The 144,179-nt window shown below is 28.1% G+C and overlaps 4 protein-coding genes across 11 annotated transcripts in view; 1 reads left to right on the top strand and 3 right to left on the bottom strand.

Annotated features, from left to right (window-relative positions):
- The window catches only part of LOC129966887 (cuticle protein 14-like), a 5,571-nt gene extending 2,351 nt beyond the window's left edge, over positions 1 to 3,220 (bottom strand). The window contains exons 1-2 of the mRNA XM_056081495.1: positions 3,096 to 3,220; positions 1,029 to 1,079 (exon numbers count right to left, since the gene is read on the bottom strand). Of these exons, the coding sequence (XP_055937470.1) occupies positions 1,029 to 1,079; positions 3,096 to 3,107 (63 nt within the window). The 5' untranslated portion in view covers positions 3,108 to 3,220. The remainder of the gene's footprint in view (positions 1 to 1,028; positions 1,080 to 3,095) is intronic.
- A 66,900-nt stretch (positions 3,221 to 70,120) lies between these two features.
- Positions 70,121 to 124,065, bottom strand: LOC129965867 (cyclic AMP-dependent transcription factor ATF-1-like). 8 transcript variants are annotated; one of them, XM_056080110.1, is made up of 9 exons: positions 123,769 to 123,883; positions 87,392 to 87,475; positions 84,413 to 84,574; positions 81,592 to 81,753; positions 79,690 to 79,782; positions 78,327 to 78,591; positions 75,760 to 75,897; positions 74,053 to 74,206; positions 70,121 to 71,460 (listed from the first exon to the last, which is right to left on the bottom strand). In XM_056080110.1, exons 2-9 carry the CDS (start codon positions 87,401 to 87,403, stop codon positions 71,316 to 71,318), a joined length of 1,131 nt encoding a protein of 376 aa, XP_055936085.1. In that variant the 5' UTR covers positions 87,404 to 87,475; positions 123,769 to 123,883; the 3' UTR covers positions 70,121 to 71,315. The 8 variants fall into 8 exon arrangements, with proteins under 8 accessions (XP_055936085.1, XP_055936084.1, XP_055936086.1 ...); XM_056080109.1 differs by lacking the exon at positions 123,769 to 123,883 and adding an exon at positions 123,373 to 123,746; XM_056080111.1 differs by lacking the exon at positions 123,769 to 123,883 and adding an exon at positions 123,373 to 123,746 and having other exon boundaries at positions 84,422 to 84,574.
- A 6,479-nt stretch (positions 124,066 to 130,544) lies between these two features.
- LOC129967026 (lanC-like protein 2) lies at positions 130,545 to 142,675 on the bottom strand. Its single transcript, XM_056081659.1, has 10 exons — positions 142,492 to 142,675; positions 141,673 to 141,772; positions 139,433 to 139,553; positions 138,659 to 138,884; positions 137,479 to 137,629; positions 136,244 to 136,390; positions 134,203 to 134,385; positions 133,626 to 133,805; positions 132,772 to 132,844; positions 130,545 to 130,691 (listed from the first exon to the last, which is right to left on the bottom strand). The coding sequence occupies exons 2-10, from the start codon at positions 141,748 to 141,750 to the stop codon at positions 130,612 to 130,614; spliced, it is 1,239 nt and encodes a 412-aa protein (XP_055937634.1). The 5' UTR covers positions 141,751 to 141,772; positions 142,492 to 142,675; the 3' UTR covers positions 130,545 to 130,611.
- Positions 142,676 to 143,152: 477 nt separating this feature from the next.
- On the top strand, positions 143,153 to 143,743 carry LOC129966255 (conserved oligomeric Golgi complex subunit 5-like). The gene has a single exon (XM_056080669.1). It carries the CDS (start codon positions 143,153 to 143,155, stop codon positions 143,741 to 143,743), a length of 591 nt encoding a protein of 196 aa, XP_055936644.1.
- The last annotated feature ends 436 nt before the right edge of the window (positions 143,744 to 144,179 follow it).

Raw genomic sequence — 144,179 nt, 5'->3', positions numbered from 1 at the left:
ATATCAAACAATAAAAAAAATATCATGCAGTAATCTAAAGAATTATTTTGTTTAATTAATACAATTTCAAGCAGTAGAAGGAAATTTTTAAAGTTAATTTCGATTTATTTATTGATTTTAATTTCGATTCTCATAAATAAACGATTTCCATTGGTTTCGCATTATGATAAAAAAAATCTTTTGCTGGAATTTTTTGAAATCGTTTGGTTTTTAGAATTCTCCATTTCCATTTCAACTTTCATATTCTTAGCAGAATATTCCTTATTCGGAGAATGGATAAAAAATATGTAAGTCATAATATTTTTTAATGAATCTTTTTTTTTCTTTTTCATCTTTTTATTTTGATCTAGTATTTCTAATTTCCTCAGAATAACGAAACTTCTGGATACCTGTTTCCGCAGCTAATGAATATTCAAGTTATATTTTAAATTGAAAAAAATCTACCCATTGCCTATTTTAGATACTCAGGACCAGCACTGTAAAAACCCTTTAGTAAAAGGTAATATTGAAACCAACATCTAATGTCAATAGGCTCTAAAATAGAAACTAATGCATTTACAGCTAACTATTGCAAAAGTTAAATACTATTTTTTGCTGAAAATAGAATTTAAATTAAATTGTAAATAGTGAATTTCTCACCTTAATCGCTACACTTTAATACTTGCTTTCGTAACTTTCTTAGTTCTTACTTTAGAGACTTTTCATTGTTATAAGGGGAGTGCTTTCCAACTTCTAGATTTCAGTCCAATAACGCATTTGTATTGTGATAGTAAGCTCAAAATTACGCCATTTTAAAAGTTTTGGTATTCTTACATATCAATATGTTTAGTTATTCTTGATTTTAAACATTTAAAAATTAAATGATACATTTCCTGAGAGAGAAAGAGAAAAGGAATTATTTTCATATTCTGAATTTGAATTATATATTCGACTCCAGTTCGTTAGGTATATAAAATGTTAAACAAAATATTTTCAGTTTTTATAATTTCAAAATTATAAATGTTCAGAAGTAGTAGTGTGATACTTACATCATGGCCAGAGGCAAGAGCGGCAGCGATTAAAGAAGCTGCGAGGATAACCTGTGATATATAAAAAGGAAACAGTTATTTTTACAGAAAAACGTTTCTTTAAAATTGAAATTAAAGTAAATAAATCCTCAAATGATTCAAATATTATTATTAAAATATTTCCCTTTTTGCAAATGATTTTGAATAATTTGGTAATTGATCAATTGACTTGTTTGATTATAAATTTTTAAATTTGAAGCAAATTTTTAATGTATTTTGATTAAGGAGTTTCTAAAATAATTATAATTTAATAATTTAAGATCAAAATTCAAATTTTCAATTTTTTAAAAAAATTCATTCATTTATACGATTTTTACGTGCTTTTGTACTGTTCCTTTCTCTCATGCAAATAGCTTGCACACATTTTGAGTAAAACTTAAAAATAATTGATGATGATTTTTGGTTAAAAACAATTGCTGTTGAATTTTATACTTCGAATATTTTCACTGTTTACATTAATAACAATGTCAAAGAATATGATTCCTCTTCTGTGTGACGCATTTCTCACTGATAATGTAAAAAATTCTAAAAATATAATTGTCGCCTTATTAAATAAAGTGATAGATCGTCCTAATACTTTTGACTTTAAAAATGAAAGAAAGCGGGGGAAAGTGGACAATTCTGAAAATCCTTTCTCCAAATTATGTTTCTATTATTTTTTAATTTTAGACAATTGTATTAGTATATAATATCGAAAATTCTTCCAGGAAATTAGTTTTGCACAACAATTTAAATGAGTTTGTTTTAATTTGGTGTATAAACATTTATACCTTTTCAAATAATTAAATTCGGAAATTCAATACACTTTATTAAATAAATTTAGCGATAGAAGAAATCAATTTTTTAGTTATAAAAGCTTTTCATCGACATTACTTTTTTTACGTTTATCGATGTATAAGATACTTTGTAAAATATGATTATGCATTACGTATTTCACTCCATTTTCTGATATTAATTAAAAATTCTATCTGATATTTAGCATATTGAATGAAACTACAACTATTTCTTCCAAATAAATGCAAACAATTTAGCAACGAACCGAAATCTGGTATGGTTCTTGGAATCTAGTTCCTTCTTATCAAAACAAAACCGTATTTAGAGAAATTTATTGTTACTTAACTTGGAGGAGTTACTGATCTATAGGACATATTTCTAATCTATGTATCTGTAGGAATTATGAGATCTGTGAGACATATTTCATCATTCATTAGAGAATTGATGAGGATTTCAAAAGGCTTAGAAATGAAGAGTTAAGAAATGAATGATGATGCAGGAGCCAGAAAAATGTAAACCTAACGAACATTGATCCGAAAAGGAATCAAAATTTCGAAATAGTTCATCAATTTTTTTTTGTTTCGCAGCATAATTTCGACTGTTGAAAAAACTTGAGAATTTTATTTTATATTTATAACAAGAATTAAAAAATGACTTAATGATAATAGATAGACTTAATGATAGTTAATGAATAACATATTGTCATTTCAATGAAGGGGTATCAAAGATCTGTTTAAAAGCTAAATTTATTCAGATCTCTTCATACAATAGTTTTGCATTAGACAGTGCTGTTATAATGACGATCAATGATAGACTATCTAGAAAATTCAAAGAAATTAAACAATTTTTAACATTTATGAAGGCGAATTTTACTTTTCAATTCTTATAGAAAATAGAACTACAGTTTTGGCCTTCCAAATATCTCAATTGATCTTTTCTTCTTTTACTGTTCAGTTCTCTTATAATTTTCTATATTTCTTTTAAAATATCCAGCTAAAACTTTTTTCAGATTTACACTGATTTGGTTATATCAAAAAATTACAATTTGTCTTTTTTGGAAGCTAATTTCTCAGCAATAAAAGATACAATTCCAAAATAATTGCAGGATTGAGATCAATTTTGACTTAGATAAAGAAAAAACGAAAAAACTGTTTATAGGGTCTCATAAGCAAAATAGAAATTACCATGGATAGTAAGAATCACAGTGAAAAGGGAAAAACAAAAGAATTAAATGTTTATTAAAGTAATACTTACCCGAGAGATCATTTTGCTTCTGATTGGATTGTGAATTCTCAACAAGTGATAACTGATCTAGGTTCAGATGGGTTCCTATATATATATTGGTCTTGCAGTGTGAAAGTTCATTGTTAACGAGTTCAGAGATTAGGGCCTTTCTGCATGATTGAGCGATTTGTTCACAACTTCGCCCAGATTAGAAACATAAGTCCACAGCGGGTAAACGTGACGATTTCGACATCCAAGCCTTTTCACCCAAAACGAAATGACATAAGGATCAAAATTTCATTTAAGCGGGCGTTAAAGATTATTGATTGTTAATGGAATTGTAATGAAATGGTAGTGTTTTCGTAAGCAGGGCTTTGAAAAGAATTGTAGATATAATTACATGAGAAAGAAATAATTTCATAATATCTTTCATTCCGTAAATGCTTGTGAATTGTTTCGTACTATTGAGAACATTAACACGGCTGGATTTTTTTAATGATAATTTAAATAAAAAGGGAAACAAGGCAATATAGAGCTCAAAAATACCATGTATATTTTGCAATATTTCTAAATTCTTATGATGTATGACAGAAAGAGAGTTGATTTTACAAGGTTTATAATTAAATTTTATCTTGTCAGATGGCGCTAGTAAAAATATTCTTAAACAATGTGACGCGTTTTGTGTTTTTAAATCTTAATATAGAAAATAGAATCAAGTGTATGTTTTTGATTTCTTGCCTATTTAGGTCCAAAATATTAAATGGGACTCAATTTTGGTGCCAGGAAAACACGAAAAATTTCATTTATCCTGTTTCTGCTTTTCAGTTATCGATTGCACAGGCAGGCAAGAAATCTATCCATTAATGACTATTTAGTCCAAAATTAGATACAAATCTACAGTTTTGGTACTCGAATCGATGATTTCTGGTTGTTGCCTTTCAAAAACATTCTTTTTGTACTTCAGACCCCCTCTTGTTGTTCAATTAACTGTATTTCAACCCGGTCTCAAATAAGTTATTTTTACATCAAGGACTTCAATTGAATTGTTTATTGCTTATACCATTATTTACAAATTGAACTATTTTATTATCTATCATTTAATTGTATTTTTCGGCACTCTTGTCTTTTCAAACAATATTTAAGAAAGATTAGAACATATTTCACTACCGCAGCAATTAAATGGACTTGAAACCAAAAGCAACATTCACTGCATTGACAAACCGGACATCTCACCTTGACGTTCTAAACATAACGAAATAAAAATACATTTGACGAAAATAAAACTGCTGAATGTATGTATAGAATTATGTTAAAGAGGAATAAGCATAACTAATGACTGGAATAAAGAAAATGACAAAAATTAGGTAAGTCTATTCTTGTTATAAAAGTAGAATAAAATTAAATGAAGAAAGACATTCGAATAATTTGTAAAAAAATTGAAAGATCGTTTGATTTCTGTACGCATAAAAATCCTCATGTAATAAAATATTTGGTAAAGCTCTATAAGAATATCGAGTAAATATTAAGAAATCGAGTAAATATTAAGAAATCGAGTAAATATAAGAAATCGAGTAAAAATAAAAAATATTTTTCTGTTATTTTTGTAAATGCTTTATATTATTATTGTAAGTTTCAATTTCAAACATTTTTCTGTTATTTTTATAGATGCTTTATATTATTAGATCTTTTTTTTAAAACTTACATTGCTATTGTTTAAACCATTTCTTAAATGGCATCTGTCATTTACTGCAAGAATAGTTAGTTTTCTGAATCGGGTCATATTGACCCGAACGCTACATACGCGTAATAAATACGAACAGAACATCAGGGTAAATATTAATTGTTTGTAAAGCAATTCGAATTGGGGACTCTATGTAAAAGGTAAAACATGTAAAATTAGTGGCTGATAGCATGTAGCGAAATGGATACTTATTGGAATTTGGCTTTGTTCTATTGTTTAAAAATAATTACTTTTACGAGTAATTAATGTCTTTAACTATGTCTTAAGGATGTGAATTAAATGAAAGATAAATACAGTGATTCATTAGCAGGGGATGGGACAAACATAGAGAGATGTCACTCGATTAATATCTACAAAGTTTTATCTATAAGTAAGAACCGCTACTTAAGATAATTTGGTTAAGGATGGCCAAGAGTTATAATTTGTCCGAAGACTTTTTTTTAAAAATCTTGTCATTCGTAGGAACTATGAAACAATTTGGAGAAATAAAAATAAGAATTACATAAAAACTCGAATCGCTGTACGAAAGTTTCACAAGGTTAGACTATGAAATAAAAATATTGGATTGTGATTTTATTCATTTGATTATCCAAAGAGATACATTTAAAGGAGGTGCATTGGTATATTTGACGGAGACAAAAGGAATGTTTCGCATTTTTTCATGTAATCTGAATTGTGGAATTTAGACATGTTTTTATCTGGAAGAAACAAGGAATGCCAATTTATCTTTTCCTAATTTGGGAAAATTTTCCGTTTTCACACAACCGGTTTAATGGTTTTGAGTCGAAATTAATTCCTAACAAAAAATGGCTAAAAGAGAGTTAAATAACTTCAGAAAGGGTATGTAGCTTGCTATTCATATGTGAAAAAGATCTTGGAACCTCATGTAAGATAATTTTAAAATCTTGACAGATTTTGTTTTTGTTAGTCTATGACAATGTTTACTTCTTATTTCCTTACAAACATCTTTCTTACTTGAATATAAATACTTCGAGCATAGTATATAACTCAAAAGCATTGATCAATTTACTCAACATGTTTGAACTCAATATAGTCTATGTGAAATATATAGATTAGATTGCCAAACTGCATTGCTTCTACTGTCGGACCATTTAAATGCGAAAAAATCGTTGAAACTTCATGTCTGAGCAAAATAATTTTATAAATTTAAATGATAAATTTAAATATTTTGATAAATTTAAATTATCAGAATATTCCTGTTTACTTTAAACCCTAAATATAAGTATAATCCACATTATATTGATTTCAAGTGCTCGATTCCGAACCTTAACTAACAATAAATATGAAAGTGTCTGTTTGTCTGTTGGCGCTATTTAAGGTGTACGGTTGAACCTACAGCTACTAAATCCAACTAAGATATGAGGGTGGGATGTTCCACTCGGTGCGATTTTTCTTTGAAATTTTAAACAGGCATTTCATAAACAGACGACATTTTGGTTGCACTTCACCTATAATTTCAGAAAATATTACAACAGAAAATTAATTCTTACACCATTTTAAAATTCCAAGGAGTATCTTTTGAGTGATACTAATTTAATTATCGTGCAATTTACTTTATATAAAACGAAGTTTTTCAGTGTCTCACAACAATTCTTTTTATTGTTATAATGGTACCCAAATTAATTTCATAAATTCCTTAAACCATCTAATCTGCTTATTTTTTCATTGTTCTTGTATACTGCCTAAAAGAAGTGCCATTTTTTTCTCTCTAAAGTAGATTTTTATTTATCTTGTGGGTTACTTATGGGTGAGATTTTTACGTAGCTTTTGAGTCTCTACTTTTTTCAAATCTGTTTTACATCTCAAGCTCATTTAAATGCGAAGATCTTTTCTTCATTTGATACAAGCATTTTCCGTTATATCAATTGTTGTTTTTTATCTGATATGTTTTCTAAGATGAAAACAGACATTTCCTTTTTTGTTTTGTTTCTTATCCGCAGATTAATTTTTTTCTTTTTTCTCATTGGGAATATTTAATTTAGAAATAATGGAAAGAAATATTCACTCTTTGCAAAATTTACTGTTTAAAAACTCAGAGATGTTTTTGATTTTTATTTTAGTCTCATTTTCAAGTTATTTCTTTTGTTGTTCAAAGCATTACGTTATTCCTTCATCCAATGTAAATGATGACATAGGCATTTTCAATTTCTCTCATTTGTTGATGTTTTTGATTTGGTTATTTTGATATATTTAACTTTATACAGATAATATTAAAGGACTTTACTGGAAACAATTTTAGAGATTAATCAATCATTTTCGCATACGTGTCAATTTTAATTAGATTCACATTTCTCAGTGCTATTAAATAATCACGGGGAAACTTTTCTAATAATAAAGGAGAAAGTCTGTGTGTTTATGAGGGATCTACAGATATGTCCTTTAACCATTGAAGCCATTGCAGAGAGAAATTATGCACCTCAAAGAGTTTTTTTTTTTTTTGAAATTTTAATTACTTAAAAAAATAAGCGATATTTTCAGGTCCTTCTATGGTTTGAAATATTAATAGATTAATATTTCATAAATAAAATAATATAGCATTTGAATACTTGAAATAAAATAATATATTGGGAACTATATATTCCCAAAAACATAATTGCACAAAACTAATTTTTGCACCATTTTAAAATTTTTAAAAGTGTCTTTTAAGGCTAATTTATTTGTTTCGCAAATGTTTCCAATATTTTAGTATTTTTTAATAAATAAAATTGAGTAATTTTTAAGATTGTATTATTGCAATAATATTCAAACCCCTTTTTCTGTTTTAATGCTATTTAATCATCTTATCCCCCCCCCCCAGTATTGAAAGTTGAGAAAGATTTTGCTTATTGTCTGCCCAGTTAACATGAAGAATCAGAAAGTGAAATTATATTACTGTAACAGACAACTTTCAATCTCAAACAGAATAGCCAGACATTTAAGTTTTCAAGGTCATTATTACGTCATGGGAATTTCAGAAAGTTCAATTAAAAATTTTCGGAACAAGTGAAAGACTATAAAATAACAATAATATCTCTAATAATTTGATGCTAACAAATACTGAATATAGAGAATCGCAAATATCAAGCTACATATAGAAGATTTAATTAAAAACTACCAATACTCTTATCGAACAAACTGGTCGCTAAAGGCGGCTGTTTTAAATAAACATGCTTTCTGTATTAATGGTGTTGCAATCCAAGAAAATCGATATTCTGATTGAAGAAACTGGTTACTTAAGACTGTAACAAACAAGAAATAAGATGATTTGCTTAAATAGATAATTATCATATTATAACAGATAGTAATCATATTATAACAGCTTCTAAGCCACGCATTTTATCTATTCATTTTTTAAAGATAAATTTAAAAGAGAGTATAAAATTCCATTGTGGGTATTTTCTGCTCATCTCAATTGAATAAATGTATAGCCATTCGAAACTTGATTATTTTTCAGAAACGAATTAAATATTCCAAAGGCACAGGAGATAACAAGCAATTATTTTTATTATGCTTGTGAACTGTGCATATTTGAGAGCCTTTCTGGGCCTCCCAACCAGTGTTTATAAAGAGTTCCTGTTTCTGTAAAAGAAACTCTCTCTCTTTTCTTTAATGTAATAGCGGGCAATCCGATTACGTTTTTGAAGATATGCTCCTACTGAGAAGGTTGAATATTCTAATTATAATCCTGCTGGTTATAGCTGGATATCAGTTAGACTTCCGGAACAGCAGTTTGGTTATAGTATGATCTATCTTTATGTGAAATATTTTTGTCTTTTTTCTTTTGATAATGCAGTCGGTAGAGATCTCAGTAGCATTCGTACTATAAACAGTATTTTCTAAAAATCACACCATAGTTAGAAGAGTTTATCTCCACCAATAACAATAAAAATGTGTTAATCTGTCCGTTTATGTTCTAAAGACCATATTCTTAACATTGGTTGTATACATATTTTGGAAAGGAAAATGCGCATCTAAGATCTATTTTTTTTTAAAAAAATTTAATTGTTTAATTGTTAAGCGAGATTTTGAAGTTTTTCCTACAATAACTTAAAAAAATCTTATAGCATAAAAATAATTTTTACACCTTTTTAAAAATAAAAAATAAAATATTCTCATAACGATTTCAATTTAATTGTGTGAATTTCTCCCTAAATTTTGTCAGTTCTTAACAAAATAATATATTATTTAAAAAGTATTTAAAATATTTTTTGTGTGTACTCTTCAATATAGTTTAATTATTGCAATGAAATTCAAACTATTTGTATTGTGTCATCAAATATTATATTGCTTATTTTCTTCCCTTGTTGAAAGCTAAAGAGGAAATATTAGTTCATTATCTGATTAGCATTACATTATTAGTTCATATCTGTAGAATAACATTATTAAGAATGACAACATGTAGTGTGAAGACAGATTACCTAACAGTGGTGGATTTAGATAATTTACGAACCTCAGCAGTGTACGTTATGTGGTTTTCCTTTTAATACTGATTATAATGTATTTTTATATTTAAATATATTTTAAAATTAATCAGTAAGCTAATGATTTATTTCGAGATTGATTTTTTTTCTATTTTATTATTTTTGTGAATATTTTTTAATTATTTTCAAATCGTCTTTGTCGATCGTTTGGTTCGCCGGAGAATATTTGTTCTATTTAATTTCAGTTTAATCGTTGTGATATAACTTTATATATGTGATTACTAAGTGCGGGACATTAAAGCCGTGTTATTTTATTGTCTTACATATGTTCTGCTCATTTTGTAGATCGATATTTCCAATGGAGACCAGTGCCATGACATCATCAGTAGCATCTGACATAAATTAAAAGTTGAGAGTGATAATTTAAATATCTTTTTGGTTATTTATAAACCTTTTCTTTTGCAGCATTAAAATCAAACAATTCATTTTGCTTTTTTATTACTTTATGAACTACCATTTACTGGAAATTATTGGAAATATTTTCTGACTATATATTGAAAATAAACGTAAGCCCAAGCAGAAAATTTTGATTTTATTATATTTAATTGACTTCCATTTTGAAAAATTCTTAGACTGTTTTCTGTTATGTTTGCATCTTAATGAGCATTTCTAGAATTAAATATATTTTTTTAAAATTTTATTTCATTTGTTCTATTTTTTAAAAAGCTTTTCTTAATTGTCCGTTGAATAATTATTTTTTAATGGCAGCACTGAGAATTTAATTAAATTATGAACATAGTAATATACAAATTTTAATCATAGATATTTTATTAATATGGCAAACTAATGTTATAGACATAACTTTAGATACTAGTTGCATACAATTCAACATTTGACACTGCAAAAATTTATGACATACGTACAAATTCTACGAGAAAGAAAAAAAACCCAGTTCTATCAAATAAATTAAGCCAAAAATTAATACCATTACACAACATTAATACCATGGGGAAAAATACAATAAATCGTTGTAAAAAATACAAGAAAGAAAGAACCATAAAAATTGAAATATATAAAAAAGGTGTCGATATAATATAAAAGATGCTTAGTCTACAAAAATCTGATGTATTAATTGCATAAAAAGCCATTGCTAAAAATGTATAAATGTTATTAAGATTCAATTCTTTTTTCTTTATTTTTCAAAAAATTGTTATTAACATGCAATATGTTGCAAATATATTTCTTCTAAGAGTGTACATTGTTTCAATTCAAAGACTCAAATTTAACTTTTATAATTATTTTCGTCGTTCACATTTCATTTAGCTTTGCATGAAATGCAAGTGATAATCGCAATTTCCCAATGAAAAACAGCATCGCAAACATATATCATCAGAAAACATACGTAGCATAGTTTTGATTTGAAGAAATGAGAATTTACATACTATTTAATTAAATATAATAATTGTAAAAGGATAAATTTTCAACTTCGTTTAAAATTGTTAACATAAGCGTTTTATTTTTATTATGTCAAACTGTCTTTCTTATATTAAACATGTTTTGTTAGGTGGAAAATTATACTACAAATAAGTGTACATATTTTCAGTGTGAAATAAAGGCAGTATTAATATTTAGTTGAAGTGTGGTTTATACACTTGTTTCAGAAACAGTGTTTCAACTTAATATAAAAACAGTTTTCAGTAAAGGCAATCTAATGTGAAATATCGTTTTCAATGTAATTAAAATCCATGAATATAATTTTGATTTAATTCACATAACTATTTCAGTCATTTACAAAAATTCATAATTATTTTTCAGGATTATAATTATTTCTTATTTTGATATTCAAATCTTTAATCTCTTCGAAATGTTATTATTCGAAGAGATTAAAGATTCGAAGTTATCTATTTGGTTGATTTACTGAATTTGATGATGGAAAGGATAAATTTATTTTTACCTCGCAAAATATGTAGCAAAAGAGCAAATCATGTTTAAATTTTGAAATTGAATGGATCCAGATTTACCTTGCGATGGAAAATAAGAGTTCATTTTCTTTCATTTTCCATTATTTTTATGTCTTTTCAAACTTTTATTAGAAAAATGTAAAATTCTGAAAAGAAAAGTAAATTTCATTTTCAAATTCTTATTCTTTACAAATATTGAATATTTGTTAAAAATTGAGTTAAAAATTCTATATTTGTCTGAAAACTGGAGATAAACACTGAAGAGTTCATAATCTATCGAAGTTTTAGTTTAAAATTGCAACTGAAAGAAAAAAATAAAAAAGTAAAACCTTAAAAAGAAAGTGGATAAATGCTCATTAAGAATAAACTTTTAAGATTAAGATTTTACCTCATTAAGATTCACCTTTTGACCCTTAGCAACAGTTAGTTTGTGCTATAGTAGCCCGGATAAGATACTGAACAGCCATTGAATATTTCAAATTTGATGATATATATTTCAAAATATAGAAAATAAATAGCTTTTAAATAATATTAAAAATGATGATAAAAGAATAGCCTAAGAGAAAAATTCAATTCAATCTGTGTTGTATATACTTCAGTCATGGCCATTAAGCATATACTGTATTATGAATCAGTATATGAATATAATAGATGTTAACAACTGTACAACTAAATATAAATTCGTTTTATGTCAAATTAATAATTATCAACTGACATAAGATAAATTATTAATAATTTATTATTAATAAGTGATTATTATTGATATTTATATTAATAATATTTTTTGGTTAAAAAAGACAAGAAAAAGATTTAAAAAAACGAAAACTGATAATTTTTGATAGACGTTTCTTTTTGTTTTAACTCTTCATCGTCTTTTTTTTGCATTATTTGTTTCTTTATATTCCAAATACATATGAACAAAATCTCGCGATTTGAAGATCATTCTCTTCCTGATCAATTCTAACGTCAAGAATATGTTTCAACAATATTTAATGGATTAAACTTGGTGCCAGATGCTGTTTTTCACAATTAATTCCAATCTTTAAATGAGTACATAATTGCAGTCCCTATTAGGTTTCTGATCAAAGCAGCGAAGCCAAAGCACAAAAATCAAAATGGCAAAGGAACTTTCTTTGGACGACGCTGTTGTGCAGTTTTTATGAAAACCTCAGTTTGCACCTATCAGACTTATTTCCGCAAAGTTCACTCTTTCACGGCTGATGCTGAGGTCTCTGCGACTTCCTCCATATCTGGTGGAGGCACCTCCACTTCGCTACTGCACTCTCCTGCTTCTTTTGCTTTCTTCTTCCTTGCCTTCTCCTCTGCTTTCTTGAGTGCCTTCGCTGCAAAAGAAACAAAGAAAGAAATCCTTAAATTTTTGTTCAATCAAAAGATGAGCGAATATAAGTTAGTTACGTTTTGCCTCTTAAATTGGAATTCTTTTTCCTATTATAACTGCACTGTCGTCTTGGAAAAAAAAATGCCTTTAGGTCTATATTCTTTCCATTAATTCATTTTAATTCTTTGGCTGTTGCTAAGCAACAATTATCTGTTAGACTTGAAATGAAAGAGAAAATAAAAATCTATAAAAACAAGTAGAAATATAGATTTCGAAGAAAAAAATAAAATTGATTTGATTGAATTTAAACATCATTTTAGAAAGACAACTGAACATCTATGCAAACATAATTATTATTTAAAATAGTTTTAAATTGTTCTACAAATATAAGAATTCAAAATCTCCTTTTTTTAGGAAGTGTATTCAAAAATTTTTAATTATCAAACTTAAAGAAGCTGGAACAATACTATGGATATAACTTAAATTATTTCAATTTCACAAAAGGACATATGATGTTGGCGTGATAATATATTAATCTTAATATGAAATATATGGACAATTAATTATAAAACAAATTTTTGATGTGACACTATTTCAAATTCTACTTCTGAAATTTAATTTCTTAATTATTTAAAGCATTATTTCAAGAAAGAGAGAGAAAGACATTTTTTATATAATTCTAGAAATTTTTTATATCATTCTATATCTGTCTGGTAGAATTCTAATATACAACAAACATGCATTGAGTAAGTTTAGTAATTTTTCTTTGAACAATTAACACATTCAGTTTTTCAATCATCCTTTTATTATGCATTTTAATTCTGAATTACAATTAAAATGCATAATAGAAAAAATATTTTACTCAGTTAGGCTCTGAATTAGGTACAGCATTTGTATTCGAATAGCTATTATTTTATCATTTGCTAGTATGAGTTTTTCTCTCAATATCCTTTTTGTTTATTCTATATATATATATACATTACTTTTTGATGATTTGAATCAGAATGAGAAAACATTAGGAAAACGTGTCACGCATTCTATATTATCACCAAGCTAGCTTTTTCCTAGACAACCTCTCCTTCTCTTGTAGCAATGAGATAGACAAGGAATCCACTTCGTTCTAATTATGTAATTTTAAGAAGTAAAGCCACGAAGAACTCGGACTTGTTTCATTATGCGTAATCATGTTCTGTCTTGTTCTGAAATATCAACGGAAGCTGATTATCAAATTCATTTTATGATTCATATTTTATACATTTAGAATAAAATATGATTCGTAATTCTCATATTCCTCTTTACCTTATACAAGATGAAGTAAAAGAAAATACCAATCTTGATAAAATTCGCCAAAGTAAAGAAAATTATTTTATGTAAAGTGGAAAATGACGATAGAAAACTGATTGTTTCCTTGAAATAATTTTGTAGATGAATATGTTTACTAGGAAAATGCAATTAAACTTGTTGAGTATTTGAGACAGCATAATATACATTTTCCACAATAAAATCTATCAAAATTCGCTTTAATCTATAAATTGCAAGGGTTTTTGAAATGAATAGCAACGATTATCTGTAGTTTTCTTTAACAAATTGGAAAACATATGTCTTTAAGAAGATTTTTATTTATACAGTAGTGTTCATTTTTTTTAAATAAAATCCAACACATGAATCTGAAAAGATCAGAGAAATGTCTCTTCTATATCTACAAATGATATTTTTGTCGACATAAAATTTTTAACAAAGGTATTTAATTCCGATATCCGACATGAAGGAACATTTATTGTATATATAAAAAATTATGAAGTTATTCTCCAAGTTGTTATTCCTTATGTAATTCTTTTAAATCCTATTTTCCGCTACGTTTTATTCTGCGATATTTCACAATATTTTATGGCATGCCTCTGTACCACGTCAATAATCTACTACGTTCTCTTTTTTTCTCTCCTGAATTTCAATTTACTTTCACTTTTTTCGAATATCTTGATAATATCCAGAAAATTTATTTCTCCTAGTCTTTTTATATTTTCTACGTAAAAATTCCTCTCCCATTTAAATATCAGTTTGCTATGTCTTTTTCAGAATGGCATATCTTTACTTTTAACATTCGATATTTAAAAAAAAATTCTTATAAAATGTTTAATTGCAGTATGAATCAGCTTTAATATAAAGATCAAAACCAGTATCAGAATGTTGTTTTTAGAATGACATTTATTTGTCTAATCTTTTGAAGTATAAATGTCCTTTTTTTATTTACAAAGCCGTGCAGAAAAAATTCTATTTTATTTTTAAATACATTAAAATTCATGATTTGTGATAATAACTAGGCATAACTTTAATTTCGCTTTACTGTATTATCATAAAAAATCAAAGGCATGACACAGTTTCTATTCTAAAAATATAAGAAATAACAATGCAACTAAATATAATTTTAAGAACATAAATCTCTATACAAATACGTTTATACAAGATACTAATTAATATCCAAATTATTCGATTTCTTGTTGAAATCTCTCTATAGTAAGACTCACTAACTTGTAATCAATTGCTTCAGTTTAAAAAAAGAAAGCTAGGCTAATTTTTCAATATTAATAAAAGTTGGAAAATAATTTTATAAGACGGTTTTGATTCTTTAGTCCCTGACGTATTACCATGATTTATACCTTTATTAAGAGTTCTCTGCATTTATTTATCGAAATATAACTTTTTAATTTCATTTTAACTATTAATGAAATAAATTCTTTAACTTAAGTTTATTCCAACTATTGACAACACGGAATTAGCCTTCAATCCTAAGCAGAATTTTTAAACTTCGCTACTTATAAAATAGTTTTATGAACTGAGAATCTGTTTTGGCATGAATCGAGACACGTGTATCTCTTTCACAATTTTTTGATGAAAATACTTTGGAAATGGTCATAGAACATATGGCGTTGCACTACGAGAAAATTAATGTATTAATTTAACAGGAAATTAATAAGACAGCAAAAAAAAAATTAAAGAAAAACATTGCAAAAATATCTATATGCGTGAACCAAGCAAAATCATGAAATGAAAGCATCGTATAAATTGAAAAAGAGAGCTTATAATCAACTTGAAAACTAAATAAACAATAAAATATTTCCCTCTGAAATTGTTTAAAAAAAGATAAACTATTAACAATTTAATTATTAAGAAAGTAAATGAATAATTTTACTCGAATCTATTAAAATAAATATCAATGAAAAATAATTAAAACCCTGGCAGAAAGAAATTTCAAGAGTACCATCTGCCTGTCTTGACTTATACCATTTATTATAAAAGCTTTACCCTAAACTGTAATACCCGTAACTGCATTTCTTTTTAAACTCTTCATACTGTACTACTTATAATTTCAAGACCAGATAAGTAAATAGATATATATAAAATAAATATATAAATATGACGACCCTCTGACTTTTCAAATTTCTTTTTTAAAATTCACAATACATGCATTTTACATTTTCGCTGCTAATTAAAAATGCCCTATAATATTTTTGCATTTTTAAGAAGTGAAGACAAAAAGAAAGACTAACTAATGACTATCACCTAATAATTAGTTATGGTTTATCTTTAATTTGATTAATTTCGACTTATTTTACGAAATTTCTTTTTTAATAGCATTAATTTAGAAATCAGAATTAGAAAGAAATTGCAGGTAATAGTGATAAAGTTATTTAAATTAAACTAATTTTATAAATAAGCGTCTTAGAACAATAGCGAGAAAAATCGCAAAAATCCTTTGTGCTGGAAATAAAAAAAACAATTGGCATTACTTTGATTTTCTGATATTATGAACTTCTCTATGCCCTTGGTAGACTCGTGAAAAATTTATCAGAAGAGAAATATTGAAACAATGCGTCATTAAATAATGTCCTTTCTTCGAGAGTAAGCTTACAAAACGACCATTTACTGTTTTATTACTTATTTTAGCGATTTCGATTAAGATTATACTCGGAAACATATGGATTACCATTTGTGATCCTTCTTCATCTTGCCAGGATTTCAATTTGAAAGATGCAAAACAGGTGCAAAGATTTAAACGGAAAATCAGAAAGTGACAAGATAATTTTTATCAATATAAAAATAAAGTACTCTTTTTAAAAAAATTAAGTTAGTGCATATAGATAATACGAAATATTTTGATTTTAAACTTCATTCATTATGGGTTCATTGTTATAGGTAAAGCTCGATCAGACCAATTTTTTCATTTACAACTGATAAAGAAAATGTGATCTTAGAAGGTGCAAAGTTGAGAATTGCGCTTTATACTTTCATGGATTCTTTAGGGAACTCTTCATAGATAATGCTTTAAGATATTATATGTTATTGTATGATCCATTTCGAAGAATTTATTCCATCTCTCTCTGGATATATCACTGAGTAATAATGTAATTTTTAATAAATCACATAAACATTTAAATATAACTCATCCTACATACAGTTAATTTTATTATTATAATCTACTATTTATTTTTATATTGATTAAACCTGTTATTATAGATTAACGATAAACCTGTTACTACAGAAATAACAAAAAAGTATAAATAGTAATGTTAAATAATTTGCTTGTATACTTTTCTGAGATCTTTTATCCAATTTAAATACTTCCGAATAAAAAGAAATGCATTTAAATGAAATATATTTGTATTATTTATTTTAATCATAGAAGACGATAATGGTGATAAAGCGGCAAAATAATTCAGTGGTTTATTGCCACTAAAAAACGTTTATATAGAATAGACATTTTGATAATGCTATAATGCCAGTAAAACATATCCGAGATTTCCATTTCGGAATAGAATAGTTCAGTCACTTTTGATCTCAAACAAGACCCTGTATACCAGGCACAGATTAAGTTTTGTGTGGGTCAATAGAATATACAAGTTTTAGCACCCTCTTTCCCCAACCTAACATCCAAAATCAAATATATTTTATTGATATTTAATTAATCTCTACTAAGCAATTTTTAAATAACATATATTATAACAAAGTATATTATAACTGAAATAAAACATTTAGAAGCGTGTTATCTTCTAGAAGGAGTATAGATTTCAATATATATATATATATATATATATATATATATATATATATATATATATATATATATATATATATATATATATTTGATTTATAAAGAAATATAAAACACAAATGTTAAAAAATATTGCATAACCTTTTTAATACAATCTAAATACTAATTTTACCTAAAAATTAGGTAATCTAAATCTACAAATTTTACTAGGGTTGTTGATTTGCGATTCAATCAACCAACTTATTAAATGCAAAACGAACTTTTTATTAAGGTCCCGGCTTTTTTCCTCTTCCCCAAAGTTGCGTATTGCACCCTTAAACAGTTGTTTTCCCTTCCTCTAAATTTATGCATGTGCAATTTCAGTATACTGTACGTCAACAGTGTCTCACTGAATTTAGCATGAACGGAACACTTCTAAATTGCTACAACTAAAGGTATGAAAAACAAAACAAAGAAAGCACTCAGTATTCACTTTGACAAGATATTTTATTTCATCGATTCTACTCAAATGTTCCAATTCATGATATATAGATAATTTCACGAGACAAATGAAATTTTGATAATAAATAAATTGCGAGGATGAGCAGATATTGCGTTTTCTGCGAACTTGAGGTAGCTTCATTTGTACCAACCAAGAGCGGCCGTCTGTGAACAATATATGAGGATTCTATATCAGATCAGTTTGATAAAAAAAAGTACGGAAACGTTTTAATAAAATAAACAGAACGATTAACTCACATAATCAACAAAATGAGTTAAATCCATCGTAATTCTGAAATTGAGATTGACTGCGATTTATATGTCTCATTAAAAGAGCTTTAAATATTGCTACTGAGATTTTATCTGTATACACTTTTAGAATCTTTAATAGATCTGTTTTATTTCATAGATCACATTCACTTGTCAATTAAAAATAACGATTTAATTATGATAATAATGACAAGATGAAATATACAAAATAAAACAATAATTCTGGTGATGCGTTAAATTTTAGAATGGATGAGTAATTTGAAGGAAACCATCTTGATTGGTACTGATTCAGGAACCATGTTAACAAAGGTGACTATTTATACAGATGAAATTCTATGGAATGCGACAGTAACACCAACGGAGAGGACATAAGTACTGTTAGTTTTTAATTAATATATTTATCTTTACTTAAAAATTAAATGTATTTTAAATGCTTTTTAAAAATATTTCCATCTTCTGAATTTCGCATGAAAAAAACTGCTCCCATCATAACTTGGAATTTCAATAATACCAATGAGAAATTGAAGTATAAATATAATTTATTACAATTTGAAATCAAAAGTCATACTCAAATCGAATATTATCATGTATTGTTGGTTAAAACTTTTGTGGTTATTCATTTTCTGTTATTTATTTATTACATTTTATGCATATGATTAGGGTAGCAATAACATTTAAAACCCAATACAAATTAAAGCATTACTAATTATATCAAGGAGATTCATAATTTCCTTCAGTTATATATAACAAAACAAGACTATAAATTGGTCAATTTTATATTATCATGATGTATTTCTATTTCAACATACCTATGAAATCCCGAAATATGAGTAAGTGATTATCTAATTTGATTAATGTCAATTATAATTCCTTTCGGAATGTAATATACTGAATAATCAAGACTTAAAAATGCATTGTTTTTAATAACTTGAGAGAAGAGAAATCTTCCTCCAACCGCCCCAAATAACTAGTAAATTTAGCCCATGATTATTTACTGAAATGATTTCATTGTCCTATTGTATATTCTACTGAATTTTATGGAGCGATAACTTAGAAATTCCTTCACATAAATAAATTTGATTGGAAAAAAAATCTTTAAATCTAATCATGAACATAAGTTTGCCATTGACCAATTTCACTCAGTACTTTAATTTGCGAGTAGATAAAATAAAAAAGGAAAAATGACAGTAATTTAAAATGGTTTTATTTTATCCGTCTATCGACTGATTTCTTTTGTATAGACTTTACAGATTAGAATGTTTTTTTTTCTCTTATTAATTCTGCACAATAGTTATTTCTATATATTTACTTCATGAATTTCAATAATTTCTTCAATGAATTTACTTTTATTGGTAATAACAACGTCATTTCAACAATATTGTTCTCTTTGGAGCAAACTCATGAATATTCTTTTTTTTTAGTAATATCATTTTTTGAATTAGAAAATAAAACCAGAATTCATATCAGTAAGAAACTTTTCTGAGACTAGATGAAAAAAAAATGTAAATACATTAAAAAATTTTTAAAAAAATTATTGACAAGAGCCCTCTCCTTTGGTAGTTACGCTTAAAAATACGAAATGTCTGAATGAAAAAGCGAAATACAGTTTCATAAATACAACAAATCCATCGATTCTCGACTACAGACGAACACACATTGACTACACAGTTTGAGGTATATTTTTTTTGAGAAAGTTTCATCCCGTTTCAGTTCACTCAAAGCTTCCAGAAAGCAAGGACTGTTCTCTTGTTTACAGAAGATTCGTTTTGACTAGATTCAATTCGTAAAATGTTTTGCATTTGTACCTGCTTAAGTAGAACTCTTCCCTGCGATAGTTTCATCGATGAATATTCGATATAACGATATTTTTTATATAATAATCTACCATCTCAAGAAATATCGATGTAGAAATTGGTTTATGTAATGCTGATACATCGGAAATTGAGATGCGTTTGATTTATTCAAAGATAATCTTACAATGACTTTTAAAATTTAGTTTCTTACTGTCATTATAGACATTGTAAATGAAATGGCATATTTATTTACATAGTAGGGTTCTACACTAATATGACACAATTATAGAAATATAATTTAACAGAAGTTAATAAATGAAAGGCCAGATTAAATCGAGGAACCACTGAAGTCCTTTTTTTGAAATGTATCCATATTATGTAAGCCCTACCAAGGAAAGCTTTTTTCATTATTTTTTTTTCTAACTAATTACTTTGGAAAACTATAATAATATTTTACCGTATAGTTAAGTAAACTGGTCGTATAGTTAGTGAATCTAATTTTGGATTTGGAGTTATATTGGCCTTAAGGCAGCAACTAAGAAAAAATAAAGGTTGAACTTTGAATTTTAGCGGTTTTCCCTCTCCTTAGAATCAGAACTAAAATATTCTATTGCGATATGATTTTAACTATTTTTGAAGAACCGCATTGATGAAAAATGCATCTCAATATCAGATGCATCATGAATGTTTACTTATAAAATTTGAAACTGATAAATTGATTTTGAATCGATATTTCATGAGAATTCGGCACATCGTCCAATCACATGACAAATATCTTATCAAAAACACAGTCCATAGGAACAGAAAGTGAGGCACGATTTCGTTCTAGAAATGGTACGAATGGACTGAAATTCAGGTAGCAATGGCATTGTTACGTTTTCTTCTTATTTCACATCATTTCTTCTTCCTTTAGAGTCTGTTATAGAAAAGAAAAGCCTTCTTGCCTTTCCTTGAATCCTCGCAACATAAAACATTCTTATAAAAGATATCGGAGAAAAAAAGCTGCTGAGTAAGGAGAAATACACTGTCATGCTGTTAATATCTTTTGTGCCTTTTCTATATCTACCAATATGAGGATATTGAATAAATTTATTTATATTTATTTGTTTCGAAACTTCTATTGACATATATAGTTGTATTTTTTTAGTATCGCTTTTATTGCAATAAACTCTCTATTTTTTTTTCTAGCTAGCAATATTTTTTTAGATTTTCATTTAGTAATATTATTTAAATGTCCTCTAAAAGGTGGAAAATTTTGCTAATGTTATGATATCCCAGGCAAAATAAAATACTTTTTTCCCCTTTCTTAATACATCCATTCAATTTGAAAGTTCATAGAAGTTTTTAATATAAAAGAAATTCCGTTCAATTTTCCTAGGAAAACTTAGAATTAAAAAAAAATGCCTCGAATGGTTTGTAGATCCATGCAGGATTTGGTTCTGTCTAGTGATTTTGCCAAATTTGTTTTCTGCAATCAAAATTCTTTATAATAACTCTAAGATTCTTGCATGCGAAGCTTCTTTTTTTAGATGTTTTTAAAGTTGGTCAAATTCCTAAGCTGTATTCTTGAATAAATAAAGCAGCCTCAGTTTCAAGATACTTGAAGGCATTTTGACGGATTGTTGTCCCTGAAATTAAAAGCAGCATGCATCAGTGTATGGTAAGAAGCCCAGTATAGACATCTGTCTCTGGAGGAAAGGCAAGAGGGCACCCAGTCCCTTCCTAAGGCAAGTGGCACTGTTACTGCTTCTTAGCGGTTGTGGCGGCCCTGGCCTTCAGCATTCGCCTACAAAGGCTTCGAATGCGAACTGGCGCCACCAACCACTGAATATAGGCCGGATCGACGCTGTCATAGGCCCTACGCACAGCTGCTACTAGCTCTGGCACCGTGGAGGGAGGAGATGGATGGTCCACCACACACGCCTCCACTTCGGGCCATAAAAGGTCACAGGGATTGAGATCAGCCGGCCACTCGGCGCATTGCACCTGTTGCTGCCTGAGGAAATCCTCCACAATGGGGCTAGCCTGGATGGACGATGGGTCCTGAGCGAACAGGAACCTACAAGTATAGAAGAAAAGTCTTTTATAAGCATGAATGGAGTAAAAAGAGAGTAATATGATCTTTATATTCACTATCAATATATACAGTATCTCTAAAATATTTTTACACAGAATATTTTTTTGTAATTAAGTAATAAAGTATGCAAAATTTCTGAGTACTGGCAAGTCATGGAAATTATTTATTAAGAATTGGATGATTACAAATATTCCATCTGTATAGATTCTGTGCTCTCCAAAGTTTACTGAATTGCTAAATTTTACTCATTACTGAAAAATGGCCATGTTTATAGAATGTTAATATTTCACTATTTTATATTATTCAGTTCGCCCCTGGTATCCAATTATTTATACGCTAATAGAAAAGTAGGGATTTTCATAATATTTCAACTAAAAAATTCTTTAAGTTGAAGAACACAAATACAAATGAACATGCACACACACATACGCACACACAGTACACACACATATATATACAGTATTCTCAAATACAAAGCTGTTTACCTGTGGGCGTTGAGTCCATAGATGGCCGCAGCCGAAGGCAGAAGTCCGTTGTGTAATATTTGGACGTACCGCTCCTCAGTCAGTTCATTAGGGATGTGTAGCATCTGGCCTTTTTTTCCTGATCCCGAAACGCATACCCAGAACGTGGCCGAGAGCCCGCCTCCCTGGAAAAATTCGCGGAGACCCCCATAGCTGTGGAGAGGTGGTTGCCCTAGCCTCCATACTCGAACACCACCTTCTCTGTCACACAGAAAGATTTTCATATCACTGAACACCATATGACTGAGCTCTTCTACGCTGAAACCTCGGATTTCTTCGAGGGTACGTGGGGGCTTTGCCTTCTCCTCGAGGGGTGGCGGCGGCTTAGGCAGGGGCATGTCGCTTTCCATGCCTGATTGAGGAGAGGTGATGCTCGGTCTTTTAGGACTGGGTGGCGACTGAATGCCCAGCTGGGATCGCAGCTCTTTCAGTCTTCTTCTTACTGTAATAGTAGTACTACGCGTTGAGGAAGATGTGGTGCTGCGACGATTCTCCTCCTGCCAGCGGGGCTTGAGCGGAGGTGAAGCCAACCTACAAAAGAAAATCCAAGATATACATATTTGGAAAAACAACAAGATTCTGAAATTCTCAGAAATTCTTTGAACACAGCAAAAAAGAATTATAAACTATTTTTAAAAAATGTGTTTTCGTAAACTTTTTTGGAGTAAAATAATGAAGTGAATGCATCAGAAACTTAAAAATTATCTCTATGTATTCATAATGGATTCCAGAGACATTAAAATTCAGAAGAGGCAGAGTACATTCATTTGGGAAATAGCAATAATATTTAACTCATAGAAATTTTCATTTTGCCGTTTTTGCAGTTCTTATTTGTGAATTTGCTGCCAAAAGTAAAAGTGAAAAAAAAAAAAAATAACTGAATATATTTTTTTTATATATAAGTAGTAGTGAATAAAATTAGGTCGAATAATTTTCGAAATATATTTTGAAGCAGAGATTCTAAAATTGAACATGGATAAATTATCAATAATTATACAGCTGTTTTCGATTACAGACAAAAAGAATGTATCGTAGAAAGAAAATGACGGCAAAGGCAGGGAAAATTATCACAGCCTTTAAATAATCTAGGTAGATAGTTCAAAGAGTTGTCCAAACATAGTATTCCATGATGTTTCGTGCTACATTCTAAAGTTTTGTAGTCTCTAATCTCTTGTGTGTCTTTCTTCTCTACAGATTTGTCTAAAATTGCCTTCTGCAATTTTTCAATTAAACTTTTCGGAATTTAAATGTAACGAAGAAAAGTATATATGATGAATATATTAACAGATTGATTTTTATGTAATAATGAGCTTAAAATTAAGGCTTAGTTATGTAACTATGGTATCTTAAAATAAATTACATTTAAAATATTTTGGGGTAATTCCGCATACTATATTATTCACTATAATTTTCAGCAATATAAGTAATACGGATATTTTTTTTTATCAAGAAAACCTAAGGAAAATGAAATATAAAATTTTCAGAGTAAACATTGTCGAATTTTACAGAGAACCTTGTTTTCAATATACATAAAAATACATTTGAAATAAAGAAAAGTGCGACCCTTCCAGTTTTCATTTTATATGATACATCTGGTCTTCCATTTCGTTACTATTCAAAGGTTTTGGTACATTCCCCCAACTTGCTTTCAAGGTGATTTTTTTTTAATCTTGTAATGCTTTATATTTATATCTATCCTTTTCCATAATTTAGGTTTTAGAATTTGAAGACATTAGTGTGATATTAACTTTGAAAATGTTAAAGATTAAACTCATAACCACTTTGATAAACAATAATGAGCAATATGTTAAATTCTTTGTTTGACTTTCTGATAATACTTATTCACAAAAAATTTTTGTAAAAAAATTAGATGCTATTTTCAAAAAATGTTTAACATTTTTTCAGGAATACATCAACAAAATCTAACTGCTTAGATGAAATAATCTTAAATTCAATAATCTTGGATTTACTCACTTCCTCCACTTCCTTTCTTCACTTAGTACTTATTCCAAATATTCCTTACAAAATATTTTCTACATCTCATTATTATTAAAAATTAATCCAACTTCTAGAATTTTTACGACTCTGAGTAAATGTAAAAAAAAAAATTAAAGAATCAGTTTATCACTTAAATTGTGTTAGTTTTTTTAGAAGACAGCTCAAAATCATTAATGTCGTGACAAGGTTAAATTACAGAAAGATGATGAATGAATTCAAAAAATTAGTTAAACTGCAAAAATGTTCGGCATGTACCATAACAATATTTCGTGTTAAATAGAACATATTTCCATTGCTTTTAATGTTTGATTCTCTTTGCAAGAGGCAATTTTAATAAGGAGTTAGGAGCGCCATACGAGGATTGTTTTAACTCTAAAAGTTTTGGGATTCCTTTCATAATAATTAGGAGCCTAAGCTGTTTGAAATGTGCATTTTAATTCTCTTAAATGATAGCAGGATCCTTTTAGATCTTCCGAAGGTGAAGCGCAGAAAGGAATGAGTGCTTTTAAATTGCATTTTCAAATAGTACATAGCATACAAAAGATGTTTTCAATTAAAAAAATTAATTGGAACGAGTAGATCAATAAAATTATATCAGAAGTTTCATAATTGCAATTACTTTTTACTAGTTTTCAAGTTAATTTTAATCTATACGTAAAGAAGTTAAGTCAATTTAAGAAGAAAATAAATCAGACCAAAACTTGTTTGTTGTGAGGATTAAATATTCTAATAGAAACTCTCTCCTAGCAAGAAAATACAGATATAAAATGAATAAGTGTACCATACCTTCAGTCTTTTTGTTACAAATTTGAGAATAAAGAGAGAGAGAAAGTTACAATCAAAACTGGAATCTCGAAACGAATAATCTAATGGCACTCATTTAGAATCCATTTTTAATAATATAATCATTTGAAAACAGTAATGATTGTCTCAAAACGTTTATATATATATATATATATATATATATATATATCTTATTGAATCTTACTGAATATCTTATTGAAAATCGTAATAACTTCCAAAGAAGTGGTTCACTTACCTGTTGTGTGCTGGCAGGGGCTGCCCACAAGGCGACTGTTGTTGTTGCTGCTGAGGTCTGGGCTTTCGCCGATGAGGTAGATCGCCGATACATCCAGTTTGTTGCCATTTGTGCACGAGTCGCATGACGGTGGTGCGGTGGCAGCCCAGCTCGGTAGCGATCTTGGTCCAGGACCAACCTTGCTGGTGTAGGGACAGCGCGCGGGTCCGCATACCTGCGAGCAGAACAGCGCCTCAGAACCTGACCACATATCACACTACTACTACAACAACAACAACAACTAAACAACATCAAGAGCATGCTGCCACCGACACTCACCGATCATTTCATAATCAAAAGGAAGAAATAAAGGAAAAAAAGAAAGAAATTTATTGGATAATTTCGTCGGATAATTTTTACTCTTTTTTTTTTTTATCTGAAGAGTCGTTAATGGCTTATTCTAATCAATTCAAATTCTGGATGAAAAATGGAATTTCGCTTAAACAGTATTTGAGATTATTCATTTATTTATTCTGTATCGGTTTTTAAAATCATTTTATTACTATAGCTTCAGTGCTAAGAAATAAGTTAATGGAATGCACCATGCATTTCAACATTTAAAACATTGTTTGAAATCACCTTGTAATTTCATTTATATGAGTACTCAGTGCTATAAGTATTCTATAGAAATAATATTATCAACCATTTTAACATTTTTATCAATAAGAAAGGTGTTTTCTTATTATTAATTTTGTTAATTTGAGAAATGATATATAATTTAACTTCAGTAATGAAATATCTTTCTTGCGTAAGTTTTGATGACACACGTGTTGACTCAGAATCTCCTTAACAAATTATTAATTGTAATGCTTTTTTGGTATAACAAGTAATTCTACATCTATCAATATTCCTTTCTTTATTGAAAATTATCTAATGTATTTAAATGTATCTTATCCATCAAATTTTTAAATTTGATCTAGAAATAAGCAGATTTAGCACTTTCATGCGTGTGAGCACACATATAAGCGCGTACACATGCACACATACATGTTTTTACGTATCTCAAAGCATTTCATCTAGAAAAAAGTAAATAAGCATATGAGAAATATTTGCTTTACAAAGCAATGCTCCCAAAAATAGGTTGATCGCAAACTGACTACTCTGACCCACCAGAAGGCATACGGAAAAATTTGAATGACCGAACCGCCGTAACAGCAATACTGGCGGAAACTGTGGTTGAGTCCTAAGGGACATCACCGGCCAAGGTACGACCATTCCCTAAGCAAACACGTCCCATCATCGATGCGAGGAGCCAGACTCCCACCTTATCGTGTGCCCACAAGGGTGGCGAGAACAAAGACCTTGTCGGAAGCTTCTCATCCTCAATTACGAGGTGCCACCCCCCACCCCCCCCATATCGGACCCAAAAGAGGGTGAATCGAACTTCTTTGATAATTATGTAAAATATTATTAATGATTTGCAATCAGAATAGAATGTCTTTTTAAAAAATCATCGAAGGCAAATCAGCGGAGTCAATTAATGTTCATATGAGACATGTAAAATCTCCATCCCAATTTAATCGTGTATCATTTGCTTTTTGCATTATTATTTGCATAGTGCAAGGTAAAATGATTCATTATTAGATGGTTAGTCCAACTTTTTTTTCATGAGACTATGACGTCCCATAAATTTATTTTTTTGGTGACAGACAGAATTATGCACCATATTTGACATGAATTTTCTCATAATATCAGAAGTATTATTTCAAACACGATAGTACAATTTATTAATAATTTTTTATATGTTTGATAATATTTAATAGTCAGAACAGTAGAAAATAAAAAACTATTTTGTTTCAACTGAAAATTTTATTAAAATATGTAAGATTTCTCATTTATATTGTTATTGTGATGCAGGTTTTTCCTGCTGAATTGCTTGCGCTGTCAAGTTATATATACTAATTTTTAAATAACATTTGCTATGTTTCTGTCAATCACATTCAGTGTAAATACACGTTTAGAATTTCAATGAATGTTAACAGTTCATTTCTTCTGCTATTAGGGAATTAATATTTTAAAATTCAAAATATTTGAGATGATATTCAGAAAGTCAATACATTACTAGGAACGAGAAAGCGAAAGAACGAAACGAGAAAATATTAATTGAGATAAAAATCTAGTGCCACAAATCAAAAGAGTGTGACGAAAAAAGGAGGACAAATATAGCCTATGTGGAAATAAATGCTATGATAAAGCATTTGTTGTCGTTTATGAAACAGATGGCGAAGAGAAAAAAAGGAAAATTTTTATATTATGTTTTATTGATGGATGCTCCTTATAATATAGTGATTGTATTTTTTCTTCTTTTCTATCACAATACGAATTTTTCAAAACGTTTTTCTTTTCAGAAAAAGATTTTTCTGACAAATATTTTTCACAAAAATTAAAAATTATAGAAGAATTCATTATTTGACATACTTGTTAATGGAATTGGAAACTCATGCTGTTACAATTACTAATTTTAAGAATTATGAAAACTTTAACTTGTGACCCATTATTTTAAATAAAGGTAACATAAATAAATCGAAGAAATATGATGATACTGAACAGATAACTATATTAAGTTTTTTTAAACAAAGTCCTTTTTAGCAAAAATATTAAATACGATACAAATGTACAGGACTAAGATAAAAAATTTCGAATTTTGATTGAATTAGAAATTAATCAGATTTTTGCCGACAAGTTCCTAAATAATTATTGCACAGGAACCTTTTCTTGCGCAATCCTTTGATTCAAAAGCTGTTATTCTAATATTTATTTCAAGCAAGTTTTTTCTAAAAAAATTTCAGTAGATTGTCCTAATTTGTTCTTTAAACTGGAGATATTTAAAAATAAGTCTGTATCAATGCTTTCCAATTTTAAATAAATAAATAAAAAAACAATCATCCGTCCATATTTTATCAAATATTTTTAATCATATATATTCTTTAACATTATAGGATAAAAAGTTTCAATTTATTTAATTTGTCCACAATTCTCTTAGAGCAGAATTTTAACTTCTTCAAAATGAGCGTTAAAATTAAAGTTAAAACTTTAAATTTGCTAACAAATTTTAAGAAGATTGTATTTTCATTCTTTAACAATCTGCTTATTGAACTTCATATACTTTTTTAATTAACAGATAAATAAAACTGACTGATTGAAATCAACAAAGATTCTTTTTGGCATAAATCTTACTTTTCTCTAATGTCTAACTCACTGAACAGTATTTCTTTATATTCGTAGAAAAAAATTTACCTATTTCTTAGAGAATTTCGGAATTTTCTACAAATTCTGTAGTAATATTTTTAAGATGTTATAAATGTAAGTTATTTTCTCCTGAATCCATAGTTCCGATACTTGAGATCCTCTTTCAACTAAGAGAGAATGAATATTTGTTAATTATTTAAGATCAAGTTATTGAAAATTGTGTTAGGTTTTATCTTGTCTTTATAACTTCCGCTTTAAAAAAATTTCAACGACTCAATAACATCACATAGCACATTAAAAGCTATATTCAAAATTCAGTGAAGACCTCCTAAGCCTTATAAGAATAAAAATATAATAGCTAAACAAATAAATGAGTCCTATTCTCTATTTATCTTATATTAATAAAAATAAACTCATCAATTTATTAGTATAAAAATATGAAATATTTATTGAAAATAAACATCAATATACACAACTGAACTAGATAAATTCACGCATTTTACAATGGTACCCTAATTCAACAAAGATGTTTAAAAGGAAAGATTATAACAAGGAAGATAGACTTCACATAAAATTTAAATTCAATGGAAAATATTTATAATCGAAATGATGAAACATATGCTTGTCTAAAAGCAAATTGACGATAAACAAAATTATAAATATATTTAAAGCTGAAATAAAAATTGTAGATATATAGTAGTTGAAAATATGCAGGATATCGGAACATTTTCTGTGTATATTTTCAAAAAGTCTTTTTATTTCAAAAGATTTTAATGGATGCTTACAAAACAAAAGGTTAGGTTTTTGTACAGAAACAGGTTTTACGGTTTTTCACATTGTATTGATTGTTTACAGAAGGAATCTATTGTTTTCGATGTCATGGTGTCATTTCTGTAAGTCTATTGTTATTTTGTGAATTATACAACGAAACGTTGTTTGGAAATACTTTAAATCAACAGAAACAATTGTAAAGACAAAGAAGTAAGTGAAACCCTGGTGATTCATATGGAAAAAGCCTTTTATTCTGCTTTATCTTTTCTAGTCGGTTTATTTGAGTACCTTAAAATCTGAAAAAATGTTTCTTTGAACGGCAAAAATATTCAAGTTCACTATAACATTTAAATATAAAATTTTTAATCCATAATTCAGATTATACATAATAACAGCGGAAAAAGTGATCTCGTAATAAAAAAATTACCGAAATCTGTATTTCATAATTATAGATCAATAATTTCCTTAAACAACGAATCTGAAATAGTTTTGCTGTTGCTTTAATTTGTAAAGAAAAGCACACTTGGCGCTAGTGTAGAATTTTGAAAAGACTGCATTTAAATATGAATCTTTGCATTTGAATAATTATTAACAGAAGAGATTTTCTAACCGACGACCTACCTCGATTTTCATCTCCATGCTTATCGTAATAATTTAAATGCAGCCAGATCTTAATAGAAGAATATAAACTTAAAAAATCATTAGCTGCAATACCAAAATAAAAAAACGTTTTTTATGAGTCGCACGTAGTCGTGGACTCATAAAAAACAACTTTTTTTTGTATATAAAAGATTTTTTTTTCTATATCTCAAAAATGCTAGCATTTTTTAGGTAAATCAAATTTTATTTAGAAAGAGTCCTAGGACCTACCCTCCAACCTCAAAAGACTATATTTATATACCTTATTTATTTATTTATTTTAGCTGGCACTAGAAAGCAACGGATCAGCATTGCTTATATAATGGCAATTTTCATGCATAAGATAATAAGGAAGAGAAACAAGGGCACCAAGGAGAAAATATTTTTTTAATAAATGAATAAAATAAAATAATTAAAAGTAAGATGTAATGGAAGGAAAACTTTTATGTATGAGATATATCAAAGTTTGCTTTAATCATGTACTCTGTTTTAAAATAAAATATACCAATTGGAAATGACACTTCAAAGGATCTATTAGATTTTAGAATAATTAAAGATTTAGCCATTTATATAATTTCAAATAAAAAAAGAATAATTATGTTCTGGTAGACACAAATTCACATTTTCTATTCCTTGAACGGCGATTTTTAAACTTTTTTCGAACTCGTGACCTAGTTTTTGATCAAAATTTTCTTTGTGGTTTCCCAAATAATACAATTTAATAGGAAAGCATAGTTGAATCACCCCGACTCACCTGAAGATAAGTGGTTAAATTGAATGTTAGGAATACTCTCACAGCATATGTGTTAATTATGGTTGAATCCTAACGGCCATTATCTACCACGTGGAGACCATTCCCGTAGAAGACAAATCTCAGCATCGGCAAAAAGTCACTCGACTCCACACCGTTACTAAACACAGTAAGAGGGCGAGAACCAACCACCCTACCGGAAGTTTGTCATCGTTATTTTTGAGGTACACCCCAGGTAGGGCAGTTTAATAAAAAAAAAATAGAGTATGTGAGTGCAGCGATGGAAAAGATAAAGATAAAAGTTTAATTTTTGAGTTTATTTGATAAATTTTATCCATGTGCCACAATCATCTCCCCCTTTTTTTTGTTACTATTTGATGAGGAATTTAAAAAAATATTTATCAATTGGTGTTCAAAAAAATAAACGAATCAATTAATTATGCAATCGATGCTTATAGTTTGAAAATATCTCTGATTAATTTCTAAAATAAATTTCATTAAAAAAGTAAATTTGGAAAATTATTTATCAATATCTCCTTCTGAAATTCAGTTGATCATTACAGTAAAAATGTTAATATTTGACTGAGATTTCTACCTAAAAAAAAGGAAAATTATCGGTCTCTTAATATTTAGATTTTACTGAGTGATTACATTTGTGAAAAAATGGTTCGAAAATAATTAATTCATCAAACCTATTTCGACAATTTTTGCATGGAGCTGAAACTATTATTAAACGTAGGAAGCTAACGTGTCTAAAGAATTACAATAAAGCTATCTCCTATACATTTAATATTATGTTTTACAAATGGATATTTTTTTTTTTTTTCTCAAAAAGCATGTAAAAATCAAGATTGTGATTCTGTTAAAATAATTGGAATTAAAGTTATTCCATTTACAATAGTGAATCTCGTTTTGATAACTTTGTCAGTTGACGACATAAGATGAAGAAAAATTTGTGAGTATTTTGTTTTCAAACTCAAAAATGTACGCAGTATTTTAAAAAAAAGTTGTATAATTTAAAAAAGAATTCACGCTCTATTAGAAAGGATATTTCGATTATTTAATTTTTTTTGACTTTTATGGATTTTCAGATCATTAAAATAGAATTCAAGTGTTCAAATCTTAGCATTTCTGACACCGTTTGCTCTTGTATTTAATCCAGGTGTTAAAGATTTCAAAGCTGCTCATGAGATTATTGTTGTATATAGAGAAGAAACAAGCCGCCGTTGATTTTCACTCTATAATAATAATAACAACAATAAATGGAATTTTGATCTCAAGAACAAATCGTGCAGTGGTCGACCAAATGAATTCGATTTAGAGCTATTTGGCATGAATTTCACAAAAATTCATGCCAAATGACCAGAGGAATTTTTAAAAATTATAATAAACTTGAAAGTTTAAAATAAATTTGAAAAAACAATCTCAGCCCATGAATTGTTTCCCAGTCCTATACTTATAACAAAAAGTGAACCTTTTCGAACTCATTTATAATTGCAAAGCAAATAATATATCAAAAAAGTTAAATATTAAAAAAATTACAATTTAGAAATACCTCGTGTTTAAAATGGATATTTTCATTTAGGTTAATTAATTAGCTATATATATATTAATTAATTAAAATTATTTGCCTATTATTCATTTGTATCCATTTGCATTTAGGAACATGTTCACGCAATTTAAATATAATTAATGACATCGATTGAGTATTAAAAACAAATTACTCTGGTGACGTCTTCTGGAATCAATAAGTTGGAAAAGTTTAAATAAATTATTCAAGCTAAAAATTCAAATGAAGACTTCGGAGATCTCCTGACAGCACATTGATTTTGTTATAAGAAATTAAAATTATGATATTTAACACTCCTATTCTTACGGTTCATCATTGATTGAGATCAAAGGAAATAAAATATAAAGGTTTTTTTTTTTTACTAAAATGGAAAAGCCACTCTTCAGAAGCTCCTAAGGTTGCACTTTCATCTTTCAAACACGATCTTAAGTTAACAGTTAAAAGAGTTTCTTGTACAAGGTATCACCATTTTTTTTTTTTTTTTTTTTAATAAACCTTAAAATCATCACTCTGGCCAAGGAAAAAAACGCTCGGGGTGCAGAATCGATCGGTAGAATTTGAAAGGGTGGGAAGAAAAGGGAAAAAAATACAAGTCACGTGAGAATGGAGGATGAAGTTGAAGATAAGTCAAGAAGTTGCATTTGTGGAAAAAGAAAGATATCATGAGTTGCAAAGGGAGAAACTATATCCATCACGAACATCAAATTTTGAAATGCTTCTTAGAAATGAAGCAAGTAATAGATCCTTTCGAATAAACAAATTGAAAAATATACGATACTGAAGTTTATATAATTATGATAATAATATTATTTATCATTAAGCGATATATTGAGTTTAAAGTTTAAAAAAATTTGACTAAAAATGAAAAAAGATAAGATTATAATGCAATATAAGATGAAAAATGCACTTTATTTTCTCATTTCTCAAAAGTTATTATTTTTTTTTTCAATAAAAACCATTCTTTAATATAAATAGTGTCCTGTACAAGTTTTGTTTCTAGTTTTATATTTATTATTGAATATTGAGCTATTGATTTTCGATAACATTTATCAATAATATATGACATGAGAAGTATAAAAAGCATGTAATTAATTATTTCAATATGTAAAAAAATAAATAACTTATAAACAAAATTAATGAAGACATGTTTTATTGTAACGAAATAATCTTTTAGAGACGATGGGAAATTACACCCTAATTTTTACGGAATCAATATATCCTCATGGAATATATCTCAAATATTTGTACGAGAAATTGAGATGTTACTTCATAACACAGCATAAGACAACTTGCATTTAAATGTTAATCCTCTCATTAATAATCTGCCCCAACTTAGCCGAGTAAATTCTATTCTAATGAGCCGTTCTATAGTGCAAACGAGAAGTAAAAAGTTCTAAGAAACATGTGTCATTCATTGATTCATTTTAACAGTGATGAATTGCTTTTGCCTGCTTCAAACGATAACGGAAAGAAATACCAGTTTATAATTCCCTATGGGCGAGTCCATTTCACCAAGCTATTTGTTAACAAACTTCCGTATACAAATGTTCTCAGGTTTTGATTGCCTTCAGGAATTCGAGGTTAAATGACTATTAAGTTTGCTATATGATTGTTATATCATGAATTAATTCCATTAAGCATGAAGAATTTCCTCCTTTTCTTCCAATTTAGTATCCTTAAAATCATAGCATACGGTAAAATGATTTTCATGAAAAATTATGATTAGTAAATATTAATAAAACGTATTCGTGTTGAAAATGACGAAAGAACAAAAGGATAAAGACGTCGGATATCGAAAAGAAAAAAATAAATAAATAACAGAAGTAGGTGTTAAAAATAAAAAATTATAAAACAGAATTCAAACGAACAATAATTAAACTTCCTTCCTTATAGATACGAGAAAAAATATAAATTTTTGGAAAATTAACATTACAAATTAATTCTTGATGAAATATAATCTGATAATTACACAGCAAAACTGATTGCAAATAAAGTTTATCATTTCAAAAAATCTGTAATAATTTTTAAATAATTCTTGATGTTTATGGCTGAATTTCTGATTTCCAACACAATTTTTTTTTTTAAATTGCAACTATTAATTTTTTTTATTTCAAAAAACTATTACTTATTTTATGTTTTTATTTTAATATAGTTTTTTTTTCAATTCTGCCATCTTGAAAAATAACTCATTTTCTTTATAAGCAATAAACAAAAATTACAGAATATTTTGGAATAATACAAAGAAGCATCTCGAAATTCACATAGGATTTCATGAAACTCTTCTCAAACGGTACAAAAGAAAGTTTTTATTGAATGTCATATATCCAGGACAGCAATAAATAAGTTCAATGACAAAGAAAACTTTATTTTCTAAAAATATCTTTAGACATTAAAGTTTAAGATATTATCTAAGAGATGGAACTGCCATTTTCTATTCCTCAATTCTAATAATTCATTATCGTTTTCATTTCGGGTCCTAAGTCTTCTCGATCTTCAATAGACTTAATCCTTGATCTTTGAAAAACTTGATTTAACACCTACTTTATACAAATACGAGTTTGATATTTAAAAAAAAAAACTATTTATCTTCGGTTAAATATTGTACATTTTCATTCTAGCACGAAAAGTGTATGAAAAGCACATTGCTTCTGTGATCTTCTGAAACAGTTGAATAATAGTAAATAAACTAAACTTCTAAATAAACTTTAAGTTTAATGATAATATTAAGCCAAATTCATTGATTATGAGCCTTAAAATTGTACATTAATATCGGAAACAAATAAAAATTTCTCTTGCATGATTTGGAAATATTTTATAGCATCTCTAGATTTTTCTGATGTTCTATTTTGTGAATTTTCATAACATCATTTATGGATTCTGATTCATTTCAAATTTTAGGTAATTAATATGCAAAGTAATCATGAACTCAGTGTCAGATTTTCACAAACCTGAAAAAAAAATAAACCAAGAAAACTAATAACTTGTTAGTTTTCCTATTGAATATTAAATCATTTTATTTTTTAAATTGATTTGACTTTTCTTCTTTAATATTAAATGCCTGAATCATTCACGTTTTCTTATTTTGTATAAGGATGAACTCTGTATTGCATTCAATGTACAGTTTTAAGCAATTTTATATTCAAACAAATTAGAAGCTCATTTATGTTGCTCTTTATGTAACACTTGCAACAAGTAAAGTTACAGAAGTCAACTGAGTGGAAAATGTAGAAACGCTTTTTAGTGCTTGTAGGATAATAAACGAATTATCGAACGTTTCGTTGATGATATGAAATATCATTAACGAGAAATAATGTTTATATCATCGTTGAAATAATGTCTGTCTGTCTTTGAGTACGACAGCATAAAACGCGAAAAGATGGACAAGCGAAGTGTGGTATTTTTAGATGAAAATTGTAGATGTCTATCAAACTCTTGACAAAATCCGTCAACCATGTCTGTTAGTCTGAAATTTTGCGGATGAGTAAGTTGTTTAAACTTACAACTCAAAAACAGCTCATAAGATACCGAAATAAATTTAAGTATGTGGTTTGAAGACCAAAAGTGGAGTTTTTGTAGAATTTTAAATCGAACTTGTTAACTAGCAGATTACCTACCTTTTTTATTATCCGTTTAAAAATGTACATGATAGCTCAAAAACATGATAAATTAAATACTTATTATTGTTCAGCCAAATGATCTACATGAAAGGCTGATCTCAAATAACCAACGAGAAGGCATTCAAAATGAGCGTTCGCTTCTTTTCATCGTACCAAGAAATTTAATACAGAACATGACGTATTGTAAAAATATACTAGAAATTCGAGGGCAGAACAGTTCTGATACTTTTTTGGGATCCGGATGTTGTTAAAACACGGCTTGCAGATATATTTACTATAAATAAATAAATAATAATTCTTATTAATAAATAAACAAAATATAAAAAAATTGAAACAGTTTACAATGTTGGTGATGATTCAGCGAACTATTAAGATATGTAGTGCGAAATGTTACAAATTTCTCTCTACTGGTAATAAAAGCGAATGTGTTTCTGTCTCTGAGTATGCTTACTGGCTCTCTACAGGTCAGATTGTTAGACCTATAGCTGCTGAACATGTCTCAGATATATTAAAAAAAGAACAGCAATATGCTTCTTAATATTTTAATTCATAAAAAAAATATAAAGTATTTTTGTGTTTTATTGATAAGTCTCGGAAATATTATCACAAATATGATTTTTTCACTTTATTAAAGTTCAAAAGATTATCTTTTTCATGATATCAATTTAAAAGATAACCTTATAAATTTTAAGACGGCGTGGGAATCATTTCAGATATTTTTCTATGAAATCTGTAAACGAAGACCTCTTAGATTGCAAGTATATTTATACAATAAGCCTAAGGGTTATGGACGCTGATTTTTTTATTTATTTTATCGATATATTTTAAATAAGCTAGCGTTTCGCTGGACTTAAAACGTCTTTTTAATGTTGAAATAAAATGCATATCTTGCAAGAAGATCATAAAAGAGAATTGGAACTGATAACATGTAACTAAAGGTTAGTTGATACTGATGACTACTACATTATAGACGTTCATGTAGACAGTGAACAGAACATGTGCACGGTTCCATAAAAAGATTAAAAAAAAAAAACACGATTTAAATGTCTGTCACAATTTGAAGCTAAAAATTACGTTGTCATGGGAACCATGAATATCAAATTATATATAAGAAATTAAATTGAAATAAAACAAAATCTCAGCTAGTCGTTGAAGGTGATTGATGCAAAGGATACCGCTAATAAATGGATTTATTTTGTGCCATGAAGTAGAAAAAAAATCTAAAATGTAACTTTGCAACTGAATGGGAAGTAATATGTCATTTTTTTTATTTTACTAGAGAAAATCTCAAATTTCGGGATAAGGAATGAGAATTGTAAATTATTTTCTGCTCGATTTCATTTTTCTCCTCATTAAGGAAATATTTACTTTTGAGCTATTTTTTAGCAGTTGATACTTTCTTAAGAAAAAAAAACCCTTAAAGGGGAAAAGAATAGATATAGATCTTTAGCTAAAAATTACAATAACTACTATCAAAATCAGCATTAATTATAAAAGACAAGGATTTCAAATTCATTGAATGAACTTTTCAGCAAATTATTGATCATTGTTAAATTCTTTCAGAAATCTGTGATTTATTTGAGAAGAGAAACCAGTATATCCAATATTTTATGCCGTAATCCATCGAAATGGATTTTTAAAAAATATGATGCCATGAAAATTTAAGAAGAGACTAAAATAAAATAAGAGGAATGAATCGAATTAAAGGATTTCTAATTAACGCTTATAATTGTTTTTAAAAACAGTAAATTTAAACGTTGGATGACTTGACTTGGATAAAGAGAACTGGGCCTTTTTTTAAATAAAATTTTGAAATATTAAGGTAAAAAAAAAAATATCTTATTCTTTGACCTATATACATGATTCCTTTTTTGTTATAATGTTAATCAACCTTGTCTTTTTAATTTGTCTCGTATTTATGAAAACAAATATACAACATTTTCTAAATACTTTTGCGATCTGTCTGCTAAAACTCAAGCCTGAAGATAGAACAGAAATGAATTACAAATTGGCACAATTTTTTTCAACGGAATATGTCCGAACGCCACTTTTATTTAATGACATGCAACCCAAAAGGGTCGCTTTTCGTTACCGCTGTTTCATTTCGACCATTTGTCATGAGAAATTTGCTCGCACGAGCGAGCGTCTTCCTTTTGCGGCAGTTTTCCTTGTTTGCACACTTGCTGAGAGGAGGAGTCACGAGTCGCTGAGCGGAATAAGTGACTTATAAGTGGTAACAGGGAGAGAGGTTTTTCCTTTAAAATTCGATATTTTACTCCTCCTTTTACTTTTCAAAATAGGCACCAGACATGCGAGTTTTAATTTTCTAGAAACAGGTAATTTGTCAGGATTTCTCCAACTAATCTGAAACGTACGATCATTTTAATTTATTTATGTGAAGTTTGAATTGAGGTTGTGTATTTTATAACTAAGCAATGCATATAATTCAATTCACATTAGAAATATGAAATCATTTCCTCTGAAAATGATGAAATGATGTTTTTGAACAACACATAAAATACATCATTAGGGATTATAACTGTCTTGAAAAAAAAATTCTTTAATAATATAAATAAGTTATATATATATATATATATATATATATATATATATATATATATATATATATATATATATATAATAATTTGTCTAATTGATGTGGGTTTCATAATGAGTCAAATGCAATGATCACATTTCACACGCAATAATATCATTTTCAACAAAAAAGCTTTTGTGACATTTGATTGTGTCATCATGAAAACAGATCTTCCAGACGAGAAATGAAAGGAAATAGAGGAAGGGAAATTGAAACTAAGAGATTCAGTAATCTTTCATGATGACAAATTTTCTCTAGATTTGTTTTGACAAATTTTCTCTAGATTTGTTTCGACCATTTTAATTTAAAAGACATCCTTTCTAAGAGGTAAGAAATTCAAAAGAATTAGGAAATCCCCTTGATGCTACAGATAACTGAGCTATGAAGAGAAATATTACATTCACCGATATAATTAAAAAATATCCATAATTTTTTTTAATTAGTCCTTTAAAGGAGTGTTATTTCTTCTATAATATTTTGCTTTAATTGAATTGAATTTCATTAATATCTTTATTCACTGCGTATGGTCAAACATAAATCAGCAACTCGAAAGAACATTTCCTGCTCTTAATGGAAAAGGCGCGTCAAAATAAACTTCAATAAGATGCATTCCATTAATACGTACCAGAGACTCTCTAACAAGTCGTTAAACGGCTAGATGAGTTCCTAAAGCACTAAAATAGAATGTACTGTTGAGCAAGACGTAACAGAGTTAGCCATTCCTGAAACTTCTAACTGTTTGAACCTTTATGCAAGATGACTAATTAAATTAATACAGAGATAAAACATTTTTTATGTGCACATTAGTTTGAATTAGAAGAAGGAAGAATGATTTGTATATAAAGCGCTTTGATTTTCCTTTAGGTCTAAAACTAAAGATTGACTTCAATTTCCTTAGAAAAACGGAAGTCAATATAGCAGAATTTTATTCAGAAATAAATTTACAGGAACAGATAAATGTGTTTAATCGAAGTAATACAATAGAACTCAAAATATTCTTTTGCTTTTAATAGCAGCAGCTGCTCATATGTAAACCACCTGCGTTATGCGCTGCTCATATTTTGCGAATAAAGTAGACTGAAAAGTTGATAAATTTCAGTCTTCAAAATATAAAGTAAATTATGTTAGAAATATTATTTTTGTGAAGACAATTAAGTGAAAGTTTTTCAGAAATTTTGACAAAAAATTTTTATATATATATTTGAAATGCAAAACAGGTATGTAAACATAATTATCTCATTTTAAAAATTTATCGAATTTAATCTCAAGTTTAAAAAATTATTATCTAAAAAAGATTGAAATTAAAATTAACAACAGTTTTTTTAACATCATAATTCAGCACAAAAGTTATTTAACCAAGTACATAAAAATTACGAGTTTGTTTTTAGCTTATATAATATGTTTGATCTATTTTAATAATTATGTCTAAACATCCCTCTATATTTATATTCTTATCTAAACATGTAAAACGAGATTTCTTAAGTATATAACAGGCGTGAATTAGGGGATTTTGTCTCTACTTAAATCTAAAAAGTATCCCTTTTCTTGATTTCAATCTTCTCTTTATTTTATAACGAAGATGCAACTGCTGAACAAATTCCCTAGCACAATGACGAATTAAAATATACTAGATGATTATCTAATAAGATTTGTACAAGACAGTTGACATTTAATAAAATAAAACTAAACAGGAAAATATCCGAACTGTTGCTGAATTCCCAAATTAGGAATTTGGAGTTGGAACAGTTAGCTTTAGGAACAGTAGCCCTTTTAGTAAATTTAGATTTTTTTCCATCGATTAACTGTTATTGTCGATTTTATTAATATCATAACGAAAGCTAATCTGACACTAGTATGTTGAATTAAGCTACACGAAAAAATCTGAGTCATCTGTATTTCAGATCTTTTGTTCAAAGCATTTCCTAAGACAATCTTGGATGGCAGCATAAAACTGCTGGTAGGCTTGAAAAAAATCGGGAAATAGGAGGATTTTACAAATAAGATGACTTTACAAAAAGCGCGTGGGTGGAGGAATCTAATGGAAAGATAGAGAATAGAAGAAATCAGCGTGTGCGAGAAAGAAAGCATCCGCAAACAAAGACTGATGCAGGGCGTTGTTTCTTTGCCACACCTAAGGAAAGGTGCTAATGGTCACTTGCCTCCACCACTGGATACTTACGTGCTTTCTGTCTGACGAAATGGTATGTTATTTGAATCAGAGTCAAGAATGCTTTCTAATGTTTATCGTGAATACAAAGGTTTAAAAAAACACCATGATGTAATACAATGGTGGCTCTAGAAGGGATAGAAAACTATATTTGAGGATAAAATAGAAGTGTTGTGTTAACCAACTAGACATAAAATAAGAATTTATTAAATTAATAAAATGGGAAATAGTATAAATTCTAAAATTGCTTGTTTGAAAATGTTATAATTGATGGGTTTACTTCATCTTTAATGAAAGCAACAAAAGAAAAGCAGTATGAAGACTAAACTTGGAATTCTTGTTTACCATAAATAAAGTTCGGGATAATGACCATAAGGCTTTTTTGATTTGTTCTTTCTGTTTATGATTATAAAGCGTACAGTCCTTTTTTTATTAGGCGAGTATGCATGAATTTTTAAAATTGAATTAAAATTGAACAAATATTTGTTTCGTGATGTAGCTTCATAACATTTTATGTCCCTCAAATTCAAGAGTTATTTATAATAATTGTAGCATCATAAGTTAATAAGTTAATTAAGTTATTAAAACTAATATGTAAAAAGAACTGATGGGGAAAGGCAGGTGGCCGTTTCGAATTTTATTAGAAATTTTATTTAGAAATTCTTATTTTTCTAAAAGTATTCTTTCCCTATTTCGCTGTGGATCCCTGTATGGTGCTCCTATCTTGCACAACTTTTAAATGTTCCTTGGACTGCAACAATATGTTTTAGTTTAGTCAACTAAAACAATTTATTGTAATCAACTAAAACAATTTACTGTAATCAACTAAAACACGATTGGTCTTATCTTCTTGTGACGACATGGCTGAACAGTGATTTTAAAAAATAAGTAAGAAATTAAGAACAAAATTTCTAAGGGCAAACATTTTTTGTTTGCATACATTTTTAAATTCTTTTTTCAAATTCTTTCCATCACATATGTATAGAACAACGTTATAACTATTATTTAAATTGCATACTAATTTTACGAACTTTTTGCTTTTGATAAAGCAATTACATTATGTTAAAATCAAATTATCAGCATGCTGCATTATATAAAAAATATCATTAGTCTTTATAAATTACTATTTTGTTTATATTTTGTGCTATGCATTCCATTTTCATTTAGCAGCATTGTTTAATTTCTATTCTATTTTTTTATAGATATTTTTCCTTTTGGTGGTTTTTTTCCTTTGCTGTGGAACCTCATGAATGGCACACAATGAATTATATCTAAAACTTTAATAATACCTAAACAATTTTTGAATGAACTTTAACTAGTTTTCCCAAATTTTTACAGTATAATTTATAAATTTGATATATTATAAATGCTCTGTATTCAGTACACTAATTACAAAAGTGATTCTTGAATATAAGACATTTAAAAGTAATTCATAAAAGTTGAAAAAACAAACAAATGAACGGAGTAAATACTTTCCCTTCATTATACACTTAACTTTAAAAAAAGTCCGAGATAATATTATATGAACATACTGCTAAGTAGAACCCTGTTATAAGAAAAATAAATCTGTAAACTTTTTTAAATGTAAAACTGCTCAAAATATATTTTTTTCACTAAAAATATTAATTGAATAATTAGGAAAAATAGTATGAAAATGATGAATGGAGTTAGAAGATAGAAAAATCATTAACAAATCAAATAATCATGCCATAATTTTTAAAAAAACACATTTTTTATTTTAATGGTTTAATAGAACAGTTCCAATTATGTTTTCTCTACTTAGAATATACTTTAAATAATGAAAATTATTTGATATTTAGGTTTTTGTCAGCATGTAAATGAAATACATTATTAGCCTAAGGTGTATAGTTGTTTTGGACAGATTTGTATATTGTAGTCTATATTTTAACTCAGTGTAAGTCAGTTTTAAAAAATCAAAAGTTTAAAACTATGATATTAAACTGAACTACAACCAGTCCTATTTTTAATAGACATCAGTTAGCAGCGGAAAACCTTTCTGTTACCATTTTTACTTTTTCTTATAAGCAGTATAAAGAAAGTATAGTAATCGAAATTGATATATGGTCTTAACACAAAATTTGCAGATATCTATCAAATTTTGAGTGAAATCTGTTTAGAGAAAGTCCGTCTGTTCGAATATAAGTTACACGATGATTACAGAACGAAGAGAGTTAGATAGAGAAAATTCACAGAGCAAATTTAACAACTTTATTGTGTAGACCCCTCTGAGCCAAATACAACTAGAGATTGAATGTCTGTCTGTCTGTACTTTCAGAAAAACGTAAACGCGAGGATTAAAAAACGCAATGACTTAAATATTTCAAATTTTATATGAGATTTTGTGACTTCAAGTGCAATTTTTTGTTTCAATCTGTTATGAAGAAAATATCTAAAATATAAATTCGATTTTTGTATGCTTTTAACGCATACCAGGGATGAATCGCCAAACAATTTGCCAAGCATGACACGACAGATTGAATAAAAATGCCAAATTCATACAAAAATTAATATTTCTTAACTATTGTATGCCAGTGCCATGTACGGCATTCTATGGCAAGACAATTTTATTACAGAGCATGCGAGAAAGTTTTGGAGGGACCACTCCCGCAGGATGAAGAGTGAAACGGAGTCACAGTTCACGCAACGTGAAATCTATCATTCTCTTTTTTCCGAAATTTGGGCTAAGAGGCCCAGAAAAGAACAACTACAACAACAGAAAGAGAGTGTGATGCAATAACTCTTCTTCACTTTCAAAATAAAGAAACGAGTTCCAAGGTTTTAGTAGCGCTAAAAATATTCCATCTCCTATCTGTCTATCTGCGGACATGAAATCAAAGTCGCCAGTCCAGTGGTGTCCACCCGTGCGATATTCAGAGTGGACGGATCAATACTCCCTCTCTTCGATCCGAATGTCCGATCGATGGGCAGACACACCCCGGGGAGAGAGGAGAGAACAACCCCTCCCTATCTCTCTCCTGAAGCACCTGCGTGCATGGAAGAAAGGCTATTTTTAACAGAGGAGAGATCAGTCTCTTTCTGTCAGAAGAGTGTTTACTAACACGGGCTTCTAATAACATAAGCACGAAGAGTTTCAGCATTTATTATGAATTAAACAAGTGAATCGTCTTTTAAAATCATTTGCTCAATTTGAAGTTAAATGAATTTCAGAAGCATAGTTTCAGAATTTTTGATCTCAAAATGAAAAGTAATAATTTATTGCACGAAAATATAAACTTAATTTTAGTAGGGATAGTATTCAAAAATTTAACTATAATCTGTTTTTCCTATTAAGCATTCATTTATAAGAACTTTGTGAAAATACACTCTAAATTATAAATCTAACCTTACACATTTTACAGTCCATGAGATATATGAAAAATGGATGGATCACAAGTATCAGTGTCGATAAAAAGTGTAACGATATTTTTGTGTAGCCTTTTATGAGGAAAACTTTTATTAGAAAATGCATCCTGGATCTGTATTTTAACAAAAAGTCGTTGAATAAACTGAACCCAATAAAACTGAAACATTAAATTATTACTTTTAAATTCTTGTCAGATAATTTTTGTATGTGAAAAAAAAGAGAAATTTGAGCTTCTAATCCGGAATATTGTATCAGATTATATTTTAAGCTTGCTTTATCTGGTTTAATAGTATCTGATATAACATTCTGTTCCTAACGATTTTTACATCATGCAATTTATAGTAAGACTGTCAGCTTAAAAACATTATTATTTTTAAGAGCATTATTTATTTTATCTACAGTATTTTTTTAATGTTATTTCGCCATCGTTTCTAAATTCTTAAAAATATATCAAAAGATATTTTTAAAAATGACATTTATTTTATCATCATATTATTTCACTGTCCTTCCTAAATTCTTAAAATTATATCAAAATACGCTTTAAAAAATTACATTTATTTTATCATGAACGTTTGCATGACGCTATGTTGCCCTCATTTCTAAATTAAATTTACAGATTTATAAAAGTTTCTAAAAATAATATAAAAGACGAGAAACTTCCAATAAATTTGAAGCAGAAATGCGTAATCAAGTCATGGGAATTAATTTTTTTTTGAAATTTTAATCCACTTAATTTTTTAATTAGAAATTATACTATGAAACTTGACTCCGCAATCAAAATAACTACTCAGCATTTTAACAGTGAATTAACGTCACAATTCTATCGTGTCAGTTATTAAAAAAAAAAGTTAGAAATTTTTTTAAAAAATAAAGAAAATCGCTTGGAAATAAAAGTGCCGTGATTTGAAAGCTAATTTTTTTAAAAAATTTTAATGTGGATGTTAAAAGATCTTTCTGAAATAATTTGTTCTGAAGTTTTTGACGAAAAGCGTGAACATTTCGATTTATTTCACATTTATTGAAATTTAAAAATTTGGTGTTTCTAATAAGTTTTTTTGTAATGAACACACACTTCCAAGAAAGGACTATGGTAAAATTTGGTAGCTCAAACCCAGTGGTGTGACATGTAGTAATTATGTATAATGCTTCATGCAATTAATAGAAATTCAAATTCAATTTCAGTCAAATATCATCATATTAATATTTTCAAAATTAAGACACAGAATCGTTAAAAAATAGTTAAAAAAATTATATTTATTTGGACTATCCACAAATTTTTAATTTTTGACTGCCTAAGAAATCTTGTACATGGTAGAAGATCTTGTCGAATTACCAAAAATGTTGTTCTAAAAATTTTCATGTTCTAACTTTCACACATAAAGAAGCAAAATCATGTTGAAAAGTTTTGCTGATACCTGAAAAATTTTGTATTCGCTTTCAGCATCAACCTAATCAGCAATGATCAGACGAATGTATTTTTCTATTGGGATAACAGTGACATGATCATGTTCAATCTACCAACAATTCTCAGCATAAGCAGACAGGAACACATAAGTGCAAATAAATGACGGTGGATCTTTGAGAAATGGCAAGTCACAAGATTCCATTGTGTATAGGTGGTCGTGCCACATAAATTTTCCAGGGAAAAAGTGCGACCAGCTTGCGAGGGTGTTCACGAACATACAAGGACGCACGACACAATCGTCTGTTCCAGGAAAAAAAATAACAATAAAAAGAGAAGGTATTCGATTCGGCACGTGGTATTTTGGTATTTTACTGTCTATGCCATCTGTCCTCCCCAGGTCTGATGAGACGAAAGTAAACTATAAACCGAAAAGGGTGGATCATTTATCAGGCATCGTTTAGAACATGTAGACACGCTTCAATCAACTGCTAATTACTCTTCTGCTTATAAATTCTAACTTTTACATTATTTAATATATATGTAGGATGGCAATAATTCAATAGGTTCTGTGGATGCATCATAAAACCAATGAAATTACTAACATATATAAACTGTCGAAAGATGCTAGTAAAGCAAATAATAATTAAAATTGATCACAAATAAAATTGTTTGGAATCATCTTTCATATATTTTTTTCGGTGTCATGTTAGACAGATTTATATAAACTGTTAGACAGATTTATATAAACTGTCGAAAGATGCTAGTAAAGCAAATAATAATTAAAATTGATCACAAATAAAATTGTTTAGAATCATCTTTCATATATTTTTTTCGGTGTCATGTTAGACAGATTTTATAATTATCGACATTTGTTGTTATTTGCATTAGTTGGTTTATCATTCCATTTAGAAGGAAAAGCTGAATAAATAATAAATAGTATTAAGATAAACATTGTGAGTATTGAATTTTTTTTTTATGTCACAACTAGAATTCATTGGAGATGTGTCAAGTATAAAATTTTGGATCTTCCGATAACTAACCTGTATGATAGAAATCATGAAATGTATGAATCTGTATGAATGAAATTCTACATTAATGATTCCTGAATCCCATACGAAGCAAGTGACAAAAAATTCAACTTAGATGTAAACGCAAGAAAGTCATTGCATCGAAGTAAAATAAACTCTCCCTTAAAATATAAGAATACTTTGTTGTAAATTTTGCATAAACAGCTATGATAAATGAATTGTAATAATTGGTCTCCGTGCAGAAAATGAAATATTTTATTTTCAGATATACAAAGACATATTATTATGGATATTAAAACCCTCTATATACATTAAATACATAGGGTTTTATATGCTTTTTTTGATGTACCTAACTAAATATAGCATTATAGAAATATATTAATGAGACAAAAATGAAATTGTTTACATACTACTTAAAATGTACAAAAGTTGAAATCAACCAAGCATCGTGACTGAAATAAAATAATTATTGACTGAATTCGCCGATATGCAGTGGATGTCAGCATTCTTGAATTCCAGGAATTTTGAACTTCAGATATTACTATTGTTTTACCAATATTATTATCTAATAAATCTGAAAGTGTTATTTAAAATTTAACAATAATACATGATAAGATTTCCTTTGGAGCTCATTTATTATTAAAAATACGAAAGAGGAGAATAACTTAAAATAACAGCAATTCAGTTTTTATTTCAGTAATCTTATTATTATAGTGAGAATCAAGTCTTATGAGAACTAACCACTGACAAATATTTACAAAGCAAAAAAAAAAAAAAAAAAAAAAAAACACCCCAAGATTTTTTTTTTTTTTTACGGCAGTAATTATAAATTTTTGTTTAAATTCATGATTTTTATTCATTTATTCATAATTTTATTATTAAGGTGATGTATTTTTAGTAGGCTTGAGTTTATATTAATTTGATGTTTTATATTTTACATTCTTGATTTTATTTATAAATTTATATTTCCTTATATTTGCTTTATTTTCTTTAAATTGATAAAAAGTTGTAATACAAAAAGCTGATATAAAGTTTTTTTTATTTGCTGATACTAAAACATTAAATAATCACTAAGCATCTAAAGAAGATTTCATACAAAACATCACACTTTAAAGTACACAGCCCAAAATTAAAATATATTTTTATACATAGAGTTAAATGAATTAAAAAGGTTTTTTAAAAATAAAATACACGATAAAAAGCATTGGAAATGAATAAAAAGAATTCCAAATTAGGAAATTTTAACGTAAAAGAAACGTTTGCAGATAATTCAAATAACAGAAGATAGATAACAAAAGGAAATATACATTCAGGTTCCCCTTCAAAATCTGTTGACCTTGCCGATAAAATCCAGCTCCTAAATCGTGTGAGAAAAGCTCGCACGCTCTTGTGGAAAGAATTGCTTAATTTCTTCACGTGAAAGAAGCTTCATACACGGTTCAGTGCTTTTTCTTTTATCAGAAGGAGAGCATCTAAAGGGGCTTCCGTTCCAAAGGTCCATCGAAGAAATGAGCTCAGAGCTTTCCCATTGTGATAGACAATAAAGAAAAAAAACCTTTAAATAATTTTGTATCGGAAGGTTCAACTTGTTCTGATGAAGATCGGGCAAGTGAATATAAATATTTGAGAGACATTTTCCATTACTCCAGACACTGACAGAAAGGAACAAAAGAAGGAACAATGCAAATTCCAATTCTGATTATCGTATTTTTAATTTTCTATGGAATTGTATTCAAATTTGAACAATATTATTTTCTGTTTATTAAATTCATGTTTGCAGTTTTGTTTTCTTTTCTTCTTCTAATGAGTTTTTTCCTCTGCAACCCCCAAAACTCTGAAGAATATGTTTAGTAAGATTACTTTAAACATACAAAATATTTTATAACCAGTGGGAAGGGCTTCCCTAAAACTTTCTCGCATATTCTCTAATAAAAGTGTTATTCAAGAGAATGCCTTGTTTAGCATTGGCGTGCAGTAGTTAAGAATTATTAACCTTTGGCGTGAATTAAGCATTTTTACTGAATCTATCCTGTCATCTTTGGAGAGTTATTTGGCGATTAATGCCTGGTATGCGGTAAATAGTATGTGAAAATCGAATTTGTGCGTTAGATGTGTTTTTCCCAACGGAATGAAACCAAAATTTGACATGAAACTACACTTGTTGTCACAAAATTCCTTACCAAATTTGGTATATTTGAATCATTGCGTTTATGAGTTATTGCGTTTACATATTTCTAAAAGTACAGGCCAACAGACCGTCAATCCCTTGTTGCATTTGGCTCAAAATTTGGTTGGTGTCTACGCTATAGATGTTAATTCTGTGTACTGAATTTTATTGATTTATCTTTCTTCATTTTGTAGTTATCGTGTCAGCGTATATTCGAATAGCTGGATAGACAGACTTCCTCAGAACGGATTTTGCTCAAAATTTCACAAAAACATACAAATTTGGTATAAAGACTGCGCACCAAATTTCATCCATCTAGATCAAAGTGTTTTTGAGTTATCTTTGTCATAGACAGACGGCATTTTTCAAAAATGTATTTTTCATACTCAAGGAGGTCTAAAACATGGAGATTCTTCAAAATCGCGAGTTCGAATTTTTTGACGATTACTGTATTTTCACTGTACTACGTACGAGAGAATGTAAAAAAAGCTAAATGTGTTTTATTAAAAGGGAAGCGCAACTTTTCACAATTCAATTCACATAACCTTTTTTCATGTTTTGCTTTGCCAAAACAGCTTCAATGCAAAATTATTAAATTTTTAATTAAAATTCTTCCTAATAATTAATTCATGAAAATTATATTGGAGATGATTGCAATAAATTTTTCTCTTTTGATGATTGGTCTCCATTTAGAACTAAATCGATAGCAAACAAACTAAATAACAGAAAATTTTATTGTTTTGCAACCGTTAATTCCATTAAATTAAATTATATTACTGTTGCAAACGATATTTTACATTTTGTCTTTGATCGCTTTACCTCTTTTCGAGATAATTACTATCTATATAAAATATCTGTTAAACATAAAATGCTTACAGAACGCTACAGGGCATTCGTTGCGAGGCAAGTAATGTTTATAATGAAATGATGCATTTTCACTAATTCACAAGAAAAGAAAACAAAATACAATGTATTATTGCTGAATATAAGCAACCAGTAATCGAAATTTATTATTTGATAGGTTAAAAGAAATTCTGTGAAATTCTTCAAATTCTTATTTTTAATTTATCTCACTAAATTATTTAATTCTTGAATTCAAACAGCTAAATGCTCATAACCTTGCTTCTAAATGTTATGGTTTATTGACATCAACCGACAAAATTACAGAATGATATCTTTTTTTTAGTTTAGATTAAAACAGTTAATCGATGATAAAAAATTTTCGAACTCATTTAAGAATCCAATATATATAGAACGTTTTTGAAAAATGAAATTCAACACCATAAGTAAAATCAAATTATAGTATATCAGTGAAAAATGTTTATAAAAAATACGGTACAATGATATTTGTTAACGTTCTTTTAATCAGAAATTGCAAGTATTTTAAGAATATACCATAATGGTATACATTTTTACAAGAATATAAGTTTCATTAATCAATTACTTTTTAAATTTTTCCAACATTTTTTTTATTTTTTTATTATTAAATCTTTTTTAGTGGTTAGCAACGATTTTATACTTAGTGGTTTCTGAAAGCAATGAAAATAAAGGTGACGCGATGTTGGATAACATGAAATTTGATCATTTCAATGTGACATCTCATAAAACGACTAGATAACTGAACGAGAAACTAACAGACGAGGAAAAAAGTAATCATTAATAATAAATTTAAAAAAATTCACTTTAAAAATGTTTCTTGCAATTTTTATGGCAATAATTTCAAACTGAGAAGAATTATTTAGTACATTTTTGTTTTCAGACTTTAAAGAATTTCAGTTATGAAACTTTTCGCTAATCTAACATTGCTTTATATAAATAGGAATCTTGACGATCCATAGGTTTATATATATTGCTCTAATTCATATGATTCATATGACTGGACTATTTTCAGTGATTTCTCATTTAATAATTTCAAATTTTCAAATCAAGTTCAGTAATATTCTATAAAAGAAACAAATCATTTTTTTTTTTTTTGTAAAATTGGTTATCTGATATCACTTTTCATTTAGTATCATTCGTTCATTATATGTTTTTGAAATTAGATTAAAAGTATGTTCTTCTACCTATTTTTAAATTTTCATACGAGCAAACAGAAATGATGAACGAATGCGGTGAGAGGAAGTTAGATTTATTTTTGAAAGTTAAAAATAGATTAAACGTAAAACCACACACATACAAGAAAAGAAAAAATATTCGTATAAAATTAAACTATTCTTCAGTTCCATTGTATTTTACTTCTGTCTGAAAAATCCTTCATTGTGTTTCTTTCTAATATGTTAATGAAATTTTAATTGCTTTTCAAGAAATTCTTTTTCACATCATTAGAAAGTAATGAACAAAATCCAGTGGCAACATTATTTGTAATTAGAAGAAAAGATCGTTTCATTCTTTTAATTATGAGAGAAAAGTACGACAAAATTTTTATGGATTTCGAAATTCGTATCTAGACCAGGAAATGATTTAAGATAAGGATAAAAGGTGAAGCAGAAAATGTGTCATCATTAAAACATTAAAAATGTTGGAAAATATCTTTTCAAACTTTTTCAAATGTTGAAATGATAATTTGAAACGATTCTGAATATGGCTGAATGAACAATTGAAAGAAAATATTGGAATGTTTTGATAAATCAATTGAAATAGAACAAAAAGTAACAATATTGTCTTTGGTATATAAAATAAAAAAATGTTTTTGTTTTATTATTCGAAAGTGGAGAAATTAAAATCTATTTTTACCCAGTTTATTTGAATGAGAAAATTATCTATATTGAAATAATAATAATTTCTCAGGTAGGTTAGTTCCTTTTAGAGTTAGCTAAAACTAAATAAAAATATCCCTCAAAAGATTTAAAAAAATAATGATATTTTTTAAAATTGCTGCAAGGAGAACTCATAAAAATTCAATACTTCGTTTAATGTAAATGTTCGATTCGATTGTCTATGAGGCGAATTTTCAAGACAAGAAAAAGTTTGCATCTGGTTGCTTCGTTTCCACCCCACTCGGCACTCAGCAAGGGTAAAAGAATCCTGGGCAGTCTATTTTTAATCCTTGCTGCAGTTTTATTCAAACACTTCAAACATTTGGCACCAACTCCCAAACAGCTAAAAATTCAAAACAAACTTCTACGAACCCATTTATTACTTTGAATGCAGCATCTGTGTATTTATTCATAATTATTAGCGAATAAAATCACAGGAGATTTTAGTAAATATAAATATCATCCAGTTACTTTGATTGTAAAAAGCACATATTTTCTGCTATTAAGAAAAACAATTACTGGAAATATTTCTAAACCAACAAATTATTTAATAACTCCTGTTTATATATGTGTACCTCGAAAATTAAATATGTTAATGTTTAATTTAAAACATAAAGTAAAATCGATAAATTGGTGTAAACTATTGATTTCATGAATCTCCTGTGCGATAAAAGGAGATTAAGGCGCGATATATTTCTTTTAAGATGAGATATGAAATAACATATTTCATATCTCGCCTTAAAGAAACTTTCATAATTACTCATCATTATTTTTTCTTGAACATAATTGTACGTTAACATCACAATGAGATGCACATTAATTTTTCTTATTACTATTTTCTATTTAACTTTAAATATTGTTTCATTTTTTTATTTCATTTCATTAATTTTCTATTGAAAATATATATAAAAAACAACCATTTATGTCATCACACACTAAAACGTAGCCGTTACACTACGATCTTACCATAGAATTTACTAATACCATATAATAGCGGCAGTTTTTATATTTAAAAATGCTTGTATAGTACAGTAATTCAAAGAATAATAAAATGTTAGTTATAAAATATCACTCATCAAGTATAATATTAACAACAATATAAGTATTTCATTTACAGAAATATTTCCAAAAAAAATGAGGCAGAAGTGATAAAAAAATGGTTTATTAAATTAAACTTGGGAAAATAACTTGTTGACATTGTTTATTTATTAATTGACATTGTTTATTTATTAATTGACATTGTTAATTTATTTATTTGACATTGTTTATTTATTTTTAAAAAACTAGGCCAAGCCTCTATCATTCAATAGATTGATTGTATTGATCTAGCAATCAATATTATTGAAGAAAAGACAATCAATATTATTAGACAAAAATTCGTATATATCGGATATATTGATTCGATTATATTGGATAGGAGTAATTAGTAATGGAATGGAATCACTTTCAGTTCATGTACACAGATTTGAATAATATTTTGAAATTCGGAATTTGACAGAAAAAAAAACTGATACTATAACTGATATAAAGAATAAAATTGTTCTTAAGATGATATCACAAGAACAGTAATTGCTTTATTATTTTGTTATTAACATCGAAATAACAAAAAAATCAACGCAATATAAAATCAAAATAATGTACCTATACGTACCATAAATGCATTCTAAAAAACATATTTACAAATAATAATTTCATATCTTAATATTATTGCCAATAAAGAGATAATTTCTTTGTTTTCATATTATATAATTAATTATAATAGAATTAAGAACACATAAAAGAAGAAAAAATGTATAATCATTATGATTTTGTTTTTTCAATGTTATTATATTTTGATGAAATGGAAAATGCTTTAGATTTATTCAAAAATGTAAATTATTAACAAGATTAGGATTCATCTACATTTCTTGTAATCCAAACAAATGATATCTGAAAATTGACTTGAAATCAATGATAACAATTGGATGTAAAAGGGTGTAAGCTTTTACATCTAATTGTTTCATTCTATTTTATGGAACTGAACGGTTAAAGGAGTATTATAATATTTTGTTTCCTTATATAAATTTATGTTTTTCATGTATTTACACACATATAAACTGGTGGATTAGAAAGTTGATAACATTCTGATAAGAAATGAAAATTTCGAAAAAATGACTCACCTTTTTTCTTCTCTTCCTTCTCCTTTTTCTCGATGAGGAAAGCCTCTTTCTCCTGTTCCCCGTACATCATGAACCTCACCTTGTCCATGAAGGAGAGGGCCACCTCGTCGCCGCCGCCCTCTTGATCGGCCATTGCGCCCCGGCGCTCACGACAAACGCGTGTACCGCAGCCGCACGAAACGCGAACGCGCGCTCAACCACAGCTGCTTCGCGCGACACACCAGCCGCGCCGCCATGCCATCGCACGATCAACGATGCCTTTTTTTACCTGGCAACACAAGCACCAAGAAGCCGCTGCTTACTTTTAGCGATCGAGAGGAGAAAAGCCGCTGGATTTGAGAGCTTTTGTTGAAGAACTGCGCATGTTTGCTATTGGCTTACTCTTGAACGGAAGTAGTGAATGAATATTGTATCATAAAGAAGTTCCAATTTCTTATTTTCTCCATAGCAGTCGTTATTTTTCGGCCACAACTCGCACAAAATATTAGTTGATAATATTCCAAAATTATTTAAGTTGCCATTCATAGTTTAATAAATTTACCTGAAATTTAAAATCGTTTGGCAAAAACTCAAACGATATCAACATAAATAAAATAAAAAAATTGCAATCTAATATTAATGTATATAAATAACATTGTATTATAAAATATATAAATTGACACAAGTGCTCTAATTTTTACTAAGAAATTCAATGTAATTTCTTGATTGTTTCATCAGGCCATTTTAATGATTTTTATTTTATTATGAGTAATATTCATTTTAGAAGCAATGCCTAGCACTTTTTCTAACATTCTTTTAGAGGCAATGTATAGCATTCTTTAAATTTTTATTTAATTATTAAATTTTATAAATTTTATTTTTTAAAGATTTTTTTAAAAATAATACTTTTGGCAATCTACGTTATTTAAATTTTACAAGCAGTAAACAGAAAATGAAATGCAATGTGTTCAATGGGAAAAAATGAGTGAGAAAATGAGTTCAATGGGTAAGATTTTATTTTTTTGATAAATATATTAGTTTTTATAGCATTATTATGCGCCAAACTGCTATTTTGCCCAAAGCTTTAGAATTAATTAATTGTTATTAATTATGAGTAACTGTCCTAAAAACTTTTAAGAGACTAAATATAAGAATTCGAAAATTTTTAGATATATATAAAATTTTTGTTGTTGTAAATAAATAGAATAAATATGCGTAGGTGTAGCCGGGGGTCCTTGTATGAAAGTAAAGTAAAAAATGTTTAAAAGTCCTAACATTGCTACTGTAAATAAGAAAAGTTTTTAAAAAGTATTTTTTAGTTAATCTATCAAAACAATTGTGATATGGTGTCATTTTAAATTTTTAAAAAATCCATTTGATCCTGCTTTTTCATTTTTTATAATCATAATTTCTATTGACTATAAATATTTGATTTATTTTTATAGTGCTTTTACCGAAAATGTTAGTAAAATATATTTTTATAAAGTATGTTAGTATAAATATATTTTTCACAGAAAATTTCACATTTTCATTTGGAAGAATGCTACATGGAGGATCAATTTCTTTAAAAGTCTAAAATAAATACTATATGGTTTTATATTATGAGGTCAACACTTTATATTATAAACCTATATAATAAATAAGAGCTTTTATCTTTTTATTTTGCATAGAAAATTTAAATACATCTTTAATTTTAAAATTAATTTTTTTTAAAAAATTAAATTTCAGAACTAAAATTTAAACAACAAAAACAGAGCAACAGTTGTGAGACGTATATTTTAATTTAAAGCATCAATTTCATTTTAAACGGGAATTATATACATTTAAATACAAAAATTAAATACATCTTTAGTTAAAGAAAAACTTCCTCTTTTTTAAAAATTAAATGTCAGAACTAAAATGTACGTAATGAAGACAGAGCAACAGTTGTGAGACGTGTATTTTATTTTAAATCATCAGTTTCATTTTAAATTAGAGAAACGAAAATTATACACATTTAAATACAAAAATTAAATACAACTTTAATTTTAAAAAACTACCTCATTTTTTCAAAATAAAATTTCAGAGCTAAAATTTAAGTGATAAAACCAAAGCAACAGCTATGAGATGTGTATTTTATTTTAAAACATCAATTTTGTTTTAAATGGGAAAATAAATGCATTAGTTTCTCTTTTTCACACTATTAACAGGAATTATTTTTCTAAATTATTCATTCTGTTATTTCTCATACCGTTTATATTTTGATAAGTAAAGAATTGAACCATTTAAATTCCTCGAATTTGATTGGCATTCATTTATTAGGTAAAGCATAACAAATAAGGTAGCTAAAATGGGTTGTTACAGAGCATGCGCTATATAGCATCGTACACTTTCCTGAACCAACTGGTCGATGCTATGAAGCTCCCTCTTCCGGAAGATACGGATGCTGTGAAAGGTTTCGAAGAAAAATCGTTCGACTACGTACTATATTCCGTTGCTGACTAGATCGGCAAATAAACAACGTCTGTGCATGCTCTATTTCATCGCAGGTGGGGATGAATGAAATTTTCTGGGAAATTGATATTTTCAGAGTTTTTACTGCTTTTTGACAGTTTTTTCCGTTCGATGTTACACGAAGAGATTTATTTAAAAACTTTTAAAAATTCTAATGCAAATTTGAAGGAATATTTTTAAAAAAGAATTATTTTGGAGGATAAATTATTATGTTAATAAATTTCTTATTAATATTTAAAAATTATAAGTGTCATTAAATTTTCTAGTAATATCTGAATCGTTTAGAAGCCAATCAGTAGTTAAATAATCATGTTTTGATATTTTTCGTATTTTTCTGAATTTTTGTGGAATCAGTAATTTTTTTTTTAGTTATATAAGTATTTACTTATGGCTCCGGTTTTTCCTAGGTCAGTATATGTTAATAATTATTATAGTATGTTATTTAATATATGATTGTGTATTAAAAACATTATGAGTTTTTTTTTCTCAATTTCTTTATTTTATCTAATTATTTCTGATTGGCAGATTTCTGTTATAATGATAAACTGATTAATATACAAATAGATGATTAAACGTGAAAAATTCATATTCATATTGTTTAATGATAATTAATGACATGAGTACGATAGTGACAATTAATAAAATCCTAAATAATTTTTATTAAAAATATTTCTACTCAATTATCGAACTACTCAATTATCTAAATAATTTTTATTAAAAATATTTCTACTCAATTATCGAACAGCTGAGCAAAAAGAAAGGGTTGGAATTATGGTTGAACTTTAATCTTTAATTGTGATTGCGAAGAACTTGGAGATATTAATTGACATTTTTCTAATTCTAATAAAAATTTATTAATATTTAAAAATAATTATAGTAATTTCGGAAGCAAAGCAATTACAGTTTGAAACTGCGGATTTATTATTTGTAACTGCTATTATAAGTTATTCGCCGACTTTTAAATTATATAAAATAAAGAAAAATAAGACATTCCTTAAAAAAATTCAGAAATACAAGCAATAGTAATCTGATCCATACATAATGCCAATTAAAATTTCTTAATTCTTTCTTTCTTATACAATAACCAGACATCAGAAAGTATTCAAAAATTCTACTCTGAACTTAGAAGTTTTTTGAATGCAATGAATTGAATTGTATACAAAACCGTCATTAATAGAGAGATGCATTGACAAACTAAATTATTAAAAAGTATAAAATACTTTAAGCAACTTAACATTTTTTCTAATTATTTTTTTAGCATAAAATACAATTTAAAACATTAACATGTAAATTATGATCGATCTAAAATTACAAATTCTCTAAGAATTTAAAATTTATATTTATTCATTTAATTTTGAAATTGTTTTTATTTTTCGCTTCAAATGACGCCATTTTTTTTTTTCTTTCTTTTTTTCTTTTCTTTTGCAGAATACTGACAACGGAAATTTATATTTTTTAGCTTGAAAGGTGCAATTTGTAACACAAGTAATAAGACACCTACTGAAGTTTACCATTATTTATTTCCTTTTTTCATTTAAAGCGATTTAATGAGATGCGAGTCTAGTTCGAAACATCGAATCATGATAATGGTCTACCTTTAAATCATTTTAGAAATTTTACTTTTATTTATAGAAAAGATAACATGCATATATAAGAAATGTATTTAGTATCGTTGCAAAATGTTTTATATAAATACAGTAAATAAAACAATGAAAAGTATTGTAGTAGAACGTTTGGCCATAAAATGACTTTCCCGGTTTAAAGATACTAAAATTAATTAATGAAATGGAACCAAACTTGATCTACACAATGTGAAAGTCGTAATCGTGAGGAAATAAATTTCGGAAAAAAAAATGCCCCATAAACTGCTGATGCAGAATCTTGCATCCAGAGATTTGCACACTGAAACTGCTGTACGAGGATCATAGGACCTTAAAGTTGGTTAATAAAAGATGATTTTCAATCAGTTCCTTACAATAGTTATACATTCCTGAAAGTGCAATTTTATCACTGTAAAATTAATGAAATTCTACTCAATCCATTTTCCGTGCGTTTGTTGCGACTTTTATCGCTCCCACAGGTCCCAAATGTATCTTTTACGATGATTTTAGTAAATAATTTTATGTGTGTGTGTGGGTGGGTGGGGGATTCAGTTCCCATACTTTTCCCAAACTGTATACAGAAAGTGTCTTTATTCCGTTCATTAATTTTAATTTTAGACGCTTCCAAACAGGCAAATCATTTCATAGCAGTACTCACTTAATAATATTTTCAAAATAATAAATACATATTATAAAAGAAATCAAAATAGGCTTTCCAAAAAATAGTCAAAAAAGATCATTAGTTTATTTATATATATACATATAATAAACAAGAAAAATTTTGAAAATAAAAAAAAAGTATCAGTGAAATAGCGGTATTTTTAAATATTATAATGGTGCAAAAATCGTTCTTGAGCGATAATATACTTCAAAGTTATTGAGAATTTATCCCAAAAGTTGTTGAAGCTATTGACATTAATATTTCAATTAAAATTTGATTAAAAATCTAAACAAATAAACTAATTATCTTTTTTGATTATTTTTTTGGAAATCCTATTTTGATTTCTCTTATAATATGTATTTATTATTTTTAATTCAAAATATTATATTTTATAATTTAAAATAACTTTTTACTATCTCACATACAAAGTGCAGAAAAGTATTGCAATCGTCAAATAATTAGAACTCGAAATTTTGATGAATCTTCGTGTTTCAGATCTCCTTGAGTTCAAAAAACACATTTTGGGAATTTGTTTGTCTATCTTTCTGTAAACATGGTAACTCAAAAACGCTTGGAGTTAGATGAATGAAATTTGGTATATGGTTTCTACTCAAAATTTTTGATGAAGTTCATTTTGTCGAACTGTGCGAATGTAAGTTAATAACTAGAAAATGAAGAGATATATAAAATAGATGGATAAAATTCGGTACATAGATTTAACATCTAAAGTATTAATATCTATCGAATTTGTAATCAAATCCATGCAGCATTTGACCGTCTGTCGGTCTATACTTTCACAAGCATGTAGACGTCACAACTCGAAACTGCAACGACTTAAACATATGAAATTTGATACACTTAAGGTTCTGTGTCAAATTTTAGTTTTAATCGTTCGGAGAAAAAGCGTTCAAAATGCACATTCAATTTTCTATTGCTTATGTATTAACCACAGTCCAGCGATGAATCGCCAAAAATATGTTAAGATCTATGGACTCTTTCGTATGTATTGTTCGCCAATGGCATATGGTTACATCTATTAGACATTGTTCATTTATTAGAGTTAAATTTCAATTGATTTTCAACTAAAACCCTTTGATATTAATCACCCAATACCCAAGAAACAAATGCGCACCCACATTCTTCCTTGTAGTGAATTATGAAAAACTTTTTCAAAATGCATTCCGAAATCGTCTAATTAATGTCGTTTCTGATTCATTACATTCATCATTCGTTCTGAGTTCTGAGTCATTACATTCATCATTTCTGAGTCATTACTCATCATTCGTTTTGTCAGACATATTTGCGTTTTCTTGTTGAATAGTTTTGTCGAAAATGTGTTAAGGTTACATGTTGAATTCCATTAATCTGGCTTATTATGTGTGCGTTTTTTACTCTTAAATAGGCAATCAATCTTCCTATGAAAGGAATTAACGCAAAGATTTACGATTTTAGAACAAAATCTAGATGCTAAAATCCCAGCATCTATTTGAGTCTATTCCGTCCAGCTAGTTTCCCTTTGGGACAATCATGTTTGCGTATACACAGATGATAATTTAAAAATATTTTTTTTTTCTTTTGTTAAGTACAGCTAAAACGCCAAAATTCATCAACATCTTAAATTTTCTTTCCGATTTCTTTACGATTATAATGTTCTTGGTTTCTTCGTTTATGAGAAAGCAAAGGCAGAAGAACAAATGATTGGTGAAAATGAAAAATGAACAATTCATTAAGAATATTTGTTGGAAGTTAAAGAATTAAAGCGATGAGTAATTTTTTATAGTCTGATAGAAAGAAAAAAAAGTAGATTTATCTTCGATTCTAATCATCTTATTTGTTTTTTAAATAAATTGTACTTCCCCTCTTCTCGTATTTACGATTCTGTCTTTAGCAACGATTCCCGTATTTACGATTCTGTTGTTAACAAGACTTATTGCTCGTGTTTCGCAGATTTCCAGGGCATTTTTTTTATCCTCATAAATGATTATCTGCAAATTATATATTTCCTTAGCATATACTTCTATTCCTCTGATTACTTAAGAAGTATCAATGAGGGTAACTATATATTTACTTCCTATGGAATACAATATTATATTTAATTACTTTCTCGTATACGTAGTATAGAGAAAGTATAGTATTAGTCAAAAAATTCGAACGCGAGATTTTGACGAACCTCCACATTTTAGACTCCTGAGTTCGAAAAACACAATGTTCATCCGTCTATCTGTTACAAAGATAACTCAGAAACGCTTTGGGCTATACAGTTAAAATTTAGTATACAGTATTAATATCAAATTTGCAGATTTCTATCAAATTTTGAATCAAATCTGTTCAGTGAAAGTCGGTCTGTCAGACTGTTTGAATATAAGTTAACACGATAATTCCAAAACGAAGAGAGAGATATAGATAAAATTCGGTACACAGATTTAATATCTATAGTGTAGACATCTACCAAATTTTCAGCTTAAGCCAATTATATTTTGACCGTCTGTCGGTCTGTGCTTTCAGAAACAAGTAAACACGATAATTCAAAAATACAATGACTTAAATATATCAAATTTGGTATGAGATTTTGTGACTAGAAGTGCAGTTTTGTGTCAAATTTTTGTTTCAATCGATTGAGAAAAATGTGTCTAAAACACACATTCGATTTTTGGATACTATTAACGCACTTCAGGGATTAATCGCCAAGTCATTCGCCATGGATGCCACGATAGATTCAGTAAAAATGCTAAGTTAATGTTTTGTAATTATTGTATGCCACTGCCATGTAAGACATTCTATTAGAAGTGTGCGAGAAAGTTTTGGTGAGACTACTTCCGCTGGCTTTTTAAACCTATTTTGCTGACCCGATCCGTCTTAAGAAACCAGCAGATAAGTTTGAGGGATGCTTATCAATTTTTCTGTCTATTTTAATATCATATCAAAGAATGATTGTTGCATTCTGTAACTAAATACAAAGTTTCTTGTCCCTCTTGTTCAGAATGTTGCGTTCTTTTGAACAGTTGCTAATGAGAACGGCGCTCTGCTGACCATGCGTGTCCTCACCACTCACCTATTCCTGTCTCAAAAGACGCCTTTCATCCCTCCTTTATTAATGAGCAGTCACCTCATTAGTTCTGTAATAGCTATTACCACAAACCTCGAAAGAAGACCGAAGAATTCACTTCTCAATGAATGTGCAATTCATCGGTTTTGTTTCCTAATAGTTTTCATGAAATATGGGATTCACAGATCTTCCGAAAATACAAACTGGCAAATACAAAATTCCTACATTAATTCTCATTATTATATTTTTTTTATATAAATCCATCGAACAAGAGTTGTAGCGAGGATAAGTGACCACCGGAGCATAATATTCTTTTTTTTTTTGCCTCGCTTTTTATCAGTGATGTAGCAAGTATAAATAGTGTCCGGAACATGATACTAAATTTTTTTTATATACTCATTATATTTTATTTTAAAAAGTCGTATAAATTCATGAAAGACATGCTTCAAGATAGACTCTGGTCCCCAGAATAAGTATATCCCTTGCTTCACTCTTTGTTACGCCACTGCCAACGAGACTGATATAGCCAGTTCCATTCTGTTGATAATTGTGAATTCGAGGAGTAAATTATTTTATATTAAGCAACAACCAATTAATTTAATTTTTTTATTAAAATATTTAATATGTTATTATAATCTGCTTAATGATGATTAGCTCCAAAAAAAACCTTCTAATAACCATTTTTAAATAATTTAAAATTTATTAATAAATAAAACCAAAATATAAAAGCTATTAATTGTATGCAAGTCAACAAGGTAAACATGGTGTGATGATGAATACAAACTGACATTGGGCACTGTTTCTTAAAGTTTTCTTCACTGTTTTTCTTTCTTTTATACTCATCATATTTTTTATATATATAGGCTATATCTTCATGGAATGAAACATAAAAGAAGTAGGAAGTTGGACCGGATAAAGTTTTCTAAGAGTCGTTAAGCAATGCAAATCTAAATCCAACTTGGAGGGGCCCTTTTTCCCTCCAAGCTTTTAAAAACCAAATATTTTTTTACCGAGTTTAAGTTAATCTTAATATTATTAGTTGTAGCAAATTTTGACAAACTGAAATAGCAAAATATTTATTTAATTGCAGATCACTTTCTAAAAAGTTGGATTTAATATACCAAGTATAAAAAATGTACAAGTAAAACTTTAAATAAAATAACAACAACAAAAAAAAAAAGCCTTTTTCAACCCAATCTCAATAATATTTAATAATAGAATCGGACATTTTTTTAAAACTACAAAACATTATATTTCTCTTAGAATTATAAAATAACATAATATAAAATTGTAAATAATAATTAGTTAAGTATTTTATTACAATAATGCTCCAAAATTAATTTAAATTAATACTTAATATTAATTTGAGAAAGCTCGATTGCACAGCTTTTATAATTAAATGAAACCGAAAACATTTTAAAATATAAAGCATTTCGAGACTCATGGCCCCTTAAAGTTCGAGGCCCCAAGACCTACTCAAAATTGTTACCGACCAATTTTGTTTAGTAAACAATTGCCTACTAAACAAAAGACACTTTTCGTCCATCTTCCCTACCTCCTCCAGTTTTTCAAAAAAATTAGTCAGAGATCATATTCAACAATTATATCGTTAACACAGCAAAGACAGTTTAGGAGCTAAAATTTTTAACTTGCTAGTAGCTTACGAAAGGAGAATGATTTTACAATGAATCCTTAAAGAACGTGAACTTCATTTAAGAAAGCCTTTTTCTTTTTCCTTTTTTGTTTGTATCCTCACCTGCTTCTTTGCATTAAACCATTTAAAAACATAACTTTCTCCCAGATCGTGTTATTTATCGGTGGTTTTCTTCTGATGATATTAATGCATATTTTACTTCTAAGTTGAATAAAATAAACTTTCATTAAAATAGCATAATGAAAGTTTAGATTTTGTGTAGAGTACCAAATACCAAACTAATATTCAAACTATCTTTATTTTTCAGCATAATCCTACGACACTAGTTACTGACACTTTTTAGCATTTTAGAAGTTCGACGGCAATCTAGCCCATGAATTTAGGCAATTGAGGCCAGTGCATTATACATTTCGGGTCAGCTTGTGAAAAAAATATTGAAGGATGGTGTACTGCGCATACTTTAGCAACACAAGTCCATTTCCTAAACAGCAATGGTCTCCGCAAAATTTCCTCAAATACTATCTAAGAATTATACTTGTGTATTATTAACAATATACCACTGATGAAAAATAGTTAGGAAAGAGCCTACTTGCGTAAGATCTTTGATGATTTTTTTTTGGAGATTAATCGCTGGAATACAGAAAATACACAAGTACCAGAAAATCTAATGTGTATTTTGGATGCCTTTTTTTACTGTTAATTGCTCCAAAATTTTACACAGTACAATTGTAGCTCCAAAATCATAAACTAAATTTCATATACTTAAGTCATTGTGTTTTAGAGTTTTCGTGTTTAGAGTTATGCGCTATTGAAAATAGAAAGAGACAAACTATCAATATATAGACGGATCTGGCTTCAAATTTAATACATATTTACATTTTAGATGTTAAATATATGTAACAAACTTTATCCATTTAGCTTTCTTCTTTTTGTCATTATGGTGCTAACACATATTTGAAAAGACAAACCGATATATTTCCACTGAATAGATCTCATTCAAACTTTGGAGAAGAGACCATGTACCAAATTTCATATCTAACTCAAAACGTTTTTGAGTTACCGTGTTTGCAGACTGACAAACGAACGGGTAGACAGGCAAACATATGCCTAAAATGTGCTTTTAGAGCCCAGGGAAGTTTGATAATGATTTGTCGAAATATCGAGTTTGCATTTGTTGACGATTACAATTCTTTTTCTGTCTCGTTTACTTTGTGAACGAGAAAGTAAAAAAAAAGTAGACAACAAACTATCTAGTCATTGAAGTACCAATGCAAATGAAAATCAAAACCCAGAGACACAAGTCATATTTATGAGTCTCTTTTTAAGGCACTTGAATTTTGACATGATAATGTTTTCAGACCTGTATGGTTTTCTATAAATCATCATATGCATGGCGAAAAAAAATCATTCCAAATGATCTATAGTGCAAATGTTTGGGTGTAGAGTTATCATATTGGACCCACAATTACTTCTTGAATAGTAGGTACTCAACATCATAGGAGTTTTCAAAATGTTAATTAAATTTTTAATTAAAATTCGATTGAATTCTTATATTTTTACTCAAGAACTTGGTAATAACGTATTTCATATCATTTTTAAAAATCAGTTTTTCAATGATGCCCATGTTATTTCTTTAAATTTTCTATCTTATTTTAATAAATTTTTAAGTATATTTTGAATCAAAAATTTTCAGAGTTTTTAATTACTGGATTCATATCCCCTCTAAGTCAATTAAAGATGATATTAAATATATTATTTATTGTGTGTATGCTATCGCTTCAATAGAATCAAGAATGAATTTTAAAAATAAAACGAATGTAGTCAAAATATTTGTATGCTACATTTCGGACTACAGGTTCGAAATTCTTTAAATTATCTTTCTTTTAATTTATGTGCTGATAATTCAAATAATTTTATCACGTTTAAATCTTTTTCCAGGGAATCTTTAAAATCTTTTATTTAAGTTTTATTGTTTTAGCGAATATTTAGAGTCGTATACCGAGTTCATTTAAGTTAATCTAAGTATTTATTATATATCAAGAATGATTTGAAATGGAACAAACAGTCAGGTGCTTTGATCAGTAATTCAAAACAAATATCGTTTTATTTCTGCAAGCATATTTAGCTTGCAAAACTTAGGAAATGACTTTTGATTTAAAATATTTTCAAACAACTTTTAACTTTTGTAATGTATTAATCCATTATGAAGTCCTTCCATATTTTAAACAAAAGTTAAAGAATTACCGGGATAGAAAATATTCTATTTCTTAAATTAACGAACTCTATTTGAAAGTTGGCTCCACGGACAAAAATTAAATTTTCAGCAATAATTAGATTACTAAGACGATATCTGAGCTAGTATCCTACTTTTCAAACCAACATATCAGCGATGTATGTTCGAACAGGATTAACTAAGCCTTCTAGGGTTCCTAATGCAGTGCAAACCTCAAATCTTGATGTCCCTTTTTCTCTCCAAACTTGCAAAATTCAATTTCTTTTAGCGATTTTTAATCTTTATAAAAATAGTTTAAAGTAGTAAATTTTTACCAACGCAAATAACAAAATGTTTAATTGCAAATCACTTCCTAAAATGTCGGTTTCAATATATCGAGAATAAAAAAAACAGCTTGTTGGGATTTAAAAGCAATTTTAACAAAAATAGCCATTACTCCCCCCCCCCCACACCGTAAGAAAAAGAAGACAGATTTTTTTTTTAAATCTAAACTATCTTGACTTATAATGAAGAGGAATTTGTGTTTTTGATGCAGTGTGAGTACAGACAAGAGCGTTTGACACACAGCTACCAAACTTGTCACATATTATATATATATATAATATTGAAGGGCGAGAAGTGCTCTTCTGAGCGATTTTTTGAAATTTTAATTAATTAAAGATTAAACGAAATTTTAGTGTTTTCCCAAACATAACATCTGAAAATATTGCAGTACTAGAATAATTTTTACATAACCTTAAAATTAAAAAAAAAAAAACAAAAAAAAAAATTCTTTTTAATAATATTAATTTTTTAACATATAAATCAAGCTTATATTTTCAATCAATATTAAAAAAAATATTCTAAGCATATTTTCCAACAATTTATTTCATACAAAATAAAAATAAAATTTAACTTGCGCGAGAATCTTAAACGTGCGTGGGAAAAAATATGTTTTACCAACATGTTGATATCACGTTGACAAAAACTCAAATTAAAAGATTAAGTTAACTCATGTAACAAACAAAACAGAAAAATATCGTTTTCAGCTCGTGCCTCAAATAAATGAAAAACATGACACATAATATTTTCTAGAGAAATAAGCTCCAAAAAATAAAAGGCTTCTATGAATTTTTAACTTCGTTTCATTTCCATCCCGGGAGGCATGATTTTTTGTACAAGCAGAAGCGATGAGCACAGCACAACGTGAAATCAGGAAAAGTTAAAAGAAAGGGCATATCCAATTGCATATATATATATATTTACTTCGGTCATTAATGGCAGTCATTTAATAGTCATTAAGGCAGATTTCAAGATAAAAACGTTTGGGATGAATTTTTTGAAAAAACCCTCTAAAATAGTTATATTTTTGCATAAAAGATTGAAAAAACATTTACGAAACAAAAATATACTAATTAAGTGGCAAAGTTTTGTAAAAATTGTGGTTAAAGGTATCTCTTTTAGGGAGTCCAAGAAAGAGGTGCAAAGCAAAAGTCATCAAGTTTAAAGATTTATCAAATGATTTCTTAAAATTTTGCCGGCAGCTTACGAAATAAAAAATAGTTCCTCAACTAAAAAATAAGCTGAATTTCTATCAATTCTTTAAATATTAGGATTCAACTGACAAATAACATGAACTTTTTATTTTTTTCTCATTGTAAAAAGCTAAAACAGTTATAAAATATTTCTAAATCTTTCTCTCTCTCTCTCTATATATATATATATACATTAGATTTTAATTTGTGACGTTTTTCGTAAGAAAATTCTATTAAAGATAAGAATATGAGAAATCATCTAAAAATAAATAGCATTATGTAAATGCAAATATAAATATCAATGTAACTTCCCTAAAAATAGATTTAGAAACAAAATTCAAATGGCTTTATAAAATATTATTATATATATATATCTGTTCAAAGATTAACAATATTAAGTTAAAAAAAATCATAATTTCGCAAAAAAGATTTTTTAATGTAGACACACCTATATTAAGAAAAAATGAAATTTTAAATGGTAGATCAAAAATAACCAATATTACAGATAAGATATCAATAAGAAAAAATGAAAGAAACATGAATTTAGTAACGAGATAATCTTTTATTTAAACTTATTTTACAAAGAACACAATGCTGATGATAAAATTTCAAACAATGAACAAACATCTTTCTTTTGAGCAATCGAGCGACTAATTATTCTCCTGAATTTGTGCAAAAATGAAAACATATGGGATAAATACAGATTTACAAATAAGCGAACAAGGGGAAAATATAACACATACGGAGTGAAATATGTCCATACATTTTACAGAATATTCAACATAAAGAATACACTGTTTTTGATAACTTTGGATAGTATAGTCAGTCTCAGAAATCAAACATCTATCAACACAGCAAAATTGCAACTTATTACTATTACAATAATTAAGTAACCACAAATAAAAACAATCAATATAAAAGCTTAATCATTATTCTGTAAGAAAGATTCACATTTTTATAACTATTTCTTAATTATTCATTCTTATACAGAACAGTGGAAAATGACAACTGTGGTAAATGTCTCTTAGTAAAAAAAGTTAAGTAAGCAAAGATCAATTGTATTTATTAAAAAAATGTGCTACTTTAACTAGAGTTTATGTTCGATGCATAAAAAGTGAAAGGCTTTCTTTACAGAAAAGTTTTCCAAGAGTTTAAATAATTTATTTGAAAATTTTACTTTTTCATTGATACATCAATTTTTATTTTTAATGAATGGCAGAAACAGTTTTATTTAAACCAAAAAGAATAATTAATGTATAAAATAATACTAAATAAAGGAGTATTAGAAAGCTTAAAGGGAAAAAAAAAGAAGTAGAAAAAAAAAAAACAATTTTGAAAGATTCTAGATTGTTTCAAACGTAATGCTTATTGTTGAAAGCATGTTTACACTCAAACTTAAAAAGTACAGAAAGTAAAACAAAAATGTAAAACAACTTTTGAAATTGTAAATACATGAACAAATAAAGATATCAGAGAATACTTGTGAAATATTTAACAGTTTTTACAAAATGCTGAGATTTGTATAAAAATGGCAAAAATTTTCTTTGCCCTCAAAGCATACAGCTTTTTTTCAAAATAAAAATTATATAAATCTCAAAAACTTTTGTGATTGGATAGGATATACACCTATACATGGGAAAAAAACTATAGTGTACTTACATTAAAAAGTGTTCAAAAATATTTTTTCATCATTTACCACCAAACATGTATTATTTACAGCATGTTTAGCTTCCTATAATTATAGGAAGCTTTTCAACAAAAAGAATCACATAATGAAATCAATGTTTCCACCAAATATATTTTAATACATTGACAGTGATAAAAAATATATAAATTTTCTCTAAAAACTATAAACGAAAATTTTTTAAAACAAAATTTCTTTTGGATATAAGAAGAGAATAATATTTTACAGAATGAGAAGTGCTCTGTACAAAAATGGCAGTAGAGAATATTTGCATTGTGGTTTTCATGATCACATTTCCGACAATGCAACTGCTGGTTCACGCATGACTGCAAAAGTAATTGTACTTACATTATCATAAAATACAAGCCATTTTGATTTATGGGAGAGAATCCATTTGGGTGATTATGGAATAAAAATAATAATAATACTTAAACTATTTATAATGCAAGATAAAACAATTTTATTTTCTTACTTTTGAAGATATTCGATTCAAAATCTGCAAAAAATTATTTAGATTTCAAAAGTTTTTTCAACAGAAATATTTTATTTTCACCTTTGATATCATTTAATTGAAGATACAATAAATTTATTAAAACAAAAAGTACAAAATTTTCTTTTCTTTCTGAATGAAAGAAAAATCAAATATTCATATCTGGTAGAAAAATAATTTTCTACCAGATATTTATTTATATAAAACATTTTTATAAATATCCCTGTAAATACATACAAAAACAATTAATTTTCATCACCCATGGAGCCTGTAGTCAAATGTCCAAAATAAAGGATAGTGCTATTATATTTATATACAAAAAACAGTCAGCTCATGACTTGAGCTTTACGTGCAAGCAGAAGATTCGGAAATGTTTATTTTAGATGAAAACCACAATGCAATTCAGACTCTACTGGTGTATTTTGGACATTTTGACTACAACTCTCCCATAAACAGAACAAAAAGCCCTAGAGCACGTCAAGTTTCTCAAAATGTCATTTCATTTATCAGATGAAACACGTCTTTAAGAATAAATTGTATTGAATGAATTTTAAAAACATTTTAACGGCTACAATATATTTTGATTTATCAACTCTTTTATCATAAATTACATCTGCTACCATCGGGATTTATTCAACAAAACCTCTCTACTATGTGAAAAGTTTTAAGAAAAATCAAATCTTAGATATAATCAATTTAATCTTAGATCTTAATCAATTCACTGATATGATTTATTCAATATTGTTTAATTTCAGAATCTTTTCTGTGTTATTAATAAAAAAAAAATACTTTTGAGAATTTATACAAACAGCAGAAAAATAGAATAATGATTGTTCAAAAACATATGGCACACACAATCTGTTGTATCACAGTGGAAGCTAACCTGAAATTTCAACAAAAATTTAATTACAAAGCAATTTATTTTCAAAGTTAAACAAACAGGTGACTATTTGGTAATTTCAATAAATTTTAGGAAAACTTCTTCAAATATTGTTATATTTTTTCATGTACAAAAATACACAATAATATCTAGATAATATATTTAGTATTGAAATAAAATTAGTGAGCCTTTGAAATTATAAAAGAGCATTAAAAAACTAAATTATTCATATTAAAAATTAAAATGCAATTCTGGTTAAGAATTTATCTTCTACTTGGGCCAAAGCCAAATAATGCATTTCTTCCATTGATCTTGGGGCTTATTTCCTAATAAAATTAATTTTAAAAAAAAGAATTGAAAACAAGATTATTGGCACTGGGTATTTATAACTTTTTTTCATCTATGTTTATAAGAATTCCATGATTCTTTAATAATTTTATTTACATAAGAAAACAAATTAACTTCTGTAGGCACGGATAATTTTGTAAAAAAAGAATTATAATTCAAAACAATGAAATATAGCTTACACATAATATATTAATGACAAATACTTTAGAGCATCTTTATTGGAAAAAAACATTAAATAAAATGCAAAAACTTGATAAACTTTTTCTGCTTAAATACAAAATGAAGACAATTAAAAACCAAAACATGATAAGAAACAATATGATAAATAATATCTCTAGTAATAGATTGGCATATACAATGCATTTAAAGCTGAGAAGAAAAAAGATGTCAACAAGTCCAAAAATATTCAACTGAAATAATAGATGTAAATCTACATAGAGTATTATAACAGGTTCAAGAAGTAACATTATGACATTCACTGTATCATATAAAATTCTTAATGACAAAAAAATAGTTTTCTTTTTTTCTGATTCATGTACAAAAATGACAAATGCAAATATGTACATAATATCCACATATCTTTTTACATCGACCCATTGGAACAAAACGGGAGAAAATAGGACTCAGATGAACGATGCACTAAAAATAAATTTCGAACTAAGGAAACCGCACCGCTCACTGAGTTGTTTTGTTCTGTTAAAAGTCTGCTCCAGAGCTGCTATTCTCAAGAGACACTCATTCATTCTTTTGGCAATAGAGCTCTTTGAGGGATTTGAGCTCTTCAATGAGCGCCTTATTCTGGTTCTCCAGTACAGCAACACGATTCTCCAAACATTTGATGTACTCTTTTTTCTTCCTTCGACATTCTTTGGCTGCTTCTCTGTAAGAATAAGCAAAAGAATTAAAAATACACAACAACATTAAATAAAAATGTAGAAATATCAATTGTAGACTAATATAATACAAATTCATTTTTCTGTAATGGTCCTGTATAATTCAGAATATTCTTGTATCTTGGTTTTGAATATTCAGAATATATAAGGACCTTTCAGGACTAATCTACTGGTAGTCTTTTACATTTTTATGTCAATAAGACAAACATTATAAAAAAGTATATAAGTACGACAGATAGCTTATATGTTCCCATGATATCAATAATCAAAGCTGATTAAATAAATGTTCACTAAAAAAGATTGAGCCTTTCATTATTAGTAATTAAAAGCATGTTTATATTTCATTGATTTAAAATATACAAATTTCAACAAAAGAATAGAATGAAAAGGGATTAATTTAAACCCCCCCCCGGTGAAATATGAAGAAAAAAATATAAATGTTGCATAGTGTTCAGTGTAATATATGTTCAACAAGTGTAACATATTTAAATGGCAAAAATAAACAAAAATGTCATAACAAAAGTTTGTTATAATTGTATAATTTTTTTAATTATAAAACATTCAAATAATACTTTTTTTTTTTATTCATTAGTATCTAACAGTCATGTAAACATTAGCATTTGCACTTCTTTCAAGACGAGATAAAAGATTCATAGAATTGCACTATTCAACTGTAAGACAAATACACGAAGGAAATTATTTAGTTAATACTTTAGGAACATTCAATCACAATACAATAATTCTCAACTAAAAAAATGCCAGCTCTTTCACTATTCTTATAAAACAGCAATCAAAATGTCATAGCCTTTTGCAACAGATGTATAGGTATTCCTACTTATATATGAAACATTTCAAGAAAATACAAAAACAAAATTTAGATGTATTCTATATATGCATGTAGAATTTTACAAATATTGTTTAAACTGCATAAATCATGTTTATTTCACTAACATGATAATCAGTAGGAGAAAAAGTGTTGTTCTTTTGACTAATTCAGTCTGTTCTAACTAGCGACAGAAATTTGGAAGTTTGCATTTTTAATACAAGTATTTCCATTATTTGTTTAAATTAGTTTGTTGCTGTTTGAAATAAAAACTTTTATGAATAAAACCATAATATAATCTCACTGCATTGAAAAGAAGGCATAACAAAAATGACTGCTGCATCATAACATTTTTTTGATACTATTAAGGAACAATATTAGTGAGTACAATGCATTACAAGCAGATTAATAAACTTATTTTATACAAACTCTGGGTTTTCTATTCTTAACCAAAAAATGAGCAATAAAAGTTCAAATATGAAACTTTATCATTATTGACAATTGCAATGTGTTGTTCCCTTGATCACGTCAGAAATCCAATACTTCTTATTTAGAAGAAACTAGAAATACTTGTAACAAGATGTTTCTTCAAACTGTGAGAGAATTATTAATGTATATGTGTCATTTCTATATGATTTTTGATAATATGATCTGTTACAAGTAATTTCTATTTAAATTTTAAAAATAAATGTCATGACAAGTAATAAAGAATTAAATAAATTTTCTCTTATTGATATTATTTCCCACCCAATTTCTATGGATTGAAAGTTTATTACGGAAGGAATGATAAATTAAAGTATTCGAGTTTAACTATATTATCTAAAATTTGATACACAAAATTGTGTGATACCTTAATTCTAAGAGGCTTAATCTTTAGATAATTTAGAAAATTGAGTAAGAGATGTAAGTCTGGCGAAAAATAAGAAAGAAATAAAAATAAAAGAATTTATAAATGTAGTATTCTTTTTTGATATTTCCTATTACTAATTTTGCAATGTGTTTGGCTTATGAGTGCCATTTTTTTTTTAAGGGAGTTCCACTATGGATTGCCAATAAAAATTCAGAGGAACAATAGCCACAAGTTGAAAATCTTGCTAGTTTTCTAAACAAATGAATTCTAAAAATAATTATAGACATTTCTTTCAAACTTTCAAGTTGAATAAAGGTTTTCTTCAATTATTACATATCAGAACAATGAATAAACTTCAAAACAAATAAATCTTTTTAATGCTGTGGAATTTTGTAAATAACATCTTATTTACAAAAACTTGTTTTAATCGAAAATATCTTATTATTTAATTCATTAAAAGTCGTTTTCTAATTTATATTACTTTTCATAATAAGTCCAGGTCAAAAGTAAACCATCCTCTGGTCAAAAGTACAAAACGACATTGTACCATTAACCATCATGTAAAGTTAAAAAATAAATAAAGAAATAAATAAAAGTAAAAACTGAAAATTTTGATCTTTTAATATATATAATAAAGGTAGAACTAAGAAGAGTTAAGGTCAGCATTGATAAAAAATTGTATTTAAAATGTAAGTGATATAATTGAAACCAATAAAAAAGAAAATTATGCTGAAAATTGTTCTTTCATTTCCCTTTCCAATATGGGCTAAATTAACAGCAGAAAATTAATTTTCAAGAGCCATTTCTGAAGGCCAGTTAATAATAAAATATAGGCAATTAAGTTAAATTCTTAATTAAGTTACATCACATTATGGAATTATCTATTAATAGTTTGATATATCTTACCTGTTTTTGAGGAGCCTGAGCTCCCTCTTACGAGAAGCCTCCTCTGCCAGTTGTTGGGGATTCTGGATGGTTTGGAGGCTGCCCTGGGAGAGGCCCCCTGTGGGCGTTGATGCACGGATCTGGTACGCCTGCAGGTCCGCAGCAGATACTGTCACTGCAAAAAAAAAGTACAACCATTCATTACAAAATATTTTCGAGAATAGACTGCATTGCTTTAAAATACATTATACACAAACAAAATTTTACAGTTATTTATGTCCTATTTTATCATAGAATTAAATACTGAAATTAGGCTTTCATGTGAAACTATGCATGATCATAATTTTTTTTCTCTTTATAAAATCAGGCACATATTTAGCAAACATGATTTAGCAACATAAAGTTTTAAAATCATTTCAAGTGCCACATTTTTCTTAGCCTTCATATTAATTAAACATCCATTTTCAGTATAGTAATAAGTTGAAGTCATTATATTTGTGAGTGAAAATGCTTAACATTTCAGATATTTTTCTCGGTAGTGATTACTTGGAAAAAAATATACAAATTTTCAAAGAAATCTTAAAATTTTAAAAGAAGCAACAACCATTCAAATGCTACTAAACTGTTTTCAAAATCAGTAGCAACTTCTATGTTCACTTTAATAATAAGTTAAATGAAACAAAGTATTTTAATCATAAAACACCTTTCAAACTTATTTTCTTGAAATCAGCACAATTAAAACAGCCTTCTAATTATATTACAAAGCTAAATATAAAAATTGATAAAAAAAAAATGAGGGTATATTTCAACAAATTTAGAGGGTTAAATAAAAGGATAAGAAAAGTAATTGATTTACAAGCACAGAATGATTTACAAAAGTATTGAATACAAGCACATTCAAAAAGAAAATTACAATTACAAATAATATTTGATTATTTAAAATAAAACTGCATCAATTCCAATATTTAATTTAGTTTTGATAAAATTAATAAATAGTTCCATATAAATTTGATGTCTTTTTAATAAAGAATAAATCAAATTAACAATAAAGCATTTTATTATACAATAAATAATAGTAATTCCTCCCTTATTCTGCACCATTTTGGTTTCCCTTTACCCCCCCCCCAAGATATAAATCTTATTATCTTTTCAAAATGGAGTAATAAAGACGAATAATAAACATATCACAACTAAGAAACAACTTGTATTCCCTTTATTTTTAAAATTCCAGCTGCATTTCATGAACCTTAGTCATCTAGTAGTCGCATGTTTAAAGATAATGAACAAAAGTTTGCATTAATGCCATAATAAGCCGAAGTATTTTTGCTTGTTTACTGTATAATATATATTGAAAAACCCAAAGAAGACTTGACTAAAAGTGCAGCAAATATATATATATATATATATATATATATATGCAACTACTACAATATTATTTAAGGAAAGCATATCAGCCAAGAGTGTATATGCTAATTTTTGCCATTTTTCTATCTTGTAAATCTTAAAATATGCTTAATTATTTGAAGCAAATAAAGGAAATGTAAGAATATACCTATTTTAAATTTGACAAATAATGAAAATGAATCAAACAGTTAGTTACAGATTAATACTTATTTCAATTTATTTATCTAGGATTAATGTAAATTAATTCCATGGTTTAAAATAAGAGTTGATGAGAAATTTTAAATAGTAAAATGTAAAAATGCAATTTTAAAGAAGGTATCTAACCTGGAACAAAAAACTGTCCATCTTGGCCTTGGGTGTACTGGACGATAGCGCTGGCTGTACCACCCCCTGTATTGGTCATTGTTAAGGTCTGTAGACCTTGAATACCACTATCTTGGCTGCCAGTTGCTAGTTGAATAGCTGCAAGAAACAATTCATTATTTTCTAGTTTCTATAGCATTGTTTAGAAAAAGTTGTCATTAACATTCTACATGTAATGAATGTATCATTTTATTGAATAAAATGAAAAAAAAAATGCAATTTTATCATCTAAATCAATGCAAAATGCCAATGCAATGCTTCTAGATGTAGCATTACACAGCCAATAAAAATATACAAAATTAAGTTTTCCTTTTTCTTAAATTATTCACATTCAGCAATTGCAAAATTTATTAAATTATATTTTCAATTAATTACTAATAAGTTATTATTAATTAATATTGCTGCAGGTATCTCATTTGCGAGAAGAAATTTGAATTGATTAGAGACATAAAATCTAAATTTGTAGGCTATTTTCTTTCGTTTTTACACCCAGAAATTTATTTAGTTAAGAATTTAATCTAAAATCAAAGTAAAGCTTAGATTCCATATAGATTTAAATGGATTAAAGAGTTAAAATTTAGACTTTACAGACTGTTTTCTTTTTAAACCTAGAACATTCATCTGATTAAAATGGTATAAAACAGAAGTAAATTCTAGTTAAATTATATCTTCATTTAAAATTTTATATACATAGAAATATTCATTAAATAATTTGAAAATGTTCAATATTGTTACAAAAATTCTTGCTTTTAAAGAAAAATTTTTTGGTGAAGACTAATGCTTATAATAAACTTTAACATATTCAATTTGATTTATTATAATATAATGTTAAACTATCCTATTTGTGGTGACAGATTTCCGATTTTTACAAATATTCGAGATTTCTGGGTAGAGGAAAATGTATACTTGATAAAAATAATATAAAAATATTATAGAGTGTATTAGAGTATCTTTTGTCAAGTACAATTGCACAGATTTCAATCTGTTTTAGTACATTTATTTAGTTAAGCATTTATAAATACAAATGCTAGATCAATATAGATAATAGAAGATGAAAGAGGAAATCATGAATGGCGTTCTAGTTTAAAAAATTGCTATAGTTATAGGGAAATAGTTATACTGGTTCCGACAATTATATTCTTAACTTTTACACATACCAAGATTGAAATGCAGAATGTTAACAATTTAGTAACCAAATCAGGAGAATTATACACAAAGGGATTACATAAAAAGGTGATTGAAAATATTAATGCAAATCATAAGCAAAATTTAAGAGCATTTAAAATTTGTCATGAGTGTTCAAATAATAGATATAATAAGATTCTTTAGTAGAGCTTACTAATAATTACTTCTGTCATAAAGCTATTGAAGCAAATTAATCAGAAAACTAAATACACACACATATAATCTGAAAAAATGTTTAGCATGATGTGACTGAAATTTCACTTGTTTTTGATTTGCAGCAGACACAGAAATATTTTCGTCTTAATGGAAGTAAAGAATATCAACAATAAGATATGTAGTATATTTTTTCAACTATTTATGTCTTACCCTCCTTTCTTTTTAGAAATATACGTTTCAATTACATCCGAGAGAATGTTCAAATATCATGAGAATATTGCATGAATTAGAAAAACGACAATATACTTTGTGTTGAGTTTGAATAAACTTATTGGTTTGCAATCTAAAATAAGCAACAATAATCTTTTGTGTAGAAGGGGCGGCAACTAAAATATTTTTAAAAAATTAATTAAAGAGGGATGAACAAAAAGAAATATAATAGAAATTTGCAAGTTTTTGCATGCAATATGATTATTATTTTGTATAAAGCAATCAAAATGTTTACTATTTAGTTAAATAGGGATTAATAAAATTATTTATTAAGTTCTGTTAAAGATAAGTGTATAAATTATACATAATTAAATTGAAAAAAAAAAAAAAGAAAGAAAAGAAACTTGTGTATCAAATTTCAACAAAGTTTAATAAGGTTGAAAAAGGTGGAAAGGGTTCAAATGAGTAAATAATGAATTCTTCATTAAATTACAAACTTCAATAATAAAAATACTGTGGAAACAGAGCACGAACTGCTTAAAAGAAGGAAATTTATTCCTTTCCTAATATACTATTTTTCAAAAAGAGAATAAGACAGAAAAAAAAGAGACAGAAAAAAAAAGTATCCAGTTAGGTAAAATATCAACATTATATCAAAGAATTTGTTGAATATTGTATGTGATGACCAGCAAGAATTAAAAGAAAATCTTTATAGATATATTTTATGCAATCTTAATTTACTTGGTAATTTCTATCAAGGTAATATTTTGAGACTTAACTTATATATGTGTGTGTGGGAGACCCTAATATTTTTCATTCCTTAAACATAATTATTATTGTCAGCTATCAGTGCACCAAAACAACAGTACCAATAGGAGGAATGAAATGTAAATTAATCTCAAACTAAGTTAAAAGTAAAATTTCTCAGTACATCTTCCTTGAAAAAATAAAAAGTCTGAAAAGACTTTCTATTTCACCTTTGAGTAGTCCAGTTGTGGAATATTGGTTTCCACCCACTGTAATAGTGCTGGCTTCCTGTTCCTGGGTGGCGTCCTGTGTAAGGCTGTGGGGTTCCTCTTCCTTCAGCACAGCAGTGCCACCACCGTCTGTAGCAGACAGTTCGTTCAAGATTTTACGATAAGAAGGCCTTCGTGCTAGGATTTCACGACGCTTCTTGGGGTCCTCAGAGGGTGTTACTAATGTTACAGTGCCGCCGTCCTCATCCTTTGCAGTTGTTATTAACTAAAACAAAGGAATCTTAAGCTATAGTATGTGTTAGAGACATGCACACACAAACACCATATTTTCTCTCTCATAACATTAGCAATAAAATAGGAAATAATTAATTTGAAATGGTTGGAACAGAACTAGATAAATCTCTCCTCCCGATCCAATAATATTAATGATTAAAATTATGCTGGTGATGTATAATCATAAATGCAATTTCTCTTAAAGAAAGAAATTTTCATCTAGAAAATGAAATGTCAAATTCATGTCCATTCATGAAGTGTTGCATTCAGATCAAATATATGGAAATGATATTTATTACTCGAATAATTGTAATTAAATTGTTCTTATTAAAAATGTATTCCACTTTTTTATTCCATATTAATATTATGGGCGATGTATTATTTATAGGCAAAATATCTAAATCTAAAATGTTATTCACAGATACTGTAATTAAGAATAATGCATACCTCTGATTAATCTAATTTTTCTATATACTCAAAAACTTTCAAAATGAAGTGTATATTTTTTAATATGTAGAACAGTAAGTATATATGTATGTGTAGGGGGGGGGGGGTATGGAGGTAAAATAGGAGTTATATTATAAACATATATATTAAATGAATCAAAAGAAAAATACAGGAACACATTCCTTACATAACACTAGATTTGAAAAGAGAAGCAAAATAAATTTATAGATATAATTGTCATGTTTAATAGGCTAAAATTTCCATAATCAAACAGATTAGTCATGGTACTACTAGAAAATAAAAGATCATTTTTTAAATATGTTGCCTTGAATATATGCTTTATTGACTATGCTATTTACAGAAGTTACTAAAATATAAAGTCATACGAACATAATTACTAAGAGACATTATTGCAACAGTGCAAAACTTCAATAAATATATTACTCCAAGAAATTAAAGGGAGATCAGTATTCTATACTAGACTAAGTAAAAAGTACAATCAGTATCATGTCTGTAATATAACGCTGAAAAATCTTGAAGATTTCATTAGTTCAAGTCTTTATTAAAATTATTACAATTCTGATTCTGCCATGGTTTTAAAATGAGTGCATTAAATGAAAAACTGTATGGATAAAAATCATACCTGTACAGGATGAACACTGGCATCACCGTCAGTACTATGAATCACAGAACCAGCTCCAGTTAATTTATTCAGTAAAATTACATTCTTTGGAAGCTGAAAGTAACACATAGTTTATTATAGATATAAATGGTGAAATTACTGAACAAAATATAAATGCATTATTAACTTAAAACTGGAACTCTCAGTAAAATTCAAACTCTCAATTGTTGCTTCACTAAACAACAATTAAAAATTGCACACAAAGGAAAAATATTTCAGTAAGTGGCAAAATCAAGAGAACTTTAAATTTTGTTTTTAAAGTTTTAATGAGCATGTTTGTGGGTGAACTCTTAATTGTAATCAAATCTCATTGAAAATGAGATTGAATAAGATAGTCCTTTCCCTACAAATAAAATAAGCAATTCAGACAAAAAAATAATTTTTTTATTATTCATTGGTTCCAATGTTATTTAGTTCAACAATTTTTTAAAAATTACTCTTGGTTTTGTCATTTACAGTCTTTGATATGGTGATTGCATATCGTTATTTCTATATAAAAATTTATTTTTTTATAAACTTTGGAAGTATTGCTTAGTTATTTACAATAAATAATAACAAATGTGATATTACTTAATTAGTGAATTTCATAGAACTACATAACTACTATAATAATATATGAGAAATTACATGATTTTTAAAAAAATGATATGCTAAAGCAGAAATAACATTACAAGACATTAAAAAAAAACTATAAGTAAAGTCTATGCAACTATCAAAAATGACAGCTGCATAGACAATATCTAGTTTAAAGGATAAAGAAAATTATCTTAATCCTTATAGTCAGATAATTTTTATTGTAGAAACTTGAGAAACATGATCCACAGAGAATAATTTATAATGATACATTTATTAAATATAGTGAAATCATGATTAAAATAAAAGTGCCATGACTAACAATTTCATTTATAACACTGATCATTATGGTGAAATTCCCGCCACTAAACTGTTCCCAGATGGTTCATTGTGGATTGTATCAAATATCAACACAGGTTTCAACAGAAACCCAATAAAGGAATGAAATCAGAAGAAGCAGAATTTCTGGATCTTTTTTGCCTCGTTCCTTTTTTGAAGATTATTGCATCATGTCACCACCAATTCATACATTTTAGTATTTTTAAGACAAAACGTTAAAAGTATTTATCATGAATAATCAAAGGAATTGAGAAGAGTGGGTCACAATTTATACGACCAGGACTTCAATTAGGATTGTAACTGCATTTCCTAATATTGGAATATCTACTATGACAATACTTTTTTGGTTCCATAATTGCTAGATATTTCTATAGGAAATATTTTTTGCCACTAAGGATGATAAAAATCACCTGCATATAGCAGAACATTTAAACAACTTAAAAAAATATTAAGCAGAAGAACTCAGTGAAGAAATACTGTGAACAAAAGCCGACCTTTGAGAACAAATCAGAATATAATTATAAATTAAATGACAATATTTGTTCAAATTGTAAAAAATTTTCCCTTTGAAATATTTTTTTTCAGTAGCATAAACTTTTATAAAAAAAAACAATTCTAGAATTGAAGCTTTGTTTAAAATATCAGTTTCGTATGGTGCATATTGCATAGTTCAAAAAGACAATTTTCTGTTTCCTTGTTTAGGTGAAATTGCATGAAATGTTTAGAATATCTACAATGTTAATATTAGATGAAAAATTAATAATTTCATAAAATAAAGCAAAGTGCATGTGTGTATTTTAATCATGCAATCTATTCTCCATCTAAAATCATATCTTGAAATATAATTTCTTGTGAAGTACTAAAAATATATCAGTTCAAAGATCAATTTAAAAAAGTCAAATTATTAATACTTTTATTTTTACTTTTCTCTTTATAGCCAAAATAAATTACCTGAACAGACTGCAATGTGGCACCACCTGGTGCCTGTATGACTGATTGCTGGTTGGGTCCTGGCTGTATAACAGACTGGACATGCACAGGCTGATTAGGAATGGCTACATGAACAATGGACACTCCTCCACCTGCCTGGGGAACTGCAATAGCCTGTGTATTCTGGAAAACAATTTTAAAATATGAGAAAACCCTTTTTTTTTTTTTTTGTTCAATGCCATATTCACCAATACAAAAGATATTAATTGAAGTATAGTTTAGTATTAAAAATATAATTTAATTATAAAAACATCCTTGAAATAAAATTTCCAAACAATAAAAAATTCCAGTTAAAAAGATTTAAAAAAAGAGAGAGAGAGAGAATACAGTTTTTGATTAATATTTGCATTAAAAAATAACTTTTTCTTCCCTCTCCCAAAATGGTAATTTGTAGGTTTGAAATGTCACAATACTGCAAACAAATTAATATGTGCCAGTTGAATGTTATTTTATAATTCTACATATAAATAACAGAATTAAGATAAGATTTGTTACATAACTATACACTGTTTAACAAACATGCATTTTAATAAAGAAAGTTAATTGCCAACAAACTACCAAAATTTCAAATTGTAGTTCTAGTGCCCTAAAATTAATCAACACTGACAAAACAAAAAAAAAAAAAAAAAAAAAAAGGTAGAAAATTATATTTTTTCCAAAAATATAAGATCAATATGAGAGCAAGAATAATCATGAATATAAATTGTAAAGAATACTAAAGAAATCCGATTTGAAAGAGGATTAATTGTAACATTAAATCAGATTTATACTCTTATAATAAAATATGTAAATCAAAAATTGGAAACATGATATTAAAGTATTGCATAAAGTGCTTTTTATGCATGAATTTATTTCTTTTTAATTTAATAAGAAAATATTAAATAGAAAATAATACTTCATGAAAATTTTAAACATATTTTATGATTTTTATGCACCTCCAAACCTTCTCTTTTGACAATAACAATCCATTGATCTCCAACATCAAAATTTAAAACAAACAAAAATTTATTACTTAATGAGTGAAAAAACACAAAAAGTTACCCCATCATATCCAAAAGAATGATATACTTGAACTAATATTTAACTAAAAATTAATGCATTTGAACTTCTGCTGATACTCATATTGATATATTCTTATGAACAGAAGTTTCTAAACATGAATTTTATTAAAACGAACTAAGAAATTAACTGAAAAGCAAGTTAGCAGTTTTATTTGAAAGTGGGAGTAGTACCATAATCACAGATCTTTGATTAACTTTCTCAATAAATACAGCAACAGAAATTTCATTATAAATGATTGAAATATTTTAAAAAGCATATATTTTAGTACAATTTTTTTTAAATAAATTATAATATATTTAGAATCCTACCATACAGTTTGGACAAAAAAAATATGAATTTATAAAAATAAATAGCTTTAAACATTCTTGTGTATAGCTATATTTTATAATTACACTTATAGGTACTGATACTAAAAGAATTGCAATGTATTTTATTGGAATACTTTTAAACAAAACAAAACTAATTTCAATTTGACAATCTTTCTAATATTATAGATTCAATTTTCAAAAGTGTATATTTTATTAATTCCAGATGCTGACTTACAGCCTTTTAAACAGTATTTTGATAAAGAGAATTTAAAAATAGCTTGTTACAAAAGAAAAATTAGCAACCCTTGCAGTAAATTTTTTAATAACTTAGGAAAATAACTTTTTCATTTGGGAAAGAATACAAAATTAATAGTATTTGAGATTTTTAATAACTGAGCCTGCAAACAAAATTTTCACATCAACAGTGTTATGGCCAAGATTATCTTTTATGCTGAATTTATAAGCTATTTTTGCTAAATACAAAATTTTAAAACAATATCAAGTTAAGGAAGTAAAATGCACATATTTTAATTCAAAAGTAAAAATAAAACATACTTCATTAGCAAAACATTCACTGAAGACTTCTTAAATATATTCATCAAAACAATACCAAATATAATTAGTTTCCAATGATATCAGATTTTGAAATATGTATAAACAATGTCATAATTTAAATAAATAAATCAGAAATCACCTCACCCTTCCCTGTCATTTTACTGCAAGAAAATAAAGCTAGCAAAAGCAGTACAGTTTGGGGAGAATATTCATAAATCATACAGCAATATTCCCTGATCATTTTACTCTTCAATAAATTAAAAAAAGAAATTCCTTATGTATTCATAAATAATTTTTTAAAAAAAGTATTTCAAGTGTTTAAAAGAAACCTTGAAAAAAAAAAATATGTTAAAAATAACTTTGGCATATGGTATATACTTTTTTTTTTTTTGCATTTAAAAAGTAATTTAAAATCACACAATTTATTCATAGCATGCCTTGTATAAAAATTTTATCAGCTAGGTTCCAACTATTATCATTTTATTTAACTTTTTATTGGAATAAATATCCATATTATATTTAAGGGAAAAAATTTATATAAAAAAATAGCATGAAAATCATAGATATGAAGCTAAACATTTCACAGCACAGAAAGAGAGCTTAACAAAAACATTGACAGTGGGAAATAGAAAGGATAACAGAAAAAAGCATTTAACATTAAATTTTGCAAGAAATTTTTATAATTAATCAACTAAGAATTTTTCAATTATATAGCATGCATCTGTAGGAACTACAAAATACTGAATAACTTTCATGCTTTTCAGATTGTAAGTTGAGTGTTGAATAAAACAATGGATTGTGATAGAAGCATGTAGAAAGATTGCACAGAGCAAGAAAAGCAAAGAGAGGGTACCCACATGCTTCACCTGGGCAGGGGAGGCAAGGACCACAGTCCCATTGGCTCGGACCTGTGCTCCTGTAGAGCGGGCTCCACCATCATTCTGTGCGCTGGATGACTGTTCCCCTCCTGCCTGTGATGTCTCGACGTTCTGGTCGGCCACCAGCGTCTCCATAGCATGCTGTGGAGAGAAAGAGGGGAAGAAGAGCTTCAAAGCATGGTTCAAGCATCAGGCAGGACATACACAAGAGCTCCGTCAGAAGCATGGTTTCTTAAGACGTATGTCAATATGGGTTAATTTCTATTAAACAGTTATTGATCCTTGATTATCAAACTAGAGAATGAGTTGGTCAAATAGATACTTCTACTGCATTTAGCAAAATATCATTAAACGAGCAATTAAATAATTATAATAGATGCTGGATTATCATTTTTTAAAAGATGTTTGAAAAATACTTTGTATTATATTGCTTCCAATTTTTCAATCTACCATTCTATCAGAAACAGGCAAAAGTTGAAAGATCTATTTGAGGGTTAAATCAGCCACTTGGTACACAAAACAAATTATCAAGATAAAAATTCATAACAAGAACTTCCAAAAAGATGAATTACATATAAAAAAATATTTAACCTTTTTTCAAAGTGCATATGTACAAGCAAGTAACAATACTAAAACACAAGCAATGAATAGTAATAAATCCAGGAAGTAGACAAATATTAATAGCATGCCTTCAGTAATAAAAACTTTTGGAAAAAAAAGCATTCTTAGTTATTTACAATTATTACAGTATTTAAACAAAATTTAAAGGCTATAAATATATCATTTCTAAAAAGCTCTTTTTCCAATTATTTTTATGTTGAATGAAAAATCAAAGAAAGAAGATCATTCTGGTTTTATTATGAATTATGTCTGTTATATCACTAAAAGTTCAGTATGAAAACATCTCTGATAAACAGGCAGAAGTAATGGAAGACAGATTTTGCATGTTATTTTCTGATAAGTTACAGAAATAAAGGAATTAAAAAGGAAAATTCTACATAATATTATAAACCCATAATTTATAATAAGTCTACCATACTTTATTTCTCTACTGCTTATCAAAAATATATTTCATGCATAAAATTTTATGTTATCCTAAATGATACACAAATGACACAGAGAGAATAAATAGTCCCAGGATACAATACATTTTTTAGTTTCTAATCACATTTGTCTGAAAAAAATTAAAGGAAAACTCAGTTTAATTATTTCATCTTATGCTAGAAGTACTGAATGTGGAAAAGGCAGAAACTTTTACTACTATTTTAAATAAATAGTTTTTATATGTCTTGTTATAATAGAATTAGCAATATTAAATCATTAAAAGGAAGAAAATTAAATAATTTAAAGAAAAGAGAGATTGCTGAGAAAGGACAAGGATTTTTGTTACAGATTTGTTAATAATATGCTATAAGATTAAAATATCCATAGAAAACTAATGCCTTTATTGATAGTGAATTTTAAAAAGCTAGTAAATTTAATCACTGCTATGTTCAATATTTAAAGAAACATAGCTAAACTGCATTTTCTGCATTATAATGAAATATTTTATATCTTCTTCCTTGATTACTCAGAGGAAGAAAAACCCTTTTTTTAAGCACTAAATTTCGTGTAAAGTGATCTATAAATTTTACCCATAAATTCAATCAATTTTATTTTTAATTTTCCTCATTTTTAATTGGAACTATGAATTCATTAATACCCTGTTTTCAGTCATTTTAATATAAATTTAAAAATTCTATCGCACTACACACCTTGGCATTCAACTTTCCCCTCCCTGTGAGCTAAAATTTTGGAATGTTCCCAGGAAGACAGTAAATGTTTTGCTCTCCCGCAATTTACAGTTTACACATTTGTTCTTCAGTAGTAGCTATGCAAGTCGCCAAGTTCAAGTGTATGCGCAGCTTCCGAATATGAAGGGGGGAGGCAGGTGTAGTCTGTGGGCGGCTATCCCCTAAGCAAAAACATGAGTCACGAGAAAATTTCATGCAGTAAAAACTGAATATATGCGCATGCCCACAAGTCGGCTCGAATTCCCAAGGTCCAGAATTGAACTAAGCCTAACGTGGCAGGCAAAAAAAAATATCAAAAGAAAAATCTGGGAAATAGCTTGTGAAAAGACATGCGCAATGCATCAGTTTTTACTTTGAAACAGGACGCTGACGTCATCGTCTCCGTCACTCCATTTTGGTGGATGACATCATCAACTGCGTCACTGGGCAGGGGAGTTGGTAGTCGTACTTAACTTGTTACTTACAAAATATTCAGAGAATAATGCTCAGAACTTGACTTTTAAAATAACTGTCATGCTATTTAATACACAGATATTTTTGTGGCCCTTTTCTTATTTATTTTTTCCTTTTAAAGCTATTGATTCGTTGGATTATTTTTCCTTTCCTCCCTGTATAATCACACTATTCAATTGTTCCAAAATCTGAATATGATGTATATTTAGATAGAAAGTACGAATTCGGTGATTTCAGCGGATTTTAAATCATTAAATTTACTGTCAAGAATAAAAGAAATATATTTTTTAATGTTTTGTTATTATTAGAAAACAAGAGCTACAACTAAATAGAAATATAATGAATTGCGATACATTTTTAAAAGTAAGTAGCCAGAAGAATAAAGAGTGAAAACATTTCCATTTAAGTTAAATTTGATTAAAATTCGCAAATTTTATATGCAGAAAAAGAACAATAGCATTAAGAAGAACTGATGTTTATTTATTAAGATGAAAGATTCCATAAATAGGAAATAAATAAATTATTCTATCCCTCTAAAATATGCCAAAGAAAAAAATGCATTTGTGCCGAAAATATTTTCGGCAATTTTTAAAATTTATTTGATAAATACATTTATTGCAAAGTTAAATATTTCCCCTTTGAAAAGTAGACTCTGATGATAAAAAAAAATAATAACTAATTAAATTTTCAACATGAAAAAAAAAAATATTACCTTTGCTATCATTATTCACGCTTTCATTAACTAATGCAACCCGAAACAATGCTTAGTACAGAGGGAAAAGGGAATAGACGTTTCCTGAAAAATAGCAATACATTTTTAAGCAAGAATTTATTTATTTATTTTTATTGAAGGTGTTCACGAGTAAAAAGTTTCTTATTTCAATTTTTTGCATTCATAATTTGCAGTAATAATAATCGAATTGCTCTTAATTCAGATATGAGCAATTCGATTATTATTATTACATGATTGTTATTGAAGACTGTAGTTGATTTTTGTTCGTCGCATAAATGAGACAGCTATTTAATTATTTATATTTTTTTACAATCTTAAATTGTAATTAATTACAAATAAAATCATATACTATGTAAATTTAATCTTTTAAAAAATTGCATTACTTTTCCGGTTAAAATTTATGACTAAAAATGATGAGTTAATAGTTTTTAAATTTATGATGGGCAAAAAAGAGAGAAAAAATCGTCACAAAATAAGTCAAGAACAATAAATAACTTAATATCGAATAGTCATGAAAATAGCAATTCTGTTTTAAAAAAAAAAGTATGAGAACAAACAATGTTTTCGAAGCATACGTGTAAAAGACCAAAGCTTTTCGTTTTATAATTACAGTTTATCAAAGTCCTCGCACGAATATTCATTGCAAAACACGATTTCTTTTTGTTTTGTGGGCCTCGATATCAAGTTTATAATTACCATTCTTCAAGAAACTGTAATCTATCACGAATAAAAACAATACAGGAACCCGTCCTAATTAAAACATACGCTTAAAATTTTAAAAATGAACTTGCTCATATTAAAAATTAACATTATTTTATTTAACATTAATAACAGCTTCATTTTTTTTTTTTTTTTTTTGCATATATGAATGTAATAAATCTTTTTATCCGTACCTATTAAATTATAATTGCTGAAACTTTCACTTTCCTAGTTTATTATTTATCTCAATACACTTCACCAGTCAACCAAAATACCAACTTAGTCTTTCTTTCCGAGTATTCCTTATTTCAAAATTATATCCAAGAATTCATTTAGCAACTTATTCTGGCGCCTTTTCTATAACTTGATGTTTACCGATGATTTGAAAGCTTAGCGTGTCATATTTCCGAAATGATCATGATATAAGAAATCATATATAATATCTTTAAAAAAATCACACTGTTTAAATCTTCACCGAAAAAAATTGTGCTTCGGAGATGCTATTACTTACTTTAACAAAAATACCTAAACTACTAAATTACAGGTATCAGAAAATATTTGGCCACTTATAGGGTTAATAGAGAAAAACATTTTAACTATTTCTCTACTAATCCAGCCCAACCCGGCCGTGAAATTTCTACACAATAACTCAATTTTGGGCCGCTATCTGTTTTAAAAAGACGTGCAGAATGTATTGCAAGTTATCGCTAAGGATTCCCTCGCTTTAAATCTAGAATTCCTCATTTGAAATAGAAATCGGCTCATTAGTAAAGAACTTGCACGGGCAGGTTGGGCCGGGAGAGTAATGAAAGGGTTAAACCCAATTTAATAGAATTAAATTAGGGAAACAGCATCTTACTATTTCATATATTGGCTACAGTGACGTACTTGCGCATTGCATTCCCCCCCCCATATGAGCGATACTTGAAAGATAAAATTAGAAACAATTCAAGGCAGTTTCTGGTTTATGAATTGAAAATCTAAATCGACAACGAGCACAATGTTGAAATAATTATATATAATTTCAGTGCTTTAATTAACTAATCAAATGATTGTTGGCGCACTGTTTGACAAAATAAGAAAAATAAATGTTACGTTTATATATATATTTATATATATAAAAAAAACATAACAGTAAATAATTATCTTTTGTATTTCAAAATGAGTAAATATTTGTTTAATGGAAATTCGAAGTTGATTAAGGTGTATTTCTCAAAAGTTTTTTATAACGTTAAAAAACGATGGCATGTATTATTTTGATCGATGGAAAACAGACACAATATTAATATTCGAATCACATTTGTGTGTATTAAGCATCTGATTTTTTTTTCTCTAATTTTCTTGAATCATATGAATTGCATCTAATAAATATTATATATAATAAAAACTTTTTATATGCAATCCTATGATACAGCTATCTAGGGATTCGCTAGACATCTTTCTAGATTTCTAAACCTATTTGACATCCCCCCCTCAAAACTAAAGAAAAGCCATATATATCCACATGTATTATATATAAATATATATTAAATGAATTGTATGCCCTAAAAAAACCAAGTACCAAACACACAACAGGGAATTTCATAATCATTTTTCTCCCATCTAGCTCAGTGATGTATATTTTTGCTCTGTTATATTACTCTCCAAATATTTGTTTAGAGATACTACAATATCTCTCATTTAAGACACATGAATGCATTACACCGACAAATGTTTATTCTAAACTCGCAAAATTTAAAACATAACAGATTAAATGAATGATTTATTATTGCTATTTCTATTTCAGTAAGAGTCTTCCTCTTTCAGCCAAGTCATTATACATTAAAACGCTTATACGTCGTTCAAGGGAATGACGTAAAATGACGTATAAATGAAACAGCATAATTGAAATCAAAACAAACGATTTTAAAATGCAAATTAAAACAATTAATAGCAATACAGTTTTTTTTTAAAGAATAGATGCAGTAATATATTGCTACATAGTAACGAATAATGATTAAATATCAAAAGTAAATATTTATAATAAAAGAGGGGGAAAAATCATAGTTTGAGAACTAATAAATTTCTTATATAATATATATATGATCTAAAGGCATAAAAAATATGATTTAAAGACATACAGAAAAACGTTTAATTAAAAAAAATATTTTTAATCACCGTCTGATATGTTGATGTAAGTATAAAATTATAAACCGAATTAAACTGACTGTGTTTTTTTACTAATATTTTAACATACGAAATAAATTGAAAGTCAACGGAGTCTGTTCTCCTTAAAGGAAGGTCGAATAAATGCTTGACAACCCTCATTTATTATAGTTTAAATCAGCATCAAACAATACGTATTCCACTAATCCTGAGTCCACAGTCATGATACCGGTATCAAAAGATTCCCTCATAATAGGAACGGAGGCAGCATATTTGTAAATTTTTGAAAGGGGCAAAATGATATACGTGTAAGTTCCGAGTCCTTTGTGTCGTATGAATGAAATACTTTGTAAGTACAATGGTTACGAACGAATCAGAATAAAGGCGATACAATGCATAAATGAGAAACAGGGATATTTTACCGTAGCTATAATATTCATATACAGAAAGTATTTCAAATTTCGCCATTTCTGCATAGAGGAATTGAATCAGTATTGTTTCGAGTTTAACATACAGGAAATGTCCAAGGATCATACTTTTGTCAAAGGATTCTAAAACCTTCCGCGCTTTTGCGCATGCGTCAGGATGGGTTTAATTCGGCAAAATAGGGGTGAGAGGAAAGATGTTTATATTTAACAATAAAGTAAATTCCGGAAATGGCGCACGTCCTTCCGTGTGTCATCCCTTAGTGAGATGGAACCGTCGGAAAGTGGTCGTCTCAGAATACTGAAACGAAAGAAGTTTTTTAAAAATAAGTTTGCTGATTTCTTTTCTTTCTTTCTTTTTCTTTTCATTTCTTTTTTTCTTCTTTTTTTGAAAACTGCATTTTTCATAGCTTTCGTTTCTCGCCGTTGGAAGAAATTAAGTAAAAGTTTCCAAACATTTTTTTCCTATATTTTTCACTCCTTTTTAAAACTATCGTTATAAATAAAAGAATCAAATTTTATTGCACCTAACATTAATTCTATTCATAACAAGCACAACTGTACCTACAATATTTTGGCAATGTTGTTCTTTACTCAATTAAACCTGTATTTTTCATTTACTTAAGCACTTTAGAAAATGATGCTAATACTAAAACTTTGTAAAATCCAAAGTCTTAAAATTTCGCACCGATATTAAATTCATTTATTTGATTTTTTTCCCCCTTCTAAAAGCAATAAAGTGAAAATGGAAACTGCACTAAGTGGAAAGAAATTAATTTATCATCCATTTCGAAAGCCCAGAAAGAAAAAGGTAAAAACAACACCGATCAAAATTAAAAGATGAAATTGGATTGAGTAACAAAGTGAAGTGTGAAATTTAATCTAAAACACAGGAATGAAAATAAAAAGAGCATTGCCAAGCGCGACAAATTACGCCTAAGTGTTTTCAACGAATTGGAGTAATATTCGGGTTATAGATACCTTATACGGTAGTAACAAATGAAAGCTCTTAGTAACAATGGCGTAATGGCAAGAGAAATACTATAAGCACCTATGACGAGGGATGTTGCGGAAAAAAACACTTTTTAAAGCTAAATATAAAAGGGACATGTATTGAGGATGAGAAGTTTCCTGTATGGCGGTTGGTTGTCGTACCCTTGTGCGTACACAAAAAACATACTTCCTTAGGGAAGGTTTGTACCGTGGCCAGTGATGGCCTTTAGGACTCAACCACGTAGCTGTTGCGGCGGTCGGGTCATTCAAGTTTTTCCCGTGTGTCTTCCGCCGGGTTGGAATGGTCGGATCAGTTTGTGGTTACACTATTAAAGATAATCTTACTATAGAAGTATAAAGTGCAGTCATAATATTTGTCGAAAACTGGTTAATGTATTGCACATTTATTTAGAATTCAAGAATATCCACTTAACATAAACAATACAACTTTCCACATTTAGATCGTAGCTAAACGAGATAAATATATTTTGAAGTAAAATAATTTGTCTCTCATGTCAAGTTACCGAATAAAATATCTGTCTTCCATTTTGATCACCTATGAAGTTCAATGATTAAGTTATTTTCTTTAGCGCATGTATTAGTAATTACAGATTTGATCTTAAAATGATATGAGAGTAAAATCATTTAAAATCAGAAGTTTTTATAGATTTGCTCTGCAAGAGAAGGGGGGGAAAAATCTGTATCTTTGATTTCAATTAAAACGTGTTTCTATCCATCGCAAAGTTTTTTTTTTTTTTTTTTTTTTTTTAAATCTTTTGGCATCGCATTAGGTTTATTGGGATTGTATTTACAGGTGGATAGTGATAATTCCTAATTTTCAAACCTGCTTGCCATCATAAATTTGACCACAAGTATTAAATTTTTCGTTTATATTTTTACTATTTACAATTTTCTAAAAAGAGAGACATTTTTCTTTAATCATCTACAAGATAATTATGCAGAAAATCATGCACAAGATAAATATTATCAATACATTTGTATATATATTTATTTATTGGAATGAATCAAGAATGAGATTGACAGAACCTAGTTTAAAGCAAAATTGATGAAAATGTTCTTCATGGCACGGATCCCAGAATGAATCCGACAGCGTGAAAGGTTAAAAGGGAAATTTATTTGCGTACACTCGTTTTCCTAAGGAAGGGAGATAACAGGACATTCTTTGTTTTTCTTTAAAAAAAGCTTGTTTTAAAATTGCATATTTTTAGATTAACCTTTAAATGAAGTTTTCAAATGAGAAGAATTCCATTTCATTCGAAAACATTTCTACGATTAAAAAGAAACATTGCTTAAACACAAAATATTTCCAACAATAAAGTATTAGCATCTGTGTGATTTAAATTCTAAGAAAAGTGTAAATTAAAGAAACTTGAGGAACACATTTACATTATGAAAATCTTCTTCCAGAATTGTCTTACTAAAACAATGCTGAATTTAAATAAATATATTTGAGAAAGTATATTTAGAATATACTATAATGATAAAAACTTGAGAAGAATTTTGAAGATTTAATTAAGAAGTTTGAAAATGGAATGCAATGCAATTCTGCAATACATCCCTCCCCTTTTTTTTGTGTGTGTGTGTGTGGGGGGGGTAGTTAGATTCGAGATTAAAGGATAAATGTACTAATTATGAAAATTCAACAATGGCCATAACATGCACAATATAAAGTTTGTTATCTTTTTTTGAAAGTGGGAAAAGATTAGAAAACAGTAAAATAAAATCACAAGTTTTAATGAAACTTTGTTGGAGTGGTAAACGGTGAAATGTCAGCGGATGATGACATAAAGCAGAGAGATAAGAATGACAAACAGAAAAATTGATAAAAAGCTTTATCACCCGTAGCACAGTTCTGTCTCATTTTCAAAAACGTGTTTCGTTTCGATAACATCTGTGGAAGACTAGAAGTGCCTTCCAAAATTAACCAGTCATGTGAGAAAAACGTATTTTTTTAAAATTCACTAACTAACGTCATCATGAATTGTATTAGTAAACTATTTTTCTTGTAAGTTGAGAGTCAAAAATAGCTAGAAAAGCACTAATTGGGATAAGAAGTTCAATTAGCAGGATTATGCAATTCTTTCATTAAATGAAATAAAAAAAAATAATAGATATTTTTGAAAAAGAACAGTATGATGCATGAGCATGAGCAATAGCATTCAAATATACCGAGTAGTCAAAATCAACTTTTGCCTTTAGATTTTCAAAAGAGCTATATCTGACCAAATTTAAGATTTGTTAGATTAATATGCTATTTTAAAGATGCATAAAAGCTATCGTGAGACAAGGGTTGAGTAGAAGAAACAGAGGCAAGTTCGGTATAACGTCATTCGATTCAACAGATCATAACATTTCACATACCGTCGGTCAGGGGATATTATATGTTATTTCAGAAGAACAACTCTACTGCCATTAAAGCCCCGTTCCGACGACCTGTTGCCTTTACGGATATGGTCGTAAATCTGTCAATTGACCCATTTTAGGCCCACCCCTGTTTGTGGACGTCGGTCGGGAGCTTCCCGTAAATTGTTGATAAAATGAACTACCATCGAAGAACCCCAGAAAACCACAAGAGAGGGGAAAGAGGGCAAAATGTGCCTGTCTGAAGATGCGCACGGGCCGTCGGAATGGGACTTATTACACACATCAGTTTGGTGTCAGAAGAATGACACAGGCTTGAAACAAAAACGAAATAAACTTCATAAATAATTAATTGCACCAAACATAAGCATCGAAAATTATTATTATTATAAATTATCGAGAATTATTAATTGAATAAAATAAATTTATGTAAAAAATGCCTGAAATATTAAAAATATATATTAGAATTATTGCACAAAAGAAAATTAATCGATCTTACGAGTAATAAAACTGAAATATGCATTTTTTGGGGAAAAGTGCATGCCTGAAACAGTTTTGAGAACGGGCCATAAAATGGACATTTTTTTTTAACCAGATTGCTAATTTTCCACCCTTACTTACTGGCTTTAATAGAAGTTACACTATTACAGCAATATAACTTATAATGGATTACAACTCTTAGATATTTCTTTTGCGGTTGTTACAAACTATTTAATTGATTATTTTCTATATGAATAAAATTTATACACTGAAAAATAGAAAGTTTTCGCTTAGCTCATACATTTAAAAACTGCAATGGAACTATACGGACATTATACTACTTTTTAAGGAGAAATACCACGAGAAAGATAAAATAATAATAATGCCGATCTCTGCTCTGGGAATGATATTTCACTATGCCGATGTAGTATATACATGATGCATTTTCAATAAATTTCTAATCCGCAATCGTCTAATCTCAAGTTATAAAATCTAGAGTATTCATAAAATAATAAACGCATAAGTATTCATAATATAACAGAAAATTGTGTTGTAAATATCAAATTATAAGGAAAAAAAAATACGCAAATTGCAGTGATTAAAAATCTAATAACCGAAATTTATAAATAATTGTTTTTCGAGAATAATGAGAATATATATTTCAGTGAAACCTTAGAAGTGATATAGAAATCATTCCGAAACAGTCATAACATATTCATAAATGCTTGCGCAACTAAGTTAGCAATCCCCTTCATTAAAGCGAATATATATCCTTTTTCTACCCAGTTCAATCTAAAATTAGCGCAAAAACTGTTCGAAAACAAAAGTTTTACTTTGTTTTCAGAAAGAAAATTGAATGAGTTTCTACAATATATAAACGAAACGGAAGAAACCTCATAACTCTTATAGAAATTTTGAAGTAAATCTTAAATACTAATTAATAAAATATGTTTTTTATATATTGGATTTGAAATATGTTTTTTTTTTTTTTTATAAACGTAGCTTATCAAAAGAATTTTTTTAATCAAACTAGAATGCAATTTCAGTTCCCCTCCCTCAATCCTTTTACGAAGATTTGTTTGACTGCAGTTGAAACAAAAGATCGCAAAATTTAGAAATTAAACTTGTCTAAAATAACAAAATATAGCGGCTTTTTTTCTTAATGCCTTCTTAAAGCTAGTGTTACTTTAAAAATTAATAAAGTAACATCGAAGTCCATTAATTAATTAAAAACTTTATACTTATTACTTTTTTTATTGATATATGGTAAAAAAAAATAAAAAAGTAGCTTTGGTAACTTTAAAATCTCACGACATAATCCCTAAAAATTCTTCTATTAATTCCCTTAAGGACAAATTGAGGGAAGAAAGAGTTTAAAGCGAATACAAAATGGCTTTAACGATGGAATAGTATAAAAAAAAATTAAAAAAAAAAAACAATAAATCAAAATATTTCCTGTGAATTTTTTTTAATGGTTTTAGGCTAAATTTCTTTTGTTTAATTCTAAGTTTTTCTAAAACTGAGAACAGCTTCTTTACACTTTGTAAAACGAAAAGCATTTTATTCCTTACTTGCTGAATACGAATCAATCGGGAAACAGGATTACATCAGTAACAACCATGGGATTAGAAATAAACCAGTAAGGTCTATTCAATTATAATTATGTAAAGCTGTTTTTCCTCTTATTATTTAAATAAAAATATCATTAGTTTTGTAGGGCGAATACAAAACAATTATAATTGGCAGAAAACCATTTCATGGGCTTTTTATATGGCTGCTCATACTACTAATGAAAAATGTGCATGAGCAATAGCGTATAGAAGGAAGGGAGAGGGAGAGGAGCAAGGGACAATAATAAATTAGGCGACACCTTAAGGGGAGCAGGGAGGCCACTATAGAGACTACCCTTATTGGATTTATAATACATTTTAAAAACCAATTCTGATAAACGCACGGTAAAATAAGCACACACCTTGGGCGTTATTTACATTAGATAAACCACTGATAATGACAGAGAAAAAAATCATTCTATGCTTCGGACGCCATTTATAATAGTTGCACAACAAATGGGCAGAAAAGCATTTATATTTTGTTTCCAAGTATTTCAAAAATCAACAAATGATGTAATTAAAGTAGAATAAAATGAATAATTATATATATATATATATCCTCTAATCATCTATTGCATAGAGATTTTAAAAGCAAAGATATTCATGACACATTTAAAAAAAAAAATCTGAGACAATAATAAATTATAATATTTCAAGTCCTTTCTGCTTTTTTACGAAGGTCGTGGTCGGTGCAACATCTGTCGTGTATTAAGCTTTGGAATTATTTTTGTTTCCCCCGAAATCATAAAAATGCATGATATGAAATCTTGCAGGTAAATCTCCAAAATTGCGATTGCATAAATGATTACGATATAAATTTTTATTTCCAAATGCATAATATAATATGGTAGTCTATATAATGTATGCAGCTAATATATTTTAAGGATACTTCAGCCATGATTTAGTCAAAATCAGGGGGACGTTACACCGAGATTGACGTAGATGGATGGTATTTACATGGAGACGATCCAATGAGATATGATCTGAGATACTCCTCGGATTTCATTTGAAGATAATAGAATTCTTTGATCAGTTATTATTTATGAACGAAGTAGTATAAATTATATAATACGTTCTTCGTTTTTAATATTTTCCATGTGTTTTCGAGAAACTAATATGGCACATGAAATGTACAGTATTTTTAGTGTCCTATCAAAATCGTAAAAATTCGAGCACCTGAAGACTCAAGAAAATACATACGTAATAGAATAAAGGTGGAGGAAAAAATTAACGGAATTTGATGCACAAAAATGCATGAATGTAGAATTGGAAGTAGTCTGGATAATTTAACAGTTTAACATGCATTTCACAGAATGTCTCGGCATGAATTTTACACGAGTGATCGGTAAAGTCTTCCAATTTCATATGTATGTATGTAATGTTATTTCTTAATTTATATCCTGATTATTTTTCTAATTTTTATCTTAACTTGGCCATATTACTTTATTCTAAAATTTTCCCTTAATTCCTGATCTAAATAACCTTTTTCCAAAATTTCATTATTTCAAACACGCGCTCTAAAAACTGCTGAGTCTGTAATTCTCACGCTACACGTGATGGGATAAAAAAAAATAGACACGTGTTGAAAAAATCCTTAAAAGAATCTCCTAGTAAAAGAACTTCTCATACTTTCGCTCTTATGTTCTGATGAGAATCGTCATCATCAATACATACAAAAACGGAACACATCTCATAGAAAAATTAATTTAATTCTCAATTTGTCTTCTTATTGGGTACTCATGTGCAAAACTATGTTATATGTACACATATATGCTAGATAAACGTTTTTGTTTTTTTTTCTTACTATAGAGCATTGAAAGAATTTGCAGTTCTTTAAAAATAGCCATAACTCCGTTTATTGATTTAATTAAGATGAAATTCGGAACCAGGAACTAGACCCTCGCCTTTTAGTGTACCTACAAGAATGACGAGAACCAATCAACATACCAGAAGCTTCTCATCTTCAATTACGGGATGCCTCCCCCACCAACCCTCGTGGGACATCTCAATGTTCAAGGCAATCCAGTAATGTATTAGCAACACGGGTTTGAATGTAAATAACAGTTAAGGGCAGTTAAAAAAATCTTTAATCTGCTGTGCGACAAAAAATACTCCAACAGTAATACTTCCCTTAATGAGCAGAAAATTCATGTACAAAAATTTTGTAACTTCTTTCACTTTAAATAAAAAGGTATGTCCATACTTGGTTGAAAGACAAATAAGTATGAAAGTGTAAAACAGCTACTTTATATTTTCTAAGGTATTTCTAACAGAATTTCATACATTATTGATAACAATATTCACGTGAGAACTAAGGCGAGTAAATTTTCAGAATTTTCAACTTGGGGTGATCTAGGCACAGAACGCAGAACAAGACGAGACAGTTGAATGAATTCACGTATAGAATTAAATTATACAAAAAAGGGGATTGGATATAGAATTACCATTATTTATTAAATTAGATTAAAATAAAAATTAAACTGAACTTTTTATCTGGCCGTAAAAAATATTTTGGACATTTTATTCAAAACAAGCACAAAGAGTCTAAAAGCTGGTCTGATCACTTTATGAGTATAGAAGTCTCAACTAATCATTAACTATAAAGATTGATATTTTAAACCATTTAAAGCCTTTTAAAACTAAATACTATACTTGGACTCTCTTAATATCAGTTTTGACGACCATGATTAATTGAAACCTAATTATTAAAAAATTGAATTATTATGGTCAATTAAGAAAATTGTTCGGCTTATTGCCTTTTCTGATTTTATGTCATCCTCATTTAAAACTCACCTAGCAAGGAATGATTGTACATCAGGTTTCCAACGATTGGGAAAGCGCCACTTACGAATTCAACACATAACGCAAAATCGACCTTGGAAGAGTTGAAACGAAAATAGCGGTCAAGTACAAAGGACGAGGAAAAGAAAGTCCGCACGAAATCGCATCGTTTCGAATCGATGGCGAATTTGCAGGAAGTCAGCATGAGACTACTCAATCTCCCAGATCGGATGCATTAAAATAGAGTGTTTAACATAAGAACTGCATGTCAGAAAATAAATCACTTGCCTTGGAACACTGAATTTCCATTTATTGAAGCTATCCTGACAATATAATCCTGAAAAATGATTGTTCTACAGTTGATTCCTACCATTTGAGCGCAAATCGAAGTGATCAAAAGCGAAACTTCTCTGTCGATGAATTTATTAAAAACGCGCATTTAGAAGATAGATAATCCGGACACTTTTATTTAATGGCAGAACGATGTCACTGGGCTCGACTCCATTATAAATGTTTATGTACACAATGGATATAATAGGTGCAAGGCTATTAACATGGTTTTAATATCAATCGCAATTTAGTGCTTAAAAATCGTTAGTTGATACAAGTTAGGTATAAAAGGCTTAACTGTATCGAAAAGAAATCAAAATTCTCGGCAAACCAACTGGTCGACGAAATGGTTAGTAAAAAAAGTATGCCCGACAGTTATTTTAAAATAATATTTTGCTGAAAAAGCTATTGAAACTAAGTTACGTATAAAAGATTCAAATTAGCCACTCATTCCGGTCAGATTGAAATTTTACCAGTCATTGATTTCGGCGAATTAGCTGGTCATCAAAGGCGATTAGTAAACAATAAAAAGCAACAAAAGACCATAAATCTCCATTCATTAAGTTACAACTGAAATAGTTCTGACAAATTAAACGCATTTGCTATTGAAAAATCAGTCCTGTGCCTTTTGGTTACTTGGTAATAATAAATTATAAATGAATAAAACGAATCGATTAAGAAACTGAATCGAATAACATTTTCACGAAACTGGGACACTAACCTCTGACGAAACACTTACAGAAAAGCAAAGGCTTTAAAGCAGACTAACAAAGTAAAGAACTGCTGTATCATATTAAATCATAGTTTAATGGGAGGGGAAAAACAACATGAAAATAATTTTAAGTCAGACACAGGTGGCCGCAACACATGAAAAAAAAGTAAAGAAAAAATGTTCTTCCATTACTAGCAATGATACAAACACTTCTTCGAGCAAGTGCTAGTAAATATGTTGCGAAATAGAGCAACAGGTGTCCATTTAGTTATGAAATTTGAGACTTCTATAAAATTTTTCAGGCGATTTTATTTCACGGTTTTTCAGATCTAGAGATAAGTTAGAATTACATAGCTTGCTACGCTTGATGTTTCAATTTTCAACCTCGAAGATATAAAAAAATACTGCTTACTACATTCACAAGTATGCTTTTCGAATTAGATTTTTCTTTTAAAGAAGAAGGAGGAAAAAAAAAAAAAAAACATCCGCAGACATAAGTGATGAAAATCCGCAAGAATTCCGAGGTTACTAATCCCCTAAACAAAACTGAACAAATTTACAAATAAAAAATTGTTTATAAAAAGTCAAACAAATTAATCGATTCAATTACATGTTAATGCAATGTTTATTTAACATTTTTAAGTTCACGGAAGCTCATTAAAATTAATCATCCCATTTATATTTTATTCGGCAAATGCTGGTTATCGTAGTTAATAACTTTTCATGGCTGAACGATGAAAATCTAGAAGAGAACATAATTCTTAATTCCACTGTCGATTATTTTTTTTAAATCCGTAATGCTAATTGCCATCGATAGATGCATCGAAGTCAAATAAATTTCATCATTATCATTAATGGAATTAAATCCAGCCTTAACATCAGTAGGCTTTAGATTTGGACAACTACTCCTCATAAAAAAACTTTAAATATCAAGCGTTATGAGAAATTACATTTGAGACAAAGCAATGCATCAATATTCAAGAAAAATTAAATTCGGAAAAGGAGTCAATGCCGATTTGACTAGTTAACTGTTTTTGACGATTATACTCATCATGGGAAAAGTATAACATTTTGCAGTTTGAATTACAATTTTAGTAAAAACTCAAACATATTCGAGATGTTTAAAATATTTTCGAAATCAAAGGAACAAATAAAAGATTATTATGCGTTGTACCATGCTTTGCTAAATACCATTCTCTAACAGCAAATTAAAATAATAAATTAATTTTTATTTCTTTTCGTTCATATGCAAAAAATGTATGTTAGTTTAAGTAAATAAATAAATGGGATTATTGAAATAAAAAAAATAGTCATTTCATTACAACATTATTTCATATAACACATACTCGTCACCCTAGATTTTTTCGACACAATTTAGATACGAATGTTCAAAAGGGGTCGAAACTGTTAAATGCAAGATTTATTTACGATTTTTAAATTCAAGGAATCACATCAAAATTTATTAGTCCGTTTATACTTTTATTCGGCGAATGCTGGTTATCATGGCTAAATGATGAAAATATCGAAGAGAACTTAATTTTTAATTCCATTATTGGCTATTTTCTTCTTAACCCTTTGACTACACATTTATTTGAAACGACTTTTACATTTCAAGCGCATTTAATTCTCAGAGCATGTGAGAGCAGTAGCTTTTAAGTAAGAATTTATTTATTTATTATTATTCGGAATATATACTGCTGCATAAAACTGAGATAAACTAATTAAAATTACAAAAAAAAAATCAAACAAATACGGAACGTTCTGATACGTGAAATGTACCCAAAGGGTTAATCCGCAATGTTATTTGCCATTGGCAAATACATCAAAGCCACATAAATTTCATCTGCGTATCATTAATGGAAATTGAATTAAGTCCAGCCTTAACATCAATAGACTTTATGTTTCGATAATTACTCCTCATAGAAAACTTAATAACAACGCATGGCGTGAAATTACATTTGAGACAAAACAGTGCCTCAATATTCAAGTAAAATTTAATTTGGAAAAGAGGTCAATGCCGTTTCGTATCTGGGAGTCAGGTTTCTATAATTATTCCATCAAATATAACTTTCCCAAATACATTATGGTAATGACTGAATTTTTCTGGAGAGATTTCTATACTTATTCCATCAAATACATTATGGTTGTTCACTGATTTTTTCTGGAGATGTTTATAGTCATTCCATCAAATATAACTCTCCCAAATGCATTATAGATGTTGATTGAATTTTTCTAGGGAGAGCTTTAACCGTGTTAGATCAAAATAAGGTTTTTAAAATAATAGACAAATGTAAATCATTTTTTTTAAAAAAAGTAAACACTTCATCCTTAAATATACTGAAAGTATTTTCACTCTGGAGTTATAACCATATGTCAGCGGGCCTTGAAGTTCGAGATTCTCTGTTCTAGAAACTAAAACATATAATTAAAGAGGTTTTTTTTTTTTTTTTTTCCCCTGTTAAAAAAAAGTTTGAATCCTCGTTAACTTAGAATTTATTTTTCGGCTGCCTTTGAAATAGTTTTCGAGAGAAGCAATGGGACGAAAATAGCGGCGTACAGGCAGAGGCAGAGATGATAAGGGGAGAAACCTGCTCTTCGAAGAATGTAGCCCAAGGTCTCGAGCGGCCGGGGCGGATCCATGGTCACTTACTGAAAGACACGTGTTGGACTGACCAAAAAATATACAGAAAAGTATCAAAAGTTGCATTATTTGCTAAGGATTTTAAAGTCAGCGTAAACTGAAGATTAGAACGGAGTAATTAAAAAATGGATAATTTCTTGCCAAGGCGAAAATATATTTAAAACATTGGTATAAAAGTGATTCTGAAGTAAATTACTCGCCAGGAGGGTTATTATTGAAATCGATATTTCAGAAGAAATAAAGGAAGGTAACGCAAAAGTTAAGCTTGATTCTGTAATTTACATAAAATGTTTTCTCACATTTAAAGGAATAGAGATTGTTTTACTAATAACTTATTTGAAACAATTTTAAAATAACATAAATGCATTTTTTGATAATAAAATTTTTGTTCATTTAGCCTTTTCTGATCAATATTATAGGAGTCGATTCATGTTCTTATGATGCACAGCAAATGCACCAGGCCAAATTATTTTCGGATTCCACTGCACATGTCGCAAGGGGGGGGGAAGTAAATTGTTAGGAAAAAAATGTAGTTGGACCGGAGGGGGCATATGTATGTGAAATCATACTAAAGAAAGAAAATTATTTACCAAACGATAATTAAAAAAAAGCTTCAAAAAACAAAATAAAAAAATTGGTATTTGGTGGATGCATAAGTTTGAGATAGATAAAGCATTTTGATAACGGTAGCTTTCAAATTTTCTACTTTATGTTTGTTTCTCTCTAGAGCTGTATTTCATACCATCATGCTACTAAATTTATAATAGTAAAAAATGTCAAATAATCATAAATATAAAAGAATAAAATACAATTATGTAAATGACGTCAAAAAATAGACATTGACAAAAATAATTTTCCTGTCTGTTCCATCACGTTTATTTTGTTATTATAATATCAATAAATATCGAGTTTCTGCCTAAATAATATTTTGTACAAATGTGAAGGCTACATAATCTAGAGTTATAATAAATCATAAAATATTCTTTTCCACTAAGTAAATAAAAAAATCGCAAAATTAATTAAATTATAAATATATTGATTAAATTTTTTAAAAAGTAGAACTTAATTAACATTTTATTACAATAGGGGCCTCATTCGCAAAGTCTAGCGCAGCAAAATATCTAAATCTGCAGCTGCATTCCAAATATTATAAACAAATTAGAAATATCAGTTAAGAAGCAACTTTTTAAGGTGTGGGTTTATTAATAAAAATATAATACGAAGGAAAAAGAAAAAGCTACAGGGAAATCCTCAAGACAAATAAACAATTTCGATTGTCTAAAAGATTTGCAAATCTTTCCATTATGTCTTGGGCCAGAATCCCAGCGAGAATTTGAATGGGATTTCAGGTTCACTTTCATCACGTTCGCTTGCGGTTTCATCACTCTCGACTGCCAGGCCAGTGGGTCAGCAGTACTAGAAACGGGTCTGAAACGCAGACGACACTCATTCAGCTCCCAGCGAAGATGGATTTATTGGGCAACTGAAAGAATTTTAACTTTCTTGTTTAGAGAAAGTTATCGTCGAAATATTCAATTATGAGATTAAATTGAATTTCGACGAGAGGAAAATTTATGGTTTTTTTTTTAATATATATATTTATCTTTTGGATGCCTGTGAAGAAAGTTTGCAAAACATATCGTTAATTTTTTTTGACAACACATTTTAAAATTTTTAAAAAGATAAATGTTTGATAGTCTCGATTTTATTTAACAAGCCGCGTTTGGTGAGAGTGATTCAGTTAGATCGCTGGGAGTATTAACTGTCTTTAATTGTCTACTAAATCCCTTATGAACAAGTGTGACATTCACGATCCCCCCCCCAAACGTTTTTTAATCATCAAATTTTGACAGACTTTAAGGCGATGTTAATTTAATAACCTACACTTGTACACTGTATTTGCATTATTCCCACTGCGGTGGGGGGGGGACACCATTCAAATGTAGATGAGAAGCTTCCGGTGTGGTGGTTGGTTCTCGTCACCCTGCTGGTTACAGAGAAAGGTCCGAAGATAGGACGTACTTTCCAAGAAAAAGGTTGCAATGTGACCGCTGATGGCTTTTAGGACTCAACCACAGTTCCCACCAGTTTTGCTGTCGCGGTGGTCCGGTCATTCAGTTTTTTCCCTGGACCTTAGGGGGCGTCTCGGAGTAGTCAATTAGTGATTATATTTGTATTATTGATCATGTAAATGAACTTTCCTAATGGAATCAAGATACATATGGCATAATAGTGCTACAGCAAGCGCAATTTCTGGGTTTGGTTTAGTTATATTAACGTCCCGTTTTAAAGCAACACTAGGGCTATTTTGGGACGGACCTCGTAATTTTGAACCACGGTCAGATGACGAGGACGACACCTGAGCTGGCACCCCCGTCTCCACACCAGCGGGAGGACGTTTGGTTATGACGGATTTAACGTGCAACAGACCCCCTTACACGGCGGTTCGTAGGTGGAATTGGGTCACGAATCTGAAACCTTCCGGTTCCGAAGCCGAGACCTTACCACCAGGCCACCGCGGCCGAATTTCAGGGTTATTTATTCTCTAAATGCACACCATCTATAATAACTTCAATTTCTAATTCCTCACAAACTATGCAGATCATAAATATAATATTTCATCAACTTTCAATATTTGAAGAAAATCATAAGATTAAATAATTGACGTAACAATAGAAAATGATTTAAATTCCAGAGCAGAAATATCAATAAATCGCTCCGAGGTGCACATTTTTTGCTGTCACGTACATACACTACTTTATTATTTGTGTAAATGAACACATTAACTGCCGTTAATGAGTTGCTCAAAGAAAGCACTTCTGAATGCGCCATACGGCAGCTAACGGTCGTAATAAAAAGTTCTAAATTTTTGTTTCCAGAAAGCAGGTTACTACGTTAAAGATAAATCTTCAAGAATTTCTGTTGATGGCCAGAACTATCGAGATTCTTAGTCTTAAAGAGGATATGCATTCGTCGGGTAATTCATTTTCAACAAGACAAAAAAAAAAAAAAAAAAGATATTTGAAAGAATTTGTAAATGAAGCAGAAATATGAGTGTACGGCATGCAAAATCTATTTTGATATTATACAGAAATCCATTAAAAGGAGGAGAAAATCATAGTAAGCAAGCTAAAAATGATGCGATAAATTGAATTCCTAGTACTAAACGGTTGTGAATCACCGTTTTGACTTATTCGGTTGATTTACAATTTAATATTCCATCAGTTTCCTCAAGCGCATTACAAACAATCTATGCCAAACGAAAGATCAGTCATTGTTTCCAAATCGGATATTTACAACTTTTCATAGTTTCGAAACAAAGACCAGTAAATAATTCATATTCCAAGATAACAACAACAATAAAAAATAACGCATGGCCATATCGCATTCAATTCGAATAGAACACTATGATCACGGGATATGAGGAGCCAGATGACTTTCCTAACTCTCGAAGTAATCTCGGAGGAGTCACTCTTGCAGAATTCTGTTAGGGAAGTTTCAGCTACCCGGAGGTGTTTCCCCATTTAATCCGTCTGCGATATGTCTCATCTGAATGGCCGATTTTCCGAAACTGATGATTACATGCTTATTTTTGACAGAAGAGAACATTTGTTACGATACTCTCAATCTTCTGCTGATCTTTAACATTTGAACTACTAAATAGTTTTCAAATGTCATGTTTAAAAATTTTGATATAATTTATGTATTGTTCTAGAACTTAATGACGACTTTTGATGAAATACAAGAACAATTACTTATTCCTATTCAATTTCCTCTCAGCCATTTTAACTTCCATAATCATTATGACCTATAACTATTTATGCCATGACCCGTAAAAATGACAGCATTAGCAATCTCAAAGTTTATGAATTATCTATGCAATGATGGACATCAGTACGTATTGACATTCATTTATACATTGCCTTCAGACATTTCCTGAAAAAAAATTTCCCTAAGAACATTGCTTTCAGACATTTCCTGAATTACATTTTTCATATGAAATTATACTGATCGACCCAAAGTGTTCGGCGGCCGTTATAATGGGATCTATTTTATTCCGATTATGATTCAGTTTAGAAAAAAAGCTCTAACTGGATATTTTTATAAATGCTGATATAAACGTATAAATAAATGTTTTTGTTGTGTTTTTTATTAATAATTAATGAATTATTATATTAAATGTTATTTTTGCTAAATTACATTCTTTTATTTACATAAACTAAGCCAAACGTTACAATGAAAGCCATGGTGATCAAAAACTCGTCAATTTGACGGGTGTGGTAAAACTAAGTATATATTTAATAACGGTAGTTCTAGTGTTAATAAGCATGGTTCATGATGGAGAACAATTATAATTTTTTCGGACAGAGCATGAATATTTCGCTTTAGAATCTATGAAAGACATTTGAAGTTCTACGTTTGGTAGAAGTTATGCTATTGAAAGTTCTACGTTTGGATTCATATGACTTATATAACAGGATTGAAAGTAACTAATAAAATAACATCAAAAGCAGTCGCAAAAGATATTTAATTCTATATTCTAATCAGTGATAATTGAAATTGGCAATATCTAGAAATTTAAGAATAATCACGTCACTGGTTAATGAAGCCTTATGGAAGTATGAATCTCTTATGTCCGTCGAGACTATGGAAAGAACTTCATGAAATATGTATATAAAAATTTTTTTTACCCCAAACTTTCTCTTATATTTAACAATTTTTGGAGTTTATAAAATTGTACACTTGTTATTTCCCATACTTTATTGGCGGAGATGGAAGATTAAGACGATATAAATCAATGAAACAATATATCATTTTTTACTGGAGGGTTGTGGTCAAACTGACCCCTAGTGTGCTAGTGTTTCTAATTCTTTTAATGGTATGACTATGATAATGAGCAGCACAAATACAGAGACTTTCTCGCAAGTCTTCCTACTTACAGACAAAATGATGATAGCTCAAATTCGTCATATATTCACGACATTTTGGAAAGAGATTATGATGAAGAACTGAAACAAAACAGATTCTGAATACTCAAGAAAATTTGATCGAGTCCTTTCCTTCTCATGAAAACAAAGTGGCAAATCCTCATATAAAATACTTCTTTTTATAATATAAATAAATTGCCTTGAAATTTATATTAACAATTCATTTTATTCTGAATGAAGAATGATAAAAGTATTTCTTAAATATATATATAAAAATGAAAAACAAATGTTATGAATTTCTAAATTTGTATATTTACGTTTCTTTTCTTTTTTTCAAAAACTTTCAGATGTAAACTATATATAAAATACAGATTGTCTTATTTTTCCATTATTTTTATATAGGATAAAACTTCCTTACATTAAAAATAATTTTTACATGAATGGATTGGGGGAAATGGGAATGAATACAGAAAAAATATGGAAAAGAGGGCCAATTTTTTTTCTTATTAATAATCACATTTGTATCATAAATAAGAACATATTTACAAGGGAAAACATTTATATACTTTGACAATACTTTATTTTCATATAAATAGCCAATAAGATACGGGGTAAGTGCCTGATAATTTGGGGTCAAAATGACCCCGTGCTTATGCTAATGTTCAAAAAATGGGTGCTTGTGCTGAAGGGTTAAAATGATTTCACAGAGAACACATATTACTAGTATTTAAATTAAAAATAAATATATCAAATTTATATGCAATAGGATACTTTAAAGGACTTTTAACTAGCAATAATATTCCCAAACTATAAACTTGAGCTATCCTTGAGTATATTTACGAACTCTTTCCAGTTAAGAACCTTCACCAAGATTTTTCCAAGCCCAATGGTGGGACAGAAGGTCAAGTAAGAGACCCATCATGGATGAAAGAAATGACACTACTAATTTTTCTTACTTTCATTTTTTTTCTTCTCTCTGCTGAAAATGAGATAGACGTTGAAAGTGGCTTATAAATAAATTGGTCATGTCAGTGGTAAAAATGAGCCAAAAAGAAACCACAGGAGAATCTTTGTTAGAAATCGGAGAATTTCAGGCGGAAATCCGTATCCGATTAGGAGACGGAAATTCACATCATCTCCGTCGATAAAATGTGTCGGCACAGAAAGATACAATTCTTCTCTCAATTTTTTTTCTCTTTTTTTTTTATCCATTCGAAAACATAATTCTTGTGTTTAAAGAGATTTCTTTCAAATTAACTTGATCTCTGATAACCAAATGCAATTCCCTTTACCCATTTCCCCCATTACCAGCTATCATTTTGGTATGGTTTAGTGAAAATTTCATCATTTCTTCCGTTCTCTAAATATTTTGGAAAAAATGTGATTATTACTATAACACAATCATTCAAAGTTCAACTACGAAATGATACCGGTTGACAAGATGGGGGAAAAAAAAAGAGTCAATTTGAATGCCAGTTAAGAGTTCCAAGACAAACTTCGATATATTTAAAAACCTACTACTTCTAATTGTGACAGTTACAGTCAGAAAGCAAACATTGAAAGTTATTTTTTACCGTGATATGTTGGAACAGTATTTTAAGTTCAAATAAAAAAATTATTGGGTTCTTAGGTGATCCGAGATTTTCTCAATCTTGTAAAAATTAACCGGAAATTCAGTGACGACATGGGCAGTGGTCATGGCATACAAATCATAAAAAATGGGACTCTGATGTATTTTTAACCACTGCGAAGTGGAAAAGTTACTGCATCCTGCCCTTAAGCAATGAACAAGAGACACTTTATCAGAATTTTTAAAGATTACAAAAGGATAAATGGTATCGAATATAATTAAAATTACCAACGATTTAATCAGAAAAAATTTAATTGATAGTAATCAAATTTAACACATACTTTTTTGAAATAAAATTAAAAATTGAACACTCATTTTGCAAAATTTCCTTTATGGAGAAATCGATAGCCCTCTTAGTTTCAACGTACACTAATAAATTTATTTAAAATTTACAATATATGCAGTCATCAGAATGTTATTTTATTGTCATGTATAGTGATAAAAATTCAAGAAAGAAAAGAGTGCATATATGACATCTCAAGAAAGGAAAATACAAAAAGATCACTAAAATTGCTATCAATGATTTAAAAAGTTACATTTTTGTAAACAAATATAATAAAAACAATTAAAAAATATTTTGTGAAAAAATATTATGATTATTCAGTGCTATAAAAAATGTATTAAAATTATAATATCGCACTTAAAAATAGACCTCTATTATTAAACTGTATGATAGAGTGACATTCTAAATCAAGGTTTTGGAGCGATCCTTTGGACGAAATATTAATGAAGTTTCAATGTAATACATGACACTCATTAAATAATAAAATTTTGAACGCTGTTATACGAAACTTGTTGTTGTAATTATTGTTTAACTTGTTGTTGTAATTAATGAGACTGTCTTTCTTCTTTTGCTTAAAACATTGGGCAAGAAAGATCGAAATATAATCAATGAGCTTAAAATCTGAAATGAAGGATTTGGAGATGAAATGAAATAATAAATTCAATGGAAATCCAAATGCTGTAAGCGGCTTTCTTAAAAAATTAAATCCCTTATTTTTTCATTCTGCATTATCAAGCGGAAAGGCCGACGGAATGAAAATTGTGCGTCATGGAGTTGACGTGGCGACGGCTAAAATCGGAATAGGGGTATTTTTAGACGGCCGACGAGGCGGGAAGACGTAGTTCTTCGCTGTTGTTTCGAACGCTCGTCAAAGAAACTTCTATCCAACCACCATCATCCACCCGAAGTCTGGCCTGTCTTAGAATCTGCGAACTCACACAAACCGAAAGAACCTGAAGTAAACAACTACGCTAGTCCAGATCCACAAAATATTTCTGTCAGCCACAATATTTGAAGTTAACTGTAATAAGCCATAGGAAGTAGGCCTAACGCTTTGAAAACATATATTTAAATAATATTTTAGAATCCCTTTTGCAGACAATGTGATTGATAATGATTAATGGGATGATGTTCTGCAATCAACTTAAACACTAAATGACCAAAACTTTTTCATAAGTCGATCTCGCTTTATTGCAAAATATATAAGTACAAAATTAATCTAATTTTCGTCACTGATTACAGTTCAAAATTTCAATTATTAATTCATACTCATGTCACTAACATCGATTGCACTAGACCAATTTAATTTTTAAATACAATGGGCATCTAGAATATGATATTTACCACGCAAATATAACATCACAAGATGGGCTCCATTAACTCTCGCAAAGTTTCACAACGAGATTTGGATCAAATGAATTCCGAAACGAGCAAAGCTTCACACAAGTCAAAATAATTGGAAATGCCCATTTTAATAGGAGATTAAAGTTTACAGCGTTAAACGAATTCCAGTTTCCATTAAGTTTGTGTCATTAAAATTATTTGTTTTCATTAAAATAGTTATAAATTGTAGGGCATTATTTAAATAAGTGACGAATTCTTGACTAGGCAGATTAGGCACATGCATAGGATCACTGGGCTGGTGAAGGCCATAAGCAGACCAAGTTTCGTTGCTAAATTAATAATTTTGGAAAGAAAAAAATTTATACATAATAAAATATAAAAACCTAATCAATTATGCCAGGCAAAGTCTTTATATTATCTTCTGTGTGTCATTACGTTTATTTTTACTGCACTTGTTAACAATGAAAATCTGCTTAAATATCATTGTACAAAGTGGATGTCGCATAGACAATGGCTCATAATAAGAAAAAAATATATGCAGTTCCTTAAATAACCAAAATAAAAAAAATCATTAGCATGTTGTAAACTTAAAAAATGTGTTGATATATGAAATTAAATTACCATTTTATTAAAAGAAGTACCTCATATTATTTTTTACTGCTTAATACCGCAGCGTGTCTAAATCCGCCAGTAATTTTTACTGTTTATTTTCAAAATTGTTCGTTTGTGTTTTATGGCACAAAAGCCATCTTTGGCTAAGCTGCGCCACACTCATCAAAGCTGTAGTGACTATTTGGTATAAAATTCAAAAATTTCTATACGGATCGGCCATCTAGGTTTTCGAAAATATAATTTAATGATTAGTAAAAGGTACAAAGGCATTCAATTGGCTAGTGATTGATTTGCTTTTCATTAATTTGTACCTTTATCAATTAATTACCTCTGTAGACTTTAATTATTTTCTTTCGTCGGTATATTAGAAAGTTTTTATTGAGATAAATTTCATTTTAATGTATAGCTTAGCTTAACATTTTGTAATATCCATACATTTACAATTTTTTTTAAAAAAACGAGTAAAACTACAAAAGTTATTAGAATTTTGTAAGCAATCATTTGGATAACGATATTAATTTTTTGACATAGAACATTTTCAACATTATAGCTGGCAGAAAAAATAATTACAAACATTTAGTGTTTTTTTTTTTTTTTTTTTTTTTGTCTATCCATACGAGCAATTTTCCTTTGCTCAAGCTGTTTTAATTCTCCTCTCTAATTCCATTTTATTACAAGGAACAAAAACAAACCTTTCGGAACACTAATCATGAGTACGAAAAAGAATATCAAAACATTTTCAATTCCAAATGATGTTCTAATATCATACCCAACCATTGGTAAAAGGCGAAGTATTTTACAATATAATGAATTTTACAATCATATTAAAATTAAGTTTCATTTTTCTTGATATTTCTACCATATTTAATCAAAAGCCTCCAAAAATCGCATTTCGGGAAACTACGACGAGTGTCAACAGCGTTTCGCAATGAATTCAAACTGGAACAGTTCCAAAACGATTTCTTGGGTAGGTAGGTACATGTGCATCTCATTCTCTTCAACGGAAAAGTGATTTCAGCGTGACGTCATGGCGAAAGTTTTCCCACTTCGTCACTTGTCGTGACCCCATTTGCGTGACCACTCCGCGCCTCCCACTACCGGGTCACTTTCTCAACTTTTTTTTAAAGCTGTTTTTCTGTGACGAGTTTATTTGAAAATTTTGCATATCTTAATTGATAAAAGGATAGACACACTTCGATTATCGGACTTCCTAGCGATAAAGAGAATTTTGTGTTATCACGTGTGAAGAGCTGTTCCTTATCGGATGGAATGCGCAAGCATAGGAAAACACAAAAATTTCAAAGCATCATACAATCATTCGAAAAGCTCTTTTTCAGCTTAGACTATTATAAAATTATTAATATTTATTATACTTACATAATCAAATAATTATGAATATAGTAAAAATGTGATGCTTGCTGTGTTTTAGTCGGAGATTTACCACACTAAATCCTAAGCTCAAAATATCACTTTTAAGAAGATTTCACTCCCTCATACAAAGTAATGTTAAATTTTTAAAATTTATGATACTTAAACAGTTATCAGAGAAATTATTTAACGATCAATTTCATTTCAAGTGAATATATTAATTTGTAAATACGCGGTCAATTCGAGGAAGGTTGAACCGGTTGTAGTAAAGCTAGATTGGCTTAAATACAGAAGCAAGAAAAAAAATCATAAAAAGATAGCAAATTCATTCTTCATTAGGGGTACAGAATATTGAAAGAACTTTCGAGCAGTCGAGAACGGAGAATTTTACAATATCATTTGGTTCTAGAACAACCGATAAAGCTCTGCCTTAGCATAGATTTATTTATAATTTAGAGCTTCTTATAGCGTGGGCAAGTATATAAAGGGTCACAAAAATTAATATTTTTCTTGCTCCAGATTCTTTAAACTTTTGTAAAACAAAAGTAGAAAATAATAATAGTAAATAATAAAAGTACTATAATCAAAATATATTACTAAAAAATTTAATTAACATTTTTAAATCATCGTTAATTAATACACCATTTCCATTTTTCATCTTTGGGTTCATAATAAGATTTTCTAAACAAAAAAGTGTCACGAAATATTTTAAGAAATAATTCGCATAAATAAAACGATCTGTGATGTCACAATTTTTAATAACTATTTCTGGATGTGAGATCTTCTAGACTGAAATCATGTCACGCTCCATCATGTAATCGACAGGACAACATGACATACATTGCAATAACAGTATTTCTGCGAAACAATACAGAAAATGAAGTGGTTTCAAATCCATTAGATCAATGAATACACTCAACTATGAAAAACGCAACATAGAATGACTTTCTTTTACTGTTAGATAATAATTTCATACATATTATCAACAAGTTAGTGATGAGAGCGATGAAATTATATCGTGAATGAAGCATCAACCGCAGATAACAAAGGATTAAAAAAAAAAAAAAAAAAACTATCGGAGAAAATCATTATTTGACACAGCTCAATTAAAGAGAGAATCCAGCGAGCAAACTAGTCGAGTGACAATCGTTATCCATGTTCCCCATAAAGATAACAAAAGGTCCCAAACGATTTCAGAATGGAAAAATCGGAGGTTGAAGACCAGATTATGGAGGCCTGGTGCATATCGTTAAGGGTCTTACATCCTAATGTCAGTGTGGTGTAGAAGTTTAAAGAGTTCGGTTCAATCAGAGCTCAAAACCCCGTTCCAAACAATCCTTGTCTAACTCAAGCAAAACAAACAAATAAGATTCTATCTGAACTAAGCCAGAAAGAACATCAAACCAATATGAACGATTTAATTCGTTATACACACGAAATTAAAAAAAAAAAAAAATCAGAAGAAAAGACAGAATAAATAGGAATTAAAGAAAAAAAATTGCCTTGATAAAGAACTATTTGCAGCTTGACAAAGAGGACTACGACTATAACAACGGAGATTGCACCTGCTATTTTTTCAGCTGTCATGCGTCACTTTCTTTTTACATCAACTACAAAGACAAGATTTTGAGAAGCTCGTGAACAGTCCATCCGCTTTCAAATGGAACTTGATTTGTAAATTATCTAAGTCAACAAATCAACAGTCTTCAACATTAAAACTTTACAATTACAAATTTTCACATTTTGAATATTTTATACAACCGTTCTTTTCATAATTAAATCTTTTAATGAAAGCAAAATTATCCCTCAAGTTGATACATTAAAAACACCAATAACTCCTTAAAGTATTAAAGAACAGGGAAAACACAGTTTATTACTAAGAGCATTTCCCCATTTGTCACTTCATGATTGTTTGTCAGTTTCCTATAAAAAAAGGTTAAGTGTACTTCATCAAAACAAAACGCGACTGAATTAGAAGGAAGGAAAAAAAATTATTCAGGCCTTTTATGTAATGAGATTTTTTCTTTTTTTATTTCGATTACAAGTATGAAAGGTTAAATGAAAGAATACGAAAACTTCGACAGTTCACCTATTAATTGCTCTTAACACTTGTTTACTTACAAAAATTGACAACAGGTTTAGTGTTTAATTAATGACAAGCTTCTAAATTAAGATAAGGAAAAATAGCTTCAACAGAGTTTAATGAGGAAATATTCAGTGAATATCAAAAAAAAAAAAAAATGTATGAGACAGGAATTTTCATACTGTGCATCCGCGTCTCACATGGGATCATACACAAGAATTTTGGAATCGATATATCAAATTCCTTTATCCATTCATTCATTCATTCCAGCAAATATAACTGGTAAAGTCATCGCAAATTATTGCATTCAAATTTTATTAGTAGTTTTCTTATTTTTTTTTAATTCTAATTCTTGTTTTTTCTTGTCTATATTCTTCCGTAATCCGTGATGCATCTCTTTCCACTTAACGTGCACAAAGCAGAACTATTTATACGTTTTTTTTTGTTTTGTTTTTTACAGATTTGTAAAAATACAAGGGAAATTACATACGGTTTGAGGAGCCTTTCAGCTAAAATTAAATTACTGAAGATGTGAAAATATAAAGCGAAGACATTAAAATTTATTTTAAAAAAGAGCGGAAATTCACGTTTTTTCCAATTTAAAAAATAGTATTTCAAAATATCGAGCTTTTTTTTTTTTTTGTCATTTTTACTTTCTCGTATAAGAAGTACAGAGAAAATATTGTAATCGTCAAAAAATTCGAACTCGAAATTTTGACCTTCAGACCTTCCCAACGCTTCAGACCTTTCTGAGTTAGATAAACATGCATGCCAACGATTACTGGCCAAAAATTTCGTAAGGAATCACACGATAGACTTAGTAAAAATGTTAAATTAACGTCAAAGATAAACATTTGTAACTATTGTACGCCAATGCCATGCAAGACATTCTCGGAGCTAACACCTTTATTAGAAAGCATACGAGAAAGTTTTAAAGTGGCTAATGTCACTGGTTTTAAAATTCTAACTCATTATAACATTTTATCTGTTAAATATGTTAAAATTTTCTGTCATCACAACATGCATCATTTTTTATTACAATGATTAAATTACGATGATTTTTCAAACGTTGTATGGCATCTAGAGTAAAAATAACCATTTTCTACTAGATTTTGCATAAAGCAGAAAAATAAACAAAGTTTTAGACTCTAAAACACATGTTTAAAACACAAAATTTGCTTTTGTGTTTTTAACATTCAAACGATGTTCCTGAATAGGATCGCATTTGACATTGATGAATATCGCCTGGTTATGATTTTAAAGCAAACTTGCCAGTTTTTTAGGCGACTTTTCCTTGTTCCTTTCTATCAGCATTTTCAAGGCCTTATAAAGAACTTCTGACTTATTCGGTCACTCTTTCAGAAATTTCTCCTAACAATAACTACTTAATGAAGCAGAAAAGATTATTTTAATATCCATTGTTGAATCTTCTCAAATTCTCATTTTGATCTTGAGATTTTTCTCTTTTCCTTTTGGAATGTGTTATGGTGCATAAGTATTTTACATAACACCATTTTGTTTACAATACATATTTCAAAATAATAGTAATAATACTTTTTTATGTGTATTATATCCTTGGTTGTACAAACAATTATACCGATTACAGGGATATCTAGAAGACATAGAAAACCTTGTGGGAAATAATATAAAGGAAGGGAGATATTGTGTCTTATTTTAGAAAAAAATTGTAAAATTACAGATGCGCAGGGCCGCAGCTAAGATTTCATTTAAAGGTAGTCATTATACAAACAGTTTCCTACAATTATTAAAACACATCGTAATTACTGCGAAATATTTAACCAGCGGGAGTGGTCTCTTAAATTTCCTCGTATACTCTAATGAACTAGTCGTGCCCGAGAACACCTTGCATGGAATTGGCGTACAATAGTTAAGAAATATTGACTTTGGTGTGAATTTAGCATTTTTGCTGAATCTATCGTGTGATCCATGATAAGTTAAGGGTTAATAGCACCTCAAAATCCAATATGTGCTTTAGACACCTTTTTCTCAACCGACTGAAACAAAAAATTTAATACACAACTGCACTAGTAATCACAAAACCCCATACGAAATTTGATATATTTAAGTCAGTTAATTGATGTATTAAGTTTCTGAAAATACAAAGACAGTGGATTTGGCTCCAAATTTGGCAGGTGTCTATACTATGGATATTAAATCTGAGTACCGAATCTTATCTATTTAGACCACTTCGTTTCGTAATTATCGTGTTAACCCTTTCTAAGGCAGTGGGAAGTATGCTTCCCACCAAATTTATCAATCTTTGTATGAAATTATGTAGGTTGGCATAAGTTCTGACAATTTTTTTTTTTAGAAAAACAGAAACTTAAATGCTTCAGTTCTTTATCTCACACAAAATGATGTGTCTTGATTTGTAACTTAATTATTAATTAACCAAATTAATTAATCAAATTGAATTTATCTAATAAGTTAAATGAATCCCTTTTCTTTCCCCTTCTAATTTCAAGCCTAAAAATATTTAAACATAATATGACTAGAAAAAAATGGTCCTTTAAAGGGTTAACTTATATTCGAACTTCCTCTGAACGTATTTTGCTCAAAATTTGATGTAAAGACCGTATAACAAATTTCAATTCTCTAGTTCGGTGTTTGTAAGTTATCTTTGTCACAGACGGACATTTTCCAAAAATTAATTTTTCGAACACAGGGTAGAAATAGACGTAGAGATTCGTTAAAATTAAACGAATCGTTTGACGATTACTGTATTTTCTCTATACTACGTATGCGAGAAAGTAAAAAAGTAAGCATTATTAGTAAGAATGCAACAAGGTACTCTAAGAATGGCCAGGAAAACTACACGCCTTGTAATAAATGAAAACTAATGTAAAAATAAAATAACTAAATCGAAAAAGACAAGTGCAAATACTATATTTTAAAGTAGAAAGTGTTGAGATATGGTGTAAAGAAAAATTGATAATTTAAAAATCCAGCATAATGTGAAAGCTCCTTCAAATATGGAGAAGGTCCTTTTGCTCAATTCTTTTGTCATTCAAGTATTAAAATTCTATCTCAGCACACTTATACGTATTTAATAGTAATTTATTCAAATAGAAATATTTTTTTTCAGATTTTACTCTACTGAAATACGTAAATGTATTTTTAATTGCATTGAAATAATAAATTTAATAAGTCATGAAAAGTTTTGAGAAAATGTTTTTCATCGAATTAAAATATTAAAAATGTAGATTAAAATTTCAAATTATATTACAAACGTGCCATTTAAAAATAAGACAGAGCAGACTTCCAAAAACAGAATTTTATCATCGCGATAGAAATGGAAAGAGTTAAAGATAACGATAAAATCACGACATTCAAAATTATTTTTTACAGTAATGTACAAATGAAAGTATTATGAATAGGCTCTGTTAACTTTACTTGAGAAAATGCCTTATTTGTATACATTAACGAAAAATGCAATTATACTTAATATTTTTTCAAACATGTTTTCATGCTAAGTCAAAAAAGATTGAATTTACTCCAGCTAGAAATCATTGCTAAATTGCTCCGAAGATGTTTTAAAAATATACGGCACTGCAATGCAGAACAATTATAACAGAATTCATGGGTTAGCATTGAACGTAGGAATAACAAAACATGCAAATGACTGCCGAATTATTATCAAAATTTTAGTGTAGCTGCTTTAATGATTTGGTAGAGACAAATTCTTAACTTTAAAGTTCATAAAAGACACCAGGAAAATTTAAAGTGAAGCACTAACAGGCACAACAAAGTTTTGAATTTAGCAGATACTGAATTCCCACAATTATTTTTCTCATAAATTGCTTATAAAATCCCGATTCTTCGAGTGAATTAAGGAATTTAAATATTTTTTTAACGAACACTGAAGGCATACGGTACGGGCATATTTACATAACAAAAACAATTCAGTTATTCAACTGAATACAGTTTTTACTTTTTATGGTGAATTAACCACGATATAATTGAATCATAGACATTTTAATATTATTTAAAAAGGTAATTTAAGGGATCAAAGGAGAAAAAAATTTTACAAATGAATGAGATATAAGCTAAAATCATGCCAATTAGAAAAATATGTCAGTAAATCCTATCAAATGGTAATTTTGTTTTCAGACGCACCACGCCTTCAACGACTGGTGCCTAAGCATCAGTAACCATTGTAACCTTCTGTTATTTCCAGAATTTCTATTTTACATTGCGTCTGTCCAGTTTAATTTATTTACGTCCTTCTTCGAAGCATTATGAGAAATATTTTGGGATGATCCTCATAATTTCGGTACCATGGTCAGATAACAAAGACGACACTCGAGTAGGTGTTTACAGACAAGTCGAGAAACTTCCACTCCACAATAACGGGAGGATACTTCGTCCTGACGGATTTAACATGAACCAGACCCACCAGTTAGTTCATCGGTTGAATCGGATTTCGAACCTGAAACCGTCCGGTCACGACGCCGAGATTTCACCACCAACCCATTGCAACCTTCGTTATGTTCTATGTAATTACTTTCGAATTAAAGTTTTGTAACCGAAATGATTCGTCCGATTTTCTTATTTTGTGCCTCAATTGGCGAATGTAATTCGAAAAATGATTTTAGTTTAAAGACAATAAAACTGATATTTATTTACTGAAAATTGCATATATCTTTTAAAAAATGTCTGGATTAATCTTTCAATTTGCATTTCTTTCTTTATTAAGATAACGAACTTTCATGCAATTGATTTCCATTTAATTGTTCGCAGACTAGCATCGATTATGTATTTGTATAATTGTAAATTCTTGATAATACAATAATTTCTCTTCAAAATTTAATTAATATAAGTGAAATTCAACTTACCCTCATTTAAAGGTAGGTTAATTTAATATCTATGATTAAATTAATTACATTCTATTGTTTCTGTTTGCTTTCGAAATACATAATGACTAATTAGACAAACTTTCATAGAATTTTTAAAGTTTGGAATATATGATTCATTGAACACAGTTTGAAATTAAAGTGTCATTTATTTTGAATTTCTTTTCTTCCGATTTACCTTTATGTGAAACTAACACAATAGCCCTTATAGAAATAAAATATATTTTTAAAATCTAAAAAAGACCTATTCAAAAAAATTTCTATTAATTTTCATTTCTTCCTTTTTTTTGCAAAAATAATTTTTTTAAAAAAATTAGAACTGTAATTTAATTTCACATTTACCTTAATATTGGTATTTTTAAAATTTTAAATCAAAATCATTGGGCTACTCGAACATTGTACTAAGCAAAAGCAGTAGCAGACAAAAAAAAAAAAGAGTCAAAAACAATAGTTATCTACTGCTGAGCAGATTAGGCTTTCAATGTAAGAAAGTAAAAATATTATTAGAATTAAATTTAATTCATTCTACAACATCTTAAGCATAAATACATCGATAACACTATATAAATGCTTACAATGTTTTCTGATAAAGTAAAATGCATGTTTAGTATATACTCAATTAGATCTTTTTCAAAGAATAATCAGCAAAACTCTCCAATGAAACATCAATTTCAAATTCCCATAATAATAAGTTAAGATTAAAAAAAAAAGAAAAGAAAACATGAAAAAAATTCTTCTCAGTAGGCTTTTGGAAGAGAAAAGTTGATTCCTTATCATCTAAGTTAATATTTTCATTCTTTTCAATCCTCAAACAAAAACTACAAAGTAATGCATACTATAGCAACCACAGATAACTTTATCGATATTACATAATTCAGCAATTATTTCAAACTAAATATTCAACATGATCTCCATTGCTCATTTGAATAAATAAATAAAATATATTCAAAAGAACTAAAGTGCATGATTCCAAAATGTTCTAAAGTTAAGGCAATACTGAACATATTAAAAATAATTGAAGCTAGAGGCCAAAAATTAGTTTTCAATCCATTTCTAAGCAACTACAGCCACCAGAAAAACTTTTAGAATAGAAGATGTTTATCTTAAAGTGATGATAGATAATTCGCCTGATTTGATTTATTTTTTGGTCTTCAATGGTAAAGAAGTTACGAGAAAATGAAAATTTTAATCCGTCTTCAGTATTTTCAGCTCTTAACGAATTTAAGGGATGTATTGCAGAGTATTTGAAGTTCTTGACTTCTAGAACCAAACAAAATTGAGTAAGAAATACGAAACAGAGCATCGACCCAAGACGAATGTTGCTGTCTAAGTACACTCTCCTTACAACACATTCCAAACTGGTAAAAATCCAATTAAAATTGCTCAAGAACATTATCCAAAACATTAAGATAACACAAGCAAAGTATTATATGCATAGACATTTTTGAACACAGTTTTTTTTTTTTTTTTTTTTCTTATTCCAAAGGTTGTGCTATTAAAACCATAGAAATAGAGTCTTCCTACAAGGAATCAACTTAAAATGCCTTTAATGACACAAAAATTATCAAAAATCTAGAGGAAAGAAAAAAATTGTAAATGAATGAGGATATGAAAATAGTACAAAAGGACGATTAAACTACAATAAATACATAAAGAAGGAAACATGTGAAAGACGCAATATAAAATTTCAAATTACATTTTGAATGCAATTTCAATTTACTTTGATCATTTCAATCCTATCTCATATTTCCACACCTTTTATTTTGATATCCCAATGTTTTCATAGATATATTTACTATTTTTTAATATATTAGTAGTTTTGTTAAGCTTATATTAAAAAAAATTAAGCTTTATATCTAACAAAAAATATAAGTATATTTTTGAAAGATGTAAACAAATATACTAGATAATCATCATTAAAGGTATAGTTCTCCAAATATTCAGATTGTGACATATGTTGGAAGGTAAAATGGAATTCATATCTACATTTTTTAAAAATTTAATTCTATTTTCACACAAAAAAATCTTAGTATAATAAAGAGGCTTCCATAATATATCATATTCTAAACTTAATTTTATACATATATATTTATGACTTAAAATTTCAGTTTCATTTGATATTTAAAAAAAATATTCATGAATTCATTTTTATTAATTACTATTCTAAAACAAATTTTAAACTGTTTGATAATAAAGAAACATACTAAAAATCTTAAATAACATATAATAATTTCCCAAAAATTTATAAAAATAAACATGTAGGAAACATGAAATAATGTTATGAACTCAAAGATTATCAAAATATTGAGAAAAAAAATTATTTTAAGAATAACCATGTCAAATTGTTTATCATCAATTGTAATTAACAAGAAAAGATTATCACAAATTTAATGATTATTTAAAAAATGCAAATATTTTGTTTTTACATGAACTGTAATAATAAAGCATTTTCTTTCGACCATATAAATGCATGAATGAACACTGAAAAACTAGTGTAAAATCCAAGATTTAAACACAAATTTAATCAAAATAATAAATATAATTTTATTCCCTTAAGTTTATCAAATAATTTTTTTTCATATTAAAATGGTAATTTAATTTTCAATAAAATGAAAAATTCTAAAAATTACAGGGAATTAGATAAATCTAGTTGCAAGTTTCTTTGATAACGAAACACATTGAAAATATGAAATAAAAACACAGTTCAACTTATTAAAATAGGAATTTTTATAATTCAAATGAGAAAAATAGACTGAATATAACTATATTTATAGTCGATTTAAAATTAATCATTAATATCAAAAATTGAAAATCTAACAAACGGCCAAATCCATAAAATAAAAGCAGCAGCGTGAGTAGCAATTCATACAAAAAATTACATTTTTTGCGTTACATACTTTATAGTTAGGTATAAACCCTACTAATACACAAAATATGTAAATAATTATATCATCTCATATATAAATATATATATATATATATATAAAGTAAAACTATGGAAATAATAAATTATATTTGGTATATAAACTACAGTTATTCAAATGTATTTTAATTATATTTTATGAAAGCCTTAAATTTCTACTGAATCTTTATTTTTGATAAAACAAAAAGTGAAAGTCTAGTATGAAAGAAATAAACACTAGTAATAGTTTAAATAATGATAGATCTTCGAAATCTTTTATAATAAATAATATTCTAATAATATTAAAAAATTAAAACTAAATTATGTTTGATTTTATGCAAATAAAATTCGATTTTCTTTCCTTGTGTAACCTTTTTTTGCACATGGTTTTTGAATATATCTCAAAATTTAAAATCACACATTTTTCAAAATATTCATAAAACACAGTCATCATAGTTTATTTCATGAAATTCTTATGTTAAATGGATAAATGTAAAAAAATTAAAGTTCATAACACACTGGTATTTACTAAAGCATGCTAATATGAATAAATCAGGCTTAAGTCCAGCAGTCCACGCCTTCGGAAAGCATCGGCATTTACAAAAATATTTAGCCTAACCACGCGGTATGCAATTTTATTTTCAAAAATATTTTGTTAAAATTCAGATATAATTCGAAAGTAGATAAATGAGTTTGATCAAAATCATTTAAATGTTATTACTCATCGGTGGTACTTACCAATTAAACAATTCTTTCGGAAAACTCATATTTATAAATTGTAAGTTCACACCATTTTACAGCAATAATAATCTACAGATGTATTATTTGAAACTTTGCCGGCACAAAATAAATAAGATTTAACATTTTATTTCAAAACCATTTACATTTTTAAACATGCTATCAAAATTACGGATTAATGAAGTGCACATCTGTTTTGAGTAAAGCCCACCCTTCCACAAGTATTCCATTTATCCTAAGCCTTTTAGTAGTCCACTCAAGGCCACATAACATTTCACAAACCTAGGGCTTTTAATAGGCCTAAATTTCAATTAAAAAAGTGAATTAATAAATGGGCCGTTGCACGCTGGTGGCCATGTGTGATTGTTATTATTGCTGAGCAGCTGAGGTACTTACCAGTTACGTATTTCTCGTCACAAACTTTGCGGCCACCGGACTGGATAAATTGGCAGAAACGTAGCAGCCACGTCAAGAGACTTCGTCACTGAAAAACATGGATCGTCACTCGCATAGCAAATGTATTACTGCGCGCTGAACGAAGCCGGATTGGTCCAATTTTGTATTACGTAATCGGACGACAAAAAGACAGGGAAAGGAAAAGCTGCACTTGTGCGATCGCCCGCAAACTTCAAAAATCTCAAAATTTACATTTGCCTAGAGTATTCTTTTTCTAGATGGTAATTAATACATTTTTTGATGCAATGAAGTACCTAGAGTTCAGGAAAATGCCAAGAACAGAGATATTTAAATAAAAATGATTTCAATGAATTTGTCATAAAGAACCTATTTAAAATATCATTTTTTAATCAGATTAATGTTTTACATTACTTCTAATTATATCTACAATAAGATTCGGACGGTTTTCATTCTAACAATGTCATTATATATTAAAATATTTTGAGCAATAAGAATATTTCTCATATTATACAATGGAAGCAAGGATATCTGGTAAATAGTTTAAATAAATGCAGAATAGTCTAACCCTCTATTGGAAGCAAAATAAGGAGAATTAACAAATTTTTGAAACGAATTTCTACTTCTACCCAGATACGCAACGCAAATATGAATATTAAGAATTTATTAGTAAAAGAAGAAAAGATTCTTGTTTGTATTTTAATGACATGGTAAAAGCTGATTCTTCAACAGATATAAAGCGAAGCAAAATAGAATTTCCCCACCAAAATAGAAATGATTCGTATTGCGCATGAACAGTTTTTACTGTTCAAGCGCACATCATCGCGCCAGGCATTCAATTGGTTGTAATGGAAACGACAGATGAGTAAATATTGTGGAAAATGCTTCATCATATTAACTCTGCTTTCAAATAAATAAAAATATGTCTTATGATACTTACACTTTTTATTTGATATAACGAGCTCAATAAACACTATTCCCTTTAAACCATTTGATATGAAATTCGAAGTTCTTAAAAAAAAGAAATTCTAGATTTTACAAATTTTTATGAATAATAAATTTATAAGCTAAATAATAAAAAGTATCTATTAGAAAACTTTTTTGAACGATTGTCTTTGACAATATAATATCATAAGATGAATAGTTACTTAATTAATTCAAAGTGAAATTAAAAATATTTACCAAATGAAAAATATAATTCAGTAGACATTTTTACATACACGCACGCACACACACACACACACAAAAGGGAAAAGAAGGATAGAAAGAATACAAGTAATAATTGCTAGTATCAAAGATAATGAATTTCATTTTAAATTGTCGAAACGAAATTTTGAATTATCTTATGATATAATTTCTTACCTTTGAGCACTTATTTGAGAATACACAAATACATACAAATATATAAAAATATTTTGGAAATATAATTAGGTTTAAAAAATATTTAAAACTATAAAAAAAGCGTTGCATTATATTCTGTAAAATAAGTAGGCAATAGATTTAACCAAATATATTAAGAAAATATTTTTACTAGATACGTAAAACCTGTTCGGAATTTTACATGACTATAATGCACCATTACTTAAATTTAAGAATATGAATATCTAACAATTCTTAACTAGAAGTAAGGGGAAGTAAGCTATTATTAAAGCGTACAATGAAATAAAAAAAATTTATATATTTCTTTTATGGTAATAGTAATATTGATTTAATAGTTGCGCTCAATGCTATGTTAGATAAATAAATATTATCAATTAAAATTATTTTTTGGTTAAACACAAACACGTTTAACAAAAAAAAAATGATAAATATAAAATATATTTGTTGAAATATATTTTATATTTATCAAATATAAAATATATTTGTTAATAAAATACGACGTCGTATTTTATTAACAGACGCACGGAACATTAGAACACAATTTCCGACTTCAATTAAGTATTTCTTGCACCTAATATGACATTTATTAAGTCTGAAAAAAATTCCTTTTGTTGTTAATGAAAGTTGATAAGTTTCTGAAATTGTAATATTGAAAATTACTGACATAAGATCATGCTTTTAAGATAGAACGAAAGAAAATTACGCTTTCCATTAAATAGAACTTAAGAAACAGACATGAAAAATAAAATAAATAAAAACAATCTCAATACAAATAATGGAAAATTATTTTTTTTTAAAAAAAATAAGATGCAACGCAAATTAAAACTTTTACGAAACTAGCTAACTAAAAATTTTGAAATAATTATTCCTTCATAAAAACTTCATTTTCTAGCACATTAGTAAGCATCTTAAACTTTCACATTCAAGATGAATTTTATGCAAAGCAAAATAATTGATAAATAAGTTTCATAGCACGCAGAGATTAGCTAATTTATTAATATTTATCTCAAATGATTTAGGATGTCATTTTGGATATAGTTAAGAGATTTTGTATAGATAATAATTATAATAAATAATTGCGAAGAGCAATTATTTTATATCTCAATATTAATTAAACGATAGTTTTAATGCGCCGCTCTCCAAACTATCGCTCAACATCAATGTAATCATGTTTGATCTTTAAATAAATTAAACATGCAGTAGGTCCATCTACATAAGTCATTTACAGAACAGTTAAAAACTGAACTGTGATTCTTTGATCACAAAATGAATGTTAACTCAAAAGCTAATATTTTATTATGATTCCATAACAGCGGAATAATAAACACTTATTATGCCTAACAATATCTATCCAGTTCTAAGCTTAAAACCGTTCAATTCTAAGTAGATAATATATACATTTTCCAAAACTTAAATGAACAATGCATTTAAAGCTTACTACAAGAGTGCTCATAAATAGCAACATTGACATAAAACAGCAAACGATTTTTTTTTAGTTAAATGAAATGTTATTTAATATAAATCCTTAATTCCGAAAAAATAAACTTCAAAATACGGTATCGATTTCAGAATATTAAATTAATAATGTATGAATGTTTAAGAATAAACAGAATCCATCCAGCTGTTTCATCTGAAAGAATTATTTATGTATGAGTGGATTGTAAAATCAAGTATTCCATGGAAGATTTTTAGTGCTATGCCAAACGAAATGCGGAGACCTGTGAATTGTAAGACGCACGTGGTTATGGAATACGCAGTGGTTTTTAAAATTCTTAATCAGAATTGAACATGATTATGTCAACGCTAACATGAAAGCTTAACATGATATTTATTACGGTCCCTATTACGTCAGTCAGCCCAATCAGTGCATAGCAGAAACGGATAATGAGAGGTTATCAAAGCTAGTTAAAAAAAAAAAAAAACGTAAATTTTGATTTAAGATAAGATAGCTAATCGTTTGAAAAATGTTTTTATTTGTTAATTAAGATTTAAAATGCTTGCTTTTTTTTAAATAAATAATCAAAACATCAAAAATTACGCAATGAAGCAATTGTATTGTTAGAACTTGCGAAACTTATCTTGACTAATGTTTAATTCGCGCTGTTAGACTTTCTGCTTTAAGTATTAACATGCGCCTTCAAAGATTATATTTTTTCCATAAGAATTCACCTCAGAAAAAGTTTAATACAGGCTTTCTTTAAAAAAAAAAAAAAAACTTTTTATCTGACCTACTTGAAAAAAAGAACTGACGGCATTTTAACATGAAATGAAAACACAACGAGAAAGAAAGGAGAAGAGGAAGGTTTAAAGGTAAAGAGACATAGAAAATAAAGGAAAAAGAAAGAAAAATAAGAATTCTGAATTGACATTGAGATTCAGACAAAGAACGGTATCGCTTAATTTAAGGAGATACGTACATCTCTAACGATATATTATGTATCACATTAATATCTCGTTTTGAAGCAATATTAGAGTTATCTTAAGGCAGACCACATAATTTTAGACAGTGATCAGATGAGGTAGGCAGCGTCTGAGCTTGCATACTCTCATTAAGTTTCACGCAGCGCAAGCGGGGATGGGGGGCATTTGGCCCTGAGGGATTTAAGGTATACTAGACTCTCTTACATGGTATTTTTTCGGTGGAATCGGATTTCAAGCTAGGGACAGTTTGGTCCCAAAGCCAAAAGTCAGGGCCACAATGGACCGGAATTTTTCTGAAAGAAAATGGATTAAAATACTTAATTTGTAAAATGTCAGAACAGCGTATGTTCATAGGAAACAGTCTATCATTTGTTTGCATTAACAGTAATCCTGATGTAGACTTATCTTTATACTGATTGCTTAAATAACTTTACCTTTATTTTACTGTAAACCACTTAAAATCATTTATTATCCTGATACCAAATGATAAAATATATAATATCATTCTTTTTGCAAATTGCAACAAAGGATAAATTTGTGATATGTTTTTTCTTCATATTATAAATGAATAGTTAAGCTATACATATATTTCCAAAAGTTTACTATAACTACTTCCTGGTTTCCCAATTTCAGATTTAGAACTGAAAAAAAAAGAGAGCAGTAATAGTTCAAGATCGTATTTATTTAAAAGTGCAGGTGTAGATTTATCAATTTTTAAAATAATATATAATTTTTTTATTTAAAACTCCATCTGCAACAATGATTTATGTTTGACATTAAACATACTGCATATAAACAGTGGATTCATGAGATCTTTAAACAGAAAGTTAATACATTACATATTTATTTGCAACTGTCTATTGAATTGCTCAGTATAATTCTGCAAGCAAAAAGTTCTATATTATTAGAATAGTGGGAAGTTTTCTGATAGTATTGATAGCATCTAAACATTTTTTATTACTATTATGATTAGATGAAGGGTAAAGTAATAATATATAAAACAATAAAAGAGTTTATTTTCTAAGAAAAAGAATAGATGAAGATCACAAATGAAATGAAAAACAAACCATTCTTTTTATGTAATTAGGAAATTATGAAAAAAAAATTAAGGAATTGTTTTAGACAAAGGCAATTATCATAAATATAACCAAAGGATCAAAACATCATAATAAAATAAAATATAAGCAATTTTTATGTCAATATTACTTATGTTTTATTGTAAAAATTGATAACTGCATTAAATCACATTAATTATTTTTAAAAGAAAGGAAATAAAAAAAAAAAAAAGTTACAATAGAAAGTTTACAGCATTTATAACTCACAAAGTTTATTTATGATAGATTAAATGAGTGTTTCCTATGTTTTTGTTGCTGTTGTCCAAAGAATTTTTCATCATTTAATGTAAGATAATATACTGATTCATTGAGTTATAATTATTAATTTTTTGCAACTAACGATCAGATACAAAACAAGAAAAAAACTTACTGAACGTACAATAGAAAAAGTAAAATTATATTTTTCATATTTTCTGTAAATTAAAGTTAGATTACACTTTGAAACTATCCTGTCTAGCATCTCATTCTGATAGTATTGAAATTATAAATAAACAAGCTTAACAAATAATGTATTAAATTTAACTACTAAAATTTTAGCTATCAATTCTAGGTCTTTTCTCTGTAAGGGGAAGACAGACTACTGAGTTTTATTTAATTTGAACAGAAAATTATTTAAAAACCAATAAGAACATTTTCAAATAGAAATTTTATTTTTTTAATAAGAAAAGTAAATTTATAAATAATTCATCCATAGATAAAGAGGAATGGGCAATGGGTCAATGGTAACATTAATTTTGTCTAAGATCTATTGAGTTAGTGGTTAATGATTTTATTCATCTGTGCTTTCTTACAATTGAAAAATATGACTTTTTTACAAATTTTCTGTTATCTACTGGTGCAAGACTTCCATACACTAATATAGATTCAGAAAATCATACTTAGAAATTATTAAGAGATCAAAAGGCTATGTTTTCAGTGAAAACAGCTTCTTGTTCTGAGTTTAGTAACTGTGAATGCTTGTATTTTCTACTCTAGCAAAAGATCACTCTTCTTGCCATGTTGAGAAAATGACAAACAATTTTGATTTTATTTTTGTGCCTATTCTTCACTCTTCTCATAATAAAACGGATAAGATCAAAAACATGAAATGAATGGATTTCATTGAAGTTGAATGAATTACCACCAATGCTTTTCAGAAATGGCCATTCCAAAGGATTATTTTAAAATTATCTCTCTAAGCCAAACAAAAGTGGCCACTGAGAGGGTTTAAAGAAGTTTTACTCTATATACCTAATAAAATTTCTAACAATATAAATAAAAAAAAATCAAAAGCATTATTCTCATACTAATGTAATTACTCACCATTTTACCAACCTGAATTCTCTAGTTTCATGAACATCAGTTAAATCTTTTAAAGCATCATAAGCTTGATAAAACCAAAATCTAACTATAAATATTTCTACTGAGTTATATAAAACCTTAAGCTTATTTTTCTTTTTACAGAGGTGTATTAATTTAAGCCAATTTCAAATCATTGTAGATTTGAAATTAAGCATGCAAAATACAGATACGATTCAATCCACAAGCATTTAGATAATTTACATGTTTTTTTCTAAATATTTAATATCATGATTATTTCAATGGTCAAATTTTCTTCATTTAGTCTAAAAAATATTTATAAGACACAGAAACTTAAAAAAAAAAAAAAAAAAAAAAAAAAAACTGCAATAAATTAATTTTGTTTAACATTGAATACTGAAGTATTTGCTTCAAACTAATATATTTATATAAACAAAAATACGACAAAGATTGCTTTCTTTAGGATTAATGACTTATTTTGAAGTTGTATAACAAGTAGTTTTGTTGGAGCAAAGTTGATAATTTGAAAGCATGCACAGATGATGAGAGCGTTAAGCCATTCCAGTTAGAGATATGAGATTTATTGATCAAATGTCCATATACAAATGTTTCAGAAAAGTTGGAATGCAGGAAAAGCTGAATGTAGAGGATCCAACAAATCCAAAAGATAATAGATAGTACCAGCAAAACCTAAAAAAAGAAGTATATTCAGAAGATTTTTTAATACTATCTATACTGAAATATCAAAATTCCAGAATGAAATAAGCAGTCCAATTCATTCGCAGAAAAAAAAATTATTAAATAAATTAAACACATTGAAGGTTTGACTTTATTTTTCAAACTCATCCACCAAAAAGAGGATGGAAATCAAACTTTTATGATCTAAACCAATAATATTCATGAGGTTATAATAAAAAGATATTATTGCTTTAATTATGGTAAAATTTATTTTCCAAACATAAATATAAAGAGAAAATACCTATTTTTAGAAAAAATATTCCAAATTTCTGAGCAACAGTATAGTTTGAAAAACTCCTTTAAGTTTATAAAATCCATTTTTTTTTAATCTTTTCACCTTTGAATCCATTGAAGTATATATTTAATTATATTAGAAAACAATATATACCAATGACAAATAGAAATTTTTCTCTATATTATTATTATTTTTTAAAATATGAACTTCTCTCTCTCTCTCTGTATATATATATATATATATATATATATATATATATATATATATATATATATATATATATATATATATATATATATATATATATATATATGATATTTTAAATTCTAATTTCACTTTAATTTATTTCCAAGGTTTTATCTTAATTTAGCCCACAGTAACTTCATTCTAAAATATTCTCTTATTTCCTGATCCAATTCCACTGTCTCTACTTAATTAATATAAAAGCTTTGTAAAATTGCTGAATCGGATAAAAGCCTAAATTTCCCACACTCCGTGTGAAGGGCTAGAAAAAAGTCCAATTGGCACATTCTTTTTTGAAAGATCCCTGTGTTTCCCCTGTCCTTGGGCGTGTGTAGTGAAAATCCCTATCGAAATCTCATTGTATATAAGCATTATGGAGAAATATTTTCCCTATCAATATCTCAGGTTATATAAGAGAGGGTTAAAATGTTCAACAGCTTTTCCCTCATTTTCTTTCTGTGTTGTGTGTGTTGCTCGTCGCTCCTGCTTATAAATAATGCATTCTTCTCCAAGATGAAATAAAAGTCGAAAAAAATCGAAAGTTTCTTTACTGTCTTTGAAACTGCATTCTGCTTCACATAAAATATTGCTTACATATATATATGAGCAATAGATGAGTGTCACTTGGAAATGATAACAACCAGTTACTTATAAATAAACAATGATATAATTTGGAAAATTTATTACATGGGTTCAGATTTTAATTAATAATAATTTTTTAAGAAATGGAAGTACACAAACGAATTTCAAGACTTTAAAGATATTTTTATATTTGCTCAATTTAAAATAATATAAATTATTCTTGAATATTTTTGTAAAATAATATAGGTAAAATATTTTTAAATCCTAAAGATTTAATTAAATATACATCAAAATGTAGATTTCAGTCACTTTTAAAAGTTTATTTCTCACAGTTTGAAGAAATTTGATTAAAATAATTGCTATTATAGGTTAAATGAATAGACAAAAACAAAGAAATAAAAAGACTAATTAATAAACTTATAGTTGATAAACAAAAACGAATCTGAAGATATTTAAATACAGTAGACTCCCGATTATCCGCGGGCGGATTATCCGCGGAGCGGATTATCCGCGCCTGCCGCACTAAGTCTTTTTTTTGCTTCCAAGCAAAGAGAAAATGCTTCCAAAGCAAGAAGCAAACACAAATGACTGATTTCTTCAAAAAGGTGTAGTTTTACAGTTATTCTTTTGTAATTACATAATACATTACAGTATTAAAACAGTACGTATGTATTAATTTTTCTGTGTATCCTTGACGCTTCTCGTAAGTACAAAGCACTTTTCTGTTGCACATTTTAGGTTAGTTTTGAGTGATATACTAAAATATTAAGCGTTAGTTAAACATTTCCTGCTGTTTATTTTACGTTTTACTGTACATAAAACGATTTTTCAAAGTTGGAATGATTATTTTCTCTTTTGCTATACCCGTTTTTATCTTTTTTCGGATTATCCGCGATTTTTGTTATCCGCGGCGGCCGCGCCACCCAATTCCGCGGATAATCGAGAGTGTACTGTATAAGAAAAGGCAATCACCTTCAAATAAAGATAATGGTCTATCGGGAGTGCGGCATCCATGCTTCCCATAATCGAAACACCATTCAGCAAACTGAAACATAAAAAAAATAAAAAATAAAATGGCTTTTAATATTGAAAGTGTATATAGAATCAACAGTAAGATTCAGCAGCAAATTTTAAATTTATCTAATCATCTAAATCAATAATCTAAAATAATATTACAAAGAGAAAGATTAACATTCAATTTCTGATATTTATCTATATTCTTGGTCCAGGAAAGCAGTATGTGTCTAAAGCAATAACATTACTTTTTTATTTACTAACAATATTAAATGATGTGGTTTTCCTGATTTCTTCTGAAATGATGAATAAATATTCAAAAGTTATTTTTTTAAATAAAATATTAAATAAATATCATTCATTGAATATGCTATTTTTCATGCATTTTACAGTTGTAAATAATGAGATTATAATTTTTTAACTGATACTTTATTTTGCAGAATTCTTTTTAACAAGTTCTAATTAAACAATTCCATTTTTGAATTAATTGTCTATTATAGAAAAAAATCTAAATAAGCATGTATTTCTGCATTTAATTTTTATTTGAATTCATTTTATTTCTTGTGATGATTTCTTATAATGATGTGCTAAGCAGTCGGTATACATGCTTCCGCCATTTAATTTATGGTGCAAGAAGTTAAATAAATGTATGAATTTCGAAAGAGAGAAGACAGAGATTAAAAATTAAAATCTGAATATGCCCTTTCACAGAAAATAACATAATGGTATTATTATAATTCATATTGGTAATGAACTGTCAGCAATCAGATAAATTTTAGCTATAAAAATAATATTAAATCCTATTCCTGTACCTTAACAGCTCTATACAAATATTTGACATCTTTAGTGATTTGAAAGAGTCTAAGTTGTGCATAGCCATTGCCAGCAACTCCATGACAGATGCCATAGCCCTTCTTTAAAAGTCCTCGTTGCCAGATGACATCACTGCAGCGTTTTGCACTTTCTAAGTATTTGGTATCGTCAGGAAACGTCTGGGGGAAAAAAATAATATTAATTTTTTAAAAAATCACAAAGGAAGCTGCAACTATATTTAATAATTAAAAATACTGAATATATAATTTGAATAAAAATAAATAAATTAATTAAACGCTTATAAATATATTATGTATAATTTATTAGATAATTATCAAGAACTATACAGAAAAAATGCTTAAGATGAAATTTCAGATTAGTAAATTAAATTTTTTATAAGATTTAGTAAAACTTTCAACTCATTTTAAAAATCTGACCCAACAGGCAGATTGATATTTTCAAACTATTATATAATAAGAACTACATCTCAGCTTGCAATTTACTTTCCAAACATCTAATTCATCAAAATTTACGATTTCTCTAAATTATCATAATTTTTATTTGTATCAAACTTACTTCATGAGCAAGAAGTAAGAGGTGCACCACTCCAGGTGCTCCATGGCACCAGTGTACAAGACGGTCACTAGGACTCCCCAAAGAAGATGGAAAATTCCCTGAAGGATATTGCTGGCTCACAATGAAATCAATTGTTGGACGGATCAGAGTGTCCAACTGCTCTTGATTAAGATACTGTTTTGCCTGAAATAATGAATGTAATTACAAAAATTGTGAAAGAAACAAAATGCATTAAAACAAATTGATGGGAAATATTATGATGATATGAAATAGAACAAAGTAAAGCTTCCTCACAGAAGATTGTAAATACATTTCAGATATCAATCCTCAAAATTGAACTGTCTGAGTCTAGTACTGTTGCTAATGATCGATTATTTATTCACTTTTATCAGATTCTATGAGTCAAATAAAAATCATTGATCTCTACAGAATTCTGTGTTCATATATCATTATTTATCTTTTTACTGTATTCACTTATAAAAAGTATGATATATAATTCATTATGCACAGGATCAAATTGTTTAATATTTGATAATGATGACAATTATTTCTTCAATAAAAAGTCATTATCACAGATCATTAAATTTTTATCCTCAGATTACAACAATAATAAGGATCAATAAGGTTTAGCTAAGAGCACAAATGCTCACCTTATGCACTGAATTTGTTCTCTTCATCATTCATTATTTTCTACTTTATGGAAAACTTATATTTTTGAAAGAAAACAAAATAATTGAACTTATAAAGTACACATTTATATCCAATGACTTTTTATCAAAAGATATTCTCTTTCCAAATGATATGTTTACATTTTCAAAATTTTATTCACACTTATATCTCTTAGTCAATATCTTATAAATAGCAAAATAATTTACCACCAGTCTAACAATAAAATGAAATAAAACTACATCCTATTGATTAGATCAATTATTTCCAGTTTGCAGTTTATTATTCAAATAAACAAAAAATTAAATCAAATTATTCAAATAAAGAGTATTCAACTGAATTCAGTAGTATATGATGATCATCATTTATGAAACAAACAAAATGCATATTTAGTTTGATTCAGGTATTCTAATCAATATAAGTTACAGAGAAACTGAAAATGTTAAATCTAATTAAAAAAAAGTGATATAAGTATTCATTAATAAAAAGAATCAAAATGATTATTTTTATTAATGAAAACTGATTTGCAAAAAAGTCATAGAAATTGACAAGGAATCTCTCCTATTGAAAAGAATAAATATTACATTAAAAATATTACTTATAATCAAGACTAATAGGATTAAAGATCCTTTCTTCCACCGAAAAAAGTGGGATGTGAAACAAAGTTGATTTATGGGCCTTACAACAAATCTCACACAATGAAACAGTACTTTATTGCATTGCACAAATTCGTGTTATAAAAAGGAATATATGAAAATGATAAAATACATTAATAATTAATATTTTAATAAATAATATAGAAAATACTGTAGTATGATAATGTTAATGCAATTGTTTATAAAAATATGCTCTCAACTTATAGCAACAATAATGAGCATTAAAAAAATTAATATTGCTATCACTATCATATAGTCACAGTGTAAATGCATGCAATTACTAAAATAATAAAATATACAGTTGAGAATATAATGAAAACTACCCACTTCTAATAAATATTTTTAATATTTATAGAAATGGGAAAAATTGTAAGCAAATAAAAGCGATACAAATAAAAACCTAATTTTTCAAAAAAAAAAAAAATAATTAAGTATTTCTAAAATGGTTTTTGACTAACCAAATATTTTAAAATTATTAGTGAAAAATGCTAAGATTTCAATTAATTTTTCATAACAAAATTAGAATTTGAAAAACCAAATTTGGTAGGTTTAGGTTTAATGTCCTGTTAAGTCAAACATTTTTTACAAACATATTAAGAGACAATATTCCAGCTTATATTCTTTATCATGTTAATATGTCATGAATAAAATATTTGTATGACACATTTCAATTCAACTTTATGTCTTTCTTAACATTAACAACATAAAATTTTAATTACTTGAAGTAGCATGTAAAGAATTCCAGCAAACCCATGAGCTGCTCCAAGGTATGCCTTCTCATGCCACTCATAATAAAGGGGAATCTTACGTGTGTTCTTGAATTTCTTGGCCATACGCTGTCCAGAAGCTAGAATAGCACTTACTACCTGTGAAAAAACATAAAAAGAATACATGCTATAATTTTAAATAAATCATAAAGCAAGTATGATCTTATTTTTAACTTCACTGTTTAATGATCTAAGTTCTATGAATTGTGCAAATACTACAAGGAAACCAAAATCCCATTTCAAAAATAATTTTAATATATGCTTTAGTTTTATTCAGTGATACAAGTGTTAAGTGACTTTCAAGCTTCTTTAACAGGAAAAAGAAAATTTGCTGATCTATAAACAATGTAAAAATATACCTAAGATTTCATATGAATAAATAATCATAAACAATTCTTCAACAAAACTAACTTTTCATGCTTTAAATTATAGTACCTCTATGAATCAATATCCATTGAAATGAATTTTAATAAAGTCATAATAAAGTTTCAACTGCTGAATTAAACTATTTATTAATATATATATATATTTCACAGGTATCTTTTAAAAATAGTTATAATTTTTAACTTAATTATTGCAACACAGCATTATAAACATACAAAAAAAATTTCCAGGAGAAAAAAACAATTATAACTGGATTTAATAAGGATTTAAAACTAGCTTTAAGCATTATACATTTATAAAGACTAAGCAAATGATATAAAATAAACCAATGGTTAGCAGTCTTTTATAGCATAATAATTATGAAAGAAATGAAAGATTATAAATCATGATGCGATTTTGTTTCAATGTTCTTTATATTTATTGACGCAATTTTTATTGAGCCGAAAATGGATGAGACAATTTTTTTTTAGAAATGTAGTTATACTTAAATTATATTTTTTCTTTCTATTTATATAAACTTTACAGGCAGATGAAACTACATCATTTTTATGCCCAGTCAAGCAAGGGTGAAAGAAATAAAGTATGGTAACTGAATAGTATGGTAAATAAAATATGTTAAGGAATAGATGGATTATTATAATTTAAACTTGGTGCAAGTATTCAAATGTTCTATATTATTATTTACAAATAAAAGCTGCTTTATTAAATGCTACTTATAAATTAACTAAAGAAAAGAGTTATGCAAATGTATGGAATAAAACATTGACAAACATATTAAAACCAATTTTCTAATTTAAACTCACTTCTTTGATAGTGTTTTCTCGGAATTCATCAGGGCCTGGGAGGTACTTTTGAAGAAAGAGTAGAGCAAAAAGAAATCCAGCTCTACCATACAGAAGTTCATCTGGACAATCACTTGAAGGGGAACATACATCCCGTTCCAAATTTTCCAATCTTCAGAAAATAAAGAATTTACATGCTGCTTTTATTATGAGAATTTAATCAGATTATTAAAATCATGAAAATTATTTCATAAAGTTAACAAATTAGATAAGGAAAACTTAAACTAACTAAAACATTTTATATTAGAAATTAAAATATTTTGACATAGGAGTTTAGTTAATGATTAAATGTATAAGTGATTAATAGCCAAAAATTACAATACTGACATTGTAAATAATTTAGGGAAATATAAATTTTTAATTATGTTTACATCACTTTTCAGTTTTGCTTTGAGAGATATTAATATGATTATATCGCTTTCTTTTGTAATATTATAGTACGGTTTTCTCAGGTAAAATATAACCCGAAAACCCCCTTCCTTAAAATTTATCATAAAATTTGCTTCAGTTCCTGAAGTAATTTGATTGAAAGAACCAAAATGAAAAGTGCAAATGTATAGACTTATTCATTAAGCTGCATGGTTAGATTATTAACTATTTGAAGATATAAAATGCAATATTGAATTATTATGTTTGATAAAATGAATCACTACTGAAACTTGATAGTTACTAAGTAACAGTCAAGTAAACAGCATTTAATCATTTATTTTCTGAAGTAAAGTATGTTCTATCTTTAAGTTGACCCTTCCAAAACCAAGTAAACTATGCTCTGGTAGAGGAATCTAGTTCCAGCCAAACAGAAAGAAAATAGGGCACCAAAATACTTAATGCATTTATGAGAAATATCAGAAAATATTGATGTTGTTGTTGTTTTTGACACTTGGAATAAGATTATTAACTCACAATATATAATATGTATAAAGACCTGCATTAGAACTTAAAACATAAAAGATATTGCATACAAATACTACTGCCTTTATTTTTATAAATAAAAGAATATTGTTGATGCAAAATAACTTTGTGACCAGTCTTTTGTACAATTTGTAAAATAATATGTCATATTTTCTGTTCAAATTACAAATAACACATTTCAACAATATTCAAATTATCTATAATAAAGAAAAAATTCAATTAACAAAACCTCCTAGCAAGATCTATGCTCTCTTTATATTGTCCTTTGAGATGGAAAAGAACTGAAGCAATGGCCAGAGGTCCAGGTACACCACATAGGAAAGAGAATCTCTTCTTTTTAAGGTAGGGAATTACAGGCTCCACATAAGACAGGGCATCCTTCAAAAAGTCTTTCTTCCCAGCTTTCCCTTCAATTATTTTTATATCCAGAAAGCGAAGGTACAACAATGCAATGCCTGCACAATAGATTAAATCAAATCAGTTAGGAATGAATAAAAGTAATTTAAAATAAACATTCTCACATGATATTAGAATTGTGCATAAATTCTTGCCATTTTATGAAATTTATATACGTTTTATAAAAAAGAAAGATTGCATGATTTCAAAATAAATAAACTCTAATTCTTCTTGTAGAAAAGATTAGCCATCAGCTTCAATGTCAAGATATTTTATATTTGAAGGTATATGATAGCACTTTCAATAAAATAATGCTATACCTGTGTATATTGTTAATATTTTATTACTATTTGGCAAGAGTGTTATTGCATCAGAGAATGCTAAATCAAAAACTGCTTTCAGAATACACTTCAATAGAAATTTGTATAACAATAGACAGAAGTTAGTCAAGATAGTTCCGACAATCAGGATTACTGATTTACAGTGGACATAAACATAATTTCAAACATTTTTTTCATCATCTTTATTTCATAAATTAAAAAGTAACACAAATACACACAGATATATTATTTCTTTATTAACTGACTGATAAAAAAATCTTTTTTACCAGAAGTTCCTGTGTAGACGCTGGAGTCAGACCAATCAATATCAGAAGCCAGGTGTTTTTCCAGAGTTTGAAGCAAGATGAATACATTCTCTGTCAAAGGACCTTCAATTTCATTTATCAACTGAAATTTAGGACATGAACATTTCAGCATTTTGCAAGAAAAAAATTCAATTTAATATAAAAATATAAAATATTATAGTCAAACAATAAAAAATGAAAAATCGAAGCATAAAAATGAAAAAAATAAGCAAGTTGAAGCAAGAAAATAATAATAATAAAGTTTCATAACAAAAATTTTATTTATAAAAATATGTTGTTGTTGTTGTTTATAATGGCACTTGCCATGGACAAGATCGCTGCCGAAGTCAGTGATTTTAAGCCAAGGGAGCGTCTCTTGTTTTAGTAGCGCCAACTAGGGCCAAGAGTACGTCTTAGCTATTCACGCATCACATTCACTTGCACAACCCCTTTTTACAGGGAGGCACATTCACACCTCTCACATATAGAACAGGAAGAACAACCATGCCCGAACCGGGACTCGAACCCAGGACGCCCAGGTCACGGGGAAGACGCGCTACCCCTATGCCAGGACACGGCTTATAAAAATATAAATGAAAAGAACAAAAACAGTGTATTATTTGACAATAATAATTTATTGTATGATATGATCTAATTTAAGGATGTGTAAATATTTTTTTAGGAGTCAGTCAAAAACTTTTAAAAAATTGATGGGTCAATGCAATTTATTATAAAATTGAATAAGGACAGAAAAAATATTATTTCATTTTAAGATTATTACAATTAAGGCAATGAATGATGCTGTGACACCATTTCTGAAAGTCCTTCAGTAACTGCTTAGAAATATATCTTTTATTTATATTAATATTATAAACTTGAAATTAAAATAAATTTTTATATTATCACGAACAGTGTTTATATGGCATTGCACATGACAGATAACATCAAAATTAGAAAAATATTGAAAAAAAAATCTATCAAAATGGAGTAAAAAAATGATTATATATGTTTTTTTAATTTTATTTTTCTAACAGTGCTTATATGGCATTGCACATAACATAACAGATAGCATCAAAATTAGAAAAATATTTTTAAAAAAATCTATCAAAATGGTATAAGAAAAATAATTAAACATGTTTTTTTTAATTGAATTTACCAACCCCAATCTCTGGATTAATTTCAAAAACTTGAATTCAATATGAATACTTACAACCTTTAAATGTATCATAAGGAAGCACTTGCTTTCTACCCATCTCCATTCTTTAGAGAAATAACTTTAAGAAAAATAAACATTACTTCATTTTACATTTTATAGGTGGAAAAACATCAACTGAATTTCAAACAGCCATTCAGAAGTACAATGTTTCATATCAATGCTTATGACTCCAAGAATGTTATTAATGTGTACCACTTTTCTCATGAGATATGTGTGGTATAAAACATATCTCACCACTGGCCAACTCACTATAGTATAAATGTATTTGCTTAGCGACAGGTAAATACATTTATGCACTAAATTTCAAGTTTTTAACTTCAAGTATAGAACGAATATCAAATGATAAAACATAAAAACATCAAATAAAGAAATGTTGCTTTGTTTACAAAACAAGGAAAGTCATATTCTAAATCAAGCAGAAAAAGAATATATATATATATATATATATATATATATATATATATACAGAACATTTTTTACAATCAGAAAAAAATGCGTTATGCTTTCACTATTCTTCACATTTTCTATGTTGCAATAATATAAAATTTCTTTTCTAATAAGAAACAGTTTTTACTAAAAATAACTTCAAACTTCTTTAGTGGTTGTTTTTTAATATAATCACCAATTAAAAAAAATAAATAAGGAAAGTCAAAGTATGTGTTTATAGTTAATATATTTGCACTGATATATCTTAATAATTTCAAAATCTAAAGCATCATTTCTAAGAACACAAAGTATAAAAAAATTTGAAAAGTTTTTATTTTTGGCATTTGTAGCATATAACATTTAAATGCTTTTTGAATCTTATAATATATTAATGTATAAAATTTTCACAAATCTTTTGTACAATAAAAAAAAGCTTTTACACTAATAGTGAAATTACAGTTAAATATAATTCTGTGATAATTAGATGATGCATAATGCTATATAATTTAAATAATAAATTGTCTACAATTATAAATGCTTTTCCATGGAAATTTAAAACTGGAGAAAAAATAATAAATACCCTGCCAGTGTCATGATCATATATTTTGAAACTTTCATCATAGTCTTGGTAAGGATTTTTGAATTCTCTTTCACTCATGATTCAAACAACACAGGAAATGCTGAAATAAAATACTAATGATGAATATAATCTTTACATTTCTAAAATTCATGTATAATAGGAAATTACAATTCAGTATAAAACAAGCAAATGGGTAAAAAATTTTAAAATGTGAAAAAAAAAAAAATTAAAGCTGAATGAAAGCCTTTAAATATGTGTAAAGAAATTTTTTCCAATATAATATATATATCTTGTCTAACACTGTTTAAGTCAAGATAAACAATACTTCCAAAATTGCAAAGATCAATTTTCATTCATTATTTGGAAAGGAATTTTATTTCTAGAACTTATACACACCATTTGTTAATTCTTGGAATATTTGTTCAAATGTTTTCGAAACATTAATTTCAACTGTCATATAAATAAGCAAAAATATTTTTAAGAAAATATTTATTATTTACTATATATCACAGGTGGAAAAAAAATTACACATAACTTGTAAAAAAAGAATAAATAAATATAGAATAGTAAAAATGTATCCATCTTTCATTAGTTCATAACTTAATGCTTGTCGATTACATTTAAATCTTTCAAATATTATAAATATTTTAACAGATGGAATCCAATAATGGCTAGTTAAAAAAAACAAAAAAACAGTCGTTTTATTGAGGAAGTTCATTTTTAACGGTAAGATAAAAAACAAAATACTTCAATACAGAAAGAACTGCATATTAATAGTCGAGATTCAGTTAAAACAAAATAATACGAAGTTATTCATACCTTTTATGTTTTAATACAAACTACAAAAATAATAACAAAATTCTATTAACTGGCAATTTTATTTTTAAACCAATTTGATGATACGTGGTTTATTCTTTGTTAATTTATTGAACAATTATAAGAGCTTCTGCGTCTCTCGCCGCCGGAATTTTTTTACTCTCAATTTCAAAACAAATGAAAATAAACATCAGATACAAAGGTATTGTTGCCATTCAAACACCTGCACAAATATAACAAACGTTTATTATGACGTTTCGTATTTTTAATTTCATAAAGAAACGGATATTTCTTTTATTTTTTGTCAAATACTAATTCGGAATAATAATATAAATGAATTAAAATGCATTTTAATGCATTGCCGAAATTTTGATTGAAAATTAATTCTTTTATCAAATTAATGTTGAAATTCTGAAAACTATTGCAATATTATAAGGAGATTTAAATAAATATCACTTTTTTATCATGATGAAAGTTATTGTCTTGATGAAAATTTTATTTGTTTCTTGATGAAAGCATGTTCATCTTAGTTAAATTCATTAGAAATGAATTGAAGTAAATTTTGTTGTGGTAGTTTGGTTGGTTTTGGATTTCTATTTTGCGAGAATTGTTAATTTTAAGAGCTGAAACAAACGATTTCTAATAAATATTATAACTTTCCATCATGCTTTTGCACGAGATTAAAGGCTTGGAGGAATTCGAATCAGACGAACTTTACAAACAATTTACTGCAGACGATTTCGATGTAAAAGCAATAACATCATCTGCTGTACAGTGTGCTGCGGTGGCAGAACATCTTGCAAAATTGAGCGCTGGTATTTCGATTCTAGACAAAGCTTTACATCACCAAGTGTCTTCTCATTATGAAGATCTTCTTTCCCAAGCTACGGAGATCGAAACTTTCGAAGAGGTACTTGTGGGTGTACATCAACAGATTCAAAATCTTCTGTCATCTGCCGAAAAATTAAAAGGGAAAGTTGTTCAGCCTTACGAAACAATAGCCACTCTGACGCGCAAATTACATAGGCTTCATGTTGTTTGTGATCTTTTGAGAAAGATAATCCGAGTGGTGCGTGTATGCAGGCGTCTGAAAAACCATATGTCAAAAGAACCTCCGGAATTATCAAAGGCCGCCAACTGTTTAAGTGAATTGGAGGAAATGGATAGTTTAATGGGGTTAACAGTTATTGAGACTGAACTCAGATATATTAAGCATGTTAAATCTGCGATACAAAATGAGAATAAAGGAAGTTAATTATTGATTATTCCTTATTTTCTAGTCAAATTGATACGATGGTCAGTAATCCATGAACCTACATTTTTATTAGGATAAAATTCGGGACATTTGTATTAATAATTAATGAATTATCATCTTGTTAAAATATATGTTGGTGAGCATTCTATCAGATTGCTGTACATAATATTTTCCTATCATTAAAGATTTCTATTGTGAACAAATATGTTTTTTTTCCCCTTCCTTTTCTTATTACCAGATGGTTTTCAAGTGAACATGACACATTTTATCCTGAAGTTATTAAATTTATTTTCTTCTTTCCTTGAAAAAAAAAATCAGTCTTTTAATTAAAAATAAATTTTTCAGCATTTTAGAATAAAATTGATTATTTGAATCAGCGTTTCTTAAACTTCGAACTATGATTCTAAGTAAGTCAATATGGAGATGAAAAATCTTC

This window comes from Argiope bruennichi, chromosome 4, assembly GCF_947563725.1.
Source record: "Argiope bruennichi chromosome 4, qqArgBrue1.1, whole genome shotgun sequence".
Lineage (NCBI taxonomy): Eukaryota > Metazoa > Arthropoda > Arachnida > Araneae > Araneidae > Argiope > Argiope bruennichi.
Note: the sequence above shows the minus strand (reverse complement) of the source record. Positions and strands in the feature narration are given on the sequence as shown.

What these genes read in the sequence shown, in the direction of transcription:
- LOC129967026 (XM_056081659.1), bottom strand. Translation starts at nt 141,750, where the DNA reads ATGAGTGAAAGAGAATTCAAAAATCCTTACCAAGACTATGATGAAAGT. An exon ending in GAGAAAACACTATCAAAGAA is followed by an intron (nt 136,391 to 137,478) that starts GTGAGTTTAAAT and finishes GTTTTTTCACAG; the next exon opens with GTAGTAAGTGCTATTCTAGC. An exon ending in TTCTTTACATGCTACTTCAA is followed by an intron (nt 134,386 to 136,243) that starts GTAATTAAAATT and finishes TCATTATTTCAG; the next exon opens with GCAAAACAGTATCTTAATCA.
- LOC129966255 (XM_056080669.1), top strand. Translation starts at nt 143,153, where the DNA reads ATGCTTTTGCACGAGATTAAAGGCTTGGAGGAATTCGAATCAGACGAA.
- LOC129965867 (XM_056080110.1), bottom strand. An exon ending in CCACATTGCAGTCTGTTCAG is followed by an intron (nt 79,783 to 81,591) that starts GTAATTTATTTT and finishes TGTTACTTTCAG; the next exon opens with CTTCCAAAGAATGTAATTTT. An exon ending in CCAGTGTTCATCCTGTACAG is followed by an intron (nt 78,592 to 79,689) that starts GTATGATTTTTA and finishes CCTTTGTTTTAG; the next exon opens with TTAATAACAACTGCAAAGGA.